We start from the raw sequence: 139,939 nt of genomic DNA on the forward strand, positions 1-139,939 counted from the left end.
GATGTTGCAAGGTCCTATTTAAATTCCAGTTGTGCAGCTTTCCAAACATCGAAACAATCAGGGTAACTGGATGGAAACAAACACTCACACAGGAAAAATGTCACTGCTTTTGGCCTACAGACGTATTTATCCCTGTTTTTAAACAGGTTCAGATTGTAATAATACCCTCCCCTTTGTTTTGCTGTTGCACAGCTCGACTTGGAGAGGAAACACTTCATTAATTGGATGGACTACATTAGGTAGTCGGTAATGAGGTGAATGTTTGAAGAAAAGCGATTATGGCACAAATGTTTGGTTTACTCATATATAATTATGCATTTATTGACAAGAATGATACAGGTCTGCTGCAGGTCAGGCCACCTAACAGGTGGGTGTCTTCAGTTTACTTGGCGGACCGCCGGGTCCTCTTGTCCCAGGAGAAGTTTGCTCCGTAGGATTTCACCCGTGGCTTTGAGGTCCTCTTGTCTGTTACGTCGTAGCTCCAACCTGAAAGAAAACATCAGAGTAAGTGATGAGGCTGATAACGTCACGCATGTTCCTTTTGGACGAGCTCCAACCACAATGAGGTGTTTTGTAGACATCAACGAGCTGTGTGTAGTCAGACCAGCTCTAATCTCTTCGGTGCAATAAACAGAGTAAGCCCGTTTCCTTTGCTTGGTTTCAACAAACTTTCCCAGATGGTTCAATTCTGAGTCAAAAATGAACTTGATTAGAGCTCCACAGAAAACCACCTCATTTTGTTTTACTAAAACAGGGCTGTAGTCGATTGTCTAATGAGCTGGTTGGCCCATTAAAAGCATTCCTTTGATGTTTTATTAGTTGTCATGACGCCCACACCTTGTTATCTGGTATATGACAGGTGCTTGGATCACCACCATCACCATTTTTGGTTAAAAAGGTCAACTGGGAACACCAAATCTGTGCTTAAAAAAAAAAAGTTACCTAAAAGAATCTGGTCACAGGTGCATCTCTCCTCACAGTTTATATATCCCCTGATATATAAATAACTATATACTGTAAATGATTTATATGTTAAAATATGCAAACATGACCGTGGAAATACTGATGTTACCGCTCTGGATGGTCAGTTGTGTTAGATGCAGTAGCTGAGGTTGTTTTGACACCTGCACAGTTTAATCAAACTCTGGTTCGTTTCCGTGCGATTCGTTTGTGCAGATGTAAACACAGTAAACGCACTCAGGTGCAGTAAACTGCACCGAGACCCTTCGGAGTTCCAAACAAACTCCAGAATGGTTCATTTATGGTGAGAACGTGATCAACCCTGGATCCAACCCAAACAGCCTTCCCATAGCCCAGGTATGCTTTGCTTTCTGGGTCAGAAATACCACAAACATTCAGATTACAAAACTGTAGCAACTAGCCATATAATCAATGTTAAGTCTCTGTTAAGTTTCCACTCACATGGTTTGCATTTTGGCTAATTTTGTGTTTTTTATGTGAAAAGAACCCTAAAAATCACAAGAAAAGGCTAAAAGCGTACAAACTCAACTGATTCAGACCAGAGGAAATGAGCTGTAGATGGACAAAGCCCTAAAACTGTTCATGACCAAAGTGTACACTTATCCATTTTAAGTCCAGATACATCATACATGGGGTAAATGCCACAAAACTACTGACAACACAACTCTAAACACCACCAGCAGTATGTAAAAGTGAACTACTGCCTGTCCAACAGTCTGCTCATTTCACTGCTGAGAGTTAATGGTCGAAGAGAATCCACATAAAAACTATTTAAGTTGCTGATGAGTCGATACATGGAGATTTTATGTATCATAAAATCTATGTGCCTGTTTGTAGAGGACTACTGAGTGGTGAGACTTATTTCTCGACTTCTTTGTTACAGTGTTTTGTCACTTTTAAAATGATGAAACAGATATATTGTTTAACTAAAGGCTGAAAAATTCTTTACCATTTTTCTCTGCAAAAGCAATGGCATCTTCCTTGGAGGAGAATGACAGCACCATGTTGGACAAGGGATCAGCTCTAAAATAGAAACATAAGGTATTAGAATCCAAAATTCAACAACTGTGTGCAGAGGTTCTATAATGTCAGTTTATGTGCTGTAGGAATCAGGAGGTGGAGGTGGCAGGTTCTCACGTTGAGGACCAGCCCATCAGTGGGTTCTCCCAGCGCTCTCTAGTATCAAAATCCATCTTCCACTTTTTGGTACTGTTCACTCCGGACTGCATGGCTGTCCTGGCTGGCACAAAGATGTGAACCTTACGAGTTTTGATGTGCTCCTCTGGAACTCCTGTCAGAGTGGTGATGTCCTAAAGGACACAGAAATTAAACACAATAAACTTTAGGTAACAAACTAAATAAACTAACAAAATACCAGGATAAAAATCTAAACTAGCAGAGTGCTTCTAATGTCTAAAGTTTGACCTCATGTAACTATCCAGCATCACAACCAATGTAATGTCCCCATTACTTCTTGTGTTCTGCAAGTCATTTGTAATAAACAATGTGAAAACAACCCCTCAAATGCTCCTTTTCATGCATGCTTGTGTAACAACTCCCTGACTTAAAAACAGAAGCGTGGTTTACAAGTTTTTGTTGGTGGAGATGTGAGATGACTGAACACAAATGTGCTGCAAATCCTGTTGGTTAGACAGGTTTTCCTACCGATTGTCAGCTGTGATGTTTCACTGTTAACTGGCAACTGTGTGACAGTTTAAGCTATGCAATGAAATACTTTATTTTGGTATTCAATTAATTACAATTACTATAACTACACAGTAGTACTAGTCACACTGGTTACTGATGGTGTTCTGCATATTCCAGATGCTGACTTGCAACTTTCCAAACTGGAAATGCAAAACGTTCATCTTCACATTAAAAGTTGTGCCCTTTAACAACCAGAGCCTGATTTTTAAGAAGGTGACAGACTGTGAAGCTTCCAGCAGAGTAAAGGAAAAGGTACAGAGAGATGGACAGCTGCCATGTTTTAAAGGGTGAAACTTTTACTTTGAAGGGGTTGCAATCTTCACAATCTTCACCTTAGCAAATGGGAAGATATCTGTGCATCACATGTACCGCTTCACAAACAATTTCACCAACAACAGCAAGCAAACTCCCACAGACAGTCTTTTCCCTCGTGGATCCCACTCGGTCACTGGCCAGCCTCTAGGCCTTCATGACTTTGGCTTTAACAATTGATTTCACAGTGACTCATAACCAGTTGGGGAATACACATTTTTCTCTATTTACCAGTTGCTGCCCAGCAGTCGCCAACTGAGCTCTAGGCCTGTGTGACTAAGGCTGAAAACTCTGGCAATTACAGATTTACAAGAAATTAATAAATAATTTCCATTTATTAAAAAAAAACCCCAAAACCGAACACCACCACGTTTTTGGTTGCCAGCAGTCCATATGAAGTATTCTACTTTGATTAGATTATTCATGACTTCTTCTCTCCTTGCGAACGAACATTAGGAGTTCATCTGGAACGTAAGCTTTTCTTAAAGAAAACACTTGATGTCAGCCTGCAGGTATAAAAAAATACGACTTTAGCAACATGTTTTCAGAGCTAAATGTCAGGAGAACAGAGGTCAGGAAAATGTTTAATAGCCATAAAAGTTACTTATGTAATCAACTGTTTCATGTTTTATATTTTTGTACTGCACATCAATCTCTTAGATTTATTCCCACTGTAAAATATTGAGGTGGAAAAAGGGGGTTCAGTACATCTTTGATGTCAAAGAACAATAAAATACAAAAAAGTCTGAGAATTGAATACTTTTTTTTTTTTAAACTTTGTTTTATAGGTGCCATAAAACAAGCTAAAGGTTGGGTTGTTACTGGCAGCACAAGTGTGAACAACTATCCCTGAATCTTTCCTCAGCTTTAACTTTGTCTGCACTGGTTTGGAGATGTTACTAAGTCAAATATAGATGTGTACCATTTTAGTGTTAATTAGTAACAAAATTTGTGATTACATCACATATATTGTTAACTTGAAAAGAGATTTAAAAACAAGTATTTCACATGTGAAAAAAAATAGAAACAAAATAACTATTTTTAATGTTTTTTATTAATAACTAATTAATTTGCCTTTATTACCTTTACTATCGTTCTCTTTTACACCAATACCACAACAAACAGTTGTTTAATGTGTGTAAAGAGTATATATTAGAGCCTTAAATAGTTCAAATTGTCTTTTTAATTACTGAGAATAATACAAATCAAGGTGTATTCCTAAAACTATGGTAGGATGGGGTTTTATTCTATTTTTTCCCATGTTTTTGTTTTTTGTGGTAGTTCTGTTTTCTCTATTTATTTCTTGTTCTTTAAATAACATTTTTGCACATGTTGACATTAACAAAAAGATTACACCATTAGTCACCATTACTTGTATATATAGCAAATCTCTCTTGGCTTGATTTTTTCATGAATACATTGCCAAGAAAGTACAAAAAAGTGCATGAATGTACTTGTAGCTGTGTAGGTCTGGACTTTGTCTGCAGTGGTACTGGTTATCGGGCGTACGTACACTTTGTGAAAAGGTCAATCGTGAAGTTAGAGAACAAAAAAATGTAAAATATAAAACAAGAAATATAATGGCCATAAATGAAATTAATTCCTACAAAGCACGACAATTGGATGAGGAAGGGTCTGTGGGTGCACTGAATGCATATTCCTGAGCAACTGGAGCCCCTTGGAGCTCCTATCAAAGATCTGGTCCAATTCTTCAGGGAATTAGCAAACAAGCAATGGGAAGTCGGCGACAAAACACAGACGAACCTCCCAGCACGCAGGCAGCAGCCACCCAAGACTGAGGGCTTTCCAGGGAGCTTTCCTTTCAATACAAGAATTTTACACATTTCAATGGCCATTACAACTTCAAAGAATCAAATTTTCATCATTGTCTGTCATCTGCCAGTTGATTTGTAGAAAGGGGTCATTTTGCATGAACTCCACACAAAAGCCCATCTTCCCCTTGGCAAAGGAGCTTCCAACGGTATTTAAGCCTAGGAAATTACAGGTCCAACTGCTAAACTACTGCTTGTTTCAGTGAAACATCTTTTGCCATGCAATCATAAACAAGATCTGAACACTGAAAAGATCGTTAAAATGAAAGGGAAAAGACGAACAAAAGGGGGGGAGGAAAAAAACCGTCACAAGCGCTTGGTAATTATTTCCGGCTGCCCTATCTACTTAACCCGAACAATTCCTTCTTGTCACAAAGAGGAAGAAAACATGTTCTCTTCACCCAGAGGGGGTAATGGTTCATGACACAATAACACACAAGACAGTGTTAAACAGCAAGAAAATAAGATGAAGGGTTTTTCCTTTTTTTTCCAGCAGGTGAACAAAAATGCTTTAAAATGTCTGCAAGTTGTAATGTTTTATTTCCAAAAGGCTATGCTCCAAAGGTTTCTCTATTCTAAAAGAGAGCATTAAGAAAAACCTGCAGAGTTTTATAAAACGTGGAATTTCTGGTCTTTTCTAGGTGATTGAACCCGTTACGTCCCTCTATGAGACACATTAGAAATGACACTGTTGGGATCAGCAGGCCACACTGTAGTTACATGTAACTATTATTGTGAAAAATACGTGACATATATGGTAACCTGTTGCAATAATTTCTCCAGATGTAGCACAACCTAAGGTTGGGTGTGGATGAGCACAAAAAAGGAGAATGTGTCAAAACAAATGCTCTTCCAAATCACTGAAAACCCTCTGCTTGCTTATTTGGCATTGTTTGCAAAAATACAAGTCTAGACTTCTGATATTTGCATGCATTACCCTGAAAGCTTGGAGGGTTATCGGCATAACAAGCTCACCCACAATACCCAGATTCACAAAAGGAACGATTGTGGCTGGAATGCGGTGTGTTCCCAGGAAGACTAGAGAGGACCGTCACAAAAGGAAAACCCACACGGTGGGCACTTTTTCTTCTGCCATGTACAGGAAGCGAAATGAGAACTATCAAGTTTGACACTATTCACAGGGCCTTAACGGGACCCTACAATACCTGGCTGGGCAGACAGAATGCAGGGCTTAACAAAGAGGGGGGGTAATGGCTGGCAAAATCTCCGTCACGTGAAAGCGTGTCGATATTTCTGACACCTCCAGGCTATGTGCCAAATAAAGAGCACAGGGGCTTGTCGCTGTGGGGCCACTGGGCCCACCAGAATGCTGAAAGCTAGTACCCCTAATTCTCCAACAGAGAACTGGGATGGAAATTTTTGGTGTAAACAAGACAGAAATCTCAGTCTGCCTAGGTCTGGTGGATAAACTGTAGGAAACGGTGAGTTCCAAAGAAAGAAAATGATAAAGAATAGTTTTATAGAGGGAAGCTGGATGCCCAAATACCTCCAAATTAAACATTTATCTACATTTTATTGATTAGTGCAATATCCATTCAAAGAAAGTATAACCCAGATTATTTATGTAGCTACACTTTACTGATGTCCACTCGAACACATGCAGGCAATCATTCATCTCTTGAAACGAGGCCACCTTTAAGGATACATTCGCTAAATGCGTGCGTGCCTGTCTGTTCAGTCTCGGGAACTGCTCATCCAAACAACATGAGAGAATGAAGTCATATATCACAGGAAACCAAACATAACACATAAATAAATGTCCATCTGCCTTTGTGGAAATCAGTTTGAGTTTTAGATCAAAGTGACAACATTTCTGGCTGGCCCACCTCCTTTTAAAGGCCTGTTTGAGGGTGAAGACTTGGCTTTCGGGTTAAAGTCACAAATAGGTTTAGGTTAGGGTACAGGTTTGGCCATTAGTTGTGATGGTTGAAATTAAGATGTGCGAGACTTCGGAATGAATAACTATCAATCAAAATATAATATACAAATATAGATGAACAGACTTTTGTATTTGTGGCTCCACACACTCACACACTGCGGGCAGCAGACAGCTGTCGCTCAGAAGGAAATGCAGATAGCAGAACAACTTTGACCCAAAATATGAAAAGCACTCCTTCAAACAACCTCAAACTTGATTCTATACTCATTTGGGTCCAATCAAGACTGACACGGTTTAGATAAACTGTTGTCTAGACGGGTGATTAACAGACCAGACAGATTTCTGAAAATATATCAGTGGGATCTTATTTCTTTCAACTGTCATAATACAAAAGTGGCTTGCCTGTTGTAAATAACCTACAGTGTCGCTTGTGATCAATAAAACTGAATATTTTAATACAAAGAGTTGCAATGTCTATCTTCCTGACATAGGAATCTACTGGTCTAATTTCCATTTATTTTCATTTCCTTCTTTGGTCATTGATGATCAGTTCATGTTTGAAGGAGATGAACCAGAACCAAATGTGCACCTGGAAGTCCAGTTTGGACAACAGATACTTGAGTTTGAAGGTTTATCATATATCAGCAGCCTGCATAGTAGTGCATAATTTATAGAAGCGGTACATAAAAACTTTGGAGAATTATTATGGTGTTAGTTCTTTTATTTTAGCTTCAAGAAACACAGAGTTCACCTTCAAAACTAATATACAAGGGATGTGTGTTTATGCACTAAATATCTATATTCAAGAAGCTTGTACACCAGTTGAAGAGGTTTCTTCCCGTAAACTGACTTGCAACGACTGGTATAACTGCATCAAAGTCTTTAAACCTAGCACGCTGAGATGACAGCTCTATTCTCAAAGCCATCTTCAATCCGGCTCACTTATTTTTCCAAATATAGAAACCAGTCGCCAATGAAGACAAAGACTATGGCCTATTTTAATTGCTGAAGAAGTCAAGATGCCGGGTGTGGATGTCTGTTTCTCTAAGTGTTCTTCCAGCCTCCACTCTTCCCATATTGTTTAACCGATCTTGTCAGCTTCAGATGATTTGCAGGTGAATGTCTACATTTCCTGCAGTTCATTTCCCACAGTTTATACAAAGGGATATTAAACCCACCTTTGCCTGCTCTGTGACATAAAATGTGTTTTTCATATTATTCCTGATATTATCTGCAGCTCTAATCCAAACACAATAAAGGTTTAAGGATTTTTGTGGTATACATTGCATTCCTGAAAAGGTAATGAAAGAGATCAAATGTATTTTACCCCAAAAAGTGGTTTGCCAAAAAGATTTAAAGAAAAGAAAGAATATTGAAATCAGTTTGTGAAAAATGTTTGAGAAAATGTCCAAGTAAAGCAATATAAATCATAAATTTTATGATTTATTTTATTCATCTAATTCCATTTTGATGAAAATATCTACTGCTTGGAACACAGAACAGCTCTTTATGCTGCAGAGTACCCAGGTTTGGCAAAGAATTAAAAACAGGTGCATATAAAGACCTTCTGTTTAATCACTCAGTGAACTAATTGCCCCTGTCTTTTCACTTAATCACTGCATACTCCCACAGGTTACTAAAACAAAATATTTATTTAAACATAAAATAAAGGAATGCCACATCTGTTCTTACAATGATCCGGGACATCTCGGTTATCAGTTATGAGAATGATCAGGTGTCCAATAAACCAGATAGGTGAGAAAACATGGAGTACAGGATGGATACAGAGGACAATTATTGATTTGATTGTTTCAGCCAGAGTACAATAAGGCCAGTAGCATATATGGCCTTACGTGACCCCCACAGGGCTGCAGTTGTAGCTGGGTTGTTTTTTTCCCCCTTCTTTTTCCTAAGGGCTTAAAGAGCCGGGCATAAGCCATGATACTTTTTTACCTGTTCAGCTCAAATATAAACATTATTCGGCACTCTTCTGCTGGCATATACAGTACTCTTCTTTCTATTTATCTTCCAAGGAGTAATTTTTCAAAGTGATCTTGAGCAAAAGTTGTCCAGGCTTTCTGAAGGTCTTTTAAAGTTTTCCTTTAGACATTGGTTCCTTTTTCAATCAATTTCAGTCAGGTCTTTGTTAACATTGGACACTGACCTATGAATCATCCATAAATGAGCATTCAACATACTCAGCGTTTCCAAATTCCTAACTGCCAACAATAACGATGGAGCTGCTGGTATCAAATGATCAAGTCTGATGGTGTTGTGCTTTTACACTCTGTGCTCTCTGGTCACTTCCCTGTGGCTCCTCAACCATACTGCCAAGTTTGGAGGACAGGTCAGCACGTTGGGCTATTTGTCATGTTTAATGCAGCTAGGATGGCACCACAAGAATGCCAGAACCAAAGTTTCCCCAGCAGAACATTGCAGTGCAATGAGATAATCGCTGTTATTCACTTCACCTGTCCTGGTCTTAATGTTGTGGTTAACTGGTTAATGTCTGTTCCCCTAAACAGCCCTGCTCACATTACCTAAACATTATTACTGGCGTCCTGTTTTTTAGACTTGTTAAGGTTTCCAATTCTCAGCTGAAGTACACAGTGTATTTTCCCGTTAGTACAGTAACCAAGCAAACAGACAAACAAGCAAACAAAGGATGACTAGCTCTGGCAGAACATTTCTAGCGTCACCGTCACATTTTTATAGACACCAGGGCTGCCACCACACAAATAAGCTCATCATAGGATGTATACCTGTATGCCAAATCTATAACTTGGCACCCAGAGGGGTCAAAAGGTCACCAAAGCTGAATCATGTTGAGTCAGCATGTGCCGAAAGCCCAAACACATCGCCCCTAACCCCCCACTGTCCAGCCCACACCCAGACCAAGAGCCTCACTCATCAGCCTCGGCCGGTTCCCACCTTCAGACGTCTTTGAAGTGGAAAAAGTGTGCCAATTACTGACTGGACACTGGGGGCATCTCTAATAGAAACAAATATTATGCTGCTTGCTCATGTGTGGGAGTGGTTCAACATTGGAGAACAAGAAGCAGCTGGTATATGAAAGTCATCTTGTATTTCACATTACACATACTGGTAAAGAGAGGCGAGAGGAGGGGTCATTTATGAATATTTTGGATGCAACACACTTGTTTGTCTGAGCATCTCAAATGTCATTTTATAATAAAACAATTTATAAATAAGCCCAAACTATGAGAATGCGTCAAGCAAAGACTTGCCCCGTTTCAATTTAATCTCACTGTGAGTTGTGAGTAGCTTTTTAAGTTTCAAAATCTTAGTTGAGTACAAGTTTGTGAGGAAAAAACAATAACTTAAAGCTATAAGACAGAGCAACACTATTTAAGCATTATTTCCTAGTGCATGTTAAGGCTCTGACTCTGGGGGGGGTATTTTATGAATACCAAAAGCAGCTTGCAAAATTACAAAAAGAGATGGTAGCTTACAACTAATGAATAAATTGAAGTGTTGTCAAACAGAAGTAGCAATCCTTTTTCATCCAATCTGCAAACACAACACTTAGCAGTTGGACACTTCCTAAAACTCCCCAGCTGAGGAGTCCTCTTCAGAGAGTTAGTCTATGGAAGAGAGTGCTAATGAATGAAATACTATTTAGTTGATGATACATAATAAAACCTCTTGTCTGCCATTCATCAAAGACCAACATCCTCTCAGCCACTACTTCAAACTTCAGCAGAGATTTTTTTTTGCACAAGTGCGCCGTATAAGAGGGCAACCAGACAAAACAGATACTTAAATTGTCTATGTGCAAAGGAAGGAGGAAGGCTGGAAGAGGAGGGAAGGGAGTGAAAAGCGGGTTGATGGGGTGGTGAATGTGGTCTGCTCCACTGTAGGTCACTCTGTCTCTGAGGCTCGACAGAGGATATTCACGCCTGTACTGCAGACTTAAAGTGGTGGTGCTCAATGTCCTCATAGCTAGAATAGCAGTTTTTGTGGGTTTTAGGTTTTTGTTTCCCCCCCCCCATTTCCCAAGTGTGGGGGGGATTGTGGTGGTGATTGAAAGGATTTTGACACTTGCAAAACAATTATTTTGTATCAGGGAGTCTGACAGTGAAAATAAATCCTAACGTTTCAACCACAAGATTGTTCAATCTGATTTCAATTTCTGTCTTTAAAAACAACCGACAACAGGCTTTTAGACTCAACTACCTTACCGCAATGGAACCCCACATCTTTTAGCCAGATGTGATGTCACATCTCGCCAAGGAAATGCTGTTCTCTAAATTATATAAATAAATAAAGAAATCAAAAACTTAGCAAACGTAAACATGCCAAGCATCGAGTGAACATACCTACACTCTCCTCTTGCTGTTGTCGTTCCTCCTTTTACTCAATTCCCCACGGTCTAATAACCGTCCTTCTCTGGCTCATAAAACCCTAGTGCCTTTAGAGAACTCTATAACAAGGCTTCACAAGCGCTTTAAGATTATGGTGTTGCCTTTATGTGGACAGAGAGAGCGCGTTTGGCCACGGCTGAAGGAGAAGTAGACGTTCTGTTCGCAAGACTCAAGCGTTAGTGAGAGATATTGTATTGCATATTGAAGCAGCTGTTATGGTTATAACCACAGTTGTTTCTGCAAAGGGCCAGAGAGTAAAGCAAAAAGGCCTGACTCTGATTGACTGCGGTCGTAGACATTCCGTGTAAAGCTGTGTATCACTGGCCAGCCAGTCGGACACTGGGAGCTGCCCAGCATGCTTAATCAAACAGTAATTACAAACAAAAGCAGGTCGGCATGGGCACGCCGGGGAACAGCTACGGGCACTGGTGGACCATCACGCACGTCCTTTTCTTTGGCATAATTTCTGAAAATCAGCCAATGGCCCAGAAACTTTGCTCATAAAAGTCAAATTTAAAGCTTTAAATGTGGGGAAAGAGGTGAAAACACTCAAATCCTACAAAACCTACCAATTTTTGGCACCTCCTAAAGACGTTCTTAGTCAACCCTAAAATCAAAATCATCTCCTCTGCAACGACTTTACTGTAAGTAAGGCTCTGTAACTTATCAAAATGCTATTTCAATTACAAATTTAGCTTTCAATTACTATTTAAGCAAAAAAAGAAAAAGCAAATACTGTTTCAAGATGATGCTCTTGCTTGATTCTTTTTTCCATACATCTAGTGTAAAAACATGCACTCTTTTATACTCAATAAATCTTTTGATTTTGTTTTTTCTAAAGTCTAAAATGTGAATGACCGTAATAGGTGGGATTTTTGCCAAAATCAAGTAGCCCTAACTATATACGCACTGACCATGCCCTGCATGTATGCCAAAGGCCCAATTACAGCCAGGAAGGAAGGATTATTTGTTTTGCTTGGTCAGCAGTTTAAAACCCACAGCTACTTTACTTATTGTCATATAAGATGAACAACAGAAGCAGATCGTCATACTTTTTTTTTTTTTTTTTACAATTACTCTTAACTTGAAAAAAACAAAAAAAACAAAACAAAAAAAACACACGCAATTTTAGTGAATGACACTTAGAAAGACAGTTTCAGAAAGGCAGTTGGACTTATCCCTGTCAGTATAAAAACTTTCTGTGACTAATCATTACTTAAAACTTTTTTCTGTCTGCAGTCCAAATCACTTTAAATGTCCTTTTCCCTGATTTTTGACCCAGCAGGAGATTCTAAATTCGTCTGTAATGGAGATGGCCAAACACAATGTAGAGATCTATGTTCTTGTAAAGTCTGCATTTTCTGGACACACGAGAACTAAGGACAAGATAATGAGTATCAGACAAATGTTCATGCAGAGTTTTTGGAGTGAATTCAAAATATCATTTGCCCAGGCCAAAATGCAACATCATCTGAACGAGTTTATTCAGAAATGTTCACTACGCGACGAGCAGCACTCCACTTTCTCCTCAGGCTGGTCGAGAGAGACGGCATGCAAACCCTGAATAACCTCTCAGTGGATCGAGATCTTTCTTTGATTGGTCAAACCAGAAAGCAATTCACACTTATTGACAGCCTGATGAATGACTAGCATGCTGACATGCGCTGAATGCCCAAAAGGGAGAGCGCTCTCAATGCCCTCTACCACGTGAGACGGAGGCCACTGTACTGTAAACAGCTGAGGGCCTCTCTTTTCGGCCTGTCTGGGTGAACATTAGAGTACTTCCCCTCGTCGCCAGTAACAGCATGCTACAAAGGAACCTCTGTGGCCGACAACACTGAAGTGGCCACTGTCTTTTTCGTGAGTCTCAGGGTGTCTCACAAACTTTTTTCCATGCTAGTTTCTTTTCTTTCACCCCCCCAACACACACACACACATTTTTTAGAGGCCCTTTTTTTCCTCTCCTCTGCTGTGCCTCTCTGTGGCCCCTACTGAGAGGACAGAGACAGACACTCCGCCCAGCCAAAGGTTTGTCTGCCAGTATGGCCAGCTTTGGTCTGGGACAAAAGCACACTGACGCTGCCCATACTGCTCCCCCGCCCCAAAACAAGTCCACAACAGACTCCCACATTCTCCCCAAACTCCCTCTTTCTCCGTAACCTTCTAATTCAACTTTCTATGACAAAGCAGTAATGTCAAAGATCAGTCTTTGTTTTGTACAGTTGGTACGTTGTTAACCACTTCAAATGCTTGGTTATCACTGTTTAGACTATAGTTTAGCACTTAATGCTAAAAAAAAAAGAGACTAAAGTGAAACAGAGCTATACTACATCCTAGAAAAAGTAATTCAGTAAAGTAACCATTGCCTGGTCAACTAGCTTCTCTCTGACTGGGGCTTGATTTAAACGGAACAGTTCTTTTGGAGCAACAGTGTGTGCCCAAAACAGACCAGTCATAGACACTATGTAAAAGAAGAAAAGCGAAGAACAGGGCTTCATAGGGATTTAATCTTTCAGCATCTTTAAGTAATCACACTGAAAGTTGGCTTTCTGAAATTGCTTTCATAGGGATTACGCAAGTCAGAAACTAGGCCAGAAACTGTAGACAGAAATGATAAGAGATTTGAGAAATCCTAAATGTCAGAAGACATTTTCTTGCCCTTGTATATATGTGTAACTAGAAATCCATTTTCATCGCTCTTAAAAACTACAAAACCCCCCAAACAAACAAAAAACAAAAACAGACTTCACCATTTGCCCAAGCTAACCCTGATGAATTTTCTTAATTTGCCTGACTAACAATCCAGATTCAAAGAGGTTGCACCACAGATATGCTGCTAAACTGTTTCTAGCACAGCTTTAAACACATTACTTATCTCCCCCATAACCTGGTTTCGTGTGTGCATGAGTAAACATCAAATTCTAATTTGGATAATACCACTCCATGAAGCTTTCTGTGGTTACAGAAAGCGCTGTGAAAAGTCCTGATAAACTGTTTGCAGTGACTTCAGCAAATGTCCCAAACCAGCATTGGGCACTACAGGCACATAACACTGCCTACTTTGCAAGTCAATGTATGACACAGAAAACAACATTTACCATTCTGCTGCATCGATTTAGAAAATTCTGTTATCACCCAGCTGCATTAGGATAGCTCCTAATGCAGCTGGGTACTTTACTGAATGTATGAAGGCAGCGTAGATGAAGTCGACAAGTCTAGACAAAATCATTTTGTTGGGCATATGCTACCAACAGAACAGGCTGACTCGGGCCTGTCTGTTCTAATTTTACATTGAAAGAGTAGCACAAACCAAGCATTATGAAATAGTTCTGTCAAGAGAGGCAATAAAACAATCATGCAAAGCAGCTGATAATTGTTGATGCCAAACAAAGAGCCCTCAAACAAGTGACGAACCTGTGAAACTTCAGAAAGAGCAAAAGAAATCATGTGTTACTGTTAATGATCACAGTATTCAGTCACTACTGACCCAGGCAAATGTTCAAGCAGGGAGGTACTGGCAGGGAAGCTGACATACAACACATACTGCACATGGTATCGCAGTACTTTACTATAGTGCCCTGCATCTTTTGACTGAGTATTTAAAAGCAACAGAGACTATAGTTTTTGTTAACGTTAATAAAATAATTTTGCACTATTCTGTGAGGTGTTTTATGATTTACTGTATCCACATTTATATCATTGGGGTATTCATAATGTAAAAAAAAAAAACCCTATACATTGTAAATGGACTGAGTGAAGATAACTGCATTAAAGTGCATGAATTTTACTCCACTTCTCCTGTTAAAAAAAATTCAATTTCCTCAGCCATTCAAATAGTTGTAGTCACTTCTTTCATGAACTGGCAATTTAAACCTAGGAGGACTGTGAGGATAGGAATAATCAGAGCTGTGAACAGAACTACAAATGATGATATTCGTCATCACTGTCATATTGTTACAAAAGCCTACTGTCTGGGACAAGTTCACTTTGGCAGCAGATGACAAAGTTTTTTAACAGTTTTTTTTCCAGCAGAGTAATTGGAAGACAGAAGATCAGACAAACACCAATGTACAACTCAGATTGAGCAGGGATGAATTCTTACCAATTTCTCATCAACTGTAATAAGCTGCCTGTCTTGTCCCGGTTTCTCTGCCAGTCTCAGTGTTGATGTGCTTGTAGACCTGGGAAAAAAAATTACATTGTGATTACAAACTAAGCACAAAGCACCAAAAGTACACAAGTGACAAAGAAATTACACAAACAAGTTAAGCTCTGGAAATGCTGACGATCTTGGAGGAGGCGGTGGGATGGGGGTACAGTGAAAAGGAAGCGACAAGGAGGGAATCCCCCCCGCCACTTATTAGTTCTGTCTGGTGAATCTCTGGCAGACTCTCGCTCTCATCCTAATGACAGGACGTGCTTAATGTTGGCTGTGGTCAACTGTCAGGCGAGGACTGTGAAGCTCTTTGTCAAAGTGCAGCCGTGCCCCATCACAAAACGGCAATGTGCCATCACAGAATGGCACGTTCCATATATTCATAATTTTGTATTTATTGCAAATGAATGTTAAGATTTCACTACAGTCTCAGGTCTGATTTTTTTCAATAAAAACTGTTTAAAAAAAAAAAAAAAAAAGGACACAAAACATAGTTTCAGGTGTAATCATTGCACAGCTTAATCACATGAATAAAGTCCTACTCCACGTTTTTCCTGGCATTGAAGGAGCTTTGGGGTGTAACGACACATGGCAGTATTCGCGATCACAACATACAGGTAGAGCAATAATTCTTATACCTTATTTAACCAAAATCTGTGAACTTTCCTTTGATTTCTGACCATTTAAATAAAAATGTATATTGTGCTTCTGTAAATGAAACCCAAAACTGGTTTAAGAATGAAACAGAGTAGTTCTCCCGTTGTTTTAGATTTAGGATTTTAAATATTTAACACTTTTCATGCATGGTGAAAGGCAGTTTTTTTCCCTTTTTTTTTTTTACCTCATCCACCCACTTTACCTCTGAATCTGTTTAACTGTGTGCTCTGCTCCGTGTGTAAAACCATGTCCCTTCCCACACGCAGAAATCACACACTTAAACAAACAAACAAACAAACAAACAAACAAACAAACAAACAAAAACACACACACAATCATGGTGAAGCTGAGGGCAGGGGAGACAAAAGTAGCAAAACCCATCAATGACTGCAAAACACAGCATAGATGACTGGGTATACATTTGCTTTTTCTTTTTTGCCCTTTGGCTTTCATTTAACTGTTATCCCTGTCAGTTTCTTGGGGCAATAGGACACTTCCTCATCAACATGGCTGAGGAAAAATACTGTGCAAGTCAATGATTTCTTATCATTTCCGTCTTTCCAGACTCTATAACACAAAACAAATTTCTTATTTCATTTTCAACATGGTAACACTACATATTCTAATCTGGTATCTATTAATGACCTCAGCTTATGCACTGCACATAATGCCAGTGTGTGAATAATAAAAGTTGTAAAAGCATGCATCCTATTATTTTTCTCTTTAAAAACTCCCAAAGGAGACAGTAACTGTCAATACAACTGTCAAGTGTTGTAACAGCTTACAGAATCATTTCTGATGATGGAAAAATCCAATGGCATTTATCAGTGACAATGATTAATTTTTATCAGTTGTGCAACATCAATTCTGCTCTGACTATATGTTAAAAAAAAATGTGAGGAACAGCTGAAAGACTATATTTCTTCTTCTTTCAGCTGCTTTCTTAAAGGGAGATTTAATTTAAAGATCGTCAGCATCTTCAACTGCCACTTCCAGCTCAGTCTCCTTTCTTTCTCGTTCAAGATTTTAAAGGAAGACTTGTAGGAAATGGTTAAAAACAAATGCTGATGACTGCCAGGCAAGCCATCAATTAGCGACCATTGCATTTAATAGCCCTTACTGGCCGGAAATATGAATGGGGAAAATATTGTTGTATTTAAGTATCGCTTTAAGATATGGAGGTACACTTTTAAAGTGTCACAAAACCCACTAACTGTGGCAAATAACTGTGGTAAAGTGTTTGGAGGATTAGAAAATATAAGACTTTAGAACACATAGTGGAGCAGCACGGGGGTCAGTCTGTTTAAAATCCTTCCACAAACACAGGTAACTTTTCTTTGTGTTAGTATCGTTGGGGTCTGGTGGCTACAAATAAGCAAATATAATGTGCACTTTGCGTATACTTAATGAATACCTCAAACTACAACTGATAGATTTGTTACTGCGAGAGAAGCACTGTATTCTATCAATAGCAGTGAATTACTTTGATGCTAATTGTTAGCTTCCAGGCTCCCTACAGCTGATTGTAAGGTTAGCTGTCAGCTGAGTCTCTTATTTAATAAAGTTGTCTCGGTCTGGTATGTAGCACGTACTGTGCAGACCAGTGAGCACCATTTAATTGTGTTAGCTTTTAAACTGATTTCTAGCTCGCCCTAGCATTAGCCAATTAGCTGGGCAAGCAGGTGCTGTAAGGACACTGACATTATCTACAAGCCCAGTGTATTACGAGATAAAAACGTGCAGGCCCTGACGTTGTTTAGTGTATAAAGTCTTCCACATTAGGTACGAAACCTCTATTTTGAAAAGAGAAAAAGAAAAATCTTCATTAAAGTGCTCTGCCGCTGACAAGCTAACAGACACACGGCCTCTGTGCTCTAGTCGACTTGGGAGTTAAATAATTCAAACAAACTCAGCTCAGAGTATCAAGTGCGAACAGAAACCTGATAAACAATTAATTTAAAATTACCTGATAGGATTCAAGAACATTTTAGAAGCTGCATTGAAAGCAGACAAACGTCCCAATCCGAGAAGTGACATTGAGGACGCCATGATTGTTGTCAACGATGACGTACGGTAACCGCAAAGGAACAAACAGTACGCGCGGGTGGCGGAGACAGCTGGTACATGAAGGACTTTGCCAACCGAATTTTTGGATGTGTCACATAGCACACCAAGGGACGCCCAGACATCTACTTACGCCAGTCCTCTCTTATATAACAAAGAACAATTATTTTGGTGTAAATAGAAGGAAACCCCGCACGCTGAGAAGAATTTCAATTTGCTTGTGCTTCATGTCTACTCACTGAAATTTATGTTTGTCTTTTTTCTGCCCGTTTTCTTATGCTTTGTCTGATGACAGCTTAAAAAACGGAGCGATTTGTTTCTTAAAACATATGTTTAATACATGTATATACTTTACATGGGGTGTATTGCACAATATCAATATTGTGTAGTACACCACCACCAGTCATTTGTATATTCACAACGTCGTTTTTGGAACATTCAGTGACAGGAAATGCTGATAAAACCCCCTGGGTAAAGGTATATGTAGTTTTACTGATATGTATGAATATACATTTTTAGCAAATCATTTTTAAGTTTAGAAATTGTTTATAGCTCAAGTTTTTAGCCAGTCCAAATGAATAAAATATCTCATGACAATGATGTGAAGTGATGGCCATCAAAATAGACTAAGCCTATAAACCGTATGGTTTAATTTGATCTGATTGATGTCCGGTCTTTTATTCCTTTAAAGTAAATGCTTGCATTGAAACTATGATAGATTTAGACATATGTTTTTCACTAATAAATAATCCACCAGAGTCAGATAAAAGTATAAGGAAAAAAAACTTTTATTGATTCACTCTTCATATCTGTACAAATACCATCAAACTTTGTATGTACATATGACATTTACATAAAAAATACAAAACTATATATTCATAACAGAATTTTGTATTTCTCTTGTGATGTTTGAAAATAAAAAAAATGCATTCTGAGGAGAAAAAAAACAAATAAAAAGAAACAAAGTGAAGAAGTCTGATATAGTGTAGAGGATTGCAGTATGTTAGTCCTAGTGTAGCTCTGTGAGAGCAGTACGGAGTACATTGGCAAGAAGACAGCTCACAAATGTTAATGGCACATTGTTTCCAAAGTAATCAAGTATCGCCCAAAACTTACCTCTAGACAAAATAAAAGCTATATTTAATTATGTCTACAGTCTCCATGTGGAAACAAACCTAAAGGGCTAAAACTGAAAGAAACTTAAAACTAAGAAAAGAAAAAACTAAATGGCTCTTTTTTTCTTTTCTATTCCATCGCTGCTGTGTTGCACCATTTACAGTGCTCTTTTGCAAAACCATTGAGAGAATCCCTTTGGTCAGTTATTATAGTTGTAAACAAACCAGACACACTTCTGTACATAAAATGATTGATATATTTCCCAATAAATAAACACACAGCCTAAACATGCATTTATGTATGTGTGACATAAACATCTGTGATAGAGATTTGACAGAAACAAGCGGATTTTTTACAGCTCAGGGAATGCAATTTACAGCTTGAAGAGGACTTATACTTACACGGTACCATGAAAAATAAATAACACTGCTTTTCTTTGGACAAATATATTTCTTCATGATAAAAAAAGAAAGCAAAAGGGACAACAACAAAAAAGGGAAATGAGTGGTAACACAATATATCATGGTAGGTGATAGCCTAACAATGTAAATGTATAATTTATAAAACACAAAAAGTATAAATAAACATCTAGCAGACTGAACTATATGTATACTTCCTTTTTCTTTAAAAAATAAATAAGCATACACATAATGTACAGTATGGACATGATTCCTTGCCCTAGGACTGTTCCCCTAGTGATGTGAGCCTATCCATCCAGTATAGAAGATAAATGGACATAGGCCATGTAGTCTGAGTCCTCATCTTCCTCATCCTCCTCCTGGTCTTCTGTAATGGCTATATGGGAGAATATATGGTAGCTGTTGTATGAATATGGACCACAACAGCGCAGAATATCACTGTCAAAAAAATAAATCTCACAATTAAGCCACTGGCACACAGCCTCCTTTCTGTTTCTTTCTTTTGTGTATATGATTATGTTTGTGTGAGCAAGAGTCTGTGTGACTTGGCAGCAGCAGTTGCTGTGGCATCCCCAATTAATTATACAATGTCCATTTACATAATCGAGCAAGTCAGGGCTGCAACATGAGAAAAAGGAGCGACAATGGAAAGGATCGGCAAGTTGGAGGTTAGGGGAAGGTCACAAGGTGGGTTAGGGGGAGGATGGGAAGTGGGTTTAGGGGCACTGGGGCTGATGGTTCCAGTGGCTCAGGTCTCTTTTGAGCAGATTCCTGAAAGCAGACACACATAACACAGAAAAGTGCTCTTGTGTTCTTGGACTCGCTATAGTTTCTTTTCTCCGATTACTAATATTTTAGCTTCTGGCTCAAACGAACAGGGAGGGAGGACTCTGTGTCACAGCCTGACCTTAGCAAGCAGGTCAGAGATCATTAGCACAGTTCTGAGGTATATTCTTTTTCTTTTTACACAAGAGATTTACATTGGACACATAAAAAAGCACACAAGCAAGCACAAGGGCAACGATACATGAAAACACAGGTAGTCCCTCATTAATCCAAAAGGATTTTTGATACACAACACAATCACTGGAAGCGGTATGAATGAGTTAGCTAATAAACGTTTTTCTGATGATGGGATGGGAATTAAGGGAGCGTGGATCTACAAGCTTATGCTCAATCTGCACACTGTAAATTATGACTTTTAGCCCATGAGGTGATCATAAAGTTGGTCCCTTGGACTTCATTGCAAACCTTAATCATATTATATTAAGCCAGTTAGGAAAAACAAACAAACAATCTTCTAAATAGAAATTTGGAATGTCAGTTTGAAACTACCTCAAAGCTGTTGTTAAATTTAGTATTTTGTCTGAAGATTTGTGGGTTTATAAATGGCTCACACTGGTCTATGACAGGCAGTTTACATGAATCTCAGTGTACAAATCCATCATTGTTATCAATGGTACCAATGTTACAATCACCTTATGCACGTCATACATATTCTTTTTTTTTTACCGACGTGTTGGCGGTGTGGTTTATGTCACAAGAGGCAGTGCATTTTGAATCAATTGATTATAGCCAAAAAAAAAAAAATAGACCATTTCCAGGAAATTAACAATGTGACCATGGAATTTACAAGCTGTAAAGATGTGGACATTAAACCATTAATGACTGAAAAAATACTGCATGGGATTTAAGGCAACCTGCTCCCGCAGGTCACTAGCACGACCATAGACACACCTATTTTTTCAGAAAGTATAGATCCGCTGCAAACAGTTTGCTGATATAAGTTTTTCGCGCATCTTTCTGTTAGCAGGATTTGCAGAATTGGGAAAACGTGAAAACAAAACGAAAATTAAACAAAAAAACAACACGAGAACAAAAGCCAGCGACGAGGACAATGTCATGCAAGTTCTTCCATTCCCCAAGTCTTTTCTGCTTGCTTAAGATGTGGTTGGTGATGTGGCCGGGGTGGGAGCTCAGGGAAAATCAGGGTAGGTGGTAGGTGGGGGGCAATTTCACGGGAGGTTTTTGTTGGGAAAGCAACATAGAATATTGTCTTTTGCTCAGAGAAGGAGGGGAGGATTTTGTTTCTTTCTTTTCTTTTTATATTTTGCTTTTGTAATTTACTTACAGTTGCAAGATCCTAAGTGTTTGACTTCAAGCAGCACCCCCATTGAGCAAGCAGCTTGCTTCATGGCACATTCACTGGGATATGTGGTGTTGTCGCTGGCACACACCGCCTCATCTGTCCTACTCTCCGGACAGGACTCATCGCACAATGAGCAACGGCCTCGGCCCATCCGAGCATCCCACAGACACTTCTTCCCCGCGCTGCACTGGATATCCTCACATGACTTGGCCTCTGGAAGAAGAGAGAAGGAAATAAGGAGAGAGGAAATCTTTGATTAGATGAATTATCATGAATGTTTTTCAAGCAGGATCAGATGACTACCTAGTTTTTTAGAGAATTAGAGAGAATAAAAACTAAATCCTGCTTTACGGGATAAGGCCTCGTGGTGTGGAACAGAAATCTTTGTTTTTAATTAGCCTTCTAAAGACTACAAGACTGAAATTGACTACTATCTGTGTAAGAATCAATCTGACTCAAAACTTGAAGCATGTCTTCATGGCCCCCAGCACTCCCCTGTTTTCCTCCATCTCCCTCCCCCTCTCATTCCCTCTTTCCCAAATGGGAAAGTGCTGCCAACATCAGGAAATAATAAGATGTCTATCATTTCTTGAGCAAACACAAGCAACTACCAAACACACATTCTCTCTAAGACCCCCTCCTCACTGGAATGTTGGCAAAAATGAGCAGTGAATTACTGCAGAGCTGGCCAGAAAGAAAATGCACTCAAACAGTTTTCAGAGTCGGTGACTGCTGCACCTCTCTCTCTCTCTCTCTCTCTCGGGGAGTAAAGTCTCACGCTTTCATGCGTGTAGCTGCAGACTTACTGATGCATTTTCCCTCATATGCCACTCCAATAGACCTGCCGAGGAGACAGGTAGCTCTTCTCAGGTGACACGCGCTGGCATAGATGATCCCATCGTTTCCACACAGGTATTGCTCGGGCGACGTCACCTCGGGGCAAATCCGATTACACGTCACACAATACGCGTTGTTGGTCTGGTCTACGACGCATGTGGAGCTGCCGGGGCACAAGACGTCACGGCACGTTTCTGGCGAGACAAAGACATTGGGAGAGTTGTGTGAAAATGACACGAAATGCAAGAAATACAAGAAAGCGACGGATTCTTTCGGGCTCGCTCGGCTTTCAGAAATGTGGTGACAGTTACATTTACTTACTCTTGCATTTGCCCTGGTACTGTACGTCCAGATCGGGGTGACCTTTGCATTTAGCTTTCAGCAGTGCGCATTCGTCTTTGTAGGTCTTTCCATCGGAGCCGCAGACAGGTCCTTTCCAGGTGATGTTGGAGCAGTCTGGTGCGCACACGCAGCGCGGCTTGCTTCTTCGGTTCAACTTGCACCTCTTTCCGGGCCCACAGTCAACATTGTCGCAGGTTTCTAAAACAAAAGCACTGTGTTATGTGATGCTAATGAGGATTTTTCCCCCTGGTGTGTATTCTGGCGCGTAAAGTAATGGGACAATTACGCAAACCAGAACACCAGTTTAATTCATTAACCAAAATGAGTGATTACATGTAATGTGAGAAAACGAAGGGAAATGAGTGCACCTCCACCTTTGCAAGGTATGCAATTGGGAGCTCCGCCATTGAAGATCATCCACCTAAAGAGCGTGCTGTTGGGGACGTCCTCCTCGGTCCAGGACGTCCCCAGTCTTCCACTCCGACAGCACTCCTCCCTGCTCATCCCGGGCATGTAGAGTACCTGGCACCTCCCGTTTTTCCCCTGCTGCAACCAACAGTTCCCAGCTGTAGACGAAAAACAAAAAAGCTCGAATGCCGCATGTTGGACGTCTAAAAACCCGCTGACCCAGACTCAATATACACACGCAGCCGTATTATCCGAGACGCTCCCTCCCTCCCTTTTCGCCCTCCCGACAGTATTTTGTCTGATTTTTTTTGCGAGACTGTTAACACTTGCCTATCCCAACTGTGACTGACAGCCCTTACAATGCAGCCATAACCAAAAAAGTAAGAAGAATCTTCGGAGGGGGGTTGTCTTTTATTCCCAGTGTCTGCTTGCTATCACTGGACAGAAACGGGAGCGTCTAGACAGCGTTAAATAGCAGCCAATCTTTCTCCTTTAGAAAACCACGGTCTTTAGGTAACAAGGCTACACACACCACCGTCTCCAACGCCTCACTCACTCTGTTATCCCAGACAGCAACCAGACAATGACTTACTTATTAACAAAGCAATGTAAAGTTTATTTCAGAGATATTAAAATTTAAAACAGAACAGTTTTTCCAGTTCCATGCCAAAAAATATTACTTCCTCCAGACAGTAACAGCATGTTTAAACCGACAAAGACACAAATACAGTTTTTTTAATCTTCATGAGATAGTGTGTTTCTTATGCTGAATTGAAATATGTCCCCCGAAACCATGAATGATGGGTGCAAAAGCCTGCATAGTCAAAAACCTGCATAGGTATAAAACTGCAACTGTTTTTGCACACAATGCAGAAAAGCTACTTGCGGGATGTATAAATAACACGCTCACAGTGGAGATTCTGAAGTTTGTTGGAGCATTGACAACAACATCGCGGAATGCTAAACGCTCACACAGTTGCAAAAATATGTTCAGGTATTGTGAAAGACTGTCCCCAACACGGCGTGGCGGCTGTAGTGTGCGCGCCTGGTGACGACTGCAAAACTTGCCATATAATATCACTTTGAAGTGTCCCACAGGGCACCTGTTTTCTATACGCTTTACGCAAGCACTGCCTGATGTAGAAAGACTTTTATCAAGAAACTTTGAAAAGTTTCTCGGTGGCAGCAAGTGGAAGACACCCCGCGGGTTCTGTGACTGACAGCAGTGCACGTTTTAAAAAAAGAAAAAAAGCGAAAGAGAATAAAAGGAAATTGATAAGGAGAGCTTACCTTGAACTTTTTGATGTTCCATGAGGTGACAAAGCCATAAGAACAAGAGAAAAATGCCCGGGTGAAGGTGGTGTTTCAGCATCCCAAACATGATGGAGAGGCAAAGTGAACCACGTATTTGACACAGGCAGCGCAAAAGTAATCTGCTTAAGGTGGCAGTGTTGAATAAGTGTCAGTCTGAGAATGCAGCCTCTCTTTAAATCTATAAGGGGTCTCGGGTTGACTGTCTCTGGTGGGCGGTCTCCTCTTCTATGGGGGTGGGGAAATTTTTTTTCCTTCCTTACCAAACTTCTTTCAATCCCAATCAGGTGACATCGTTACTAGCAACTTTCTCTTTGCCGCAATAATTAAAGGATATGAAAATACTTGAAAGAAAACACCATACTTGGAGCTCAGGCAGCTCTGCAGAGAAAGAAAGCGCAAGATGGAAAAAAGTATCAGCTGATATGAAAATTTGTTGTTGTTTTGAAATCAACACTGTTCCCGAAGTTTAATTTCAACCCGTTTGATACTTTTATCACATCATTTATTCACTTTCACGTGATTCGCATGGAAGAATGAGCACTCATGGGCTTTGCATCCTCTATACACATGGCGTGGATATGTGCTCTTTAATAATAATAATAATAATAATAATAATAATAATAATAATAATAATAATAATAATAATAATAATAATGATGATGATGATGATGATGATGATGATGATGAACAGACAGGCCCACTGCCAGCATGCCTTTCCAGGCATACCATCAGTGCTTCAAATTAAGATTACTATTTGGTGGTAACTGATATTTTTTTTTCCACCAACTGCAGACAAAAGAGCAAATCTTTTTGATGTGAGTTGCCTTTTGGAACACATCCGAGCCCAGACAATAATAGAATTCGTAGTAGTCCGCAGCCGCACTGCTAATGTTAGAACAGACAGTTGTTTGGGTTTCTCTCCCGGGTCAAGCTTTTAAATATAATCAAACCTGTTTCCGAAGAGGCTTCAGACAGAGAAGCAGGGTGTTGCGTTTCATTGAATGAAACACACACACACACACACACACACACACACACACACACACACACACACTGCTCTCCGCTCACAGACGCTGAACTCCTTCAGAAGTCCTTGCGCGACCTCTTCAGCGGAATTCTGGTTACAGCTCTCCAGAGCAAAGCGTCTGCTGTGCGAACCAGACACCAGGAAATTAATTAACTGACGGTCAGGTAGAAGACACTGTGATCTCTTTGTCTGTATCCAGTTAAATACCACTCACTGTACAGTTTATCTCCATGATACTAATATCTGGTATCAAATCTATATTTATGTAAGATTTTAATATAGACCAGGATGTGTGCGTGTGCGTGTGTGTGTGTGTGTGTGGGGGGGGGGCTTCTCTTAAAAAAGACGTCAACCGTTACCTATGTGATCACTCCTATTACAGACAGATCATTACTGTTATAAGCAATGAACAATATTAATGTTGTTACATTTTTTAAGGATTAGAAGTAATAAAAGGTAGCTCAAAAGGGGGTTTCCACGATAGCATACACAGGACTCATAAAAAACGAATGAACACACAGTCCTAATGTGTGAGACAACATGCTTTTTCTGACTGCTTGATTTTCAGTGCAAAACAAGTTTTTAACACAAACCCCCCATAAAAGACCTTGCAATCGTCTTAAGTTCCTTCAATCAACAAAAATGGTTCTGATACAGCAAATATGAGACCAGAACAAATATTTTGACCATTTTCTGCAGTCCTTATCAGCTAATTTGATCCTCTGGTGGCAAATATTTGTATATTTTTAATCTCATTTTAACCCTTCTGCAGAAAATTGTTATCAGAATGATTTATAGCTTGTGTTAACTGTTATCAGAGGTAATCACCGAAGCTTTATGCAGTTTTGCATATTTGGATAAAGACTGAACATTTAAGCCAAGCTTTTTAGAAACATCGTTAAGTAATGAAAACTAATTAAGGTCCCTATAATCAAATATGTATAATCTGTTTGAAGGACACTTTTCTGCATCATGTGTAAATGCCACAGATGATTTATGATTTTATCAAGAGACTAAAGTATCTGGTTATAAAATCTTGTGTGGGTGATCAGGAAACTGACTTTTGATAGCAAAATGAACAAATGTGCCAAATAAAGGTTATGTATAGATTATATATTACTTGTTTGGGAACTTTTAATTGATATTTGAGACAATTCTTCATTTCAACAAATCAAGAAAACATTCATTTGATCTTAAGTTATGTTCAACAAATCATTCAGTGTCTGGTGTGAATGATTTGTGAGATCAGTGTCTTTGAAGAGCTGAAGTTTCCAAAACACTTCCCAACATGCAAGCCCTCTTCTGTCCTGCTGTATCAACTTTAAAGTGCTGGCTCTGGTCCTGAAGCCATTAATGGCATAAGCAAAGGGACAAGCAGGGCTCAGGCTCTGAGCTGAATTTGGTTCAAACAGGCCCATGAAGCAAATGATTAGTACTGACTGGAATGTTTTGCCACTCTAAATCACTGCCAGTATAATAAAGTATAATAAATATACTTGAGTATAATAAAATCCTGATTAGCTCCATGAACTCCTGATATCATGGAGGGCATCCATTTTCATTTGAACAAGCATATTTGTGATAAAATCCCAAAAGATTAGGCTCCAATACCGCATGCATCTGTATCTACAAAAACATCTATAATCTACCTTGAGCATTTGTGCAGAAAAGATGAAGTTTTCTATTGTTTAAAGATAGAAATGGAAAAAACCAAAACAACCAGCAGCTTGGTTTCACAATGCAGAGTTTATAGTTGAAATGCAGGTAGCGCTCAAGAGTTTACAAAGTGCAAAAAAGACCAACAGTTATTAAATCATTTGCTACGACTTGCTGATATACAAGAACGCTGCAGGAATCTGTGAGTAATCATTCCTTTATGATATAACTCATTTATTTGGCTGGAACCGCCAATCACCTGCAGGAGACACTAGAGAAATTAATTTACAAAAGGTATACAAACACTTTCACTGTATCTCATTTCATCAACTCTTTCCACATTGCTCCCTGTACACATATAGACAGAATCCACAGGCTGTTTCACAACACCGCAGCCCATGAGTAATCGTGAAACAGAGTAGTTGAGTCATTTATCAAATTCTATATATTCTCTCCAACAAGGAGACTCGAGCCTAAACTCACAAAAAATATGCTGCTTATTAGAGAGAAATAGCATATTCCATTGAGCCAGATCCAACAAAATGTACACTAAAGACTCTGCTGGGTACTGGCGTTGGCTTGCTGCAAAGGAAAACATTCAGAAACACATTCCTAAACAGTCAAGGGAGAGACTAACCTAACGGTGGGAGAACCTGACAGTCAAAAATGTGAGAGGGAATTAATTGAGTTTGAAGGGAAACTCAGTTGTACTGGAGCGGTCCAAGTAGGGTTCCCAGCAGGGTCAGAGGAGGGGAGAGCAGAGGAGAGAAGAGGAGAGGAGCGGGGTGATGGAAAACAAAATAGCTATAACTCCTTAATTGTGATATACAATTCAATAAGAATGTGGGGCATCCAAATCATCAACTGAGTAATGAAAAAACAAACAAACCAGACTAGAACATTGCCAACACGTCATTTGTAACATGCTGCCATCTTGTGGTAAAGTAGTGCCAGTACATGTTTGGCTCCTCATTCAATCTTTTCTGTAACATGGGTGTTGGCTGCGTGTGAAATATTCTGCCTTCTTTGCTTTTTGTTGTTAATTTTTGGGGATTTTGATGCTGTGTGCTGGCAAAAAAAGGACATCCAGTTTTTGACATCACCATCTATGGTCTGGCTATACATTTGTTATCTGAAATTAAATATGGAAACCATTCTTTGATTCACAGACAAAATAAATAGACACACTTATGTATAAATAGTCAGCCTTAAGCAATTTTCTACCAAACTCGTCATACCTGAATAACTGTGATATTACTGGGATTTTACAAATATCATCAATAACAATAAAAATACACAAATATATATCCCACTGACCCATGTTGTCAACAACATTTCCATATATAAACGCAAATATGGAACCCCATGATTTGATTCTAAAGTATATACAGTACTAACACAGTAATTACAAATTTCACTCACTTTGCATTATAAGTATTGTATCTGTTTTGCATATAAGCTCCTGGTATCACTAGTCCTATTACAAAAAAACAGTCCTGAGTGGCAGAGATGACAGTAGATCTCAAGCTAATTTGTACTACAGAGTTACTGCCTTCTTTAAGAAGTTCAATGTTTTGACAAATGTGCTACATTCACAAGTATTCTAATTGAAAGAGTGATGACTGAAATTCATCAAAACAAACAGTAATGCATAAAAGTGATGCTTTTACAGTGTAAAACTCAAGAGGGCAACAATTCAAAGATTTTAGCAAAGGCTTCAAAATCACTGCAGTACAAAAGGGTGCCAGTGTTAGCAAAAAATACAGTTTTTAACCTATACATTTCAAAGTCAGTGCAAATACTCCACAAAGAGTAAAGACTGATAATAATTCTCTGTAAAGTGTGCAAAGCATTGAATCCCAGTAACACTGACGCTCCAGTTTCCAGTAAAATGCCAGCTTCCAGTGGCGGAGCTGCAGTCTATTCACACTTTACAAGAACTAATGAGAAGTACCAGAAGAAAGAGAAAGCTGTGGGTTTTCTCTTCACAGCACCTCATCGCCCTGCGGGTTGTGCTGTGCATCTTCCGTCTGAAGCTGCTGATACTTTCTTTTGAAAAATCCAAACTAGAAAGAAAAGTGTGACAGAAAAAGTGAACCAAGAATACTTCCACAGACTTTTACAAGACCAGTTACCAGTTTTAACTGTTTTCTTTCTTATATCCCTGTGCTATGTAGCATATTGGTGAGGAATTCTTGGAATCACTAAACTGAAAGCTGCAGATTTCTTTGAAATCATCCGTATCTGTTCATGGCGGGAGGGGGCGGCAAAGATCAAATGCTCATTTTACAAATGTACATCATCCTAAGTTTTACATATCCTACTGTTGTTCCTCTACATCTTAACAAAAAGCAAACAAACAAACAAAAACATACCTTCCACAGCAGCGCAACAGCCAGAGCCAACAGCAACAGTCCAGCTATGACGCTGCCAACTATGACGCCAACTGGAACATCGGCCGTCTCTCCGGGTTTGCTGACTCTCAACCCAAGCTGGAGAGCAAGAGAACAGGAGACATCATTGCCTTGTCTGTCTCCATCAAATTCAGGCGTAATAGTTTAAAATAAAACCAGAAATTGCATGATTAACAATATAAGCAAAAATAAATGAATAAAACATTCTTACATAAGAGCACTCATGTGCTTTACACTGCTCTTTGCATACAAAATTGTGAAAATGATCAGGACAATTGAGTATGCTCATCAGCTGCAGTAACTGTGCTGCTCTTTTAAGCAAACGGCTTCATGTTAGTCAGATTTAAGCAGTAAAGTAACAAACTGAAATATAATCTTACAGTCAGCTGTTTGTTTTTGATAATGAGCAGATCAGGTTTGTCGGTCTTCACTTCCAAACTGGAGGTCAGCTCAACGGTCTGATAGGTGGCCTAACATAAAAAAAATTACACGAATTATGTTAATGTAACTGATTAATTCCACAATTAATAACTTAAGAAACGTAACGATAATAAAAGCAGACCAACTTTCTAAAATCGATATGAAGATATTTACCGAAATAAAAGTGCTGTTCCAGATCCTCGTTTTAACGTTCACAAAGTAGGTGCTCTTAACTTTAGTGTCTTTGAAGATGCACTTTATAGATTCACAGTTTGCACTCTTGCAGTCCTGTTAGTTTAAAAAAACATCAGGAAACAACACTCAATATTAGTAAAAAAAAAAAAAAAAAGCAATGTGATATTATTTAAGGTGCATATACTGCATATACTGTAAGGTTATATGTAAAAAAAGAAAAAATGAATAGCTTTATTATTCATGTAGGAAATACAAAACTATAGAAGTAGTGCATCAAAACAATCATTTTTTGCATACAAACTATTTTCTTACCATATTATGCGTCAAAAGATTTCTGTGCATTATGTGCACATGTGCAGATTTAGAATTGTGCATAACTTCCTGCTACAAGCAACAGTTTTATAAATATTTCACTGACCAGCTTCTCCATTCCTCTGAAGCTCTCCGCAGAGAAGGACACAGTCTGAGTGTTCTCACCGATCTTCAGAGGGTTGACTAGATTGTGTTCACAGCTGACTGAACCTCCCTGCAGAAGGAGGAGAAGCACTCTGTCATTTACTGTATGGATATAACACTTGAATGCAGTAAAAGTTGAAGAAATTGTACGCAGCCTGATAGTTAAAAACAAATTTGGGAGTAAAACTTTAGTAACCAATAGAAACACAAACATTCATAACAGAAAACACTCTTTCATTTCTAAGCTTTGACCACTCGCTCTGCGCTGTGTGTGTGGCTGGTCTCATCTGCCAGCAGTGGAGCGCTGGTGTGGCTCCACTGCCGCACCAGCTAGTTGTGAGTACCTAGCTTGTTGGAGGCTTGACTGTAAACCAGTCAAGCCTCCAACAAGCTAGGTACTGTGTACTGGTTGAGTGTTTAAATAGCCCAAAGCTAATCTGCAAGAAGACCAGGGTTATTGGAGTAGGTTAACACAGGGGTGCTTCCACTTTACTTAAGAGACATGTTGCATTGACCTGAACTGACCCGGAGCAACACTGACTTTTGTCTTTATTAGGGTTTATGTGGGCCTTAAGCTAAATCATGGAAGGGATGCAGGAATTTACTGCAGCACCACATGAAGGTTTTCTGGATCATTGTACGTTAGATGAGCTTGTAAGAGTTGCAGACATGTAAGAACTTGATTTGAGTGGTATTTGTGAGAAATTTTGCAAAGAAAACATAAAATCTGGGAGTATCTGTGGCTGGGAAAGAGGAAGCTGGCCAGCCATTAGTAATGTCATCATTGGTTTCACAAAGAAACTTGACTGCTGAGCAGCAGAAAGAGCCAATTTTGCTGCAGATGTTGTATGAAAAAGAAACAAAAATGGAGATTTAGAAACCACAAGACCATGAACTCCTCTGTATACCAAAGTATTTCAGAGTCTAATGTGAATCTGTCAGCTAAAACATTGATTCCCATTCCAACAGAATGGCTGAAAACCAAAAGAAGTGCAGACCTCAACACTACTTAAGTACTGTGGCAGGATCTTAAGAGAGCTGTGCATAACTGAATGCCTGCAAGCCTCAATGAAATGAAGCAACACTGTAAAGAAGAGTGGGCCAAAATTCCTCCACATCAACACGAGAGACTGATAAAGTCTCTCATGTTGATATAAATGATTACTTCAAGATGTTGAAGGTGGTTCTACAACCTACCGGTACTCAAGCGGACTTAGTTTTTGGCACTCTAATTCTGCATTCCTTTTTAAAAAAATATATAGATAATGACATAATGCCAATAAATATTTATATATAATATATTTTCTGCCCTAATACGTAAAAAACCTTACAATTGAAAGAGGGTGGGATTTTGTTTTACCATGGCTGTATGTATGCATCACATTTCATTACAGATACCTACAGATTTATGAAGTTAAACAGCTTTTAATCTTCTTGAACGTTCCTGGGTTTTGGAAACTGAGAACTCACTGTTTGTTCCTCCACGCCGGTGATGTACAGGAGCCGATTTCCACCTTTACTGGTCATTGGCAGATTAATAGTCAGATATAGAAGGCTCACAGGTAGGTAACTTGTAGAAACCTGTAAATAAATTGCATTACAGACGATAAACTTGTTAAAATAAAGGTAAGAATTCTGATGATATTTTATGAGACTGATTTATTTATTGCACCTCCACTTTAAAGTTATACTCTGGGCCGATGTCATCAAAGGTTTTCACTGTTAACACTGAAGTGGTTGCATCTGCCACAAAGAAGTTGATATTTGGGTGCCTAGAATAAAAAGTACATAAAATGAATGTTTTAACATTAATATCAGCTTTCAGATTTACCCTTTGAGGCTAAATGAGAAAAAATAATATTAAGGTAAGAAAAACTCACCTGGATAAACTAATCCCAGTATCATACTGAACAGGAAAGGAGATGTTCTCTTCATTGTCTGTAATTATCTCCTCTTTGCTATCACTTTAAAGGAAAGAGACAAGATTATTAATCACTAATAATTTTAATAAAGCTGATTACTGGAGCTGAGTTTCTTTATAATTCAGTGTACCTCTTGGCCACAAATTTTAGAATGGCTTTATCTTCCAGCCGATCAAGACTGTATTCAAAGTTTATGTGAAATTTCACCTGTAATGAAATAACACAATATTTTTCCAAATATGTCACAAACAAAAACATGTATATCCAAAAAGATTAGAGAACGTTTACAATTTTATTTTGTTATTTATTATTTTTTCCTTTATGGGGTTTTGTGCTTACCTCTTGGTTTTCTCTTAATACTGGATATCCTACATGGCAAATAACGTTTTCTGTTTGTGATGTGCATTTGACATCCTCTGTCTGTAAAGGCATAGATTTAGTAGAGTACACAACATTATGGACTGTGGCTTTATTCCACTGGCTTTTTCTTGCTTTAATATTTATTTGGCTGTTTTTTATTTATGTATATATTGCTGTTCGTGCACTTTAGTGAAAATAAGAATGAAAAAAACAAATTCTTTCCAAAAAGTTTACTCAAAGAGCATGTTGTTTTTCACATTAGCATCATGTAAACATAAGTAGCTTTTATTAGGCATACTTACCAGAGGAAAGATGGAGGAGTAGTAGAGATTGTTGGAGAACGTTACCACGAGCTGCGTGTTGTATGCATTCTCCTTTTTGTTCTTCACAACAACTTCAAATGACAGCTCTCGGCTGTTAGGGCTTACCAGACTGGGTGCTGAGCTGCAACACAAGAGATCAAATTATGTTTCTTCATGCAACAGCATGAGTATTTTCCAAAATGAGAAGGAAAGTTTAAAATTGTTTACCCCTTTATTTCCCTAAAAGTTGCTTGCTATTAAGGGTGATTTCTTTTACCTAATCATAATTACCACCTTAGACAGTTTTGTGTTGCCTTTCTTAAGACTAAGAGAAACAACCAGTCAAGTGTACAAAACAGAAACCAATACTAGCTGCAAAACCACAAATACATTGAAACGCTGCTGTATGGTCTATAAAGTCCTTCTTACGCATTCATGTGAGTTAATACACCGAGGAGTCAAAATCTTTTATGTTTTTCAGAGTCTGATCCAGCAATTTTATGGGCTCTAATATGTGCAATAAAGCATTGAAGGCAGACTTGTAAAACAGAGAAAACAGAAACATTTGTAATGGTTGTTAAGAGTTAAAAGCATTTCTTTCTTCTATGGTGCACATAATTACTTTACACTTGCCAAGATTTCAGCCCTGTTAGAAAAACAAAGATGCTTTTTTATGGCTGGTATTATAATATTATTGGACTAAAACATGTAGGGCAAGGGTGTCAAACATAAAGTCCGGGGGCCAGAACTGGCCTGTCAAAGACTTCAATTGGCCAGCGGGACAAAATGTGGAAAATGTGAACAAAGACATAAATTTTGAAACTGTAATTTTATACATTTTAAAGCTTGTCTTAGTAATAACAGTAATAAAAAAATAATAAAAATACATTTCTGCTTTTATACAATGTGTCCACCATAAAATAAGCATATTAATTTAAAATTTTCTTTGAATTAACAAAACTTTTTAACTTTATAGGACACTCTGGTCAATGAGCTACCAGCTTGCTGTAATTTTTTATACATTTATTTCTTAGAATTTAAACGCAGAGTTGTGCTGACCAATTTTTTCTTTAACTATGCAATATTTCTTTATCATATATATAGAAAATAAATAGATGTATGGTTCCCATATTGTGATATCTGAGAGGTTAAATGCACTGACAGAAAGGTTATTTTTAGCACACATGAGATCAAAGTGACCCCTGATAACAAATGTGTTTGACATCTCTGATTTAGGAAGAGAGATTACATTAAATAGTTCTTAGGTTTATGAACATGTTCTTCTTATATCCACTTTTGCATTAACATTTCAGGAAGAAAAAAAGCTATTATAGACTAATTTTTTCAAGCCCAGTACCAATATTTGGTGATTTAAAAATCTGAGATTCTGACATTTCAGCCAGTATTATTTTTTCTTTCTTTCATGAAGCATAAACAGATTTGCCTAACATTTGTTATGTCTAATTATTCATTACTGTGCTAAGAGTTTGTGGCGTTCCAAACACGTGTTATCAACAGGGAAGTTCTTCCCTCATGGAAAAACTTTGCAACATCAAGACTCAAAGCATGTTTGCAGGACGCTTCTCCCACTGCCTATTTAATCTGATCATTTCATTCACCAATAGATCGACATATAGCTAATACTGGTTCCAAACACTGGCTTGTTGATAAATTAGTTGGGCTGTATAAGTTACTGAAGATTTATTATTATCATAGTGAAAAAAATACTTCATATATAAAGAAGGACGTAGCCACCTGTTCTAAAAGGCAAAGCAAACACAAAGTACCTTAAATCTGAACTTTTTCTAGTTGCCAGTAGAGGTCTCTGCTGTATTTAGAACTCGGGCTGTATTTAATCTATAAATTTTACTGAACAAAACATGATGCACAGTTTGTAAATTTTGATCCCATAATTACATATAATTTGTTTTATTGATATGTTGTTTTCAGGGCCTTTTTGCAATTATCACTCACACAAATAGTAAAAAAAACAAAACAAAAAGACAAAACATAGCCACACACAAGCTTGTGGCTACCATTACACATCAGGTACATTCATAAAACAAAACTGGTCCTATCTTTACCTGAAAACTCAAAAAACAAAAGTATTCACGACACATGGTGTCAGGATCCCTGCACATGGCATATTTTACATTGTCCAGCTCCGTGTTTCTTACCCGGATGTCTTTTCATCTCTCTTCACACTCAGCACTAGATCACTGTTGCACACCTCATCAGTGCCGCAGTCTTTGGTGAAGGGCATCTAAAACAACGACACAGCAGCAAATTCAGCCAAACGATGCAGCGTTTTTCTAAAACCGCATTTCCAACATAACAGACATCATAACAGAAATGATTACATGTCTGCTAAGTTGGGTGAGCTTTAATCATGCTGCTGGGAAATAACAGCATAACATGACTTACTGAAACCAGCCAGTAATCATCACACAGGTATAACATGTTATTTAAAATGACTGTACAAACAACTTTACAACTTCGTTTACGGTCTTCTGTCACCTGATTTGTTTCCTGTAGGCATAACATGTGGGGAAAATAATAATAATAATAATAATTAACTTAGAATCAGGGACATGTGCTGGGTGTCAAATACTTACAAAGAACTGATAAGCATTTTCAGAAAACTTGTCAAGGACAGGGTTCGCATTTAGATCCGCTTGTTCAATTTCTACTTTCAGACTGAGGGAGTTGACAAAGTCTGGTGTCTCCTGTTGAATACAAAGTGTATGAACAAATTAAAGGATCTTTTTCAAAATAATTCACACCTATTCTGGGGGAAAAAAATGTAGTGTAATATATCCACAATCCACTACCTGAACATAAACTTTGTAATCTTTACACAGGCTTGTGGATGGTACTTGTTCCACATTTTTCAGGAGGCGTTCATTATTTTCTACAAACATTCCTCTTGATGTCACTCTTGAAGACTGCAAGTCAGCATCCAGAGTCAAAGTGTATGTAATATCTGAAAAAACAAAGCAAAAACTATGTGTGGCACATTTTGTTCATTCAGTCAGTCTTTTGTGTTTGGATTTGGAAATTTCATGACAGACAGTTGAACATTTGAGTTTAGTCTTATTGTTATAGTACATGATTATCTTGGTCAGACTTTCTGGACTGATTTGCTTTCCTGTTGAGAATCAGATGATAAACCTGTTACTTACAGCACTTGTCTTTTTGATTAATGCAAGCATAGAGCCACCACCCAGTTACCAAAAATTAGAGTGAAAAGAGAAACAACAAGGCTGACTCAGACTGAGCCAGTCCCCACATACTTAAAATTTCTGCCTTTGTTATTTGATTTTTCTGTTTCTGAAATCATGATTTATGACTAAGCTTTTTAAAAAAAAAAACAAAACAAAAAAAAAAAAAACTGTCATGAACATCTGCATAAGTGTATGAACTCTCTATGCACATGTGTACATATTATATATTTACCGATGGTTCCAGCAGGCGTTGCAGGTCTAAATGCAGCAGTGAAACACAGTTTGGTGTCAAAGCATGAAAGCATGCGACCATTAATCTTGCAGGGTTTGTTGAAAATGTTGATTTTATCAGGACTGAAAGAAGCTTTAACTGTCACAGATGCCACCCTACGGGACCTGAGAAAAAGTTCAGTTTGAAATGACTAGAAACACGGACTGATATAAGCCACACAGTGTAGAAAATCATTGCATAATATTTCCCCTGAGTTGGACTTGCTTAACTCACCAGAGTTGCACCACCTTGCCATAGGCTCCCACTGAGATATCAGGGAGTTTATCACCATTCAGATCTTTATAGCTATCTAGAGACCTTCCAAAGTACTTCAGCTGAGGATCCAGGCTGGAGCCAAGAATTCTCTGAAAAGAAAAAACCCCCATTATGTTCACATATGTTATGTAAAAAGGTATTGTTAATAAAAATGTTAGTAATATGTACTGTACCTGTGAGAAGTCTACACCTGACATGTCCCGCTTTCCATTGTAGATGTAAATAACACCTTTTTCTTTCTCTTCCAGCGGTGCTCCAACTACAACATCGTTGAAACCATCTAGGTCCAGGTCAGGAATAGCAGAGATGGCCATCCCAAAACGTGCATCCATGGTTGGGGGTGGACCGTTAAGGAATCCCTTCTCGTTCAGTATGCCCTTCAGAAGATAACATGGAGATTGTATGCAGCTGATGAAGCTAATTATATAAATTAAAAACAAATCTATAAAAGAAGCAGAATATCTGCTCCTGTCTGCATATGGCGATCAATTTCTTTTGCACTGTTGAACAGGAAAACCATACCACAAAATGTAACTAAAACAGTAGTCAGTGGTTAGTTTTACCTTGGTGACAGAGAATAGGAAGACTCTGCCTTGCTCTCTCTTTAGCTCACTCATGTACATGGGTGCACCAACCAGCAGGAAGTCTGTCGTCCCATCTTTGTCTACATCCAGAGAGCACAAGACGCTTCCAAAGTATGAGCCAATCTGGGAAACCAATCAACAACCGTTAACTCTGATCCTCACACTTCATGCCACATGAATCACTCATCTGGAGTCAGGTCAGTACCTGTTTTCCTCTTTGAGAGTCTATGATATGAGATTGCTTCTGAGCATCGACAGTGTAGACGATAACTTGTCCAGAGTGGTTTGAACGAGGTGCACCAGCCACAAAGTACTCGTTGGGTCCAACGCGTATTGTGGTGACAGAGTAACCTGGAAAGCAACATAAGGAGAAAATTCACTAACTGACAGCTTAACTCTACATATTCTTACTAAGTAAGTGGCAGAATGTAGAACAATAACATAGATTTACTCAAGTCCTCAGTTAATCCTGCTAATAAGTACTCCTCTACATTTATTCAACAACGTAGGTGCTCTCAGTTATTCTAGCTGTTCAGACCTCTAGTCAGGCGCACTTTGGGTGTAGCAGTGCTGTGAATGATTTTGCTGAACTATTTATGAATAAGAACAATGGCGCAGAAAGGTGTCCTGCTTCAACAAGCACTATAACATTTCATAAGGGTGATATCAATCGAGAGCAGTTTGTACATGCCCCCGCTGTCTCAAGAAGCTGAAAAATAAAGGAAAACATCTGGGGAACTTTTTTTTTTTAATCAAGGACTTACTCGATCAAAATCTTTTCTGCGTTCACAACTCCATCAATTTTGATGAGACCCCCAAAACTACTGGCAGAACTGCATCCCCAAATCTTGACAGAACCGCCACCTTCTTTTACAAATAGCTGTAGACACTCACTGTTGTACCCCTCTCCTCATCTCCTCTCCTCATCTCTTCTCCTGATCTCCACTGTATATTTAAACCAAAAATCCCAAATTTGGATTCATCACTCTATAAGACATGCTGCCACTCATTTCTAGTCCAGTTCTTGTGTATTTTGGCATACCTCAGCCCAGGTGCCTTTTTTCCCCCCACATGTTTTTGAATATACCCAGATCTCAAAACCCCCAAAACAAAACAAAAAATAATTGATTAAAGGGCACCACCTCTGCCCTAATTGTACAACCCTATCACAGCACAGTATTTCTCCAACCTAATGCCTGATTGGTTCAATAATCAGCATTCAGCAACGCGCTGGACTCCTGCAGCTGTTGCAGAGCAACGTGATCTGCTAAAGCACCTTAACATTGGACAAGAACCCGAGGAAGACATGGGTTAGTTGTCTCTTGTTGCTGTTGCAGCAGAGATATTGCACTGCCTCAGACACAAACCCAGGTTGCCACTTCTCAGAGCGGCGACCGACTTAACCACAGTGCAAAAAACTGAGAATCTTGCTGTTTGTTGTAAAATGTTCATTGCAATCACTTAGGAGTGCCATCACACGCTTACCACACTGTCTCACAGTTCATGTTCAACTGAAAAAGCAAATTCATACCTGGCCAGTCTATGACGTTGTAAACACCAGATCAAATTTTGGATTTACAAAGGCTAATAGCTCTTTGCAAATCACCTTGTTGTTGCAAAAATATTGTATTATTTTGCTATTATTTTATTATTTAATCTCCAACTGTGCTAGATTTGGAATCTTTAATGGATTTGACTAAAGAAATTGGAACAAATTATGTGTTTTTTGTGATACGCTGCTAGCAAAAACAGTGCCCAACGATAGAATTTAAAATTCAGTGTTTGCTAAGTTGTCTGCTATATGTACTGGTTCATCCCTTGAGCTAAATGCTTTTTTATGCTTGAATGATTCAGGTTGGTGCTAAGCTACTTAACAAAGGTTTTACCCTGAAAACTACAACGATTGGACTGAAATGAGTGAAAAAGAAAAATTTTATATGTAATGGTTTTCAAAGCCATGCAGTTGTAGTGTTAATGTATTGGTATTAAAACTAATAGCCATCCATTACACCTATCCCTGTAGTGTTTTATGCAAACAGTTATCTAACAGTCAAACTGTATTATAGATTTGGTCCAATAAATGAAGAATTAAATGCCTACCCAGTAGAGAGCTATGGTTTTTGTCTTGCAGTGAATCTTCAAAGGCTGAAAGAGGGAGAATATGTACTTGTGACCCTGTTTGATGTACGACAGTCCCACTCCAGGCATAGGCTCCCACTGCTCCGAGCATCAATACATCCTTAAAGAGAGAACATCAAAATCTAGTCAACAAACACTACACCACTACATGACTGCATGACCAATATGCACATATAACATAAATCGGACAGTGCATGTTTTAAAAAAAACTGTTCACGTTCATGATCAGACAGCTGAGTAAAAGCCACATCCTCTTTCTTTTAAAGGAGAACTGCAAGAGAATGTTTTTTTTTACACATGAACCATCACATACAATACTAACCACTTTAACCAGCTGTTCTTAAAGTGGTTTTGCATATTTTCACAGCTTAGCAGGCAAGAAAAAAGATGTCTGACAAACCTTTACCCTTTTTAATCTGATTCATTTTTTGGCTGGGTGGGTACCTGTTTGCTGGAGTAGTGAGCACTGAATCCAACTTGGGACATCTCCATTTTGAAGCTGTCTGCCCCTTTTCCAGTGCCTTGTGGGAACAAATCATTATATGTACACCAAAATCAAAACCCAGAATGGTAACATAAAGATAATGAAAACTCACATGTTAAGATCTTAAGTTAAAAAAGACATGTCATGAAATTAATCTACAGTGCAGTGAATTTGCTTCCTTCCTGATTTCTTAGTTTTCTGCATATTTGTCACAAGTAAATGTTTCAGATCATCAAACAAATTTTAACAGTGGACAAAGAAAACTAAAAATAGGGCCTGATTGCTGCTTAAACAGAACCTGTCTAACAAAATAAAGATTTATTAGGCTAAAAGATCTCAAAAGGTAACTCATCATGTCACGATCTAAAGAACAGATAAGAAACAAAGTCACTGGACAGAGTTACAAAGCGTTTGCTAAAACCTTGGGATACAGCAAGAGTCCACCAGTGACTCACCCAGGAGGTCACAAAAGAATCCAGAATAACAGCTAAAGAACTGCAGGCCTCTTGTCTCAGTTAAGGTCAGAGTTCACGATTTAAAATTAAGAAAGAGACTGGGCAAAAATGGCATCCACTTCCAAGGTGAAAAAGACTGCTGACCAAAAAGAACACAAAGACTCATCTCACATTTCTCAAAAAACATCTTGGTAGCCACCCAGACTTTTGGAAGAAAAAAAAAGCTGAGTCCAGCTACATGTGCCATAAAACTAACAGCATTTCATGAAAAGAACATCATATCAACAGTCAGACGTGCTGGTGGCAGTATGATAGTCTGGGACTCCTTTGCTGTTTTATGACCTTGACGACTTGCCATAATTGATGGAGCCGTGAACTCTGCTCTCTACAAGAAAATCCTGAAGGAGAATATTTGGCCTTCGGGTTGTGCTCTGAAGTTCAAGCGCTGATTATGCAGTAGGCCAATGATCCGTAACACACCAGTGAGTCCACCTCCAAATGGCTCACAAAAAGAAATTCAAAATTTTTCAAAGTCTGGACTCAAATCAAATTGAGATGCTTTGGAATGACCTCAAACAGGCTGTTTAGACTTGAAAACCTTCCAATATTCCTGAAATAAAACAATTCTCCTAAGAAGAGGGGGCCAAAATTACTCCACAGTGATTGGAGTGAGTCATTGACAGTTATCACAAAGCTTGATTGCTGCTCTTGCTGCCAAGGGTTGCACAACTACTTATTAGGTTCAGGGGGTAATTACTTTTTCAGACAAGGCTAGGTAGGTTTGGGCAGCGTTTTCCTCTTAATAAATGAAATAATCGGAAACATTTTAAAATGCAAAAATCAAGCAATCAAGATGGGGGCAAATACTTTTTTTTATGGCACTGTACATCCACTGTCACATAGACTATATGTTCTGCATATAGTTACAGTACACACAACAACAGGACGGGAAATGGCATAATCCTCTATGTACCTTCTATGCTGAAGATGCGGTCGCCCAGAGTTCCAGCGATGGTGTAGAGGACTGCCTCTTCGGATACGTTAAAGAAATGTTTCTCTGTGGGTGAACTGGCGATGGATTTGATTTCACTTATAAGCTTCTCTGTGTCGATGTTATTTCTTGTGTAATAACCCAAGACCTATTATTATTTAAAAAAAACAAAACAGCATTTCCAGATTGGACAAAGTAAATATAAAGAGGTTTAAGTAACAAATCAAATCAGCAAATTAATGAGCAAATATAAACTATCAGAAAGGGAATTTAATGCAGGTCAGTACCGTGCAGTTAGCAAGTACTGTTAGCAAGTACAAGTTAGAAAGGTGAACTATAAAACTGGTTCTATACACTTGTCAGAGTTTGCACATAAAGTGAGCAGTTCTTTAAAACAAAGGATGCTTAAATGCAGAAAATGAGGAAATGTCACCATTACATAATACGTATGATTCAAGTCATGGAAATTTATCTTAAATATGTGACTTGGTTACCTGAAATTCAGTGTTATGATCATACTTTTTACACATGAATAATCAGCGTAAATGGTAGATGAGCACTTACAGCAATACCGAAGCGGGTAATGCCCTTCTTCTCACAATCGGCAATAACTGCTTTTGTCTTAGATGCGTCATGTGATTCACCATCAGTGACAACCACCATCACTTTGGCAGCGTTTGGTCGGCCACCGTTTTGTTCACTAAAACCGACAGTACTGAAGGGAGAGGACAAGGCAGGATATTGGATTTATTTATGGATAAATAAAACAAATATATGATTCTGATGTGATAAAAATCAACTAACCTGGCAAACTCAATTGCGTGGAAGGTATTGGTCATGTCCCCAGACATCTGCGTTATTTTAGATGCTGCAGCAATAGTGTCTTTTTTGTTTTTATACTGATTCAGTTTGAATTCAAATTTGGGGTCCACGGCATACTGAATGACGCCAACCTAACATAATAATGTTAAAAAAATAATGCATCGAATTACAGACTGTGGCAATAATGATAACAGAAAAACTAGAAAAAACCAGACTAATTACAGTCATGTGGAAATGAAAGTGTCCCCTTTTTCAATTACAGGGATTTACATATCAGGACATTATAAAAAAATGATCTGTTGGACTATATATATAAATTAAGAGGGTAAGTGGGAACAGGAAGTTTTGGCAGTTTCCTTGTCGGAAGGTTTCAGGAAAAAAAACATCAGGAAAGATCTTTGAAAAGCAAACATTACTGCTCAGCAATCTGGGGAGGGTTAAAAGGCCATTGCTAAACAATTTGAAATCCATCAGTCTACATCCATCCATCCATCCATCCATTCGCTTCCACTTATCCTTTTCAGGGTCGCGGGGGGCGCTGGAGCCTATCCCAGCTGTCATAGGGCGAGAGGCGGGGTACGCCCTGGACAGGTCGCCAGTCTGTCGCAGGGCCAACACACAGGAACAGACAACCATTCACACTCACATTCACACCTAGTGGCAATTTGGGTTATCCAATTAACCTATCCCCACAACAGTCTACAATGGAAAAGATTATCCACGTGTCTAAAACCTTCAAGACAGCTGCCAATCTGGGAGTTGACATTCAACCCAACGTCAGACCTGCAATGCTCAGAAAAACTGCAAAGTAAACCAAGAGCTCCATCTCACATTCTGGTCTTAGTTAGTGTGTTAAATATTAAAGTTTATGTACAACTAGACACAGACACAGCGATGTAGGGGTGATTATTTGGGCTTGTTTTGCAGCCACAGGAGCTGTCTGACGCCAAAATTTGGTCATGCATCAGGAGAACGATCCTAAGCACAGCAGCAAATCTACAACAGACTCAACAGACTGACCTCAAACTGACTGAAATCATGTGAGAGGACAGCAAGAGAGCTGTGCTTAAACAAATTCCTGCAAACCTCAACAAACTGAAGTGACCTTGTGAAAAAGAGCGGGCCAAACCTCAAACAATGATGTGAGACACTAATAAAGTTATCTGTGGTCAAATTACTGATTCATGGTCTGTGCATACATTTTCACACACTGCTTCAGCATTTTGGCCTAGTTTTTGTTCAGTTATTACATCATGTAAACTGTAATTTGTTCTTGTTAATTTGAGGTTGTATTTATCTCATTTTAAGCTCTGGTAAGGACATTACCAGATTCTTACAAGGATATTATGTCCTGAGATATAAAACCTTATAAGTGAAAGTGGATGTAATTTCTTTTTACCAAGACTGTAAGTCAAAACTATTCCCAGCTTTGTCTTAGCTTTAGTTGCATAGTCACCTGTGTACTTTGGGGTCCAATGTCAAGAGTGGGTAATAATTTCTTCAGGAATTCTACAATGGGTTCCCAAGGAAAAATGCTGTTGGAGCCATCCAAAACGATCACAATGTCCATCGGCCCTCCACACTCTGGAAAAAGTCAGTAGTAATTAAATAAATGTGCTCATGCAATGCATTTCTTTATCATTCATTCAGCCACAGCCTTGAGTTCTGACACTTGCTTGGTATAATATGTCATATTTAACTCCTAGTTGCACTTCACACATTATTGTGTCTTTCAACAGTTTAAACAAAATCAGGAATCAAAACCACAACAAGGCCACAAGAAAACAAACCTTCACAGTAAAACAGAAGGTAACCAAAAGATATGACTAACAATGAAACACGAAGGAACTTGAAAAATGAAGAACATTGTCTGGTGAAAAAAATATTTCAAACTTGGTCTTTAATTACAAATTTTTGTCACATTTTCCAGAACACCGGGATCTATCTGAAACTGGTAAGTAAAGAGCTATAGATTAACAAAAGGCTGTATTTCCTTTAGTTAGTATTGAGGGAATACTGCATGAAAAGGCAAGCACTACATGAAAGATAATGAACTATACACAGCATATTAAACGTTCTTACGCTGGACAGCTGGAGCAAAGGCAGGTTGAGGCCGAAAGACGGGATCCAATTTGGCACATACTCCTGGGTAGAAGTTTTGAGTGCCACACTGCTGACCCCAAAGTGGACCGCATGTCTGTATCAGCCAGAAAGGAAGAAACAAGGAAGTTTAAAGGAAGCTTGTTGTTATGAGTATCTTTAAAAATTTGCAGTAATATCTTGTATTTGAACATTTTTCCCGTCAATATATATAGCACAACATTAGGTGAACTAATATCAACTAATGCCCTTAGTTGATATCAGTTCAATTCTGTTTTATTTAAACAGTGCCAAATCACAACAACAGTCGGCTCAAGGCACTTTATATTGTAATTTAAAGACCCTACAATAAATATTATATCACGCTTTGATCATTTTGGCCAGTTTCTCATTCGAGGTCATCTACCTGTGCATTTCTGGACAATTTTCATCATGGGTGCTATTTTTACATCACTCTGTGGAAGTCCCACTTTCAAGCACTTTCATAGACACTCTGTATCTTCCTCATGAACCTTGAATTTAGATCCTCAAACCGTCTCTGGCTGCAACTCAGAGACCAAAGTGAAATTCTTAATTATATCTTGTATTGTCAGTTTTCTAAGGGTCATATTTACCTGCAAATATCAGTACACAGTTCAGGTCCATCTAGTATGGGCTACATACTACAACAACTTCGAAACAATCCAATCTAAACAACCAGCTCTGCTTGTCTAGTCTAGCTCCCTAAAGAGACCACACATATTTTTTATCAGTGGGGTAAGTCACACACAGTTTGTGCCAACTTATAAATAGGAAGGAAATTATGTAGTAGCAGCCAAACATAGTCAATAAGGCATTAATAGGTCTTCATTAGAACTGTGATGTATGGTGTAACGAATAAGTAGTTGTGTTGTAAAGGCCTAACTGAATAGAAAGTGTTAGTCACTGAGGTGGTTATAAAAATACATCACTGAGCATATAGACTGGAAATAGCTCTCCTTATGCTTAGCTATACAGTGTTATTTCCTTTCTATGATATGTGTGAAGACGCACACACTCAAACAAACATACCGTCAAACCATTGTCACCAGGCATTCGAGTAAGAGTCAAACCCAGTGACATGTTGGCATTGACATTTTTAACCTCTGGAACATTGACAGAATCTGTAAAAAAGTGGCAAAGACAACATTACATTACTGTTATCATCAAGAATTTCTACAACCTGAAGAAAAAGCTTCTAAAAGCTCAATATATGAAATTATTACAACTTTGCTGGATTCAACTGTTATGTCTGACGAATTTCGAAACATAGAAAGGACAGAATGACTTCTTGTGTGTTTCTCTGCAATGTAGCCTCTTATTTGTTTATTTTTTAGGGATTTTAAGCACATGAAACAAACATCAAAAACCTTACCTTGAAGATTGAGCTTATCACATCTGTTATTGGATCCTGTGATGGGACATTTGTAAATATCCCCCTTCCTGTTTTGACTGTAACCACTCCAAGGAGCACCAACCAGGAGCCTAGGAAAAAACAAAACAAAACCATGCACTGTTGGCCTTATCCTTAAAGCTTTACCTACATATGCGAAATTTTGGTAATTGCAAAAACACAAACATTTTCACATAAAATACAGAAAACTGTTTTTATATCAGGTTATGAACTTGCAGCAATGGGTTTTTCTGCTCTTTTTAATAACATATGTGTATAATTCAATCATTTCATTCTTTAAAACAAACAGCGCAAGTTCAAACGGAAAATATCCACGTCATGTACTTCATTCCCACAACATCCAGCTCTTTCTTGCTGTTACTCGGACATTTCTCAAAATCTAGAGCTCAACAAGGCACAGGAAGAGGCACTCATCATTCTGTCATATATGGTATGATGTGTAATAGTGTGTATCTCCTGTTTAGTTTGTGGACTACCATGCAACATGCAATCAGTAGTCTTTATCAGATTCTGTATTTCTAAGTTGCGCAAATGGGATGGGTCACTCCTTCAGACGGTGAGTTACTCTGACAAATGGTGACTCAGAGTGTACAACATTCAGACACCAAGTTGTTATTACTGTTTAACTAATGTTAAACAGTAATGAATTTTATTACTACTTTACTGTTACACATGGATAATAAAAATTGTCGTAGAAGGTTTAAAACAGTAAAGTCTGTACCTTATTCAATATTGATCAGCTGTTATATGTGACAGGTAATATCAGCACACGTTTAGTTACATGTTCATATCTGTGTGAAAATGCTCAACTGCAGTAGTGATACCACAGGAAATGAAATGGCATCGTTTGCACACTACAACCCTTATAAGAGTGTGGTGATAACTGTAGATGAACACCAGCTGTTTAACAACAACAAAGTGCAGCTTTTTAAAGCATGGAATAAAATCAGGCCACTGCAGTTTCCATCTGCATAACTTAAAAACTAAATAGTACGTGAACTGTTGACATATAGTTAAGACTTTTGTAACTGTTGGACGCTGCAATAAAATAAAGACTAAGGCCACATTTTTGCAATGGAATGTATTGCTTTGAAAACTTGCTTGAACTTGGTGGTAGCGTAACAGTGTGGAGACTTGTTTGTGTGCCAGTAAGTGGCTTGAACATTACTAGTTCCATCTCTTTGGAGTAATAGGCTATTGTTTCCAACTTGATTCTTTTGAAAATAACATGATGTGACTGCAAATGCACTATCTGATTCAAAGATTCAAAGATATTAGAGTTTGTGTACAACAACAGGATGTTTTTTTCTCAAGTGTAAAATTGCTTGAAGCTTTTAAGTCAGTTTGGAGCCAATCACTCTGTGACGCACATCAGACTCTTTGCGCAACACAAAATTGAGCCTGTTGTAGCGTGCAGGCTTGTAACGTTGACCTCAAACCTGTCCTCTGTGAATGTCATTATCTCCCCCACTTTTAATGCTGTTTTAGGAAAACTGCAAAGTAATGTGCACACCACTTGAAGGCTTATAGCAGCTTGATGTTTTTGCTATAAAACATTAAAGACAAGAAAACATGGCCATGACACATGGCTATGACACTGAAACCCCTTTTCACTTTTTTTATGTGATGACAGAAATTCATACCATTTGCCTTGATTGTTTTCCACTTGTTGGACTGTGTAACCAAACTCTTCTTTTGCTGTTCCGCTAAAGATCTTGGCACCTGCAATACCAAGGTTGAAGGACTGTGCCTGCCAGATACTGTCAGCTGGTGGAGGGGAAAGAGGAATTAACATCACAGTGTGACAACACAAATATCTATCTCCATTACATATTGCATTTGATGTCAGAGCAGGATTATAAGTAGTACAGCTTTAGTTTTATCTTTAGCAACAACCTGAGACATCTGTGGTTCATGCTCTGTTAAAAACCACATCACCGTATCTCAGTGAGAAAGGCAGACCTTAAAAAAGCTTTAGGCACTCAGAGCTCATACATTTCATGAAGAGTTGAAGTTTGTGTCAGTAGAAGCTGTAACGGATCAGACTGTTTCTAAAGAGATGGCTGTATTCCCAAACACATCCATTTGAATCCCCTCAGGTAGAATATTTTGGTGCAGTGTTAGACACACAAGCCCATACAGGCAGAGCAGAGCTCAGCTTTCAGCCTGCCTCTCTCCCTTCTCAGCAGGTAAAGGATTCACGAAACCTCCACCAGTCTTGTGTCTTGCCACGCCCGTGTACCTGCAGCACAAAAAAGCTCGCTGCGTCCCGTGCACACCCTAAAAAACCATGAATAACAACTGGAACAGGAACAGAAATAAGGACCGGATTAAAAATGTCTGTCGTGTTTTGCTCCACAGCTGCCACACATTGGAGGGCAGCGATAGCGAGCAGTATGTGAAAATATTAATTATTTCCTCTATGATCCACATAACGTAGAGGCTTGACTATGATATTAATTCTACAAGAGACGAATAAATGCTGGAAATCTCATTAAAAATAATCTCCTGGCTAATTATCCGGTGAAATTCACACGTTTTGCAATATGTTCAAAATGCGCAAAAACCGTTCAGAGGCTGAAGTCAAATATACATCGAATAAGTGATACAGCTTAGGGAAAAAAAGATCTTCTGAAAAACTATGAAATCGCCGCTTTTCCCGGCGAGGATTGGCTGTTTATCACCCTCGAAAGGGTGGCGGCGAAAAAAAAACGTGTTAACATCTTTAAAGTCCAAAACAGAAGTTTGGTACTTACTTATGACAATGAAAGTGAAGAGAGTATTCCGCCAGAAGTGCTCCATCCTCACCGTTAGCCCATTTAAGTGAACAAATAAAGTCCCGCACTTGTCAAAACAGACCGCAGCGCGCAGTCTGCGGTGACGCGCCGGACAGTCTAAATATGGCTCTGTCTTCCGCTTACCTGTACACACAGAAAGTAGGCTACCTTCAAATAGTGAGCAATAAACTCAGAGGAACTGGACCACTTACAGTCTGGGGTGTGCTCAAGCTATAGCTCTATATAACTCGAAACCAAGTTATATAGAAACAGATAAGAGCAGACAGCAGCCCCTCAGGCAGATTAGTCCAGTTTAAAGTCCACTACTTTGAAGATGAAATCTCCGAGACATAAGGAAAGGAAATATGAGTGTTCTAAACAAGCCCACACCCGTCACCCTTAATTTGAATCCCCTTTAATCATCATTCCAGGGCTTCGCTATTTGTGGACTAACAACACTTAAATCATCCGCTGCCAAATAAAAAGCAGTTCTCATCAATCAGTTAACAGAGAACAGTCTGAGACGTCTCCTCACCCCCCTGAGCTCGAGCTACTCTTTGTATTTACAAATCACTGCAGAGCGGAGAGTTATGTTCATGACAGGGCAGCTACTATATTAAGAAATGTCAAATATCCAGAACCTATAAAATGATGCCCAAACAATAGAAAACTCTATGAGATATGTTTGAAGAGTAACCAAAAGCCTTTCTATATTAACTGGAAAACAATGACGTAGGCCTTTCATAAAGCAATGGTCAGGGTGGTGAAAGAGTTGAAAGAGCGGTTCCTTTCCAAATTGCTCACTTAGAAACATCTTTTGCCGGAGCTCATTGCGCAATATACCCCAGACAGATAATTACCCCCTCTGATGTCATAATGTTTAATGAGCAAGTAACTCATAGTAGTTAGGTTGTGTAACTATTTTTTTTTTTATTCACATTAACTTGGAAGCCTGACTCAGACTGTGAGTGTTTGGATCTAGAGTAGGTCTGAAAAGGACCCTAATGACTTCATGTCAGTTAGATATTTTTAAAACAAGGCCTGCATTGTGAACAGGGGTTGTGGAATGTGAAAGATGTTTGCCAGGAAGTGACGGGTTTAGATTGTATTGTTGGGAAATGTAACTTTTTTGTCAAGAAAATAGTAGTCAAGAGTCTGTGAAAGCCTCGTTTTAAATTTGAAGATTGGCGTAGTCATAGTTTCCCCCTTCAGCTGAGCTATAATGTTAGTACACTTCCTGTGGGTTGTGGATACCGACAGTAGAAAGAGGCCAGTGGTAAAATACATACTTCTGTTTTTCAATTTTTCCTTTTCATTGTTGTTGTTTTGATTGAAACGTAAACTAGAATCAGTGGTTTAAGGTAATAAATATTGAATATTTGACTGGTCTTATATAATGAGGCCCAAGAGTATGCAGAATAATTGCTTGTCTTAATAATGAAATGAAACAGGAATTTTGCTAAACCCTGTCCCATTTCCAACATAACAGTATCGTGATGCTTCTCTTTTGCCATCCTCAAAAGTCACAAAACTCACTGGAACACAAAAAAATATGATTTGAACATCATTTACTGTTTCCTCCTCGCCAAGCGTCATATATTAAATGAAAGTTAGGCATCAACTGACATAAGACGTTAAGGCTTTGGCATAAGGCTAAACCCCTTTGGTTAACAGCAGCTCTTCTGTTAACCAAAGGTGTGATTCAACCGTAAGAATGTGAAGACAGTGTCATTATGTAGCTTATTAAACTACTGAAGAAATAAATGACCAAAAGCAAATGAAACAAATATTATGTGGGAAACAGGCTTCTGCCCCCACTCCTTTATTTATATCAGTTTACTCAGTTGTTTTCACTGGAAGAAACAATGCATACCAGTATTCACAGCTAAACCTTTGTCATACCTCCTTTGTTTGCGCAGCATGACAATGTAAGACATCTGGTGAGCTGGAGCACCTTAGAGTTCAAAATTGGCAAGTTTAAGAAATTCTGTAGTAGTGATGCAAAGACGTTCCTGGAAGGGGGCAGGCTTCTTTTCAAATGGTTGTTTTGATAAAATCTGGGATGAGAAACTGAAAGTGCAACTTTTCCCAAAGTTAATAACTGACTCATCGGTCTCATATATACAAAGCAAACTGCATCTGTTAAAGGGTCCCGCCTTTAACAGGATACTAATTTCCTTTATTTATGAATATGATTTCACAAAAGCGGTATCAAAGGTTTTTAAAGAGTTAAATTTGTTAAGTAATGCTAAACAATCTAAGGAAGGATCTTGAAACAGACGAGCCAGCAGTTTATTTTCCCGTCAGGCACATACAGAATGTGGCAGTGTAGGAGAGTCATTGAAAATCCCCTCCAAGGCGGCTCATGAGTCATTCCAAGTTGGTCAGGATGTTAGGAGACGATTTGTAATCACAGGCCAAGCCTTTTGTTTCACAGGATGAGGTAGCCCGCTGTCACACGTATGCGTTTTTTAATGTAAACTTGCTTTCTTTATTTTTTTGTCTTTGTTACATCTTGGCATAAAAAGGTAGTTTTGGTTTTATTGTGTGTTTTTCCAGGGTTTGAGATACAATTTGTTGATATTCGTTCCAGCACCACTACACCTGTGATTACACAGTCAAAACATTTCAAGATAATATATTCTCAAAAAATCTTTCTCTGCGAGTCACTAAAATTCTGTCAAATGAGCAACTTTCCACCAGAAACATACATTCCCATTTATAGTCAGGTCAGTAGTATCATTCTCTAGTTTGTTTCTCTAGACAATATACTGAAGCCTCATGAATATCCACAGTGTTGCTTCACACTTGCAAATTACAAACTGAGCACACATCTCATCTATGTCCTGCTTATAGCACTTGCAGACAGATCATGACATTATCAGCCACTTGTTGAAATTTGAGGACCAAACTCCTAAACTCTTTTAAAGTATCTTTAATTTATTTAATTCTAAATTAATTTAGAAATACAAGTGCTCTTTGTGTCATTTTCTGACATGTCACATTTGTTGCTGTTTTCTGTGTTTATTTGACAAGTTATTACATTTAAAACATGTTATGCAGAGGATGGCAGAGACATGAATACAGGAATGAAAGCAAGTTCTGGGTGAGTGGATTGTAGCACAGAGCTAATCCCTCTTTCACACCCAAATGCTGACCAATGGGAATCTCGGGTCCTGGTTTGCCCCGTTGCATTTTGAGCCACACAGTCACATCCAGCAGGCTCACAGGGGCTCACGAGTCAATGACTGCACACAGACTGCTGTTGGAAATGTGACTGGATGAAGTTACTATCCTGTCATGTGACCAAAAATAGATATGTATAGTTATGTACAAGATTTGTAAATATATATTTTCAACTAAAAAAGCCAGCACTAAGCAAACAGGGGGAACCTTTTCTCAGCTTTATTTTATGCCAGTCATGAGTTAGCAGCAAGTGGTTTGTAGATTAAGATATCAGCCATATGCAGTGTGCTTCCTCTGTGGATGACACATACAAATTTAAACAGCACTCATGAGCCGTTCATTTTTAGCAGAGCAGTTTGAAACGGTATGTGAGATAAGTGAGAAAATTGTTTGATGACATTACATTGTATGCAGACTAGAAAGCAAATGTTCCCTCTTTTGTTCAGAAAACTGTAACAGATGGTAACTGTTTACTACCCAGAAAGTCTCTCTCTCTCTCTCTCTCTCTCTCCCTCTCTTTTGGTATGGCAGTGAATTAGCAATTGAAAACATATTTAAAACATTATGTACTAATACTAGCTTCATTCAAAGCTCAAACTGTAACTGTTGTTGTTATTATCGTTGGTTTGCATTTCCCATAAATGAGCCACCACAGTGCTTTAAATACAGCATCAGTAGCACAGCGGCACGGTGGTTTGCACTGCCACAGCAAGACGGTCCTGAGTTCGATTCCACCATCAGACTGGGGTCTTTCTGTGTGGAGTTTTCATCTTCTACCTGCGTTCTCTGGCTTCCTCCCACAGTCCAAAGCAATTAGTGGGGATAGGTTAATTGGAAACTCTAAATTGCCCATAGGTGTGAATGGTTGTCTGTGTCTATGTGTTACTGGTGACCAGTCCAGGGTGTACCCTGCCTCTCGCCCTAAGACAGCTGGGATAGGCTCCAGCCCCCTCTGTGGAAGAGAGTGGATGGATGGAGCCACCACACTGCTTTAAACATACAGACAAGAAAGAAATGCAAAATATATTCTGAATGAAACTTGCTTTCTAATGCTTCCATAGCACATAACAGCTGTTTAACTGCATCAAGAAAATATCTATGGTGTGTTATGGAGGTTAATTATATAGTATGACTGTTTTCCTGTTTTCTAAAAATGTAAATGTAGAAATGAAAGAGATGTGAGACTGAGAGGTTGTCATTTTATGTTTGTGTTTGGTAGAAAACATGGTACCATCTACTGTCAACCAATTTGCTGCACATCCATCTCCATGTAACTCTGCTTCATAATATAAGGCCAGTACTGAAACTAAATAATTAGTCTTCACAATTACTTAAATGTCAAGACAAAAAGAGACCTCACCACCCCTTTATTTAAGTTAAAGTTACTGAAGTACCAAATGTTGTGTTGTGTTGTTCATGGACTTCCCTGACAACGAACGACTTACTCACTTTACAAACATTATTCACTTTATTCACCAAATGGTAGCAATCACAATTGTACAGTTTCATGTCTGTAAACTGGGAGACTGTTAAAAGGGTGGAACAATCACACATAGAGCAAATGGAAAAATTTAATGCATGTTTTCTCACTCTGTGCAAAACAATGATACACAAAGAAATTGCCAAGAAATGTTCCACTTTGATGAATTTGTGCCATGAAGATTTAAGGCAGTTATGAATGCAAAAGGGAGTCGACCGTGGTACTTGTAAGTCTACCTAAAAAAGTAGCAGGTTAGTGTGTATATACCAAGGAAGCAAGCAATTTATTTATATATTACATACTGTGTCATATGCTAAGGACTAAATTGGTTTTTAAGACGTGTTTTAAAAGTGGACGGTGAAGGGGCCTCTCTAATGTGCTGGGGCAGATTGTTCAAGAGATTAGGAGCGGCAATAGTATAGTACCAAAAACAATCATACAAATCACCATCACCTCTTACTAACAGAATGACAACTGCATTGAGCGTTTGTTTCACCATTATAACCAAAAAATGATATAACAGGAATATTTGTCTTGTGAACCCTGTTGAAACTGCTACATTTTACTAATATAAAGAAAAAATATTCTTCTTGACTGACAAAACCTCATGACTAACTCTTTTTACTTTGATGACACAACATGTTTCCGAAGCTTGGTAGAGCACTGTTCTGGTTGCAGCAGATGACGTACCAATGAGTACAGGTCAGGATTGATGAAATCTAGTTGTTTGATACAATATGATATGATTTATTGTCCCCTTAGGGAAAACTGATGTGGACTCAAGTACTGTACTGACACAGAGTTACCACCTGATGGCAGAGTTTGTTCAGAAGATGTTTCTAGGAGGAATTTTTTTTAGTATTTATGCACACAAAGTAAAAATTCTCATTTCTTTTCAGGTCCAGGTAAGTGTCATAAATATACAGCCATTAATTCAAACAGTCACTCCCAGTTGACAAATACAGTAGCGAATATGGAAGCCTCCTCCTTTCCACTAACAACAGCTTGATGTCCGCATCTACTGGTAAGTTTATCTTGCTTCTCTTGTTTTAGGTCAGTCTCCTTCCAGTGCATCCTTAGTACAATGATGTGAGGTAATGTTTGTTTCAGGGTCTTCCAGTCCAGTTATACATCTGTATCCATCTCTGTAACTCTCTCTCTCTCTCTATACACACCCACACCAAACTTACTATTGAGACGGAAAAAAAACATGGATAAAATAAAGGCATTAAAAAAAACCCACCACCAACAACAACTATAAACTCAAAAACACAAATCAAGCAAATGCAGTCTCACATTATAAAGAATTTATTGCAGGCAAACAATACTATAAATAATATTTACAAACTATAAAACAACATTCCGTTTTATGGGAGCCACAGATTGCTGGTAAACAGTCTTTCAGTCTCGGGATAACAAGGAGTCTGTTTCTGCAGTTCAGTTATGCAACCCTGACCTGTAAGATGTGTATATATTTGAAAGTACATTCAGGAAATCAATTGGATTTAGATGCAGATTTCAGTTTTCAAGCTCTGAATTTTCCACAAAAGTCTTTGTCAATGTTCGCTTCACAGTTTGTGAATGAATTTAAATATTTTCTTATGTAGGTGCTATACTGCTTCTTAATTTGCACAGCTTTCTACAGAGCTCTTGAACACTTCAGTTAGCTGCAGCCAGATGAATAGGTGAACAGCCCAAAATATAGTGTTTAATATTGACGGTGTGATGCAATATCACAACAGTAGGGATAAAGGCTGTAATACGTAGTAAAACAACCACCTCACTCATCTACAGAGAATTTAACATCAGGATAAAGCATCTCTGTGATGCTGTTTTTCTGGCCTCTACCTATAGACTGGGGAATTAATTAGCAGTTAACAAATTATGCACACATTAGATTAAAACACATCCACCTTTAAGAAAATAACAAAAAAAAAAAATCCACAGCAAACTACTTCCCTCTTGGCATTTAGTTTAGGCATAAGGGAAAGAAAATCTTGGAAGCTACTTCAAAAGAACAAAGAAAGAACTTCCATGTCAAAAGAAGTCTAAATTCTTCAACCTTCTGAACAGTTATCGCACTGATTGTCCCAATTTTTCTAATCAACACTGACTGAAAACAGTGTCGTTAGTGCAACTATGAACAGCTTGTTTTGTTAAAATGCTTGCAGTAAAATAAAAATCTGAGCCTATCAAATGCTAGTTTTTTCTTTTTCTTCCGGCACGTTGAGTGGGAAAGTACAGTATATGCCTGCTTCAGACTTTCAGATTCTTCGCTCTCACGTCATTGTTGTCGTTTCCTCTCTGACTCTAAACAAAAATGCTCAAAAGCTTCTTCTATCTCTGGCTCCATCTCGTCCTCAAAGTCGTATCTGTGAACGCAATGCAAGGGATTTAGATGCATGGATGTTACTTTTAAGATCCTTAAAAGTAAAATGTGTACATTAAAGTATTCGGCATTTCAAAACATATTCACAGAGACACACACAGCTCTGAGAAAGACAGAAAAAGCGGGCGGGGGGGGGAGCAGGAGTGAGTTAAGCCCTCTTTCACACCCAGCTGCTGACTAAACTGAATCTGAGACTGTGGTCAGCCCTGTTGCATTGTGGGGCAGTCAAACACAGCTGCCAAGCTCAGGGGCCCACAGGTCAGTGGTGGTCACATGACTTCTCTTGGGAAGCTACTATTCGATCACATGACCAAAGTTGTGCAAGCATGGTGACATGGTTGAAATCATACAAAATGTGGTCTAAATGACACCACGGTAACGCGAAGATTAAGCTAATTAGTGCACCTGCAGTGTTACTGAAACATTGCGGACTGTATGAGAAATGTGTAATAATTTTACAGATAAACTCAAATTATTGCACTTAGTCGCTCACATTTGTAATTCTCCAGGTTTACGTACTCTTACTTGCCAAACTAAGCGGAGTTTGATATCAGACAGGAAGATGTAAGTGAACCACAATGATGTCTGCAACACATTACATGTGTGGATTAATTGTGCACCTGAAGGGCATTCAGATGTACAGAAAAAGAAAAAAAAAAAAAAGTGCTGATGCTATAAGTCAGCAACTTCAGCATTGCTGAGTGACTATGGAGGGCAAAACCGTCAAACTAAGAAATGAGCCAGTAAATTAATCCAGTTCACCAAAAATAATGAAGCTTTTTAACAAATACTTTATCTGCTTTTGTATTAAAGCCCACATTTATGTTTTCACACTGCATTTTAAGTGTATTTTTCTTTCAATTTATCTACTTTCTATATGCATTAGCAGAGAATTAACAGATGTATCTAGTTAACAAAGCAAGAAGCTTCAGTAAATAAGATAAGAGGAGGGGAACCAAAAATAAATAAATAAGTCCTTATGATCCTTATCAATTACATTTACAGTGGGTACTTACACTTCATTTCCATTTTCACCATATACATCATGGAAATAGTCCTGCCTGTCCAGCATCTCTTGGTATTTTTCAGCATAATCTGTAAAACCATAGAGATAACATAAGAAAGATCAGCATCATAATCATACGCCAATTTAAAGTAGTAGCAGCATGTAAATTACATACAGGACAATGACCTGACTCAGGAGAGCCAAGAAAACAGTTGAAAATGTGTTGAACAACACAGAGATAATTGTGCACGGGTCAAATTTAGAACAATTAATAGAAAGATTCTATTCTATTCGGCAAATACATACTGCTGTTTGAACTTAACAGTATGCACCTACAGCCTGCTCAAACGCTACTAGACAATCCCTAAAAGCACTACAAGTGGACTGGAAACGGAAACCTGAAAACTTCCAGTTTAAAAACATACAAACATTTTAAAAAGTCCCTTGCCTAGAGATGTGTGCATATCCACATGAAGGACTGAATTTTTTAATTTCCCTATGCATGGACATATCTGTAGACTGACCTGGGTCTGCTGCTGTGAAAGGAGTGCCATCTTCTGTGTAGAACGTAGGTTCATTCTGGAAGGTTGAAACACAAATGCATGAAATATAAGAAATAAAGAGGCAGTGAAAGACGCAAAATTAAAGGAAAGACAAAATGAGTGATATGAGGAGCATGCCACAGTTAAAACTGACCATGAAGTAGTTGGGGTCATTGTCTGGTGTGGCACTGCTAGCTGCTGCAGCCACTTGAACTCTGCCCCAGTCACTGGACCTCAGCTCCACTAGTTTAAGAAGCATCTGTCTCACATCTCTGAGAAGAAATATTAATTAGAAACTTTTATCTAGGAGGCTCATAAATAAGATGATATGGCAATTTATGGCTACCTCTTAAATTATGGCACATGTTCCCTTGATCCTAAAACTAAATTTCAAGTTTAGAAATTTAGAAAATTTTATTTATTTTCATGAATATTTCACGAAAATAAATCAAAAGATTTTTAATGAGCTGATGAACGTGCTCACATGTGACCATCAGAGGCGACTATGTGTCTTTCTTTTTAACTACAAATTAGATTTAAGAAGAAGTGGTACATAAAAGATCAGACTGGTTGTCACACCTGCTGCAGGTAGCATCCAGAACAATGTCTTCTATTCTTTTGATTAATTCTCCCATGTGCGACTCTCCACTCTCTTTCCAGGCATCATCCAGGACAGAACCTGTCAACTGCAAATTCAAAACATAATCTCATTTCCTCCATAAATGATGGACATACATCAAAAGATTTGAAAAAAATAAATAAAAATCTGGTAACATTTTCAACTGAACTCCGGCACCTTAAGCAGTTTGACAGCGCAGATGAGATTTGCATCCACAGGATTGGAGAACAGACTGATCAACAGGTCTTTCAGAGCACCTAGTAGGACACGTGCTCGAACTGGAGGTCCCTGTCCACTTTTTATCTAAAAAATAAAAGATTTACACACATGTGGAAAAGTGAATGACACAATTAAAAGCTGACAGTAATCTGGTCGCTATTCTGGTGTTTGGGACTTACACTGTGAGATGCTCCTTCCTAGCTCCAAAGACAAGATTAATAACTAGCTGCCAGGAAGGTAGTGAGGCTGCTTATTAAAAGAAAACCTTGCATACACCAGGACACTGAGCTATGCGGTATTTCACACACTCAAATTATATTTGGTGATTCATTTTGCAGCTAGCGACTGTTTTCTTTGCTGTGATCTGTAGCTCTGCTGCAACCTAGAGGGCCACTCTAAACCAGGAGCTGAAGAAGATGCAGAACTTGCACGAGGCTCGCTAAGGCTGAGAACAGACCAAGGACTACTAACAATAAATGCTCTTTTGAACAATAGTCTTGGAAAAAGACTCACTGGGGTAAGCAGACACCTCCCAGCTACCAACACAAGCAGAATCCAAAGGAGACACTGCAGCGACTCTGAGTTCTTACCTCCAAATGTAGGTACAGCTCTCCCAGAAACAGCACATACGAGTGAAATTTCTTCTGAGTCTCTGGTTCTCCACGAACAGCTGCATCCCTTTGTTGAAACTCTGTTTGACATCTGAAACAGACAACATTCTTACTTTTGAAGTGATAAACTGAATCTATGGGTGACATTCTGTGGTGCTGTACACCTTACATATGTTTATTAACTCTTATATTTATATGCCAGGCAGGTCACAGGATAAAAATCTGGGCCTATAGTTTGGAGTGTTGGTTTAAAAAAAATGAAAGTAAAAAAATATGCAAGTTTTGCAGAAATAGTGAAGAAAATAAAATTCCCATCTTTTTGCCTGAGCCAGCTAATAACTTACAACAAGCAGAGATGGAGAGTGCCAGTATTATAACAATTAACAAACTTGTATTATTTTATATTGATCCTGCCCAGTGCAGAGGTTAAAAAATGGTTATATACGTCTTCATTTACTTTTTATAAGAGGTTGTCCAAATATTTATGCATACAAATCAGAAAGGGGGAAAAACGACCTTATCAGAAGGAGCTGACGAAAGTTGCCGCTTGCCGGGGTGATGATGAGGTGATGGGAAAGGTAGTTACAAAGCCTGGCACCAGTATAAGCAAAGTTTGGAATAGAAGTGGACTGCAATAAAAAGAAAGGCAAAGATATCAGTGAGGTCCCCTTTACAAAATTGCACATATTGTAAATTTATTTTGTAAATATGTGTCTAAAGGTTTAAAATTATATTATACAATGCCTAAAATTAAAGACTGAATGTGAATCTCAGAACCTGTGTGTAGATCAGCTCCACCAGCTCCTTCAACAACTCTTCAGTGGTAACCCAGGAATTGAGAATACCAGTAATGTATTCAACATCTGACTCAAAGGACCCTGGCGAGGAACTCAGGTGGCCAAGAAAGTCTGTGACTGTATCAGCCAGAGTTGGTTCGCCGTAATAGGCATCGCTGTCATCATAGTAAGCGGAGTCCTTTACAAAAATTGAAAGAAAAACATGAAAACTCAGAGAAAAATTCAGCAAGAACTCCAAAAACTCACCATAAAATGCATCAAAATGAATGTATAGTGTAAAAATTTGCTCTTACATCATATTGGTTAAATCCCAAAGGGACAAATTCGGGAGCATTAGCTGAAAGCTTTGATGACTTGATCATGGAATCCACATCATTACCACCTCTTGAAGCAGATGTGTTGTTGCTATTTGGACTCTGTGGAGGTCTGCTTTGTCTTCTATAATCTGGAAAAACAAAAATGTTGTCAGGCTTTCCTGTATGGGAGACTACAAAGGTGTTTTTCTAAAAAATAAAAAATAAAAATAAAAAAAAATACTGCTGTAATGTGGTTTATTTTTAACAATCTTTGGGGGAACAAAGAAGGTCTGTAACACTGAGAAACACGCTTTACCATCAGATGAGTGGACAATATATAGCACTACATGGGCTCTGTCATTGTTTTACTTTTATTTGGACTTTTGATTCCCTTAACAAAAATACTGAACACCTTTGACACACCAGGTGGAAATTGCTTGCAGTATGCACACAGATTTGACATGACATTTAGAACACCAAATAAAACAGGCAATATAAGACGCAGCACTGTCCAAAAACTTAACACGAGAAATGAATGTTAGCCCTGTGTAACAATACAACAACAGCAAAGACCAAGACATGGTACTGTCTTGGTCTTTGCCTACTGTTAACGTTAGTTCAACAGAACTAACTTTGCACTATTAAAAGGTGTACTGTGTTTTAGGAGAAGCCCTAGCTCAATTTAAACACTGGGATGCCAAAACTCATTTATCTGATGAAAAATCTAACCTTAAAATATGTAAATGATTCTGGTGTGTAGTGCCCAAAACTGATTGTCTGACAAAAACAAAATCTGTATTTAAACTGTTGTGAATGAATTATTAACTTATAATTTCTCAAACATATCCCTGACGAATGACAACTTCTTTTGATGCAGAAAGAACATTCCCTCCTGAAGGTAGACACTGAAGTCAGCTTTTGGCAAAGTGATTTTAATGTATTTATTTATTCAGTCTCACTGACAGTAAAAATGTCTCTCTTTTTTTCAAGAGCTATTTGGCCAAGAGGGCAGCAGAAACTGCAGTAAATGCAAGATGTCCCATAATGATGGGATGCATTTTACTGTTAATTTACCAGCGCACGGTCATTTGTCTGTCTTTGAAATGTTGTGTATTTACACACTGCCAATTTAAATTTGATATATTCTTGACAGGTATCTGATATCTTCTTTGCATTTCAGTGGTTATCCAGATCCACAGTGAACTACTTCCTGTGTGGTTACCTCAGGGAAAGTGTGCATTCAGGTAAATCCTGCATAGCTGCAGAGGTAAAACAAAGCATCCAGAGAGAGACTGCATCCATTCCAGTTTATATGCTAAGCGACCCTGTGTTTGGATTAAAAGGGAGAAAGTGCATAAATGTTCTCTTCCTGGTGACCATCTAAGGAAGGTAATTCATAGATCTTAGATAATATGAAGAATATGTAATAAATTTAAATATTTGCACTTAACATCATTATTCTTATCAAAGATACTTGAATTTAAAATGTCTCCATTATTACGGGACATCCTGTCCTTTTTAATAATTGTATAAAGATATTTAATTGTCCACAAAAGGACTGCATTGATTATAATCTAGGCTACAGAGTAGGTAAAATGCAGACTTATAAAGACACTTGCAAAAAAGGTCATTTCTTTATTTAATATATAATCCTGCTGACTAAAGACCATTTAGCAATGGAAACAAATATATCAACATAGAAAAGGTGCTAACCACTCGTTTTTCAATAAGAACTAAACCACCACTTTATCTGAAGCGCCACAAACATGAATTACGGATTCTTCATGACTTCATTTCCTGCCATTTGTGCACCATTCGTGTATTTCTGATAGTTCGTGAGGTTTTAGATGACTAATAATGCGTTTTGCTCCATTAAGTATTACTTCAATTCATGATAGCCGACTTACTCTTACTGTAAAGTGTGGTCCTCTGACAATTTCATGAAATCCTGTTTACTAAGTAACCCCTTAAGAAACAAGATCCAGGCTCCTAGTCGTGCAAAAACTGGACGTTTACGGAGTCTCGTGAGCTTTTTTTTTTTTTTTAAATCGTTGCTTCACTTCCCAGTGCCAAGCTAGTTCTTCCTCCTTTTGCGCTGAGGGTGGGCTAGCCTTAGCTAACCCAACTCTACAAGTACAAGCACAAGTTTAACCTGGGAAAGACAGAGTTAACTGTGCGAGCTTTATTTAGATGATGCCTAAGCTCACATGAAATCCAACAAACGCGTGGATTTCCCAACCGAAAAGCGCTAAGGTTAGCTTTCTCTTAGCAGCTAGCTAATGTCAACTCCAGATTTATCACAACCGAGCGCTCCCCAGAGAAAAAATGTCAACCAGATAATATTTACACTCAAACAAACACAATCTGGGCCTTAGGTCTCCATGCCAGCGAGTTAAAATTTCAAATACCCGAATCTGAAAGCAGCTAGCTGAATTAGCTCAGCTGCTGTTTGACAGCTCCGTACCTCCATCAGGCATGTCGCTGACAGAGCCAATGCTGTTCTCGGTAAAAGGAGGAGTTGTTCGCGGCTGTCTCAGCGGCTCTCTTTGGTTGAAGAGCGGGGTCTTGCTGTCAGCGTCCCCAGCGCCAGTCATGAGTCCGGGGTCTGCTGGAAAATTACGGGATCTCCCTGCTCCGGGAGCTCGGTCGAAATTCTCGTTCATGACTGCTCGCTGTCAGCCTCGGCTCTTAAAACAGCATCTGATATAAACGAAGATGTTCCGTTCGCCCTTGCAGCTGCCGTTTCCCGTGCGTAGCGGCAAGTGCTTGTGTTTTTATGACTGTAAAACGCGTCCTATCTCTCTTTCATGGTGGCCTTTTCTCTATCGGATAGTATCAGTATGTAATGCTACATAACTTTTTCGGCCACTTCCTTTAACAACAAACTTGCTGTCACTGATTATCCAGAATAAAAAAATCTGCCTCCCTCTAGTGGCACGGAGTGGAAGTGGGCGCTGCAATAAAAACCGTATTGCACGGGATCGTTTAACACTTAAGCACAGTAATGTATTTTTTTATGGATTACTGTGCAAAGGCCTTGAAACATTTATTTAACATTTATGAAACATATGCAAATTTAAATGGAAATCCATTATATAAGGCAAAAACTAAATTTGAACAACTGTGCTTGGAAGTCAGCATTTGGCACCACCAGCTGTATTCTTCACACAACATGAATGCTCTTAGGCAAGACTTCTTTAAGTGTTCTTTAGGAATATTTCTCCAGACTTCATGATGGATTTTCAAAGCTAGAAGCATTTGGGGGTCATCGTCGTCCTAAAAATGGACCCGCTGCCAGTCAGATGTCTTGCAGATGATATTGCATGATAGATCAAAATGTTATGGTACTTATTTGTGTTCCTCTTTACATATTGATGACAATTTAAAGGAAAATTTCAAATTTGGATTTATTGCTCCATCAGATCTGTTGCCCCTGATTTTCAGTCCAGTTCTTGTGTAGTTTGACATGCCTGAACCTTCTCTCCCAGTTTCATCTTCTTAATGTGTTCCAGAAAGCACTGAGGCCATTGCTGATGAGGCTTCGGTGAGCAATACTTGGATCAACTGAAGGGCCAGATGGATCTCTTTGTTCCTGTGTCAGGTCTTTGCTGGATTTTTTTCTTGTTTCTTAATTACCTGATTTTCAGATGCTTTTCCTCTGCTGTAGAATCATTATACATGTCATTTATCCCTTCTTTCATCCTCCACTTGTCAGGTTTTGTTATACAAAATTTTAAATATGATAATCTTCTTGGAAGGAAGAGGACTCCCTTCCTACAATTATTTGTATTAAGTTGTACAGCACTTTAGGACTACCTTTCATTTTATTAAAAGCATCTCAACTTGCACTTTATTTAGCATCACACTTTAAGCACATCAATAACATTTGCATACAAGAAGTTTAAATATTTATTGAGTATTTTAATAATTAGCAAGTAGTGTTTGTTCCAGGTCCTGCACAGCTGCTCCTCATCAAGAAACGTGGTGGTTGTCTGTGAGGAGAAAAGAATTGTTACTGGGAGCAAAAGGTTTACCAGTAAGGAGAACTAACGTAAATGTGTGCAAGGTCTAGAGGTAAAGGTGGTGCAAAGAAGTGACTTACAGAGATGTGATAACTCACCTTTCCTTCCTGTGTCTTCTCCTGGGTGTTTGGGCAAATGTGTCACCAGGGGTCCAGATATCAGTTAAAGTTCCAGGAGAGGCCATGGGTTAAGGGAGTGTGGGGAATCTTTGTGCTTGGGGTTTTGGGGTTTTTTATAATAATGGTAAGGTGTAAGGGTAAAATGTAAAATATTTATTCATTAGAAAATGTAAAATGTATGTCTATATTTATTTATTGAAATTGATGTATTGTATAATGTGGTGGAAGGTTGGGATTTGAGAACTCCCCTGTTAATGGAATAATGGTTTAGCCTGTGACAGCTGAGAGTATTTAAGGCTGCCAGTTGCCATTAGACAGGGTGATTGTTTTGTGAGAAGAGTAGGCGTAACATATGAGTGATTGTCATGTCCTGAGAGCTATATGGTGAATAAATACCTCTTGTTCCGCTGTCCTTGCCTTAGTCTGCCTCAATGTAAATCCAGCCGCGAAAGGCCGTCCTGTTACACTCCTCATGTATGATGGATTAAAAAATCTGACCAAACTTACAAAGAGCTGCATATCGTTTTAGTTAGAGTACAGTATTTTTTTATTTCAAATGGCAAAAATGTTTTGTCATGCTTTGTTTTAGTTTTCAGTTTAATTCTAGTTAACAGTGAAAATGTTAGTAGAGGGAGTAATCATATTATTTGCTTAAATTTTTAATAAAATGAACACAATATACTACCAGTATATTAATGTGACCATGACAAAAATGTTAAAAAATTATAGGAGAAATCTTCGCATTCATATGCGATTATGCTTTTGAATGTAGAGGCGCACACTGTCCAGTTTGTTGTACAAGAATTGGACGTTTTCTCTTTATACTAAAAGAAGGATTGTGTGAAATATGAACATCTTGTAACTTTTTTCCATCAGATTTGATACGTACTGAAAAAAAAAATCCACATTAGGCTTCAAGTTCCATGACAAATTCTTTTTCTGATAATTACCAGGAATTCAGGTGATGATGTTTGAAATTTCTTAGACATTAATTAATTATCTATAATTGGTTACAGTTTTGTTTTCGGTCTCAGTTGCATTTAGAGAAAAAATGTTTCCAAAACTTTGTATGAAAATTTTCAATGCACATAAACTCATGCTTGGTTTGTTTTTAAAAAAAAGACTAATTCCAAATAAATACTAAGGTCACAACTTGGGTGTGTGCAATCTGCAGCATCCGTGGTTGTCTGCACACAATGAGCACGTGCTGAGGGGCCTCATGTTGATCTAAAATGCTAGAAAATTATTTATCCATCCCAGAGGAAAGAGGAAAGGCTGTGAACCTGAACAACCCCCTCAGAAGTGCCTCTCCCAAGCTTACTCAGTAGCTGCCCGCTGCAAACATGTGTTCTACCAGACATCTCGGTGTAAGTATTCATTAGTTGTTTTAGCCTCCAGTCATTTTCCACTTGTTTCTCAAAGCTGGATCACATTATGCCACAGAGAATTCCAGTGCCAGAAATGCAGAGACCTGCTTTGATAGAAGATTACTGTGCCTTTTTTGTGTTATTGCCGTTTTTTTCCTCGCCGTGCCAGTGTCTTGGAGAGAGTTCAAACATTCACAAGGGAATGCAGAAGATGACAAATGAATTGGATTTGTGTGTGTTTGTGTGTGGGTAAGTCAGTGGGGGTTGGGGTCAGCAGTACACATTGTGTAGGTCAGATCCTCGGTTATTTATTTGACTGCATCTTTATCTCCTCATGCACAGCAATTAAGGACAAATCAAGAAGGAAAATGCTACTGTATGTGGTGTAATTAAACTCCTAGTGTATATCCATGCTTTAGTTCTCATAAAGAAATATGGCTGAAGTCAATTCAGAATCACCTTTAAAACACTTGAAGTCTTTGGATGAAGTTGAGGATCAAGACATGTATGTATGTATTTGTACTTGTTCAAAAGTTGCACCCTAATTTCAGCTTCCTAATCTTTCTTTTTAGGTAACATTTATGGTTTATCTTTAAGACACTATTGTGAGTCTGGCTTCAGAGCTTCAATAGTCACACCATAATGCTCAATTAACCTGTGAGAGCACACAGGGCCATGCAGGGTGCAGAGATGTGCACGAAACAGTGCTCGGTTGGTCTTTACTGGTGGAATGCACCGCAGCATTCCTCAGTATAAATCACTCAGCGCAGTAACAGCCATTAAAGGACAATATACTAAGGCTATAGATCAGATCGCCTTTGTTGTTTTCACTCCTTCCGGTCTCTTTTCCGGTCTCGAATCACACACCAAGCTGAATGAATTTAGGACTGAAGACAAAGGAAAACTTCTGAAGCCTTTCTCTCAGCTGTCTTCCTACAATCTTCCGATTTTTGATGCCCATCCAGAGATAGTTGTTTTAAAAGGCAGGATAAGAGAACACAAGGTCCGGAAGCCTGTGGTGTTAATGTTCTCCCTATGTTCTTTTGATCTGGGATTGAAGCAGCTGCCATTGATTAGTGTGTTTATGATTAGTGTGTAGATGATTACTGAAGGAAGTGGGTGGTCAGGCACAGGTCATATATATTTTTTATGCACTTCTTTTGTATTTCTTTTCTTACATGCATACATTCAGATCCTCTTCCAAGGCCCATACAAACCCATGGGCAGCAATTTTCATATTCATAACCAGGTATCTTTACCAAGCAAGTCTTTTTGCAGTTGGAGAAGGTTGCAGCTTCCACAGTAATGGTCTGATATTAGAAAATGATGTCAACATCTACAGTCCATACCAGGGAAGTTTCCCCCTCCCATTTTGTTGTGGTTGGTCTTGTGTTTTCAGTTTGTTTGTGCACTAATCATTAGTGCAATGGTTGCCACATGGTATATCTGGCTAGGAATTAATGGTTGCCTTTTGTCCCTTCTTTTCTACCTCAGAGACCCAGATAAGGATACCATGACCTGAACGTTTACCAGGGTCTCTCAGTGCTTCTGGTAAACCTTACCATTTTTAATGCACTTCTCCCAGTCTTTGGAGTACCACAGAGGAACGTTCACTGTGTTGCAGGGGAGAAATGGTACTTTTATTTTTCACATAATAGAGTTCTTATAAAACAAAAAAGAATGCAAAGAAATGCTTGTGTTCCCCTTCAGTTAAATATTTCACAAAATAAATAAATCATTACAATTCAGGCAAAAACACAGTGGTTAAGTATCAAACATTTGTTTTAAATGTGTTCTATCCTTTATTATTTCCTGCTGCCATGATAAACTGACTCGCTGATTGTTTCCCACATCCTGAACATTTTCTGCTCTGTTTATGTGTCTCACAGGAGAATATGGATATAAATAACATCTTGAGATAATTCTGCATCTACTACAGTTTATTTAGTGAAACAGTAGCTTCGGTTGTGTCCACATCACACACTTAGTCCAGCTGCAAACTGTTTGGCACAGACAAATAAAAAGAAAAGAAAAAAGGAATAAGCATTGCATCTGTGCCAGTGAAAACACAGGTAACACCATCTCCCAGAAAAGAAGAGACCACTTGTATGCATGACAGTGTTAGGCCTTTTTTTTAATCAAATGAGAGATTTCTTACTTTTCAGAGTTATAAACCTCCCATTTTCAGAGTTTCATATTGTCCCTCTCCAGCCGAGTGCACAGGTTCACACAACAGTTGGAAGAAAATGTGTGGCTGTGTTCTTCCTTCGGGTTTTCTTTCCTCTCATCGGCTTCCCCTGGCCGTTCAGACCCACAAACATCTGCCGCTTCCCATGCTTCCACTTGGCTGATGCGTACGTGTTGTAGCCGTTCTCCTCAATCCGCTCCTTCAGGGTGCAGTCGACACCAAACTCGCTCTGTAAAAAAGCAGGTATCATGTTGCAGTGTTATAACCTTAGCGTGTGAGGTTAAGACAAAACGCAGATCATTTTCCTGGGCAAAATGCATTGTTGTCTGAGTGCCTATTTACTGCTCCTGAATCTACATTGCATGCTTTTCTGTGTGTGATTTGTGCGCGTTTTTAAAGCTGCATAGTTTTCTCAGTGGTTCACATGTGTGCACTGGTCTGGTTGTGATTCAGAGTTGACCCAGCAGTTGTAGAACTATAGATAAGGCTTCCTTTGATAAGGACTGAAGAATCTAACACTAGCTCTCTCTCTCTGGAGCTTCCAGATTGACCTCTGACTCGGATACTAACCGCTCCGTACAGCTCTCCTTTCTTGCTGATAGCCAGATAGTAGTTGCTGTTTAGCCCTTTGATGGCCACCACTCCCACGTCCACTGATGTGATTTCCAGAATACCTAGGGATCAGCAAAAAGAAGGCGACATTAATATGTGTCAACATTAATAGTAGGCATGCTATTATGTCATGAACAACTGAATGAATGCTGTGGAGCAGAGTATAGAAGAATTAACACTCTGGCAGCGGTCACAAACCACCCACATGAAGTGCAGATATAAACCTGGAGGAATCCACAGGTTTTTCGGTAATAGTATAATGAGTACCAGCATTTGTATTTTGTGACATTTACATGGGGGAATGTGTGGGATTTCTGTGCAAGGTTACAATTATTCTTGGGCACATTTCTCATTTCTGATATTTTACAGTTCCTTTACAGCCTACACCTGTATAAAAGATTCCAGCTGCTCAGGTCATTTAGTTTGAAGATTAATAGGTGGATTCCCCCCGGAGATTTCTCGGGTTGTTTATGTTGAGTTTGGTATTTAGCTTTCCAGGTCCCTGTGCAAATACGTCAGGTTTATTGTAAACTATTAGGGGAGGTTAATTTATACCTCAGCTAAAATGGGTGTGTTTTTGCTGTAGACAGCTGTTGTTGTTTGTGTGGTCTCAGTATCAAAGGTCGGAGAGCTATAACTTCCTAATGTGTCCTTTGACCACAGAACCCACTTGTCTCATCTCATGCCGGTGTGTGTGTGCTAGTGAACCCCACTGTTTCCCATGGGATGTTTGATTTCATGCCGCCCTCCCTACCTTCCTTTTCCCACTTCCTGTGAGCTGTTGTCATTTTACCCCAATTAACACCCATATGTGTATGTGCACACACACACAGAGTGGGGGCGTGAACTCCAGAAAGTCAACGACATCCTTTGATCAGATCAGGGGCCCCTCCTCTGTCTGATGACTGTTTGTGTGGCACCCTGCTCTACTGTCAGACTCACTCCAAAGTGGCTGGGGGAAGGGGGGCTTGGAGGCTGCCAGCCTTGGACCTGAGTGGACAGCGGAAGATGCAGGTGTGCCCAAAAGAACAATCCCTCTGTTAAATATACAGCAGCCTCTCTCCTCGTCCGTGAGGTCTTGACTGTATCAATTTCTAGTTCAAACAGCGGCACCTCAGGGCAGTGAGGTCTGAAGCTGCAAGGCGGTGTTGGGGACTGTGACACAACGGTCATTGAAGATCTGAGAAGAGCTGGTTTCTGTATGGGATCGGATGTCGGGTATGGAGTGAGGATGTAAGACAATCTATGGCAGTCTCTGGCTGCTCTGTAAACATGGGAGTGATGAAAGGAAGGAGAACAGAGGAGGACAGAGGAGCCATGACAGTGAGACTGGGGGTGGAGTGAGGATTAGAAAGGCTGTAATGATCACTGATCAAAGTAAGCCACCGGAGGCAGGGGCGAGACAGGTTGTATATACACACATGCACTAATGCACTCTCTCACTCACTTACTCACTCACACACAGAAACGCACACACATACACACACATATGCACAGTTGTTTTGAAGCAGGTGAATGTGCACTTGCATATAACTCAACTTGGCTGTGAAACTACTACAAAATCTCCATACACTGCTCCGTGCCGAAAGGCTAAATGCTTATGTAGACCCACAATAGGGAAGTAATAAGGTCATGGCTGCCAATGTGGGAAAATCTGCTCATCATTTAGCTTTATTTAGGCTGTTAATGAGATAGTATTGCTTCGTATGAGGTTTATTTTACAAACCCCTTTTAAAATGTAGCCTAAAGTAAGCCAGCCAGGTTCAGCAGTTTTTCTCTTGCAAGCTTTTTGCGCCTAATGTGTGGCTTATTCGATACGCTCTGGTGGGAGTTACAGCAGTAAATGGTGCGTTGTTTGTGGAATGGAGGTAGATGTTGCCAGTAAGAATTAACAGTGGTTTTTCCACAGTGGGGAGCCAAAAAAATATGTGCTTTGCAGTTTAGCATTGTTATTCTTTCTCACTCTTAAACTTCTTTTTTTCGAAATAGATGTACTGATTTTGAATAAAGCAGTATGTGGGCAGATAAGTCAGAATTAAAATGTTGATTGTTATCATTTCCATGCAGAAAAATAGAACGGAGTGAGGCGTAAATAAGGAAATATAGTAATAACACTTGATAAGGACCACACTCAGTGTATTTACATGGAAAGGAACCTTTTTACTGCCTTTGAGAAAAGCTATTGGCTACATCTCCCTCCTCAGACCTCCATAAGAGCACCATCTGGGGGTTTTTTTCCAAGTAAAAGGTCGCAGCTATATTTAAAGAAATTATTTATACAATATTCACAGGATATGCCAAGAACTGTCTTGTGCACATGGCCTGGTTCCTTTAGCCTTCCTCTTTCTTGAGACACACACACACACATAGACACACACACTGGCCCAATACAAGTATACATACAGTCTTTACATGCTCAACCTTTCACACCATCACAGCCATGGATAGTTAGGCAAAAATTTTTATTTATTCATTTATTTTTTACCACCAAGCCTTTGCCTGAGTCTTGTTTAGCAATGTTTTACTCAGAGCTGCTAGATGTCTGTAAATTTTAAGAGAACTCTGCTGTGCTTAGGCCACGCAGCTAGCTACTTAGCTGACTTTAACACAATCTGCCTTCCTTTACTCCTTGTTTCTCTGTAACCTCAGCAAAGGCTCACAGCGGGTTGGAAAGCCATGTGGGACAGTTTTGCACTGGCATCCCCATAAATCTGTGGGAGGCATGCTGCTCTTTAGCAAACAGTGAACTGGGTCCTTGCAGGGCCACAGGGAGCCCCCCCCAAAACAGCTTGTAGATAAATTCATTTAGATTAATTAATTAAAGTTTCAAAAATTTAAATGTAGTGTGTCTTTTACAATTTCTGATTTCAAAAAACCTTTTTCCAGTACTTGGAAAGAAAATGTGATATTTTGTCACTTCAAGGGATCATCAAGGGTCTACAAAGGACGTCAGTCCAGGGATCATGTCTAGCCTCGGGGGCTAGAGCAAAGACTGAAGCTGCTGTTGTGTAGTATTCTTTACCATGTGAACTTGATATGTGGGCACATAATCCATACAGTGTCCTCAGACCCCCTTAGGACACAGCTTTGTGATGGCACCACCATTGATATACTGAAGATGAACGGCTTTGATGTGGCCACAATAATATTCAGGCATGTCATTCATGAACTTGTACCTCTAGAGAATCTCACTTTCACCTCCCTGCCTGAACCTCAATTCATTGCTAATTCAGACTTACCTTTGAAAAAAGCAACGCACTGGGGGGGAGGAGGTAGATTTGTGGGTCAGTAAAAAGGAAGACAGAGGGATAAATTATCTCCGAAAGATACATAAACTTTAGAGTGACTTTACACCAGACTTCCTTGCACCACTTCAGTTTTACAACTTAAAGGAAACTGCTAACAAAAGCAACAGTAAAGGCATCACGGTTTAATATGGTCAGGAAATAAAGCTGCTTCTGTCATGACCTTGTCAAAACAAACATCTCCCCTGACATTTTGCCTCCTGTGCCATTTCCCCCAAAGTCACTTTGATTGAAAGTGTGGTTTAGCTCTCCCAAGAGGAACATTAAAAGTTCCAGATACACTTACCATGGAATTGGGAAACAGAGAGAAAAAGTTGGGGAAAAAAGGTATATAACAACGACTAAGATGCATATATGTGTGCATGTGTTTGAGCACATGTGCCGCTGTTGGGTACCATAAGATCACACCCACCGGAGCATGTGATTGCCTGCTGGTTGATAGGCACACACACGTTGCTCAGTGAGAATGCTGGGAGACTAATGAGAATGCTATTTTACTGACTGATACACTGAAACATACAACATGTAATCACTTTAAAGACATGTTTCTCCGAGCGAGGACGTCAAGCTGCTTTAAACAAATGTCTGATCTGTGACTGAGGGTGTGTAATTTGCTTGATTCTGGCGGGCAGAAGGCAATCTGAGTGGGAGAGTCATCGAGAAACAGCCAAAGAGAAACAAAAAGGGTCTAAAAGCATCAATGAGCTGGACATTCATATCCTCCCCCTGCCACAGCCCTGTTCTTCTATGGATGTTATCAGTGCTGTTTACCCTGGGCTGTGAAGACTGCCTGATAATGGCTGGGTTATCTGCTCCTGCTCCTTTTTAGACCATCTGAGAGCTACCATCATTGTGCTGAGTGTTTAGACAGGAGAGATATCAGTGGGATGTCTGGTTTAAAACAAAAAGACAACTCAAATTAGGATTGCTTCCTCCAAACTACCAGTGAATGAATTGCCAACCGGTTCATTCGCGTAACATGAAACGATTACGTTTTTCCTTTAAATTCACCATTTACAGTTAGCAACACAAGTTATATTTCTATAGGTACAATCTACATATTTACTTTGGTGTTACATAGGATATAAATATAGTTAGACAGTAAATGTATTTTTTAAATACACTGTCAGCATCTAATTTTTCATTTAATAGGGTTTCTTGTTACTAGAAATGTCCCACTTAAAGACATCATCAGGTGCTTTTGTCACATTTGATATACTAATACAAAACAAAGGCAAAGGTTTGGGCTATAGAGCTTAAAAGCTTTGATATCATACTCACAATTTAAAAGGTAAAATGAATTTAAATATTTCAGGCTAAATGAGCCTTGGATAGGCTCACACAGATCACCTATTGGCTCTGTTTCACTCTTCTTTACCTACTTTTGTTAATTGAAAGGGTTACTTACTGAAGGGGTCGTCCTTGATTTTGGTTCCATTGACTTTTCCAGTCTTATCGATCCTCAGGAAAAACCTCTGGAAAGAGAACAGCTTTCTCCTTCGTATGTCCCCTTGCAGATGATTGTAACTGCGCACATGCCTCCCCTGTGCTCCCCCAGTCCGACCCACAGGGCCCCCATTGGCTCTGGCTCTAGAGATCAGCTCAGCTTCAGAAATGTTCACTGGAGCTCTGAGAGTCCGTGAGCTGGAGACCCTCTCTGTGTCACGGTGGAACTGATGGCAGGCAGCCTCATGCAGGGATAATAAAAAAACCAACAGGGTGACTAGTACAGGAAAAGACGGGGCGATAAGCAGTGCTGATGACCGAAATCTGAAGGTGGCCCCAGAGCCTGAACGAGCCCCTAACCCAGCCCTGGAGCAGGACGAGGCAGAGGCAGCCTTACTCCCTCCAGCAGTCCATCTGATCATGGTAGTGTGCTGTGAGGAGGACTAGAGGCAGCCTCAGAGCTTGGGACATGCTGCTGGGGGTGAAGATTGCCTGAGAAGGCAGGGAGGGAAGCCCTCCACAGACCAGAGTGAAGGTGTCCCTGCACTGAGTCCAAACTATTCAGCGCAGGTATAAAAATTCCAAGATATCCTTCTGGGTGATTTTTTTGGATTATGTAATATCAGTAAGTCTCTGTTTTTCAAGCCGGTACTCCACTTAGTTCTCTTCTCCACTGCTCCAAGGTTTTAGGCTGGTTATCAGAAATTCCAAGTCTGTTCTGGAAAACATCTCAGTCTAAATGAACAAAGATTACATGAAAAAAAGAAAAGGAAGTGAAAAAAGCAGGCAGACTATGTGTGCATTCTGGTAAAAACCTGTTTTTGTTCCCCCCGCACTTTTCCGGAGTTTTACTAATTCTTCTTAAATTGTTTGTGAACTTTTAACTCTTGCTCAAAGGGGCTCCAGTGTAAGCCTTTTAGTCCCAGACTGCTTTTCAACTTAACAAGAAAAAAAGATAAGAAAAAACAAATAAAAACAAATATCCAGTTGATAAACTGTAATAGTATCCATGTAGAAAGGTATCTAAAATCTGGTAAAAGTCTTTAGTTCCACTGAAATAAAAAAAAATTAAAATGGTGCCACCACACCATTTACCTGTTCCAAGCTGCTAAACTCCACATGTGCAGGAAAACATTTCCAGATTTTACTCTGAGGACGAAAAACAGGATTCAACACTTAAATAGGAAGGTTGGTCAGTCTAGGCGAATATCTGTCCTCTTTGGGTGCCCAGCTCCTCTCGCTCTCTCCTCATTTAGCTCTCTCTCTCTTGCTCTCTCTCTCTCTCTCTCTCTCTCCACCCCATGACTCCACCTTCACACAGCATCGAGGTAACGGTCTGGGGAGGTCTTTTTTTTTGGCTGGATTGAGTCAGAATTTTTCACCTCTTCTACTTTATTTGAGAATTCCTCACTGAAGATTGGTCACTGAAAATGACTTTATGTCGTGTGTAGCTGTGTGTGACTCTTAGTTATTTGATCCCTCCTTCCTTTACTCAACCCCCCCACCCCCCTCCTCACATATGGGAACAAGTACTGGTCTGCATGTGTGTCGGTGTGGTGCTTATGTACAAGCAAGTCTAACTTATAAGAGTGGGTGAGAGGTGATAAAGGGGGTTTATCTTCATAGATGCTACAGAGCAGGAAGAAGAAGCGGCCTGGCGGCGTTGGATCATTCCCTACAGCTACAGATTATACTGGTGATTGGTTTATTGGTTAATGAAAGATCTGTCAGGAGTTTTTCTGTGTGTATTGGATGTAAAAAGGGGGCCTACTAAGGGCTGTATAATTGAGTGTGAAGCAGATAAGTATTACAAACTGAAAATGAATTCACTTGCTCCTCATTAAGGTGATAATCCTGACAAGTGTCCTTCCTCCTCTACAGATAAAAATCATATTAAGTTACAAGTCTCGATGCTGCCTTATCACTACCATCTTTCTAATGCCTCTCTTCTTCCTTCAAGGCACTTTATCGTAGAGTGTTATCTCCCCTGCAGTGCTGTAATGCAATGAAGTTCTCCAGTTCTCCAGTTTCACTCACCAGACCTCTATTCCTCTGTGACTCAGGTGTCTGAGTGGACATCAGCCAACAAGACTCTCTTACAAAGCATTATTTGCTCCTAAAGGCAAGACAGGCACAGGATGGACAATGTCATAGTGGACTAGGCAACAATGTAGAATATGTGCAGTGAGCGTGCAAAATATTAGGGACGGTCAGTCGTCTCACGAAGCAAATCGATGCTAAAACTCCAGATCACAATATATCAAGTTTTATTCGATTGTCTGTGTTGTGTGTTTTGGACATAAAATCAAAACTAGCTGAGCTTTTGTAGCTTATTATGAGGATAACAATTATCAAGGAGCATAAAGTAGCATTTTAACAATCCAACGTGATAAACAAAACTTGCGTTTGGGACTCTTATCTATTTTCCCTGATCCTCCTCTTTTTAATGTCAGCATATTTCCTGGTCCCAGCTTTCTTTCCCTTAAGTCCTCAATTTTAGGGCCTGCTTTAATGTCTGTCAACGGTCCATGGCCAGAGAAGCAGTTTGGCTTCAACTCTAGTCTTGGTTTTATCTGAGGTTGCAAACAAAACAGTGTTATCAGCAGTTCCTTTGTGGCGTCCGTTCCTTCTGTGATAACCTGAATCCATGTAGTGGACATAGGGGATCAAGGACATGTGCACAATTAATTCCATGTACATCTGCATATATTTACAATGTATTAAATTTAATGATGAATGAAAATATTCCACTGATTGGCTCAAACAACTTAGAAGCACTTAAATGATGCAGAATATATGAATAAATACTGTATGTCCAACAATGGATGGATGGATGGACATTCTTCTGTCCGTTTCTGCTAATTAGACAATGACATACTAAATTTAAATGCTACCAAGGGGTAATATACAAACTTGTAGATTATTTCACTTACAGCTAAGACCAGTTTTACACTTTATGCATTTAATAATCCCCCCCAAAATTCACATTGAACGTTGAGAGGTAACAGTCTAAAACGCTGCAGAAATACCTACAGGTCTAACATGATTGTCATCTGTGCATGCCTCAGAGGGATGTAGGCTTCAAATGATGTTGACAGACTCACAAGATTTGGAGGATTTCTTTAGAGGCCAAGGAGCAAATTCTTTGTAAACACAACCATAGCTGTCTTTTTTTTTTCAGCTAAATGCAATATAAGTGAGATTTGCAGGGCCTGGAGACGGACTCATCTCCTCTCCTCGCTCTACAGCTTTAGCATTTAGTTTTATCTTTATAGATCTATCTCTCCGAATTGCATTTCAAAGTTCAAGAAAAGAAATAATAGAACAGACAAATGTTCTTCTGATCCTTCCCTACAGGCTGTAGCTCTAGCTCTGTTTTTACACTATTCTCAAAAGTAAAAACATAATTACAATAAAAGCAAATACCGGAAATTTAAACGCATTAGAGGAGATTTGATTTCACACAACTCCAATTGCCAAAAAGCAAAATGAATCAAGGTGACACACATGGAAAAGATTCATTTTATTCTTTTTACCATGTAATTGTAAAATTTTCACATGATACGGCTCTTTTGTTTCCGCACTGACAAAGCACATCAGGTGGCTCTTAACTCTGATTTGTTTTAGATTTCACATTCAAAAATCGGGCCATAGAACGGACAAGATGATACAATAATCACACTTGCTGATTATTCAGTGACCAGTATTTGTACTAGAAAGAAAGCACAGAAACAGTATTGCTTGTAGCTGCAATATTATGACACTGGAGCAACATGGGCTTCAAAACAGAATATTTGTGTATCACAAGTAGACTTACTTTTGGCAGTGTTTTAGGTGAAACACTTTATTTGATATTTCAAAATTTTTCCCTTTTACTTTAAAAGGTTAATGCATTTTTATTTAAACGAGCATCCTGTGAAAAAACAGTTGTAGTTTATAGTATTTACATTTTTTGAGTATGTTTTCCTCTGAGCATGCACTTGGCAACAGTGGGAAAGAAAAACTCCCTTTTAACAGGAAGAAACCTCCAGGAGAATCAGCACAGGGATGCGATTGATACACATCAGTGAATCAATAATTCTGCTATAATATGTTTATGATTCTGAAAAGTACAATTCTCCATCCTGAGTATGTTTATTTGAGATAATATAAATACTGAATCTATTTTATATTTATATTATATTTTACAGCTTGCACACTATTAGACTACTTAAATAGAATTCTGTATTTTCTAGAAAGTAAAAAGAATCGGAATACTTTTTTCCACTTAGCAAAACGTGCCTAAAGTCTTGCCGCTTTACACATAAAGCCAATTTTCTAATTGGCTTTATTTTCTAATTAAATATTGTAATCATCTTTAAAATGTTTTCTATTACAGCAGTGTCAAACTCATTTTAGACCATAGGCCACAAACAGCTCACTTTGACCTTAAGTGTGCCAAACCAGTGAAGCCCCTTTTTCAGTCTGTCAGTGTAAAGCAGTTTAATAAAAGAAGAGAATAGCCCTTTATTATCCACAGTGCATTTCTCTTTTTCTACATGATAAAGAAATTCTACTGTAATAAACGGAGGAGATGTCAGTATGAATTTTAAATTGTAAGAAACAGACATGTTAAATTAAAGAAAAAGTTAATCAAACTAATTTCCTAGAGTGTCCTGACATAACAAAACTAAGTTTTTGTTAATTTACAGAAAATTCCCTTTTTTTCTTTGCTAGTGACCCACTATAAAAAATTAGAAATTTCTACAACTGATAGTGAAAAAACAGGAATGTTTCTGTCATTTAAATATGTATCTATTACTTACTATAGTCTAGTATGAATTATGTCTTTATCAGGAGGAAAAGCTGTGAAAGAAAAACTGAAAATGCAATGAGAAGTCCAACGTGTTCACATTTTCCTGTGGGCCGGTTTGGAGTTTTTGGCGGCTGAATTTGGCCCCCGGGCCGTATTTTTGACAGCCCTGTCAAAAAATGTAGCATTTATTTGAACATAGGAGTTATATTGTTGGTATATAAATATAAATTAGAGCTTCTTATTTTTAGTTGCATGCCAAGTGGAGCAATTCCACCCCAGTGGTGAATTGTTGAAGTCAATTCTGGCCCATTTTGCTATAATTTTGACCTTTACGGCAGGTGGATTGTGCGCAGAGTATGGGCCGATCCATTTTTCTGTATCACATTAACAAGTTCCACTGTGGAAATGCACTTTATTCATATCATATGTCCCTGATTCTGCTTGGCCTCACTGTGGGAATAATGACCCCTCCTCTTTGGTACACCATCATTAAGCAGATGTTTTACAAAGAAAAGCACCTCACTCTCAGTTACTTAAGCTCAAGTCCATATGTGGTCCATGAAGGAATTAAACTCGCAAACAGCTACACTGGCCTGTGGGAACTGTGTGTGTGTACGTGTGTGTCTGTATTCTCTGGGGCCTGCACTGTGTGTGCTGGGTCAGAGGAGGCCAAGGCTTTAATAAAGGAACACGCCTGGTACAGAGATACCAGTCTAACTGCCTGGGGACATGCAACCTGATGGGGTCCAGATGAAAGTCACCAGACTCAACTTCTTCCTTCAAAAACAGCCGATTGGTGTAGGGATTACATAGAACTGCCTTCTTCCTTCTTCCTCAAGCCTGTGCTTGGGTTTACTCTGGGATTTGAGGGCTAAGCGACTAGATTAGAGAAACATTCTCTTTTAATGATAGCTTTTGATAGATCACAGGAAAATGTGTTACTTCACGTTCCAAGCAGGTAACTTGCTAACATTTGCCGGGCTCATACGGGAGGCCTCGTTTTTCCCTTGGTCATCAAATGTAAATATTTCATGTGTTCCTGGCTGTTGTGTTGGGGGGTGTCTGGTAACCCACAAGATGAGGTTGCTGTTTCCTGCTTTGCAGTGATCCATAGATATTTGTCGTGTTATCTCTCCGGTCATGAACAGGACTTACATCATCCTCCTGTGCTGAGTGTCAGTTTCAGCAGGGCAGAGGAATTTATTTACAGGTCAGTCACTGGATCAAGATGGATCGAGATGTCTTGTGACTTTTGCAGGGTAATATGGGGTGACAGTGCATTTTATTAACTATACTTTTCACCACACCGAGGAATATAATGCCAAACAATATTACCATACTGTTATATAAATATATAACCTTATATATAACCTATAAACCTTAGCAGCTCTTCTTGTAGAGTGATGATTCTGTGCGCAAAGTTCCAAGTCAGCATTATGAATAATAATAAATTATACTGAATACTAATTGTGGATTTTATGTGTTTAAATATGTTGTATTGTTATGCATTTGCAGGATTAGAAAAAAAAAGACAGACATTCCTGTTAGGACAAGGAATGCACTTCTGTTTTTTCAAAAAGCATCATCGTGATTTATTCAATATTTTGATAAGAAAATTGTAACCATATCGCCCACCCCAGTAATAGCGCAATACAATGATGCATATGACTCTGAAAAAGAGAACAATGTGCTACAGCAATGATTGTAAATCTATCTAAATGTGTCATAGATTATAATAATCGGAGGAAGCTAAGGAGCAAACTAAAAAAAAAAAATGAAGCCGAAATGCAGTTCCTGGAGTGACCACTTGAGGCTTTAGCCAAAAATACGAAAATCGAATTTACTTCCATGTTATAATGCCCAACTTAACAGCACTAAAAACCATGTTTACAGCCTGACATGAAACTTGTTTTGGCTTTTCGGGAACTGTGGAGTAGGTAATTTAGTTATTTAATAAATCCACTGGTATTCTGTTAATGCAGTCCAGTGTACCTGAAAGCTGTCTAGGGCTCAGAGTCCTAGACACTAATTGGAGTGGACTTTGTGGGCTTTGTGGTGTTAGTATTTTACCTTTTTAATAATTTTTCTGGCAAATAATGTGACCTACTGTGAGATACAGATATTGTGGTGTGGTTTGCATGAGTAAAATTCTAGTATTTTACTTTGAAGTCCTAATGAGGAGGTATGTGCAACTCTGCATTGCGCCCTTGGGCACACCTGGCTTCCACAACAACAACAAAAAACAAACAAAACCGAAACAGCATCATCAGTGACAAAATGCTAACAGTAAGTCTACAAACCAGTGGGTGACATCACGGTGATATTATTTATCAATAAAATTCATACCTGCCATGCATGCTCTAACCATCATCTGTAATATGCCCTAAAGATTTGGATGCAAAATCTGTTCGCTACTGTTGGCATTGTGCAGAGAAGGTCTGGAAAATCAGACAATAATGAAATAAACATTTGACTTTTGAATCCCAAACCACGACTGTTTGGCTTTAGAACACAAGCTGTTGAGAGTAATTTTATTACCATTTTGCCCTTTTATAAGAAAAAGCAGTAATCAGACACTTATGTTGCTTTCAAAACAGCTAAAAATGAGCTGTGCTGGGCCAGTCACTTAAGCAATAATTTGACGAGTAAAAACACTGTATTGTTGCATGAAAAATCCAAGATGACATTGATTAAAACTATGTATGACATCAGAAAACCAGTGTCATTAATCATAATCATTGTTTAAAGAATCTCATACTAAGGAAGTCACAATCACCACGAAACTGAAATCAAACCGGATATTTTTAGTTATCCTCCAACTTTGAGGTCAACTGCTTATTAAGCAACACATGTGGTTGGGTAATACGACTGATGGGTGTTTGCTTCGTCATGAAAACACGCAGAGAGATCGCACACACACTCACTGGTAGATTTTAGGGCACGAGGCTCCACACTGACCCTGTATTGTGTTACTCCTTCCATTACTGCTGACTAACTTTTGGTCTCTGGCTTGAATGACAGCCGCAGGGTGCGTGTAGCAGGGCAAAGTCCATTCGTGTCAAGTTATCCGGCACAGAGGAGCCTGATAAATCTGGGCCAGCTGAACCCAATCCCTGAAACAGAGCTTGGTGCTGCTGATTCAGGTGTTACACATTCATCAGCATGCGGCACTTTCAGGTGAGAATGACCTTGTCGACACAAAAGGTCCCAAAGTAGAAGTCGCTTATGGAAAGAAGGTTATTGAAGGCTGGAATTGGTTTCAATATTGTTATTTATACTTGTGATATTCAAGCAACAGTGTAGGTGTAAATTTAAAAAAATGGATGTTTGTGGCTTCCAACTTCAACAGCAAAACAAATCTTGAATGAATCTGGTAACATCAAAAGTAAAAAATTAAAAAAAGTCTCAGTTAGAAAGAAGCTTCAGCACAATTGTCTTTTATCGTCACATTTATTGATGGAGCCATGAGAAGGACAAATCAGTCAGGGTGACATACCCAGGGCGTGACAATGATAATGCCTGTACAACATTAAACACATTGGCCAACTTTAGAGTGACCTGAGGGATGACCTGCAACACCTCTTTCTCATTGGTAAATCTCACACCAGAGGAGGAGCACCACAGGTTTAACTGCAGGATTGTGCAGATTCTGCAGCTGATTTAATTATCCTTTTAAATCGTAACAACAATGACTAAAAGCAGGAACATATACTAATGATAATGTAAACATCCAGTGCCAGCTCAGAACATAAACACATGTTCAAGCATTTTTTTAAAGAAAAAAAGAAATTCATTCATAAAAAGTATAAATCAACTTAAACCGTTTTCACACATGAACTGAACTGCAGCCCTAGGAATTACCCAAGGGAGTTGTGTGATTGCAAATTCGAATTAAAAGACATTAAAGTGTCTTTGCTCCACCAGCTCCACAGCACAAAGTCCATACGATTACCAATTAAGCCTGTGTATGAGTACTGCAGGTCATTGTCTCGTCTCCATAATGCTCATGGAGGGAAGGACAACTTTAGACAATGACTGCACCCAAGTTCATGTGTGAAAATGGCCTGAGAAATAAAGAGAACATCTTTATTTACATTCTGTATTTACCATTCATCTCAGAAAGACATATAAGAATGGTAACATGTCCTGTTAATCATCAGCACATCACCTAAAAAAGCACCTTTAGTGCAGAAAGATAGTTTCTGAAGGACTAAGACAGAAGAAATGTCCATAGTTTGTCTTAATTTATAACCTAATTTATGACACTATGTGGTGAGATTTTATAACTTTTGAATTGTGCTTCTCAAATATCTTTTAATTTTACTGAGAAAATATTTAAAATTGTATAGCTCAAGCATTTCTTCTAACACTGAACATCTCCAATATTTGTAACAGTCCAAATGTGTACCATCAGTGCTTTGGTTTGTTTCCTTTCTGATATAAAAAATAAAATAAAATAAAACACAAAACCCCAAATAGGTGGGGGAAAAAAAATCCTTGCTTGTTTGTGTTGATTTAGAGGAGCTCATTGATGTGGTCATTAACACTTTGGTCTCCTAGATTGTGGATGACATGGCTTTATACCAGTATTTCAAAAGGATACAGTAAGTATTGTAGTTAGCCAGGACCATATACATCCTATGTCCCACAGGTGATACAACACTGTTTCTGGACCGACCTGAGAGAGCAGCGACCCAATCGCTTCAGCTTGTCACAGAAGCGAGAGGACATGGTGTCTTTCTTGCAAACTGGACCTGCATAACAAGGAACACAACCTTAGAGCAAACGCTTTGAAGCCATGCAAATATCAAATTTAGGTGATTTTGACCAAAACACCTCTCTCCCTCACTCAAAAAACAAAACGTAATGGAAATTGCATTCATGTGTTACCAGGTAATCTGCTTTGCTAATCTTCATCCAAATAATTTACTTTGGCATACAAACCTTTGTTTGTCTTGCATTCCTGCATATTGCACTTCCTGAGTGTTTCTGGTTTAGAAATCTTCTCACAGAGGCTGTTTGGTATTACAGCCAAATCCTTTTTGCTTACACAGTTGACAGCACGCCGTTGCTGGCCTCCACCACAACTCACAGAGCACTGCAAATTCACACCAAAAAATATATAAAATTATAGTTTAGTTTACTTCTGTTTTAAACCTAATTAATATAAATTTATGTTGCACAGAAACATTTAAAGATTCATTAAATGTGCAAAGTATAGCTGACCTTTTCCCAGTCCTCAGTCTTCCACCAAGTACACGGTTTCAAACTGCACGGCTCAGTACTGTTTGGCCTGAGTGTGTTGCTACAGCGATGAGGCTCGGGGCAATACACCAGGCGCTCTCTGACACCTTCATCACAGCTGGCAGAACACTGAGAGAGACAAAAGGACTCAAAAGGGTGAATTTTCTTTTTCTAAGATTCTAATAAAGTCTCTTCTAACTGTATCTGTATCAGTAACACAAGAGACACCATGTGGCAAAAAATATCCTCAGTGTCATACAGTTCAGGCCACATCTTCCAGTAGAACAGAAATAACTGTTGCTTGTGATGAAAATAGTAGAAATGGTACAGTAGTTACCAAAATCTGAAAATACATAAATAAATAAATAAAAATGGGCAGCTTTAGAAACAGTGATGATAATTTTCAAGATTAAAGAATCAGGCTCACAAGGCTCCAAAGCATTGTTGAATTTAAGGGGGGAAAAAAATCTAAAAAGCCAAGGCAGGTAAAGTCCAAACTATAGTCACAACTGGAGACGAAAAAGACAAAAAAATGCTTTCTTCTTTTTTTTTTTATACACATGATTGCAAACGTCTCATATATAGAGATGTGAGTGGATGCTTTTCCTACCGGTCCCCATGGTGATGCACTCCAGCTCATACAGGGCTTGTGGGGGCAAATCAAGGTGCTAAGGGGTCTGCTGGACACTGCTTGACAATGGAAGGGTCTGAGAGGACGTTTAGTCTGGGAATCAACACACTGGACATCACGGTACCTCCTTCCCACCACCGCGCAATCATCCGAACACTATAAACAATAAATGACTCATAAACAAATGGCAAGAAAAAAAAAAAATCGGGTCAGAATGACCCAACTTCATTTGGAAAAGTAAGAGACAATGAGTGTAAGTACAATTAAGTATTAAGCATATTTAATAAGTAAGAAGTGCAATTATCAGATTCAGTGACTGGAGGAAATCTAACGTTACACACCTTGCTCCAGCTGCCACTTTGCCAGGTGGCACAGGGCTGCAGGTGACAGGTACGAGCAGGCTCAGGTCTCTTCACGTTGGCACAGTCCTCGTCGTTCTGGGAGCTGCACCTGACTGTCCTCCACACTGCTCCGATCCCGCATGTTGTTGAACACTGAGGAAGGAGGAGAACTTTCTGATTAAAAACATTTCAGACATTACCATTAATGTCAAGCCTGTAGTTAGAGAGTAGGATAGCATCCTGATAAAGTATCTGTACACACCTCACTCCAGTTTCCTACAACCCAGAATACATCCACGTTGACAGGCTCTATGGTCATCAAGTTGCTTTGGTCACTTCCTGAGCTGCTCTTATGATGTCCCGATTGCTGCTTTTGGCTCTTAGACCGACTACCTTTGTCCCTGGATGTAGGCTTTTTAGCACGAGTGGCAGTGGCGGTTTTTTTGGGTGTCACAGCAAGCTTCTTCATTTTATTCGTCTGTAATGTGGGCTGTGGTAATGCTGTCATGGTGGATTGCTTGCTTGCTATTGTAGAAGGTGCTTTCCTTGCGTGATAACCAGTTTTTGATGTGACTGAGCGGTACTTGTTCATGGGAGTGGTCAGCGTGACCCGGTGTGTCCAGGGGGGATTAACATGTGAGGTGGTGTGGGGGTCAGATAAAAAGTGAGTGGTTTTTGCCCACGTTTCAGTACTGGTGTGTGGGGTGGAGTATGCAGATGTGGTCGGCGCCCTGGTTATGTGCACAGTGAGTGGACTTAATTGGAGAGTGGGTGTGATGAGTGAGTGTGATACTGTTGTGGTTGATTTAACAGGATTTTTCAGTGGTGAAGCTGTGGTAAAAACATCTAGATCAATAATCCTGTCCTCCTCTGTCATCAGATCAACAACATAATCATATCCTGGGGTGAAGAGCAGCACATTTGGAGTGCTACCCTCCTCTTCTTCCTCTACCTCGTCTACCTTTTTTTCATCTGCTTTCCCATCCTTTTCAGCAGATTTGGATTTAACTGGGAAAACTTTCCTTCTCTCACCCTCATTTTTCCTCATCATACTGTTAAAGTCATGATCATCTGCATTTATTATTTCAGGAGTTGAAAGGGAGATAATGGTAGAGATGGTAGTTGTAGTTTGCTTGTTGGTTCTAGTGATAGCAGTTGTAGGTGCAGCAGTGGCCGGGGTGGTCATGGGATTCCATGAAGGAGAACCAGGATGCTTAGTGGAGTGAGGTTTAGCGATGTTTATGCGGCGGTATTTAGATGCAGGCCCAAATCGTCTACGAAGACTTGAGTTTGGGCAGCTCTGCAAGCCACACAGTGATCTGGCCCTAGGTTTAGTCGAGGGGTCACAGGTCTTTGTGGGTGCCAGTGCACAGGTGACTAGGCGGGAGCGAACACCTCCTCCACATGTGACAGGGCACTGCAAAGAAGAAACGAACATAAAGAAGACATTACCTTACAAATAAAGAAAGGTTTTACAGTATGCTATGAAAGTCTGTGATCTTTAAGATTCAAGTCAAAAGCAAATAAAATTCATAGAAAAAGGCTTACTTCTTCCCAGTTGCCAACTAGCCACTCCTGTCCACAGGGTACGTCTCTGTTGCACGGCACCACAGGCTTTGGTTTTAGGAGATGCTTGCATTCCACAGGGTGGAGCACTCTTTCTTCTCCCAACACTGTGCGGACACAGAGAACTGTTCGTTTCCTCAGCCCGTCTGAGCCACAGGTGGCTGTACACTGCTGCCAACCCCCAACCCACCACCTGAGGGCAAGGAGTTAGACAGGAAAAGAAGGTGAATAAAGAGACCACTGGCAACAAATAAATAAATGGGGAATGCAAGGCAAGCGGACAATGTTGTTATCTTTCTCACACAGCGAACAGAGCTGTAGCTTTCAAAATGTTTTATAGTATTCTCAATACCTGCATTTTAGTGCCAAAACCAAAGGAGTGCATTTTTTGAATTTAGTTCTTTGTTATTTAACCAAATAAGCGAAACTTTTAAAATGGCAAACTTGGCTAAATAAAATGTTGTCCACAACTGGTGATTTATAGGAACTCGTTTTTCTTTTTTTTTGATGAACTCTTTGATGCGATTAAAGCAAACAAAACTATAAATTTAAACTTCTTTCGATCCAAACACATTTTAGCCATTAAAACAAATTATTGAGATTTCATACCAAAAAAGTGAATTTTTATCTGTGATAAAAATCCTTTATTTTCACTGTTTTTAATTATTTTAATCAAGCACAGTGCAACAGGGCAGGTTAATTGTAAACCAAAGCTGTAAGGATGAGGTTTTAAATGAAACTTAATAAAAATTAATGGAAATATTTAAGTTTCAAGCAATTCTTTTGGACATAATAGTACAGACTGTGACAAAACAGGCTAAAAAATATAAAATATTCAGACCTTGCAGGACAATCCATATTCTTGCACTTCCTGTGTCTATCTTCTGGACGGCTGTCTGGGTCACACAGAGACTCATCCACTACGCCCACATCCACTTCAAAACAGCGCACAGGCTGGTGTTGCTCACCTAAGAAAGGACAAAAATCCAGAAAGAATATCATGATCCGATCAAAAATCCTTAAATTCTCCTACTAGGTATGAGAGAATAAAGAAAGAAAATTGTTTGACTGAAACGTGACTCAGACCTAAGCCGCAGGTGGTGCTGCAGTCTGTCCATGCTCCATGTCTCCATCTGTAAATAGGCTCAAGGATCTCATTTTCTGTCTCTTTGATCTTCTTAATGGTGTACTCGTACTTTATACCTGGATTCTTCTCCTGAAACAGCAACTGAACAACCACATGAACTATGAGTACCTTTTCAAGTAGACTCTATTCACCATCTCATCAATATGATATTGTACTCCTTGTCTTATGCTTTTAAGTGCCCAGAGATATTTAATTGTATGGGGTACAATAAAGTGCAGGGAACTTTATTTACTTCTCTAATAGCTTCTATACATATCAAAAATGTTTCACCTCTGTAATATGACGACCTACCTGAAGCATGACTGGCTGCTTGGTGGGTCCAGGAGCGGTGAGATTCTCCATGTTCCCACTGCGCTCGTAGAAGAACGTCGTCCCGCCGGCCTCATACTCCCCATTCCACTGGATGATATAGTTGCCGTTGAGAAAGTACTCGTCTGACCCCACGCTTCTCAGAGCCAGGAAGTTTCCTGCCTCCACCACTTCCTTTATCAGGATGTCCCGTGCCCCCTCAGGTATTACACCCACATCCACGTACCCTGGGAGATTCAGGAGGGGAGTCAGAGTCACAGCAGAGTAATGGATGGCCCACCATGGCTGCTGCCACACTCACATCCAGACTACCAGACAGTTTCTCTCTGATCTTTAATAGAGGGTGGGATACGTCTGTGGGGGTGGTTGGCATGTGTGTGTGTGTGTGTGTGTGTGTGTGTGTGCACGCGTGTGTGCATACGTCTGTGACTGTACGTGTGTGCATTCAGCGTGGGGGGCACTGCCCTGTCTCTGTTTTTTATTGTGTAGATGGGGGGGCGGGATGGGGGAGGACGAAAGCAGCAGTGAGTGGGTCTCTGGAGTTTAATGATGTTTGTGGGAAGGTGTGTGTTTGTGAAAGGAGGGGGAGGTTTGCCCTTGGTCTAAGTCTTTTGAAGTCTCACACATCTGGGCTGGTTATCTGGAAAGGATGCATTGCAGGGCAAACACACACAGAAAGAGAGCGAGAGGAGAGAAAGGAGGGAATTTTTATTGTTTTAAAGCCTCTTTTCTATGAATCTGTCTTGGCGGCATGTTGATTTGGCAGGTGAGTTATACTTTTCTGAGCGCAGTAAAAGCAGCACAAGATGTGAATCTTTAGGCAAATGCAAACACGGGCCTGTAGCTACACATGCATGCACGCACACACCATAATATAACAGCAGCCAAGTACAGCAGGACAAACAGCTGCACTATGTGGACAAGATGGCTGCCATGACAACAAAGAAACAACACAATGGTGTAATGGTAATGAACTGTCCTCGAATGACTTTGTGCCTGTAGACATGTTTGAATTCTCTGTGTTTTCACACTCTTCTAGTGGGTACATCAAAGTTTTCCTCATTAATAGGTTGTCTGTTTTGCGTTACAACACAATTTTGTAATGGCATGATGTCTCATGTTGAGATAATTTAATTTGTTTCCAGCTGTTGAAAATACTCCTTATGTTGCACTCACCAAAGCCTTCTTCTTCATCAAATGACTTATAAACTGTCTCACAGCTTGTGCCGTCGCCCAAACAGACTCCACAACGATCCTCCACTGCGTTTGAGTCGATGCCATAGTCGCAGCCGACCTCCTAGAAACAAAAGACACACAACACATTAAAATAAAACAAAAACATAACAATTCAATGCAAGTTTTTTCTTCCATAAAACATCCCTTTTTAACATTTTAGTAACTCTGCAGTGTATCAGCCTGCTTCACTACAGCCCTCCCCAGTCTCTATTTGTCTCTTACCCAGCCACACTACCTTGCACACGCCGTTTATGCAGATGTTTCTGGACTTGTTGTTCATGAAGCACGGTGTTCCGTCTGTCACGGCGTCAAACATCTTCTCAGAAAAATACTGGCTGACTGGTCGACAGTGAAGCTCACAGGGATTTACTGAGGATAACGGTGAGATGAAACAAATTGCTAATGTTGTCAAATTGCTAAAATGTCTATTTGAGCCAGTTATGAATCATGCGTCTCACTTAAGACGTGAGCGTATTTTGTTATATATTTTTAAAGAGCTAAAAAGGGAAAAGAATTCTGTTCTGTTTTTTTCAAGATATAGTGATTGACAATAATAAAAGTGATATGAACGCAAAAAAAGAAAAGAAAGACAAAAATACATCAGACAGGAAGTGAGTTACAGTTTTGTGCCCTTGCTGAGCTATAATGTAGCTGGCAGCTGCATCAGTGTGGACTTTTAAATACAAATGCTGCCCCCTTTTGTTTGACACATACAATTACATCTACTAATCTTCCACTTTATATCCGTGGTTCTCAAATGTTTTTGTGTGGTCCCACACACTACACAAAATAATCATTACCAATAGAAAGGAAGTTTAATTTTAGTAAAATATACAGTGCTGTGCAAATTTACTCCTTTATATTTTGCAAGGAGAATGGTAAATATTTCCAAATATTTCATTTCTTCAAATGTGTAAACATACATGGAAATGCAGTACATGGTGCAAAAACAGAGATTCTACGATTCTAACAAGGTTGAAAGTCAATAGTTGGTGTGACCATCTTTATTCTTCATTACAGTGTGAACTCTCTTAGATTTCTTGTAAATTTTTTTGAGTAGTCTTCACAGATTGTTCTCTAGGCTTGTTGAAGAACATTCAAAGCTCTTCTTTGGATATTGGCTGCCTTTTCTTCGGTTCCCTATCCTCATGATCCCAACTGCTTCAATAATGCTGAGGTCCAGGTTCTGGGGAGACCAGCCTATGACTGACACTGTTCTATTGTGTGATCTTCTATCCAGGTGTGCTTTTAATGCATTGGCAGTGTTTGGGATCACTGGCATGTTGAAAAATGAAGCTTCTTGCATATTTAAGGCTGTGAGTACTTACATGGGTTTGCCACAGGGATCCACTGGTAGAGCTCATTGTGGTAAGGCACAGTGTCAAACTCACTGCACAGCATCTCTCGAAAAGTTGGTATATTATTTGGACAGGGCTTTGTGTTACAGGTCCGGTAACGCTTTCTTTCACCGGTACAGTACTTGCCCCCAAATTCTGGCCTGTGGAAAAGAGCAGCACAAAAAAAAATCAGCATGATGTCAGTATTTTGGGGACAGATGACATTAAACCTGTGAACTGCAAAAAAAAAAAACAAAAAAAAAAAAACAACAATTCTATAGCCATACAGTGTGAAAACTATTTCAAATGGGTGTTAGACTCATCTCTTACTTGGGGTTGTTACATTCCCTCTCTGCTGACTGAACTCCAATACCACAGGTCCTGGAGCAGTAAGACCAGGTACTCCACTGTCCCCAGCCTCCATTCACTGTCTCTGGGAGTTTACCCACAATCACACACTCTCCGGAGATACACCACTGGATTAGAATACAGAATAGTGATATAAGTTAAATACCACTTCAGCTGGTATAAGACAATGCAGATGTCTCTGTGACAGTACCACCTTCTTGATGCTGCTGGTACCCGTCTGTTTACACAAGAAAACAAAACCTAGACTATCACAATTCACCTTTTCTGGTCCACAGCGAGTACCATCTATAGGTGAGTCCAGTTTAGAGCGGCAGGAACCATTTACTGAACACCAAAGAATCTGGCAAACATTCTGAAAGAAACACATAACCCAAAAACAATGAGAAAGTGAAGAAAGTGTTTTCTACAAGATTTACTTTTCTGTGCTTGTACAATACTCACATCAACCTCAGTGCAGAAGGTAGCATTTGGTCCATACTGGAGCTGGCACTGGTGATGTGTGGTGTAGCGTACACCGAGGCGTGCCAGCGGCGTGGTTAAGTCCCTCTTTGAAGGACGGTCATCCAGACAGAAACCCCAACCACGACTAAGGCAGATAAACAAAGATATGATATTTGTGTATCACAGGGTATGGTGGTTGGGAGTCAAAGGAGAAAATCTGAATGCTCAAACAATGAGCAATGAGACCTAGACGTTAACACTTAAATAGACTAGAACCTGGGAAAACTACTTAAAAAGGCAAAAATTATAATAGCAAAAATATGCCAGTTCACAGATATGAGCTCTGACCTCGACTTTGTGGTAACTGGCTAAATCACAAGAACAGTTGCTCTAAGGCAATTTATATTGTAAAGTAAAGACTACAATAATACAAAGAAAACCTAAAAAAGATCAGACGAACCCCCATGAGCAAATACTTGGGAACTGTGGGAAGGAAAAATTCCCTTTTAACGGGAAGAAACCTCTGCCAGAACCTGGCTTGGGGAGGAGCAGCCATCTGGCATGACTGGCTTGGGGTGAGGACGGTGAGATTGGACACAAGACGCATTGTGCAAGGGAGGAAGAGATTAATAACTAATAATAACTAATGATTAACAGAGTTAAAAAAGGTGAGACAAGAAGAAACACTGCCCCCAGCAGCCTAGGCCTGTTGCAGTACACTTAAAAGAGGGTTCGGGGACAAAAAACAACATTTTAAGCTTAATTTTAAAAAAAGAGAAAGGATCTATCTCCTGAATCCAAACTGGGAGCTGGTTCCATAGAAAGGGGGCCTGAAAGCTAAAGGGTCTGCCTCCCACATCATCTAGGAACCAAAGGTAAGGGTTAGGGTCTCAGTGCTAATTTCTCTATTAGGGTGATATCATACTATGAGGTCTATAAGATAAGATGGGACTTGATTATTCAGGACCTTGTTTGTAGGGATGGGTACCGGTATCCAGTATCCAAAAGTCTGGCTGTACTTCACAGCAAAAGATGCAAACTCAGCAGCCTGCAACAAGTGCTTTAAGCTGATACTGTGCAAAGGAGGTAACACCTCGAATCTGATGAAACACCTGGCGGCGCATAGCGTTTTTTTAAAAGCCGAGAAATGCACCGTATTTGATAGCTTGCTGCGAGACCTCACACCGAGCACATCTACTGTGGTGCCTGTTATCGGACCCGGAGTTAGCAACATCCCCCAAGAACCCGAAGAGTAGAGTCCTGGCCCCTAGCCCTGCCAGTGTAGCAGAAATGATGAGGGATGATGATGGCAGCAGCAGCCGTTCTTCTCTGGGCGAGTGGCTTAATGTTGTTCGTGTGTAATTTACGTTGAGTACGCTAACCACGTTATTAAATTAATGCATGTAAGGTGAACTAGCAAACACCGTCGTAGTTACATGCGGCTGTCTTGTTTGATAGAGTGATACCATATATGGCTATAGCTGCAGAAAAGGCTAACATTGTTATCTTTTTACAAAAAAAACAGCTAAACATGAGAGGTTTTAAAAAAAGTTTGTGTTTTTCATTGTTTAAGCACCGGTTCCAACCAAAGGAGGTATGTTGTATCAACAGAAAAGGCTAACTTGGTTATCATTTTGCAGAAAAAATGAGACTGCTAAAAATAAAAACATAAGAGGTTTTTGGACAAAGTTTGTGTTCTCCATTCTTTAACCACCGGTTCGAGCACCGTTTAAGCACTGGCACCGTTTCAAAAGTACCGGTTTGGCACCGGTATCGGATAAAACCTAAACGATACCCATCCCTACTTGTTTGTGAGAAGGAGTATTTTAAATTTGAAGAAGGATTTTTAAAATGTCGTGAACGATTTTTAATCGATTGATCATATATGTTTGCATTTCTGTAGATGTGAAATTTCTTAACAGTTGATCTTCATGTAAGGATGTTTGGCCCAGATAAACTGGAAATTTAATGATTTTTACTGCACTAACTCCCTAACACCAAGTCTCTGTAATGACTGACCCCATGAGAATTCAAAGCTAACCATGTATCCGGTTTCGTGTAGACTATATTGAAGCAGCACCATCATCTAAGTTTTTTTCCAGGATGTGTTTAAGTTGTGTTGTATAAATAAAACAATTCCCAACAATGCTATGGCCTGATCATCCTACACTGTCCAGAGTTCATGTGTGAAACCAGCTTCGCAGATACTTGTGCAGGGGTTGCCACCCTCTGAATGTTGTTTTAGGCTCTTCTTACTTTTCTGTCATTTACATAATTTCCTGCTTCAGTTCTTTGCTTCACTTTAAACTTGCCATTGCAGCCATGGTTTACTACATGTTTGTCTTAATCGCCTGTGTTTTTCCCCCCACCACACACCACACCTAGTGTGTGTTTTGGATCAATTTCACAACCTCAATACAAATCCGCACTAGCATATCTGTTAAATCTCTATGCAGCTGTCAAAAAAAAAGAGAGAGAAAACAGTACATGGAAATTCCCACAGATTGCACACATCTCATGCATTTTTGACAAAGACAAATAGGTGTAAAACTAACCCACTTTAGACAAAAGTACAGATTCAGGCTTACTCAAGGAAACGTGTGATGTATTCTTTGGAGCAGGAAGACCAAGTGAGAGGCGAGCTGTCATACATCAGCTGTCTGGACATGATAAACGGATGTCTCCCCTCCAGCTCGCAGTCGTTCCCTTGGCCATCATGATGAATTCCAAAGCTGTGTTCAGACACAATCCGCATTAATATTCATGATAACAAGATTACACAGAAGTATTTTACAAGGATAGCGGTCTTTATGGCTCACACTGCCATAATGGAGCAATCACAATGAGTGAGTGTGCTGAGTCCCCTGTAACACATTTGTTTCCACATTTGAAATAGGTCAACAGATATTTGACTTACTTTTGTTTGTGTACATATAACTCTTACTCTAGAGTTTCATGACAGCACAAAGTGGAAAAGCACTTTAAATTACTGCACAAAAAAGATAATGTGACGACAAACAGGCATAACTTCTACATTATATGGTGTGGTTTGACATCAGTCAAGCTATTGACATTAACGGTGCTTAACCAAAGTTAATCGTGGCAAAAGACCAAATATTAACCACGAATGGAACGTGGAACTGCTCTCATTTTATAGTTAAAGCCTTCTCCAATGGAACAAATGATTCTCTGGACTCAACTAAACTTGAGACATAATAATTTTCTGCGTCTCTTTAAAGTTAAAAAGAAACCCAACACCTCTGTCCTTTCACTTTTAGTGCTATTACATGATCCGCACCCACAATACAACAGGACTCTCAGGTATCCTTTCCTTTTCTTTCAGGTTATTAGAAACTTAGTCATTATTTGCACACCAGCAGTCCACTAATAGGCTGGTGAGCTAATGGTAGGAGATTTTGTGACACTACATTGAAGATAGTAACCGAACACAAGACCTACAGACGCTTTCTTTGTTACAATATTCTAGTATTTCACAGTCATTACAAATCCAGACACTCACACACACACATATTGACCTGTGGCCCATTTCATGAGCTACTGTAAAGGCAACAGGTAGTCCCGAATCCTCATTGATGTTGCAGCTGCGGTGGGGTTGACACATCCCAGACAGATGAGACAGACCCAGAGTCTCGCACGGCTGGTTCATTCCAGCACAGATGTCTTTCCTATAGGGGTAGACGCATGCAAGTCATCTGTAAAACCATTTCATTTAAGCTTTTGAGGGTGCCGATGTATGCTCGGTTATCTGCCACCTGCCTGGTAATCAGCACAGCCACATCATGGTGAGCCGGGTGTGTGTCACTCTGGGGGTTTAGGTTTTTCTGCCAAGCACAGAAACTAGCCAAGGTGGTGTCTGCATGGTGAACAATTTTCAACCCTTTCTGCAACAAGCACAAATAAATAATTTCACATACTTGTTCTTTTTTTTTTTTTTTTAAAAACTGTGGCTAAAGAACAGTTAACAAATAACTTAACAAAATTTTTCTTTTGCATTTTTCTTCAATACTTGCAGATCTCAGTGTGTACTATAAGGTCTAAAGAAGTAACCTAGAGCTTCAGATGTTGTCAGGGGGACGAGCGAGATGTCAGAACTGATTAATTTTTATTCACATTTTTCAAATAATGTCCAAATTAAATGGACTTGTTCTTATATTGCACTCTTCTTCTTGAATGCTTAAATTGCTTTATACAACATTACTCCACCCTAAGTGCTTTCTGTTTAACAGTCACACAATGATGCAGACATCAGAGATCAACATGGGGTTCAGTATCTTACCCAAAGACCTTTTGGCATGCAGACTCAAGCAGCCGGGGATCAAACCACCAACCTTTCGATTAGTAGATGACCTGTTCTAACATCTAAGCTTCATCCACTCTAAACTTACAGCACCTAGTATTCCACTAACAAGGCCCGATCCTGCTTAGCTTTGGACGAAATCAGGTGTGTTGGAGTGTGGTAAGGCCAAGACATACACATTATATACAACACATCAGAGTTTCTTATTACACATTAGAAAACTATGCAAATTTGTAGAAGTTTGTCCAGCTTATCTCAGACTAACCTGGAAAGTGAGCTCAGTTTTCACAATTCCATTTCTGCTTTTCTTGTTCCACATTTAATGTAAAAATTGCCAAAGCAAATATAAAGCACATTGAGGTTTCTTAAAGACTTTCAGATGAAGAGTACCTCCTCTCCATGTAGCAAAATGAGGCGCACCAAGATGACGTGGATGGCATTCCCAATACTAGCATCATGAAAGATTCCGGCCACCTGTCAAGAGCGAGAGAATTCATTGTAAAAGGCTTTAAAAGACCTTTACATCAATTAAAAAAGTTCATTCAAACCCTTCACCATATTCATGATAGTGAAGATGTAGGACTCCACATTATCACTCCCATGGTATTGGATAAGTTTGGAGTCAGCCACCACCATGGTCTCCACCCAACGCTCTCTACTGACTGAGCGCTGTGAACGCGATTGACCCTGGTCCCCCCCTCTCCGATGCTCCCTCTCCCATTCCTCCCTCTCCATCTCCACCTGGATGGAGTCAGTTGGAGCATCTAAAGCGTGAATAATTGAAGACATTATTTGCAGTACACTTGTGGCTTATCTTTCTTGACACAAGCACAGCCAGAGGGGAAAAAAATCCTTGAACACCAGCAGAAGAGTACTCACAAACACGCCACACACTAATTCAGAATTCACATACACACCTCGAACTCCACAGGGATTGGGCGTCTTTTTGGACTCAAGACTTCGTTTTTTTCTTTGACTTTGTGTAGAAACTCTCGGATAGATAATGTGGGGCTCTGGACTCCCGGCAGGATCATCAGAAGATTTCTGGACAGGCTCTATAAAATAGTGTCCCTCTGCCAAGGCGAAGAAGCCTCTCTGTGGAAAATAACACATTGATGGAATAAATGTATACAGTAAAAATGTTTAAGTGTGGGTAAAGTAAGCTTAGGTTTTAGTGCAAATCTACACTCTCAATCATCATCACTGTATTGTACTCAGTCACAGATTTTATCCCCAAATCATGCCAAAGACTTAATGTGGATTAAAGTCTAACGTCAGGCATTCTCAGACTGTGAGTGAAACAAAAAGCCTATCAAGCATACTATTGTGTCGCACCACTTAAAAGCCTGACAACAAATCACCAAAAAGTATAGTGCTTCTGCAATTTCCACACCACAAAGCTGAGGCGTAGGCGTCCTCTTTTAAACCTGCTAAAAAACGTCGCTCCAGAGTAATTTCCATCTGAGTAGAAGCTATCATTAGTGAACAGATCTGAATATCAGCCTTTCCCCTTCCCTCAGGCACATTCTCTATGCTGCTGCAGTAATACAACAACTTCTTGCTAAGTATGCCAATACGTGTTCTTACTGGTGCGGCTTCTTCACTTGCCACTCAATGAGGTCTACTGGTGAACACACACATAAATGCACACCCTAACAAACAAATATGAAGAAATGAAAAAATACAGGACATGCATGCAATCAGGCATAAAATGCAAATCTGTTCAATTTTCTGCTTATAAACACATTCATGAGGAATGTTGCAAGTTGTTTAAGTTAAAGTGACTGTGTGAATGTTTGTATGGGCTTTTATTTTTTTTAATCAAGATAAGTCCAAACATGCCCAGCATGATCCAGGATGAACCTGTCCCTCCTTCATTAAACCAACTGGCAAAACACAGACTGACAGACATACGACCAACAGTCTTTCAACAGTCGAATGGAAAGAAGAGAGTCTGCGTCAGTGCGGCTGAGTAAAGACAGGCTCTTTTTCTTTACTGCACAATGAACAAAAAAATAAAGTTTTAAAAACATGAACATGATTCTTGGATCTTTTCAGATAGTTTCAGCAGCCAAGGGCAGATGTGAAAAATTAGGCCATGCAGTATTTATGGTTTGGCTGGTTGTGGTTCTGGGGATCTACCCCACTGTTTACTGTAGTAGTAGTTTCAGCTTTCTGGGTCATCCTGACAAGTTTCACATCTGTTTCTTAGAAGAAGAAAAAAAGTCACTGGCTGAATATCCCATCGCTTGATTCAGGGAGTTCAATCTTTGAAAAGATTACTTTACCCCATATGCTGTAATGAATTTATGAAACAAGCTGCTTGGGACTGTTTTTTCAGTCATTCCAAAAGCAATTGTGTTGCAAGTACTAAACAAACTTTACCTGTATATGTCTGAAGTTTGGTTATTTTTTTCAAACTCAAATTAAAGACAATTTTGATAAAGGTCAAAGAGGACTTATTCAGAGCGTGGCCTTCAGCCAGAGCTCCCAGAGCTGCGGTGGTCTCATCTGCAAGGCATGCACGATGATATATCTACAGTCAGCTGGGAAGACTTCCCGAAGGCCCTGTGCAGAGAACACTCAGCTGATTTCACTGTTTCTCTATATCTCATGCAAACACTATGTGACTGGAATAATATATCATCATATCTTTGCTTTTGGAGTTGTATCATGTTCCTGCAAGAAAAACATAGACTGTATGAATATAAATCAAGCATGTTATGGGCAGTTGTGTTGGTAATGTTTGCTATCATAGTCTCCTGTATGTATTCCTGTGGGAAAACACAAGTCAGTCCCAGCAAACACAGGCAGGTGGTGGAGTACAGATCAACCAGCAAGGAATGCTACAGGGAGGCCCTTCCAAACGCTGAGACCATTTCTCTGCATGATGTGTATACCAAATGCTGTTCTACTGTGGAACACGGTCTGCATTTGCTTGTACAGTATGGTCATGGTGTTACTTGTGACCAGGTACTGTGATGCCTCTGCTCAACAAACAAAGGAAACTTGCAAGGATACTAACAAGGAATTTGCTTCCCATTTTAACAAAGTGAAGAATGTTGAAGAATGAAATCCTGAATTTCTGTGACAACAACATTAAACTGGATATCAGTCTTCACTTTGACCAGTTCTTTCCCCTTTAGCCCCCCTTGACCAATAATCCCCTTTCTCTGAGGAAGCATGTTGTTTGGGTGTGAGGTGGCAAAGCCAGGGGAGGTTACCATAACACAGGTCTGTGCTCTAAATACATCAGCCATATGGAACTGCTTTTCTTCTGTTTCCTGCTTCTGTGGGTTTCTGAGTGCCGGCCAACTAGGTCTGAAATAAAGTCTCTGTTATATAGCCTGTGGACTCTGCAGTGATTAGAGCGACACGAGGAGAGGTGGGGTCAAGCGGTGCTTGTTACTGCAATATGATTAATCACAACAATTTACTGGCAAACAAACTTGCATTTATTCTTAGCTTTTTATCAGTAGTTGTATGTTTCCCTACACTTACTTCTCTTCTCTCTTTAATTCATAAGATGATTCTATGTGCGAGCTCATTTCTTCCTGAGAGGTCAAAGAGATTATTGCCATTTTTTCATGTGCATGGTGGAACAAACATTCATTTAAGTGAGGAAAATACCAGTATAATAGGTCTGAACCTGTAAGTTCTTGTTTCGCGTTGGGCCTCAGGGATTAGAAAAGTCTCCACTGAGAAAGCTTTAGGTTCCCCTAAATTAATGGTTTTACCGTAGAAACATAAAAGGAACAGTAAAAGCATTTCCCCCTCTTTTGCTATCCACCTCATGGTTCCATGTTTGCAGTAAATAGAAAAGGTGAAGGGTTACCTGCATGCTGTAAAGACAGTGTAATGCAAAAATGTGTTTGTTTGGGCAACTGCGCCCTTGTTTTTGCAACCAGAAGCAGGATGTTAAAATTGCAGGTGGAGGTATTAATGTAATAGCAGCTTCACTGTTGCCTTACGACAACGAAGAATCATGGCACTGCTCTATTGTCTGCTGCCTAATGGGTGAAGTTTGTCCCGTTTGGTCAAATATTTTAATTGTAACTCATTTCTTATGACTATAAAAAGTGAAAACTGCCTTTGGTTCCAACTTCTAAAATTCTGACAATATAAATAACTTAATATCGTTTTTTTCTATTGTTGGTCGACCAAAGGAAGATGGAAGACAGTTAAAGATTTTATATTGTTTTCTTCAGTCAGCTCTGAATTTAAAGACAACAACAATGGTAACTGTTACAGGGAAGATTTATAGAGAAATTATCTTCACTAAAACAAAGCACGAAGGAGCTGAGCAATTTAACTGAGCCAACTTTGTGTTATTACTTAGTACTTTTAATTGCTGATATCAATTAAAATCAGGAATCGCTGCGCTCCATCCCTTTTGCTTCCTATTCATGCAAAAGCATGCAACTCGTGTTTTGTGCAACATTAACAAAAAATTCTTTTGAATTCCTATTTGTAAGTAGTCCACTTCAACTTGTCTCGTGAGGGTGAATAATCTCTGCAGCAGCTGGTAGGGCTTCACTATCACATCTGTCTGGCTGTGTCTAGCTGTTTAGTGGTCTCTGTTTGGTTTTAGCAGCTATAAACCTTCTTTCACAGAACAGAAAGTCTGTGTAATAAATCAGAGCAGTTTCCCTTGTAGGTTGGAGTGAAGGGACTAACTGGGGAATTCTGCGTTGCAAGAAAATCCTCAGAACGCCATTAGGCTGCAGATATGTGGATTTTAGAGTGACGCAACACATTTTTCCTTCTAGGATTATATGAGTGGCTGTGAAATAGGTCAGATATAAATTATGTTGCTAGGCTGGCTGTCATTCTGGTCTCGTCCTGAGTCACATGTTACAAATGAACTGTGTAAACATGCAGGGCAACCCACAAACACATAGCACAGAGGCAGGAGGCAAGACCCTGCAGGAGTGGAATTCCTGCTGTGACACAATCAAACATGAACACTGAAACATTCTTTGTGACTAAAAGTGACACATCCTATCATTTCAAAGGCAGGAAGTTCATCCTCTTCTACATACTTACTTTTTAGCCATTTCAAAATGTTGTAATATTGTGTAAGCAAAAACCCCAGAGTGCATTTTGAAATAAGATACAACTTAAAATTCTCAGAAATCAGTGAACCACAAATTGTTCACGTCATATTTAAAAAAAATATTTCTTCATATATTGGATCACCCTTTATTTCTGCTGTCCAGCTGTCCTCTCTGCTTTGTAGTTAAACTGCCTATTTGAACAGAAACACTATAGCCCAAGTTAAAAAAAAAAAAAAAGCAGTCAACTTCTCTCTCCATCTGTCAAACTTTACTGCTCCACTCACGCACAAGAATGTGCCAAGATCTATTACTGAAACTTTCTCACATCCTGTTGGCGTTTGCACAGTGTCTCTAAAGGAACAGATAATCCATGAATGCAAATTTCTGAATGAGTGAATGAGGGTGAAAGAAGACGAAAACATCTGAACCACAAAGAAGACAGAAAGGGTCTCATGTCAGTCTGAGAAGCAGCAGTCGTCAGAAGGTCTGCAGCACAGTCCTTCAGCAAACAGTGTCGGAAAGTCTCTGAAGAGCAAACTAACAGACAGGGCACTGAGTTGCCTAAAGCGCATAACAGTATAACCATAGTGATAGCTGCTATCTGGTGTAATTAAAAAAAAAAAAATCATGATAAAAGCATGTTGATTTAAGCACAAGCATCCACCAGCTCAATCTGATGAATGAGAGTGAGAATAAAATTACCTTTACAGCTACAAAACACTGTGACACCTTACCAGCCCACTGCAGGTGCTGATGGCAGCAGTTCCTCGCACATCAGACGCTTCCACGGTGCCAAGAAGGTGGCAAGAATTTCCATCAGAAAGACGATGCTCAGTCCTGTTGGCACTGCCATTCCTGGTCTCCAGGATGTAGTCATTTGAAACCAGGTGATTGTTTGCAGTCAAATTGAACATTAAAGTTTTTCCCTTGAAGATGACCTTGTAGTAAACCTGTTTCTCTTGAGAATGGGACTGCAAGTCTCGCCTGATTCTCCCACCCTTAAAGTGGTGAGACAAAGAGTGGGAGATGAATCCTCCATCTGCGCTGGTTTTCACTGGGTGGACAATGGACAGTTCTGACTCTGACAACTGACCTACAAAACAGAGTTTAAACACAGGTTATACAGACCTTTTACCTTTAGTGCATACTGACTGTGATATGCACTTAACGATACAAATTCTTTTAGTCATGCACTTAGTCGGGTCATGCGCAGAATTGCACCACAGCACACTGACCTTGTTCTGCAAAGGAGAGGAGACTGCCAGAGACTGAGAGCCCTTCGTGGCCAGCTGCCAAACTCAAAACAAAGTGCAGCAGAAAAAGAACCGTGCAGTCCTGCGAACATCGCATATTTCATGTAACCAAACTCAAAGCACTGGAAAAGAGTCCACGTCTTTGGAGTTCCCGTGGCGTTAGAGGGGACCACTGCGACCCTTCGCTGCACTGTGTCATGACACGAGCAAGCTCTGAGGGGAAACCTGCGCCGAGGAAAGCTGGGAGCCAGATCATGGTTTAAAGAGGGAGAAAGCAATGTCTCTGTGGAGGAAGGAGGGGAGGAGTGTTCTTTGGACCAGTGTCTATTTTCCTTGCAGGAGTGAGGGGGAGCAGAGGGAGCAGAACAAGAAGCTACCGCAGAAGAGCAAGCTTCAGAGAGTAGCCCGGTTCGTCCTGTGTCCAGACTTGTTTCCTGCGCCGCAGATGGCGCATCATTAATGCGACTCGACGTGCAGATAAAATTAATGGACCATTGCTTGCATCAGTTTAAATCCAGCAGCTCTAGCAATCAAAACTATTGTTTGCATTTGTCTACGCTACATAGTCAGCCTTTATCAGTGGCATAATCACTAGTGCATGGGCGTTAAAAGTTTGCAGAGTTTTCTAAAGCTTTGCAAAGATGTGCAAACGTGCACGCACGAAGTCCATCATCCCGTTTTATGGGAGCAATATCGGCTCCATGATAAGACTAAATACCTGTCATTCAAAAATCAAAGCCCTGCTAACAAAGGAGGAATACCGTGCTGTGCTTTGAAGATTGTAAAAATGAATTAGCTCAGTATAGTTACGTATTAGTTTCTATTTATACGCACATATGTTGGCCTTGGCCCTTTCAGCCAACTGTCCACCTCACTAGGTTGAATGACGTGATAAAGTTATGTGAAACGTTGGCTTCTTAATTATTAAAAATAAGTGTCCGTGAGTGGGCGTGGTGAAAGATGAACGATTAACCAATCGGAGCCATGAGCGGGATCGCTCCACTGTCGAGCTGTGTGGAAAATATATTTAAATGAGCCGGCTTGTTTTACTGAATAAATGAATGCTAGATTAATTAATGCTCTGGTCTTTATTTTGCCCACTCTCAAACATCCAGAGACTAACCTATATAAAAAAGAAGTGGGCAATCCGGGATTGCCTAAAACTTGCATTTTTTTTTCTCGTAGCCAGTAGGGGGCGACTCATCTCATTCACTCGTTCAAAAGCTTGCTATAAAAGGAAGGCACATTCAGACGCTCTTTTAGACGTGAAATGTCTTTGCAGTGTTACATCTGCACTGGTCTGGATGGACGGATACTTTTAACCTTCATCATGATTCGATCAAGTTGCAATTGCAACAGTGTTCTTTGAACTGCTTGGCTTTCAGCTGTTTTTATTCATTGGCGTTCTGTGTGCAGAATGTACTGAATTCAAGGAAATTATCCTCAGATACATTTTTTATACCTTTAGCTTTTCTGACGCTTGAAAGATATGAGATTTTTTTCAGAACTTTGGATATATCCTCTTAAAGAGAGCCTTAAAGCCACAGTTCTTACTGCATACTTGTGTGGTGTCTACTATTTATCCCTGGAGCAGACTTATGTGTGACTAAAAGATTACTGAGACATGACACATTGCCACCCGGGTTGCCTTTATACATAGGAGACACAGACGGAGACAAAGTGAACTCATCTCATTTCATCAGTGTTATCTTTTTAATTTATCTATCTAAAACACAGGAGAAGACTTGTGGACCTACCACAGACTTATCTTCTAGCTGGGTTATAGGGGAGTGACTTTTAAACATTAATGCATAGATTTTTTCCATTTCCATCAAGTATATATTAGAACTGAGAGGAGATAATCTTGGAAAACTTAGGTCTTGACAAAAGACTTTTCAAACAATAGATAGCACACAGTTCCATACAGAATATATGGAACCTTCCTTGTCTTCTACCAAAAACCAACAACAACAACAGCAGCACTAATGGGCGCCACTGGGGAGGTCCAATAACAGGACCCAGTAAAACCAACTTGAAACATGAGGTGAGCTGTCTGTGTTGAGACTTATAATAAAAATGAGCTCGTTCATACTAACAGGCACTGCCTTACTGGAACTAACACACCCAATAAAGGGCAAACAATATGTTGTTGACAGGAGTTTCACTACACATCTGGAGTCTCAAGCCTGAGCAGTTTGTTTGATTTATTAACAATAAACAGTGTCATCAATCAAAGATTTCAAATGTTTAAAAGGTCCAAAAATTTTGCAGTGAATCTAAAGACTGTATGGCACAATATCTGTGCGTGTCTCTGTAGCCAGCTGTCTTTTGAAAATTCATCTTTACGAAGCTTCCACGCTGTAGTGCAGAAAGCTCTCGTAATGAACTGAACGCCATCCAGAGATGGATGAAGTGAACCTCTTATCATTCCCAGAGACGTTACCCAAACCGCCCCCCTTAAGTCCCCTGTTACAGTAATGAGCAACAGACTGTGAAATGTCTGAACCTAGAAAATAATCAGGACCTTTTGTTAGTTTTAGGTCAGAGAGGGAGGCTCTGCCACACAGAGACTGTTGCCACATTCCTCATTAAGGCTTTCCTGTGTTCTGGTGAGTTGTCTGAGGCATTTTATTAATATTACTGGTTCTCTTAACGCTCCAATCAATTATGTCAGCTTTAAAGAACCTGGATGCCTGATATATACGGAGGCTTAGCAAATATGAAAGAGCAACTTTTGGTTTTCAAACAGTGGGGTTACATTTTAACAATGCTTTACTTCTTAAAATTAAAAAAATATGATACAATCAGTAAATACAAGTTCAGTATTATAAGAAGCAGCTTCCATCTACATACTTTAACTCAACCTTAGTGACATTTGCTTTGAGTGCTTCCTCCGGCTCAGACTCATCCAAAAATAACACGTCACCAAAAAGTATTTTCAAATGTGATCCTAGCAGGGTCAACTTGTATAGTAACTAGTTAGTTTGGTCTACATTCAACTAAAGTGTCTTCCTATGGACTAAAATATAAAACTTTTTATGAATCAAACCTGTAGACCTCGTGGAAGTCTTTTTGATAGTGTCCAAAGATGTTTTAAGGTCTAACCCTAAAGCCACAGATCTGCACTGATTTCTGTGACCACAGGAAGGCGCTGTAGGTCATGAACTTTGTTCTAGTTAGTAAATGGGCGTGTTTGCTCTGCGTGTTCAGTCTCTTAAATTACCCGCTGTCGGAAAGGAAATGGACTGAAGTTTGACAGGTAAGTTGATCTCTTTCAATCTGAAACAGGATAAATGTAACTTTGTAATTAAAGTATAGAGTAGCTCTGTCAGAGTTTGTGGATTTGTTTATGCTGGAAGGATTACATGTGCTATTGATCGCCATTGTTTTTGTGCGCGGGATCAGTGTGTACCTGTACCGTGTAGTGTGACCCGGTGTTCTGAGAAACCATCCCAGAACACCGGAGTGTTTCAACGTTTCGTTTGTCTTTTTCACCCCCCTTGTTATGATTACATGTTTCCAAGTTGTCTAAGAAGTAAAGAAAGGAAAGTGAATTAAAGTCTTTCTTCCCCCCTTTGTACTCATGCAGCTGAGCCACAGGGCTGCTCTTGTTTACCTCAGGGAATAAAGTAGAGATGGACGATTTCTGGGCGGGAGCCCTTTGGGCACTGAAGATTTGGCTGTACCTCATAATCCTCCTCATCATGATCCCTTCCATGTTTGGATTCTCACTGGGCATTTCCGAGATCTACATGACCATACTGGTGAAAACTTTGGAGGTACTATCACAAGTAATTTTTTATGTCCCTCATAGATTGATATGCTTAAACTGTGGAGATATTTTGATTCTTGGCCATTAATATATGCTGTCTGTTCTCCACAGTGGGCCACTCTGAATATACAGAAAGCAAATTCAGATGAAGGAACACTCAAACCCTCCTCATCTAATGGTAAGTAGAAAGAAATTTGATTGATAGATCTAAGGAAAATGAGGTGCGGGCACTCTTTTACAGATAAGTTGATGTCATATCCCTTATTGTGAAACTTTGGTTCAGGGAAAGCTTTGTGTCTGCAGATTTCATCAGATACTTCATCACAAGTCTGTGCTGGCATGTTGCAATGATATGGCCACATTTTAAAAATTAGATTGATCTACCTTTAAAGTGGCAATTTTTTTAAATGCATGCATATAAAATACTCACAGAGCAAAACCTTTCGTGTCTTAAGGAAAAATGTTCATATTTTCTACCATACTACAGCTAATTTTTCACCAAAAAGTCTCTTTGGTGGCACTGACGCTCAGTAACTTTTATGATAGGTAATAAGTAAAGTTGCTCTGGGTACTTTGTCTTATCTCACAAGATGCAATAAATCAACTCTTTATCAATCTCCAAGCTTCACAGGATGGTTTCCCATGCTGGAGCACAGAAAGACAGTTTGGTCAGCAAAAATTGCTCTCTCCAAAGTTCAAAGTGTGTGAGCCGAACATTTTTAACATGAGCAATGAGTGCAAGAAGTAAAAGCGCCTGAAGAACAGAAACAGGGCAGACATTGTACTGAATGCTTTGACTGAATACGGCGTGTGTTAGTGTAGGTTCTGGACTTTGCCTGCTGAGATATGAGGTAATGTGGAATCCAAGCTGAGGCTGTTTTTAAACTGTTCTCAGACCTGTTTGCCTTACAGTCTGTTCAGTATGACCATTGTTAATAAAGACTGCAAGCAAAAACAAGTAAGAAGGTGTAAGGACATGTTTTAGGCAATACATGTCGTAAATTAAGTAGATCTTTCTTGTAAAGTCCCTCCTATGATGAGAACTCCAGATACAGTATCTTATCACTGAAAGTATTACATGCCTGCCTGTTGTGCCATATGACACTGAGGTGATGCAGATTCAGTTCTGTTCTTTTTAAAGACTTTTTATCTTGACTTCATGCTCTGAATGGCTTCAGTCTTCGTGTTTTGTTGTTGTTTTTTTAAATGCATTTTGTCAAAGTGCAGCACATAATGCTCTTCCAAGAAAAACATTCCTGATTGAACTCCCTGACAAATTCTTTAATCTTCTAACACTAACATTGCCTTAAGACATTTGGCAAGGCTGACTTATCTATGTGATTGTTACTAAGATAAAAAATCATATCAGCTAGTTTAATTCCATCACTGTGAACGTGTCTGTGTGTCTGTGTGTCTGCGTGTCTGTGTGTGTGTTTGCATGTGTGTCAGGTCTCATCCAAAGGGAAAATGGATCAATGGAGAAGGAGCTCGAGGAACTTCGACGAAGTCGCCCAAAACCACCAGTGGGTGGTGATTTTACACTAAGTGACTGTTTCTATTTCATCCGACAAGGGATTGAGAGTATTGTAGATGATCAGGTACATTTTTTTTTATTAACACCTTGGTTTTAATTTTAAAATGAAAATGTTTTAGTCATGTTTGTCTGCTTTCTATTTTAAAATCAGGTGACCCAGCGGTTCACTTCTGAGGAGCTGGTGTCCTGGAACTTACTGACTCGTACCAACAATGATTTCCAGTACATAAGCCTGAAGCTGACACTGGTCTATGGCCTTGGCATCATTGTGAGATACTGCATCCTTGCCCCCCTCAGGTAGGAAACTACTGCACAGAGTCCACCCGCCCCAAATTTACACTTTCCTCCACAGAGAAGCAGTGTGGAAGACGGGGTCAAGACTTTGGTTGTGCCTTTGGTTGTGTTAAGAAAATATCTCAACTGAGTTTAAAGTCTACTGAAAAAATTGCAAGCTGTATGAGAGGAAGAAGTTAATGCCATTAGAATGCCATAAAAAATGTGCAATAAAAATGTGCAATTTAAAATTCATTTTTTACATAACTTGCAGTAATTTATATTTCTGTTACGTTTCAATGAAAACTCTAAACTCCAACTGACCTGCTGCTTGAAGGTGAAATGTGTCACTCTCTCTCCAGAATAACGTTGACCGTCATCGGTGTGAGCTGGTTGGTAATAGGAACATCTGCAGTTGGATTGCTTCCAAACTGGAGGTGACTAAAAACATATGGTTTTTTTTGTTTTTTTGTCTTATACGTTAGAAAAAGTACTATAATGGAAATCTTTTCTCAACAGAGTGTCTTTTTTTTTTCTTGTAAATATTTATTTTTAGGATAAAGTTCTGGCTCAGTGAGTTGGTCCATGTGATGTGCTACAGAATCTGTGCTCGAGGACTCTCTGCCACCATTCGCTATCACAACAGGTAAAACACTTTCCTGTTATGTACCATCCTTAAAAAAGGCTGGTTTTACCCTTTGGCTTTGAGTTCAGTGTTTTCATTTCCTCTGCAGGGAAAATAAACCCAAAAAAGGAGGAATCTGTGTTGCCAATCATACTTCTCCGATCGACATTGTGATTCTGTGCACAGATGGCTGCTATGCTATGGTATGCAAAGAAGCCACCCTCAGATCAACTTATTTGGAGTTTTACATATAAAGTGTTTTTTTTTTTTTTTTTTTAGAAACTGTGATTTGTTGTAAAAAAAAAAAAAATAAATAAATAAAATAAAAATTTTTACATTATATGTTTCTTAGGTGGGTCAGGTCCATGGAGGCCTGATGGGCATTATTCAGAGAGCCATGGTGAGATCCTGTCCTCATGTCTGGTTTGAGAGGTCAGAGATGAAAGATCGCCATCTAGTGACCAAAAGGTTCATATTTCACTCCCTCACATGAACACGTTTCTTTCTGGTCTCGTCAGTGCCTGCTTTTCCTGCCTGTACTTTACTTTATGTGGCTGTTCTGGCACACAGAAAGTTTAATGTTTTCTTGGAAATACAAACTTATTACCGTCAAAACAAGAACAAGTATGTTTTGGAAAGCTGATGCTGGATTCACTGCAGTGTGGATTCCAGTCTCTATACTGTAATCCCTTCTCAACAAGGCACTCATTCCAATTGTTGAATGTATTTTCTATTGTGTGTATTTATAAATGGTTTCCATTACCTGTTCTGTTGTTTCCAGGTTGAAGGACCATGTGAATGACAAAAAAAAGCTTCCTATATTGATATTTCCAGAGGGTAAGTGTCACCAAGCAGAAAGATAAAGTTACTTTATCCACTGCAGTTTGATCTTTGTATCATCAAAGAAAAGTCTGAGTCAGTGCTGTTATTTTAGCTCCGTGTCTGATGGCAGTCTGGCCACTGAGCTGTGTCACACGAACAGATATTTTCTATGTGGGTTTGGAAGAAGCTCACACAGCTGTCTCTTTAATCTCCTGTTTCTATAGGAACTTGTATCAACAACACATCTGTCATGATGTTTAAAAAGGGAAGTTTTGAAATTGGAACAACAATATACCCAGTCGCCATTAAGGTACTTCAGCCCAGTCTAGCATTCATCCTTCATCTCTCAGTCATATATATTTGAGCCCTTTAGGTCACACATTTCTGATACTTAATGCTTGTCTGTGTGCTTTTTAAACTTTTCCTAGTATGACCCAAAGTTTGGAGATGCTTTCTGGAACAGTTCCAAGCACAGCATGGTCAGTTACCTGCTGAGGATGATGACCAGCTGGGCCCTTGTATGCAATGTCTGGTACCTGCCAGCCATGCACCAACAGGTGTGTGTGACATGTGATGAATGAAGTCTATGTATATATCTGTATAGACTTAGGAGGACTTTAACTCGGATCACATTTGTTTTCTTGAGACTTCAACTTGCCTAACTTGCTTAAATTGACAGTTAGTCTTTAGTCTTTGTAATAAAAATGATTTTATTTATCACAATAAGCTGATTTATAAACTGATTCACACAACATGAGTAATGCATCACAATGGACTGAGTTTTCCCCCCCCAAAAAAATGTCAGGAGGGTGAAGATGCTGTCCAGTTTGCCAACAGAGTGAAGTCAGCCATCGCTCACCAGGGAGGGCTGGTAGATCTGCAATGGTAAGCTCTTACCTCATCCCTTTTAAAGTAATTCTAATTTAATGATTTCACAGAGAAGAGGAATAGAGAAAGATGTAGTCCTTTGTCTGAATGCTAATCATTCAAAGTGTCAGTCAGCTCTTTTTTATGACATGGCCATAGGGGAACATATGACACTGAATAATCGTTTAGTTCTGTCTGCATGCAGGGATGGAGGCCTCAAGAGGGCAAAGGTGAAGGAGACATTCAAAGAGCAGCAGCAGAAGAAGTACAGCAACATGGTGGTGAGAGATGACAGCAGCAGCAACAGCGACTGAGATCCTCAGTCAGACTAATAAACAAAGGCCTTGTCTTGTGTTGGAGAATATCTACTGGAAAAAAAAATGCAATGGTCCTCCAGTGTTTTCTCTCTGGCTGTAACTGACTGGAAATACGCTACAGTAGATTTAAAAAACTGTGAAAACTTAGGTACAGCTAAAGAGAGGGAAGGCTCAGTGATTCATAGATAACACAAGTGCAATATTGAACATTATGAGGAACTGAAAAAGAAAAGCTCTCTGTGTTTACTGCTGCTTTAAAAAAGAGTTTGGGGTCACACAGCATGTTCTATATTTTTAATTTTTTAGAAAATACAGAGACATTTTGTTTCAGCAATGATTACTGCAGTGTTCCAGTGGCACATTGATTTAAATGATGCAAGTTCAACATATGAAAAGGATGACTGATTACTTTTTGCCCCCATTGATTACAGAAGCATTAAGTGTCTGGAGCAACAGCACCTGTCGGTTTGACCATAGTGTCAAACACTTCCAGTCAAACAACTTTAGGATTTTGAAAACTATAATGCAACAAAGCTCCATGCACTCAATTAACCAACTGAGCTGTTTCTTTAAAGGGTACAACAGTTTTCAGCTGTGCTAACATGATCATTTAGACTTTTGATAAATTTCTGGTAGCTAGCAGTGTGTTTGTAATACATAAATAACATTGCTGCAATCATATGTTAGTTATGATTATTAATTCTACTGATTCTACAACCTTTCGTCAATATTTCAGAGCAAAGTTAAGTGGTATTAGATGAAAACAAGCATCCTTTTTTTTTCTCAGAAACAAAGACGTGTTAAGTGACCCCAAACTACTGAGCACAGTGTTTACTGATGTGAAATGTGTGATTGCAGATGAGCCACTGGTTCAACAAACTGGCTTGATGAATGTCTAATTTGTCGACTTAAATGTGTTCTACTTGTTGTGTTTTTTGGTTTGTTTGTTTGTCTACATGTTGAAAGCCCATGGTACAAATGTTGTACTGTACAAATGAATTCAGGTGTTGCCAGGTAATACTGCAAAAGAATTCACGCTGATAACTAACAAACCGTGCTAGTTCTCAGTTAACTTGAACGAACAAACACATTTGAGTTCAAAACTGGCAGCAGCTTAGCATTTGTTGTTCAAAAGGGAAATTTGACCTCTTCTGCTCCTCAAAAGAAGCTCACAAGTTTGACACTTGAATGATGACCGTTAACGTTGTTGTGTGTGACAGTCCAGTTCATTTAATGACAACATGAGCTGTAACTGCTTCACAGTATAACGCACAGAACAGACTTTTTAGATGGCTTCTCACTGGATAGTTTTCCTGAAATTTCATCCTCATGGCTTCCATTTTTCTCTGGGACTTCCTCTTTGGGCCCTAAAAGCAGATTGGAGAAGCATTTGTTTTAGGGAGACTTTTTGAATGTTGCATGTCCTGATATTTTCTGTTTGTTTGTCAAACTGTCAATAATCTCACCATCATTTTCGTGATTGCTGGGTTCTGTTTTGTCCTGAGTGCTCTGCTTAAAAACAAGTTTGAATCAATGAAATTCTGTCTGAAAACCTTTAAACCACTCGGCCTTTGACTGATGAAAGTACTCACCTGCAAGGAGTCCCTTTTTCTCTGTTGTTGTTTGAGTTCCTGATATCTGCAAGTATTAATAACAAAGTAGACATAGCTAAGAAACTCTGCAGTCAGAGGAATTACTTTGTGTTTTGTAGTTAGTTCCATAAGTATTCAGATAAGAATATTCTTTGAAACTTTGAAACATCTAGACAAGCCAAGAACAAACTGGAGGAGGTAGGTGTGATATTGTCAAAGTGTACAATCAGCCACTGGTTAGACTTAGAAAACCAGAAAACATCTAAATGCACAGTTCTGGAAAAAACAAAATCTTTGGAAACCAAGACGAACTTGTACAAAAATAATGAGAAATTATGGAGATGTGCCAGTGGAACTGGGTTATTGGTGTTTATAGTTTATGTGAAAACTGATCAGAGTGTGCTTCACAGTGCAAATGGACAATAAACTAAAGCAGACGGAAAAAGCAAACTAAGAGTTTCTCAAAGCAAAGAAAGGCTAAGAAGTCAGTCACCTGATTTGAACCTAGTGTTTCAACTATAAAACATGCAAAACTGAAAGCAGAAAGCCCAACAAACAAGCAACAACTAAAAGAGACTGCAGAAAAAGAAACGAGCATCTCAAGGGAGGAAATACAGTATTTAGTGATGTCCATGGTTTCTAGACTTACAATCAGTGAGTACAAAGGATTTTCAGCCAAGTATCAAAACCGGTCTTTATATATAAAACTATGTTCGTTTGTCAAACTCATTTTAAACCTATGAAACTGGGATACTATGTGTATTAAGGCTATAATTCCTAAATAGCTAATGCAAACTTGTTCTTAACTATTGAATTAAAGAATCTTCGTTTTGATTGGTTGAATTAAAATGTCCTTTGGTGTGGTGCAGAGGCAAAACTACAAAAACTCTCACTGTCCAAATAAAAAAGGATCTAACTGTAAAAACAGCCCATGTGTCACAGCTTTTGAGTCTTTTTGTCTCTTCTTTTAGTAACCCGGTTTGGAAAAACAAACTGGGCGGTGAAATATTTATGAGCGGAATTAGTGTCAAACATCTGCGTCTCCTCTGCCCAGTTCAGATGACAAACGGGTTGCTGTTGATTCAAATGGACAGAGTTAAATTAGGGCGCCTTTATCTCCTAGCAATAAAGAACAGCAGGTCTACAGTACAACATAGTTTAATGCAGTGGTTATTCCATTAAGAGCAGTCTTGCCTCTAACATGAGCCAGCTGGTCATCATAAAACCAGCCAAATAAAACCAGCAGTATATGCAGAGTATTCATTTGTAAGGCAGACGAATGCTGAATACAGTTGCAGTTTCACAGCAAAAACATCTTAAATTGCTGTATTATAAAATACTGCTGTTCAGTTTGTGTTAAACAATAACACAATTTCATCTAATGATGAAATAGTCACAATTTTGTCCAGTGATTTGTGTTCTGATGAGGCTATAAATGTTGTTGATAAAGCATATTTAAAAAGTTGCAGTTACATTTAATCACTATCTGTAGTAATCTCACCTTTGCAGATAGGAGTCGTTTTTTCTGTGGGTAGAATTTGTTTTCCTTTTCAGTCCTTGTGGTGTCCATGTTTTGCTTGTGTCTATTCCTACATCCACCCTGCCTGCAGCTCCAGATGCGATTGGCATCTTTGATAGCAGATGTACAAATATCAGAAAGAAACCAAATCAAAACCAAAACTCTCAGTCATGTGGATGCAAACATGCCCAGTTGCTGTTGTAGCTGAAAGAGGAGCTTGCCTTTCAGGACTTCACACACTCGTTGTTCTCTTGTAGACTGGCTGATATGTTGGTAAGAAAGTGTGGCTCTGCAGTTTATGTGGATGTTTGTTGTTGTATCCATGGCAACAGTACCCCCAAAAGAATGAAACAGCAGTGCCTGTGGCTGCAATGAATGCAGTCAGGGCTATCTTCTTTACTTTTAATTCTTAAAAAAAAAATATATATATATATATATATATATATATATATATATGTTTTCTTTGTTGTTGTTAGATTTTTTTTTTTTTTAAATTGAGTCATTTTTTTAAAATGACTCAATTTTAGTAAAAACTAACATCAAATCTGTTATAAAAATATTCTAAAGAAATGTTCTCAAAAAGAGCAAATCATACTCAGCAGACTTCTAAATAACAGATGAGATGTATTTTGTGTTTTGATTACAGATGCATTCTTGTTTTTGTACTTTAAATAGGACCCCAAAGTCAGAAAGGGTTGAAGTGAAAGCAAATTATCAGTGTTCTTGCAGCTCTCTCAATATAAGAACAAAAATAATAGTACAATAAGAATATATAATTCAATATCTTTTTTGTAAGCAGAGGCCAACATAAAATAATTTCATTGCCATTTATGGATTCATGGTCATCAGGATTTGGTCTGGGTTTTTTTGTTGTTGTTTTTTTCTATTTTGGATTCTTAATTGATATATTTGAGGTTCGATTTACGGTTGATATGATATTTATGGTTGATTGATGTTTTATTTGATCCAATCCAATCATTTTTATGTATAAATATAAAGCACATTTCAAACAAAAAAATTAACCAAAGTGCTGTACATTAAAAGGAAAGTTGTAAAATAAAATAAAAGATGCTCCATACACATCAATAATTATATCTAAAGTATTACAGAAATACAGGAGACAAAAAAGCTACTTTTGCCTTTTTCCTTGGCACAAGGGGTCACCACAGCAGGTAGCTCAGCATGATTTGGAGGAGTTTTACCACAGATGCCCTTTCAGACACAACCCCAAAAAGGATTTGTTTACCTTTGCTTTTTAGGTGACTCTGTAAACAATTACACAGTCTAATTTAAAATCAATAGGGATGTTTTTTTTATTTAAAATGATTACATCATTTTGATATTTTTAGCCCTCTACTACACACTTTGATCGTACATGATGACATTTATTCAACACCATTTACTGTTTCGCTTTGGGCCATTTTATTCTCAAAAAACGTTTAAAAAAAAAAATATTCCAGATATCCTCATTCATAAGACAACTGTTAGAGACCAGTAAAAGCACAATCAGAAAATCTTCAAAAAATGTCAAAAAATTATGAAACGAAAAACTGAAAAACACTTAACGACAATAGGCTAGGTTCTGATTGTCCAGTGTCTTGTCATATTGATTCTCATGTTGTCAGATATTGCTGTCACTCTGTGTGAAACTTCACAAAACAGTTCTTCTGTGGTGTCAAATAGAGCTGCACATTATACAAATCACTTGTGATGTCCTGTGCACCCAGGCACCCTGCATCTTCCTTTGTTCAATTCAATTTTATTTATGTAGCGCCAAAAATTACAACAGCACTAAGCTCAGATGCTTTATGTTCTAAAGTAAAGACCCTACAATGTAAGAAACTCCAACAATCACATGACCCCCAAAGAGCAAGAATTTGGCAACAGCGGAAAGGAAAAACTCCCTTTTAATATCAAGAAACCTCCAGCAGAATCAATCTCAGGGTGGTGTAGTTATCTGCTGCGACCAGTTGGTGATGAGGGGGTTGTCACATATTGGCCAGAGTGATGCACTGTCCAGGTGGACATGCTGATTTGGATTGAGAGCCGTGGGTCCCTGCTTCTTCCTCTTCTCATAACTCGTTTAAGATATCCCACCACTGGGTCGCCCTCTCTTCTTGCTTTCATCTTTGGATTTGCACAAACTTCGTGCAATTTAGGATTTGAGACCACATTTCCCTACACCTGGAAGCCCAGGCAGTTGGACAGCTTTTTCAATGTAATCTTCAAAATTGCTTGGAATGGCATCTATGCAACATATTGTTGTGATTTGGGACTTTATAAATAAAATAAATCCAGCAAGGACTAATACTTTGAAACAGCATTTTTCACTGGGTAGGTACTGCTTCAATTTACTGCCCTTAATAAATGGCATCATTTGCTTATCCACACACAATGTCTAATGCAAGCCATTTCAGCTTCATGTGATTCAGAAGAGGCTGAATCTTATCTTATCATAGTCACCCATATCTCTTGTGGCCTGGCAACTGTCTCTGAAAGGGAGACTTATTTTGATGGCATCCCAATGTGCAAGAGGCATCACGTCAGCAACATGTAAAATGAGCACAAATATGTGCACAAATACATGAAGTAATATTGATTACATTCCAACACAATGTTAGCAAAGTTTCCCTCCAGAAGAACACGTTATTTCACAACGTTGCCCTGAAGCAACGAAAAGAAAAACTGAGTTCCTGAACATTCAAAATACTAAAAACTCCATGAAACTTGACAAAAACCCTCTATACAGCTTCATACACATACATGTATCTGTCATTTACGATTTATGCCATTTTAAATATGATTTCTAGAGCAAAAATTCTTACCTTCTTCTCACATGTGGTCCTGTGACCATGTGTCAGAAAAGGATTCCCCATCTTAAAATCATGGTTGATTATTCCTCCCACGTCTCATTGGGCTTAGATTTCAGTTAAGTTCACATGTACTGGGCATGGGGCTTATTACTTTCACTAACTCAAGGACGGCACTGCACTGCAGACAGGTCAAATTATTAACAGCCAAGGTAAAATGGGTTTAGTTGGACTTCATGATATGCCTTCACACAACTGTCCCATTCATGATTCTTCCTTCTCATCTCCATGTGTGATGATGTAGCAGAGAGACTTGTAGTCAATGTTTCCAGTTGGATCTATGGGAGCGAGAGCGAAGGCCTGATCCACCTGTAGGTTTATAAAGAGAAAGCTTGTCTATTGAAAAATATCTTAAAGATTATATGAGAATCTGTCAAAAACAAAACACAAAGCTGAAAACACAAACCTCCTCTGCTGTGAATTTATCAGCCTGATTCATCAGTAGTCGTCTAAATCTAAAAATATCAAAAACAAAAATTAAAGGAGAGGCAATATAAAATATTATACCAATACAGCCCATTTGCAACAACGCAAAAGCTAATTGATAAGCTGTCTTACTCATCCTTATTAACAAAGCCTGTTCCATTGGGGTCAAAAAGTTTGAAGGCTGCTAGTATGGTGTCTTCAGGATCAGTACCTGGAGGAAGATAAAATATCATCATCCATCACCTGAAAGGACCTCACAGGAATTTCAAAGATTTCTTTGAACATCTGTAAATGTCTCACCACTGAGTTTCTCCCCAAAAAGTGTCAGAAACACAGTAAAGTTGATGGGACCCTTCCCTTCATTCAACATTTCATCCAACTCCTCCTCTTTGACATTTAGCTTCCCTGGTACACAAAAACACACAGAGACATACCAATAAAAATTAATAAATGCAGTAACAGTAGCAGGGCACATCATTACAGCTTTCACTTGTTATAGTTTATTTGCTATTAGTTTATACCTACTTTCCCACCTTTGAAATATTTAAAAGATCAAAGAATGGAAGTAAAGAAAGTACCCAGTTGTGCATAAGTTTCCTTCAGGTCCTGTTTTTTGATAACACCATCTCTGTCTTGGTCAATGCAACCAAACGCCTGTAGGATGAAGAACACATATGTGGCACATGACTATTTTTGAATTATAGAAAGAGTTTAATAACTGAAAAAGGTTGTTTTTACTCTTAATGAATAACAAGTTTAGAGATACTTTGAACGCATTTCTAAGTAATTTTAAAATTTCTATTTAGTCTTTTGCTTTAAACAACAATGACAAATAAGTTAAATATGAATTTGAATTCATTTTTAAGGAAGTGGTGTCATTAGTGAGTACTTTACCTCCTTGAACTCCTGTATCTGAGACTGCTCAAACATGGAAAAGACATTTGAGGAGGATTTCTGTCCTCCCCTCTGTCTCTTGTTGGAAGCTTTCTTGCTTGCCTGAGAGGAAGAAAAAAAGTTACTCTCATACATAATCCTATAGAGGGCACTGAACTGATGAAAACAACTGATTTCACAGTACGTAAATAATGTTCTTAAATACACAGCATCTTCAAGATTCCCATTTTTTTTTTTTTTTTTTTAGATCTTATTTAAAATCACCATAAAGACTAAAAACAGTGAATGCCTTACCATGTCTGAATGAAGGTGGACTCCAATCCAGGCGATGATGGTGGGTTTTATGTGTAGCCCATGTTATCTCCTACCCTCCTATAATAGACTGCCATGGATAGCTGAGACCCTTACATGGTTATAGCTGTGTCAGTGTGTGGCTGAATGGACGTGATAAGTGGTGAAGCACACAGGATTCCTCTGGGCTGAAAAAAGAGATAAGAACAGAGACGACAGGAAAGGAGACCAGCAAAGTGACTTTGGACATTTGACAGTCACTTATATAAGTTCTTACAATTCACAGATTAAATCAAGCAATGAAGCTTAAAGTTTTTACAGAGAAATAATAGAATAGTATTGGCTTATACTGCAATGCAAGGGTTTGCTCAAAAACTGTGTGAACTAAATATTTTTTTCTTAATGCCTTAACTTTCTGTTTTTATTTAACAGGTAAAATAATAATAATACTAATAATAATAACATATATAGCTATTAACAAATGAAACAGCTAAAATAATTTAGTATTTTTTCTACTTAAAATAAGTATAAATCTAGAGTTATTTAACCCAACTCTATACCTTAACTAAAGGGAACACCTTCTTGGTAGCAAATGTGGTTTTAAAATACTTGGCAGGTACAGAAGCTATCCATTTCATTATCTTCTGTCTCTTTACATAATTCTCAGACACTCCATGTTGTCAGGTTTTGTGATGGTCATGCATCACATAGCCTCTGGTTTCCTACGGTTCCTGAACATTTCCACCGTGCAGTAATAACACTTACACTTGATTGATTGTGGAATATCTAGGAGAGAAGAAAATTTCACACACTGTCTTGTTGGGACTGTAGTATCCATTTACTATTCAACCAATTCTTTTACAAATATTTGTAAAAGCGGAGAGTTGTTTGATTTCATACACCTGTGGTAATGAGGCTGAACACACCTGAATTCAAAACCACATCCAGTTTCGCCGCGCATTATTGGTCAAAAGTGGATTCATTACACTGATACTGTTTTGTTCTCTATTGTGTGGACACTCCAGAAACCCTACACATATTCTATATGTATGAGGACTGATGACATGGATACTCTACACATCACCTGTGGTGGCCACGCCCGACTTGCCATTGTAGCAATATAAACACTATGCATGAGTGGCTTCTTCAAATCCCTGATTTCTACATAGTCCAGCAGACGTGTGTGTGTCACCTTACCTTGTCAGAAAAGAGCTGGTCCCCATACCCCTCTCGGGGATTGCTTTTGTCTCTCCTACACAGGCCGGTGCAAAGCTTGGCACTATATAAATAAAATGGAACTGAAATTTTATTTTCCCACGCAAAATCTGACCTTGTTGGAAGACATGTCAGACTCGCCAGAGAGTAAAGAAAGGGGGAAAGTGTGGTGTTGGTAATTGCTTTGTTGCCGTTCATTTCCACCTGTTAGAGACAGAAACAGCGTCACGTCCAAAGCTTTTTAGGCGAACCTGTGTGATATTAAGAATATGTGGTGTGACTTGTGCCCCAAGTGCATATCCCTCGGTCATAATCGGCACATTTCACTGATGGACTAGGGCCAACCCAGGGGAGCACAGCTGTTTAAAGTTGTGGAATAAAGGTGCCTATGGAGGAGGGCCATGATAATTGTGTTCACTGCTTAGAGCCAGACCATGCAAGCTAGCGTGTGAGAAATCTATGTGGTAACTTCCAACGCAACCGGAAACCCTTGTTACACCAATATGCTGTAACCAACATGTCTCGTTTCCATGTTTATGCCTTGGTCACTGGGTGGCTATAGCTCAGGAGGTAGAGGTCATCTATTGATTGGAAGGTTGGGGGTTTGATCCCTGGCTGTTCCAGTCTGCATGATAAATATCCTTGGACAAGATACTGACACCAAGTTGCTCTCCGATGCAGTATGAATGTGTGTGAATGTTAGATAGAAAGCACTTATGTGAGAAGCGTTCAAAAATCTGCTTGTGTGATTTGGAGAATGAGGCAATTTGTATAAAGCACTTTGAGTGTGCAGGTATAGTAGAAAAGCACAATATAAGAACCAGTCCATTTACCAGTGTTCACCTGTCACTTGTCTGGTGTTAGTTTTCATGTCTGTCTCTTTTCTGTTTCACGTTCAAAGTTAACTTTGCTTGCGGTTTCTCCTTACCTGATTCCCTGATTGTTTTCACCTGCTGTTGATCATTCATATATCAAAAATGTCCTGTTTCTAAACCCTGATCAGCCTAGCTTGTTCCTGTTATGTTTTGTTTTGTTTGTTTTGTTTTGTTTTGTTTTTTGGATTCTTGATTAACTTTATAGAATTTATTTATTTTATGGGAAGTTATTTTAATGTTTAAAGGCTTGCTTTTGGTTTAACACTCTGCCTGCAGTATCCTGCATTTGTGACAAACATAGGTTCTTTTTTTCTTTTATAGAAAAAAAATCTCTTAACATATTTTGTGGAATAAAAATAAGTACCATCTTTGCTGACCATTTCCATATGCAGGAGATGTATTTCTGTTGGAATAACAGCATTTTTGGTCTTACTCAATATATAGTTTTCCCTAACCACATGAGAATTTGTAATCAATAGGGACATGTTTGAGGAGGCCAAAACTTTATTTGTAGTTATTAGTAACTTACAAATGAGAAAATTCTTAATTTCCAATGGTTTTACAAAGGTATGAGGTGGAGAGAATCTAATACTTTCAGATATAATTTTAATAGCAGTCATATGCATTTTTATATTATTAACAGCCAAGGTAAAATGGGTTTAGTTGGACTTTATGACATGCCTTCACACAACTGTCCCATTCATGATTCTTCCTTCTCATCTCCATGTGTGATGATGTAGCAGAGAGACTTGTAGTCAATGTTTCCAGTTGGATCTATGGGAGCGAGAGCGAAGGCCTGATCCACCTGTAGGTTTATAAAGAGAAAGTTTGTCTATTGAAAAATATCTTAAAAATTATATGAGAATCTGTCAAAAACAAAACACAAAGCTGAAAACACAAACCTCCTCTGCTGTGAATTTATCAGCCTGATTCATCAGTAGTCGTCTAAATCTAAATAAAAATAGATAAATGTTAAAGGAGAGGAAAAATAAGATGCAGTGGTCTCCAACTCCAGTCCTTGAGAGCTACTGTCCTACAGCTTTTAGATGCATGCTTGTTCCAACACACCTGAATCAAATAAATGGCTTGTTACCAGGTCTTTGCCAAATGTGATGGCCTAATGAAGAGGTAATTCAACATGCATCTAAAAGCTGCAGGACAGCAGCTCTCGAGGACTGGAGTTGAAGACCCCTGCAATAATGCTATGGCCCACACGGAACAACGTGAAAGCTAATTGATAAGATCTCTTACTCATCCTTATTAACAAAGCCCGTCCCGTTAGGATCAAAAGGTTTGAAGGCTGCTAGTATGGTGTCTTCAGGATCAGTACCTGGAGGAAGATAAAATATCATCATCCATCACCTGAAAGGACCTCACAGGAATTTCAAAGATTTCTTTGAACATCTGTAAATGTCTCACCACTGAGTTTCTCCCCAAAAAGTGTCAGAAACACAGTGAAGTTGATGGGACCCTTCCCTTCATTCAACATTTCATCCAACTCCTCCTCTTTGACATTTAGCTTCCCTGGTACACAAAAACACACAGAGAAATGCCAATTATACCTACTTTTACACCTTTGAAATATTTAAAAGATCAAAGAATGGAAGTAAAGAAAGTACCCAGTTGTGCATAAGTTTCCTTCAGGTCCTGTTTTTTGATAACACCATCTCTGTCTTGGTCAATGCAACCAAACGCCTGTAGGATGAAGGACAAAGAATATTTCAAATGAAGTTTGACACAGAACCATTTCTCAATTTTGAAAGAGTTTTATAATTAAAAAAAAATGTTTGTTAACTTTTATCAAATAACAAATTTAGAGACAATACTTTTAGAAAATACTCAAAAAAAAAGTTTGCAGTAATAGATCTTTTCCGAGATCATTTCCCCAGGAATTTAAAGGAAGTGGTGTCATTAGTGAGTACTTTACCTCCTTGAACTCCTGTATCTGAGACTGCTCAAACATGGAAAAGACATTTGAGGAGGATTTCTGTCCTCCCCTCTGTCTCTTGTTGGAAGCTTTCTTGCTTGCCTGAGAGGGAGAAAAAAGTATATCACATAGATAATCCTACAGAGGACACTGAACTGATGAAAACAACTGATTTCACAGTACTTAAAGAATGTTCTTAAATACACAGCATCTACAATTTTGTGAAAGACTTTTAAAATCACCATAAAGACTAAAAACAGTGACTGCCTTACCATGTCTGAATGAATGAAGGTGGGCTCCCAGCCAGGGGATGATGCTAGGTGGGTTTTATGTACAGCCCATGTTATCTTATCTCCTACCCTCCTATAATAGACTGCCATGGATAGCTGAGACCCTTACATGGTTAAAGCTGTTTCAGTGTGTGGCTGAATGGACGTGATAAGTGGTGAAGCACACAGGATTCCTCTGGGCTGGAAAAAAGAGATAAGAACAGAGACGACAGGAAAGGAGACCAGCAAAGTGACTTTGGACATTTGACAGTCACTTAAATAAATTCTTACAATTCACAGATTAAATCGATTTGATGTAAGTTTTTTACAGAGAAATACTAGAATAATATTGGCTTATACTGCAATGCAAGGGTTTGCTCAAAAATTTTCTGTTTTCTTTTCTTTTTCTTTTGGTAATGATGATGAAATAAAAAAAAAAAATAATAATAATAATAATAATAAAATAATGATAATGTAATTGTTAAAAAACCCAGTATATTTTCAAGTTAAAATACTTACAGGTACCTGGTATCTGTCTCTTCTTTCTCTCGATGTAATGGTTTGTTGTTTGGACCAGGGCTTTTTCAAGGACATGCAAACTGCTGCATTAGTCTCTGGTCCTTAATCAAGAATTATTGCTTAACACTGTTAAGCACTCCCTGATGTATTTAATAATACACATGAATATATGGACAAAGGTATTGGGCAACATACCCATGCCAAGAAGCTTCTGGTGCACAGTTTTCCTGCTGATGTAAATGCGATAGGAGGTTTGCACTTATATCTAAGAAGGAATATCCAGGAGTGAAGAAATTTTACAAACTGATCTGTTGCAACTGTAATATCCTATTACAGTACCATGCTCAAATTCAGCGTGCTCTTTAGAACGACACATTCTTTCACATATGTTTGTAGAGGCTAGGTGCTTGATTTTATACATCTGTGTCAATGGAACTGAAAACATATAAATTGTGGCCCGATATCTTCCACTATATGGATATATTTTATCCATATAGTGTATCCTTTATATTCCCTAGAATATTTGAGCAGACCTGTCAATCTGTTACAGTACATGCTACATTTACAGGAAGGATATTATATTGATGCTTGGTAGCTCTTATTTCATTAATGTGACATCAGGATAACTACCTTCAGTTTTGATACATTGCAGTGATGTTGTTTAGTCCTTGAAGCCTGGAATGTCAGAGAAGTAGAAAAAAAATCCACTTTTGCTATGCTATCAAAAATAATTGATATTTGGTGTTGAAAATAAAAACAGATTCATTTTAAGTATTATAGTTTATTAAGTACTTTTATTTACAGTTAGGTTTATTGACATCCAAAGCACATTTAAAGAATAACACCATACTAGGTAACACAGTAACAAAATTTGTAAACATAACATTTAAATATACAATACCAAAGATATATATAATTGCTCACAAACAGGAATTACACAACACACTAATGAACTTGATTTAGTTATAATTTACAGCGGTATTTACAAAACTGGCATTATAATACATTGTCATCAATACTACATAAGTCCTTCTTGAAATGCTCCCATCCATACAACCAGCTGGAAGTGACACACAAGAAGTATGAATCTTAAACAGCTCTCACACTAACTTCTGTCTTATGTGCAACACTCAAAGTTCAGAAAGTTCAGAAATTATGGATTTGCTAAAGCCTGGTGTGATACTACCAAGTGCAGCCTCTAATAAGAGCAGCTTGATCCATTCTTGTCTTTACACCCTACAACAACAATCAATCGGTTTGCTTACAAACAGCCTGTAGTAAGGGCACATCAGTGGATTTCATAAATATCCTCCAATCAGAGTTCAAGCTTTCCTCATCACTGCGCATTCAGGAGACTGATCAGTGCATAATTCCCCTTAATCCGTGAACAGATTTGTAGCCATTTTACAGGCCACTGCTGAGATAAGAGCGGCTCCACGACCACTCCCCTCCTCTGACTGGATGAAGGTGATATCAGAGTGAGGAGTCAGGTCCCTGACGACTTTGTGGAACCTGTCACGGAAACTGAGACATACAAACAATTGGTCAGAACAATCTTCTCATATATTTAAAAGGTAATTCAAGTCTACACTATTTAAAAGTCAAAGAGCATTCCTTACCATGGGTGCAACTTGTAGACAGATCCATCGATGCCCACTGTGATCTTCATGGCTTCCTCACTGCGTCTCTCCCGCATCAGGTTGATGACACCAGCGAGCCCTGCGGCGCACATGTGAGCAGAGCGAGTGGAAACACTCTCGCAGACCAGACGCACAATGTCACAGTCAAGCTCTGAGGGCAGAACTCCCAGCGAGGACAGGATGTTGTAGATTTGTTTTCTATCCCCAGTGTCACTGTAAAAAAAAAAAAAAAAAGAGAGAAACATTTACAAATTTAGCTTCTAGAGGCACAATGCAGAAAATTTAGTGTGTTGAAAATATATTTTCTTTCATTTCTGGTTCCACTAAATATATAAAATTTAATAAACGCCATATGTTTTCGTCACATAGACTATTTAATTTTCTCCTAATGAAATACTCTATTGATAAAGTCAAGTCATGATCTGTTTCTTCCATCTGTTCATATGCAGATGTAATGATTTCAGGCATAACAAATATGATCTTTTGTCACATTTTTAATGGGCAGCATTCCTTTAAAAAAAATATTTCCTCAGCCCAGGTTAGGATGCTCACCTCTCCACCTGTGAGACATAGCGTGTCTCAAAGCTTCCACGTGTCTTCAGCAGCTCTGAGGCTTCACCATTAAACAGCAGGTCTTCATTTACTAGCTTCATCATAACAAGCCTCACCAATTCACCCATGTACTTCCCACTGATAAGCTTCTCATATCTGCAGGAGATAGGAGGGAAAAAAGAGAGAGAGAGAGGCAATTTTAATGACAGGAAAATATTTTATGGGACATGTGAGGAAAAATGAGGGCTAAACAGGAATGATGTGTGTCATAAAACACATGAGCAAACAACTGTGACTCGCTGGGGAAAGAATGACGATGGGTTGGGAAGGCAACGCCGAAGCTAAAGAGGCTGAATGAGGCTGAGCTCTCTGCAAAATCTCTGCATAAAAGGTAAACAGCCATTAGGCTGACAGTTACTGGCAAGCAGCAGCAGAGATAGATGATTAACCTGACGCCCCCTCCATTGAACTCATCACTGACGTATGAGGGGTCTGGCCATTTACTACCATCCTGAGGAAAAATAGTGGGTAACTAAGCAACTGCACAGAAAGCTCAGGTGAGGGTCAGGTGAGTACTACCAGACAATGATAATGAGTTCAAAAAAAACATGTAACATGTTGTAAATTACTCAATTTACACTCCACGCCCACCACTTTAAGCCCTTCAAACAGGTGGCAGCCCTGACTGCACGTGTATTCAGTAGACGTTTGAAAATTAAAGAGCTGTGTGAGGTGCATGCTAAATGTTTGAACTAAATACAATGTTCTGCGTTTACTCACAGCTGATGTCCGGGGTTAATTGAGGCTTCGTCCACCACTCTGTCGTACTCCAGTCTAAAGTCCTCTAGCTCCCCGTTGTCCCCGAAAGCCCCCCATTCTGTGTTCACACACATCCGGCCCTCCTCCCCTTCAACCAGCTCCACAGTCCTCATTTCCTCCATGTAACATGCATTGCAACCAGTACCTGGTAAGAAAACATACACGCAAACATTATATGGATGCTCATTTCTGCAAGACTCTAGTTATGAGTCAGACTTCAGGCTGATTGCATGTGTGCATTTACAACTTCTTACCAACAATCATCCCAACTTCACAGCTGCGATCTTCATAATAGCAGGAAATCATCGTGGCAACTGTGTCATTCACCATGGCAACCACATCCATCTCAAAGTCCTGTGTGACGATACAAATTTTTAATTCACAGAATTAAATTCAACTACTATATCTACAGTTGTACTTTTAAGAAGAAAGAATCCTATACGTCCACTCACCCCTCGTCTCTTGATGGCGTCTCTGAGTAAACCCACAACATTGTTCCCTTCTGCACCAGAGGCCTTGAAGCCTTTGGTCCAGTTAAGCAGGATTCCCTGTGATGGTAAAAAAAAAAGAAAAAGTAAACTTTAAATGTATGACCTTTATTATACAGTGCTTTATTTATTATACCACCACCTGCCTTAAATGAACAGTACAGATCTTCTTCTTCTTTCCTTTGTCCAGAATATTCACTGTCCCTTTGTCTTTGTCTCCACACCACTCAACCTGAGCTGTCCCTCTAACATACTCATTTCTAATCCTGTCTTTACATCTTAAACTCTGCCACCTCCTGCTTGGCCAAAATCATTTTTTATGTTTCTATCATAGTTAATCCACCAGTATGCACAAGATGTTTAACTGAAATAATATTTTTACTGCCAAAATTTAAAAAAAATATTTTTGCTCATAAATTTTTACATTTACCTTTTTACAGACAACTGAAAGAGTTATTACAGTTATTTACTTGCATTCCTGAATGGAAAAAGTTGACTGTTATACTGTTTGTTGGCTCCTATTTGGGTATAAAAGGTGAAATCATCTCTGCTATTCATTAATTTTTCATTCTAAAGACATTTTGAAACATTTTGAAAATGTTTTGTTTTCCTGTTTTTATGACAGGTGGTCTAATAAATAAAGAACTGTAGATAAAAAGCTTCTACAAGTCCAGCAAATAAAGAAATTGTTGGAGGTAGAAAGGCATGAGAGTAAATTCACCCACCTTGTCAATGTCCTCATGTCGTACTGGAAAGGAGAACGTGAAACCTAGAGGAAGTTTCTTGTGCTTGATGTGGTGTTTGTCCAAGAAATCTGACATACACTCTGCTATGTAGTCGAATAGCTGCAGAGACATTAAAAAGTTATTTCACAAGAGTAAAAAAAAATGCTTGCTTCTATAGATAAATCTGAGCATTACTAACCATTTCAGCAGTCCCTGTCATGGCATCTTCAGGAATGGAGTACATTTGGTTCTTTGTCTCAACCTTGAAGCTCCTCTCTTCATCTTCACCCACTTTCACAAGCATCACACGGAAGTTTGTGCCTCCCAGGTCCAGAGCCAAGAAATCACCAACCTCTATTGGGAGAAAACACCATACATCAGTAATCTGAATGCACATGTAGTTTTTCACTGCTACATTAAACTTGAGTTCACATAGGAAAGACTTCATCTAAACACTGGCAATCTTCTTTTTCAGAAGTCATGACCCACCTGATCCTTCAGGGGTGGAGCAGACATAAGTTGGAAGCATTTTAACGCTAGCCTCTTCATGTGTCTCCAAACGCAATCCTCTCTCCATTTCACACTGCATCCTCTTCATGATCTCTTTTAGGTCTTCTTTATTCAGCCTGAACTCTGACAGGATCTGGTCCACCTGCATTCAGAGGAGAGATGAAGTAGGTGAGAACTATTTTACACTATATTATAAACACCGGACCGAAACTTAGAGTAACAGGAACAAAAGAATCACAGCACAGGAAATTTGCTGACTACAAATCTTACCGCGATGACTTTATCAACCACAGAGTCGTAGCTACTAGGCATCTTCACCATCTGGTCGAGGTGAGCGCTGACACAAGGCATCTTCACAGGCTTAACAAAAAATTAGCTTGCGTGTGTTTTTAGGAGTTTGGTGAGTGCGAGTCCACCCAGTGTGTGTATGCAGAGTGAGTGAAGTGTGAGTACCACTAAGGGATCCTCCGCTCCTTTTATGCTCAGGTGAAGGGGGCTGGACACACCAAATCCTACCACCCTCCCCTTCCCAACCTCACCCCATCTGGCCAAAGAAGTGCAAGCATACACAAACGCCCACATGCACACAAAGAGGTATAACCTCTGGGCAAAGTTATAAAATCGTTTGACCTTATTTCTCAAGATAATATCTTTCATGACGTGTTCATTTTATTGCAAAGAGATAAATTTTAACATGTTTTGTTTTATTGGCATAAGATTTTTAGCATTATATTTTCCATTGTGTTCTATTTTTATTTAGTCAGAAGGTTTTGGGGGTTGCTTTAAATTCAGTTTAGTTTCCAAAGTGTTTGGCTTGTTTTAGTGTTTAGTTTTTGATTTTGTTGTATTGCTATTAGATTTAAAAGCAAGATGATGCAATACAACAATGCCAGCAGCCAATCACATAGACATCTGCATTGATTTAAATGGCTCCGTAAGCAGCAGTAATTGCTTTAATAGTACAGAATCTTTTGTTAATTTTTATTTCTAAGTTTAGTCTAGTTTTAATTTTACTTTTGACTGCTGTGTTTTAGTTTAGTTAGAGTTTATTATAATGACTAAGCTGATAGAAATAGTCAGATATGACATTTTGCCTTTATTTTATTTCTACAGAGGCCCTATCCTGACTCAGTGTACATTAATATTTTATTAATCGGTTATTTTAATACATAATCACAATAAAAATTATTTGTATTTAATAAACATTAGGGCTACTACATAATTATAATAATTCTGATGCTGTGATTCTGATTTTGAGCACTGAATATGTTTTAATGTTGTTTGCTTTTACTGCTGTGGTTTTCAGGCTTTCATAAAAAAGCCTGAAAACTCATAATAACATCACAATAAACGTGATCTCCAAGTAATATTATGTGATTTGTTAGGGTGAGGGACTCACTATCCATTAATGTTAAGTTTTAGGTTTGCAAGGTTATTTGTTACTTTTATATACGAAATGACTTTTAGCCTCAATCTATTTTAGAATGCATTTTTTTAACATGACATGTCAACTAACCCTGTGGCCCGAACTTATAATTGATTTTTGTTTTAGAAGAACACCATGCAAAGCTATGGGGTTAATCAATGTTGGACGTGAAAGATACTCGTATGTTTGCGAAACTGCAAACATGCCGAAATTAGAAATAAAAAGGGATGAATGACCTCCAAATCTTAAAATAGCACGCTAGAGGCGAAGGTCTCCTCTGCTTATCAGCTCCAACAGTTTACCTGTCCAGAGGTAAGAGCTTTTTTTAGCTCTGACCTTTTTCTCCAATAGTTTGCTGGACCTGAGTTCAGGGGGTTTTTTTTAGTAATGGCCTTGATTTTTAAAGGATCAGCACCAGTACTGTAAGACAAGTAAACTCAAAGAATGAGACTGACCTTACTTTCAAGTTTAAATAGTCATTAACTGTGCATGTTATATATTTGTTGTTTTGGTATAACTATACAATGCTTAAAAATGAATAAAATAAAAATAATAAAATAAAATTACTACAATTTGTTTCTATCAGGTGGGATATCTCATATGTTTTTAAACTTTGGTGTCTCACACCTGACACATTTCTTGAAAATCTTTTGAAGTTCTCAGCACTGAATGTGCATATACCAAAACAGTTCATACATGCAGTAGTTTGCCATAGTAAACCTGCAAAATGCTGCAACTTAATTCAAGTGAAGTATTGCTGTCAAAATGATATGTTCCTTTGGCATGGGGTCAACCAGAATGGTCAAAATGTTAAGATGTTTTGTCAGTGCTCGGATTTAAGTCTTGTCTTGTTACATCTTCCCTGATGCCAAATATAACCTCTAACAGACTTCTTTATCAAAGCATAATTGTTTGTTTGTTTTTTTATTAAAGTGAATGGTCTTCTAATGCTGATTCACATTCTATGCAGTAAAGCAAAATAACATTTGCATTCATGTGCATGTAACATGAGGAAAAACATGTCTTGATGCATGCTCAATCATCCAGGTAAGGAAATCCCAGAAAGTTGATTCTGTTCATCTGGACGTAGCGTTTTCAGTGGGAGAAATGTTTCGTCACTCATCCAAGTGACTTCTTCAGTCTCAGCTGAATGCAGGTTTCCCAACCTTATAAACAGTACATTTGCATAATGACCAAAACTAGCACCACTGATAAACAATGGGCCGTGCGGTCAGTTTATAAGGTTGGGAAAAGTTGCAGTCAGATGAGTCTGAAGTAGTCACTTGGATATGTGATCAAATGTTTCTCCTACTGAAAATGCTACATCCAGATGAACAAAACTTTGTGGGATGAGGGAAAACAAATTTATTTTACTGCAGTGGTCACACAAAACCTTAAATGTAGTTACAACAAAAGCTAAAACTGTTACATAAACATTACTATTAATACCTAAAAATCATTACTATGTTTACAGTAACAAATCTGTGCTGGAACTCATTGGATTCCAGCTGGCTTGGCCACAGATTCCCATCAACCTCTCCTTCACAAGAAGTTGCTGTACTGTAATACTTTTAACTGTGAAGAAACATTCTCTGCGCCTTCTTTCTGCTGTCTTCAAGTGTCATTCAACTGAGCCAAAGCCACTGAGGAAGCACTAATGTGTTTGTGATGTGTCTGATTTTTACTTGATTTTCACCAGCTGGGATGTGTTTGAGTGATTCTGGTAATAAAACAATACGATATTTAAAAGAAAGGGGGTATAATATTGGGTGATGAAATTGTTAGAAGCATGTTGTAACACACACGCAGTTTGTTTAGTTTGTGTCCATTTACAGGGAGAAATTGAATGTGTGCCAAGTGCTTGTCAATAGATGATTATCCAGTTAATTTAACATGTGGCCTGTTTGCACAGAAGCCTGCCTGAATGGATCTCCAGCTGTCTCTCGCAAAGTAAACTTCAGAGACTAAAGCAACTGTGTTGTTCAATTACAAGAAAAGAAACGTAAAGATCTGTAGCATTATAGTGTATTACTACAAACTGTACGTCAAGGACAATTCGTTTAATCGTGTTCATCAAAAAATTAGTGCAAGGAAATGGAAATATTTTAGCTCCGTCCTATCACGTTTTCTGTATCCAACTGTAGCCACGATACAACAGATACTTAGAAGATACTCATGCATTTATTTACCTTTTCCCATTAATAGTCCATTTATAGTCTAAGATCATATCACTGATATCAACATCATTGAATTGTGAACTATGCTGTAGCGATAACCTTCTTCTAAAAGTTGCATCTGTTCAGAAATGTATTTCATCACATTAAAATTTTGCATATAGCAAGATTTATTTTTTTTTAAACTGCTTCTTTACCTTTTCCATCGTATGACAATGATGACTAAATCCCAAGTGTCCTGCCGACCATTAGTCTTGGAGGTGGAAGTTCCCTCCCTTTAGAAGTTTTGATGATTCCCAAGTTGTTGCTCTTATGGTGTTTTGCCTCGGCATAGGTGCATGAAAGGCCCAACCATTATTATGTCCCCAGCATTTGGTCTACATAATTCTCTGCAGCAGCTTGAAACCACATTTACATATCTGCAGTTTTTCTACTTTCAAAGTTGTAAACAGAAAAATAAAATCTGCAGGTGACCTAAATATCTTAAATAGCTTTAGGAAATTTCTTCATTCTTGCAGATACTTTTGGCAGAAAGTATAAAAACTAAGAATTCCTCTTAACTCTTGCACACAGTAAACTCAAATCTTCAGTCATAAATAGCCTAAATTACATCCTAAAGAATATGTATGGGAAAAAATGAAGGACTAATTTTCACTATCTACATATGTATCTATCTATTACACACATAAATGTTATATATTTTAAATACTCAAACATTTGTTTCTAGGCGAAAACCTATGGACGTCTTCATTCTTGTTAGCGGTTCCAGTTAATATCCACACAATGAATATGCCATCCAAAAGTCACTTAAACAAGAACAACAAGACAATAAATTAACCAACCAAACCTTTGTCGCATTGATAAACCCTTACATCTTTAAGTAAAATGGAGAAAAATATGAAAGCAACCTCCAGCTTGTAGGCAAACTTCTCACTGACAGTATCTCAACTCAAACAAAATTAGTTCCAGGAAAAGAAAACTCATTTCTCCCTTCAGTGCAGCTGACGATCATCAGATTCACCTAAATACTTACTGGTTTCCATGCCAATAGGATTTCAATGTGTCACCAAGGAAATGAATAACAGGCTCACATCTGACATGGAAAACACTTACCTACACGGAGTTAAATGCCCAGGAGGAAATTGCTAAATGGAGCAAGATTACCCGAGAAAACATGAATTGAGGTTGCCATAAAACAGCTGAATGTTAAAATAGTTTTTTTCAGATTAAGGACATAATAATAATGATAATAATAATAATAATAATAATAATAATAATAATAATAATAATAATAATAATAACAACAACAACAACAACAACAACAACAACAACAACAACAACAACAACAACAACAACAATAATAATAAAGTGGAACTTTTATTGTTTGGCTTCACACAAACAAGTGGATAGCAATCAGTTCTCCCAGAATAACAAATTCAGGGTTTTCTACCATTAGTATAAAAGCACATCTATTAAATGTCAATAAATATGGTTGAAATGTTGAAACATATTATCATTTGAACCAGTTATTACAATCTCGCAATCCTGCTAATCTAAACCGATAAAAATTAGATTTGCTGCATCCAACAGTGTACATAGTACCTTAGATGAAAAATAAATATGATCCGTTTAAGGCTGACTGTTATCCATCCGTGTGTCTAAGATTTCCCTCCGTGTAAATATGTTGTAAATACGTTTATATTAGGTAGATATAATATCGCTTTGAATCTGGCAAACAACCGGAACTCTTAGCCCAGCGGTGTGCGTGTTTCCAGCGGAGTGAATGTCAGATTGCACCGTTTGGGGACCGTGACGTGGTGATTGGTCACTTTAAGTTCATGTTAAAAACTGTTAAGTTAGCGCTAACTATACTGTGACTAGGTTAGTGGACGTGTTTCGTACATACCTGCGAGTTTTATTTCAATACGGAATTGGACTTTTTCTGTCTGTTTTTATTGGAATCAGACGGTTTGCGATAGTTTTAGCTGGTAAGTTAGCCGAGGCCTGCCTTAGAGTAGATAGCAGCTGGAGCTAATCTGATTAAATTTTGTAATTTTCTTGACAAGTTTAAAACTTGAATCAACTTCTTTGCAGTCTTTGCTTTTCGCCATCAGTCAGCCTGTTAATCCCATCTGTAAGGAGGGAAAATGGTTAATCTAAAATGACTATGGCTGAGAGTAAACAGTTAGCCTACAAGCTTTTATCTAGGCGGCGACTGCTTTTGCTGCGAGCTTCACGTCGTTGAAGTTTCTCTTTTTTTGTTAGCAGGGAAGCTAGTTAGCTGAGCCGGATAAAGGATAATGCTCTCATGTGATTGTTCTTATGTTATCAGACTATCAGGACTGTGTAACTGACACACGAACCGGTGGCAAAATGAAGCTCTACAGTCTCAGCATCCTCTACAAAGGAGCGACCAAATCCAATCTTCTCAAAGCGGCCTACGACCTGTCCTCCTTCAGTTTCTTTCAGCGCTCCAGGTGCGTTTCACTAACGAAACGAAACAGTTTTTACTGCAGTTCCTTATTTCTTAGAGTACTGACCTGTGCCTCACACATCACGGGTAGTATTTATTTCACTATTTCTAAGTGTTTTCTACTCTACACTAAGTATTGCTTTGGTTTGTTTAGCATTCAGGAGTTCATGACCTTCACCAGTGCCTTGATTGTCGAACGAACATCTCAAGGAACCCGTGCCTCCGTCAAAGAACAAGGTAAACAGATTTAGAGTGTTTTAGGTGTGGCCCTGTGATGCAGTGATTAGTGCTGTTGCATCAGAGAAGACCCTACAGATTCAGGGTAACCTTTTGTCAAGTATCCTCTCTACAGTAGTATTGGTATAAAAGGCTGCACATTAGCCGCTTACTTGGAGCCGCTTAACTAAAGACTATCACAGATCTCAAAGGGCGAGAACAATTGTGATTTGTAATATCATAAAGGAATGACTTTCTGCAGTGTCCTGTGTCACAGTAGGGCAGAAGGAGATTTCTGCTGAAAAGTGATTTGATGTTTGACAGGGAAATTGTGATGGGGCTGTGACTAGGGATGGGTATCGTTTAGGCTTTATCCGATACCGGTGCCAAACCGGTACTTTTGAAACGGTGCCGGTGCTTAAACGGTGCTCGAACTGGTGCTCGAACCGGTGCTTAAAGAATGAAGAACACCAACTTTGTCCAAAAACCTCTCATGTTTAGCTGTTTTTTTTGTAAAAAGATAACAATGTTAGCCTTTTCTGCAGCTATAGGGGATTTCTGGTATCACTCTTGGCTGGAAGCAGTGCTTAAACAATGGAGAAAAAAACACCAACTTTGTCCAAAAACCTCTCATGTTTAGCTGTTCCCCACTTTTTCTTTGGTCATTTTAGCCTTTTTGGCCAGGGTGAAGGGAGTATCTGCCATCAAACAAGAAGACTGCTGCATGTAACTACGACGGTGTTTGCTAGTTCACCTTACATGCATTAATTTAATAACGTGGTTAGCCTACTCAACGTAAATTACACACGAACAACATTAAGCTACTCACTCAGAGAAGAACGGCTGCTGCTGCCATCATCATCCGTCATCATTTCTGCTACGCTGGCAGGGCTAGGGGCCAGGACTCTACTCTTCGGGTTCTTGGAGGATGTTGCTAACTCCGCGTCCGATAACAGGCACCACACCCGCAGTAGATGTGCTCGGTGTGAGGTCTCGCAGCAAGCTATCAAATACGGTGCATTTCTCGGCTTTTAAAAAAACACTATGCGTCGCCAGGTGTTTCATCAGATTCGAGGAGTTACCTCCTTTGCACAGTATCACCTTAAAGCACTTGTTGCAGGCTGCTGAGTTTGCATCTTTTCCTGTGAAGTACAGCCAGACTTTTGACTGCTTCACCTTGGGCATTTTTAATCTGTAGCTCTGCTCTAAAAGAACGTACGTACCTGGGCCCGCCTACTATCTTTGGAAACGTAAAATGATTGGCTAGAATCCAAAGTGTATGACATCTCAGGAAAAAAAAGCACCGAAATAAAGCACCGAAATGTGCGCTGCTTTTCGGTCTGGTTACTACCGTTTATGTCAGAACCGGTGCCATTATGGCACCGGATACCGGTACCCATACCTAGCTGTGACATGTTCTCTGGCCTGAAAATGGACATTTTAAGTCCAGTTTTAAACAGTTGGAGATAATAAAGTAAAATTTAAGCTGTCTCAAAACAATGACGCTAAACCTTTCCTTGTTTCTGGAGTACACAGACTGCTTTTCCCCTCTTCAGTTTCATGCAGGCTGAATCATCATATCATGTGACATGAACTTTAACAAATGTTATTACAGAGTTATGCTTCATAATGAGTGTGTGATGTTTGTTTGTTTTTGTTTTGGGAGTCGTATGGAGAACATTTTGCTAAGTTGTATTTTAATAAGGCTTTTTATTCTTTGGCCCGTCTTCAATGCACCAGTAGACACAGTAGTTTTCCTGTACAATAAGATCGGGTGAACATTGTTCTGATAACAACACACCTTGCTCCTTTTTTTTTTTTTCTTTCAGAGTACCTGTGCCATGTGTATGTGAGAAATGACAATTTGGGTGCTGTAGTCATCGCAGATACTGAATATCCACAGAGAGTCTGTTTCACATTGCTTGACAAGGTGGTTTATATATTTTTAAAAAAAAATACATATACATATTATGAGACTTGTTGTTGATTTCAATAGTGACATTGCTTTTTTTAGGTATTAGAGGAGTTCTCTAGGCAAGTGGACAGTATAGACTGGCCCTCTGGTAATCCTGACACCATTAACTACAAAGCCCTTGACATTCACCTCTCTAAATACCAGGTCAGTTTGTTTTACATTTCTCAGAATTTATGTTAACGAAAGACCTGATATTCTATGACTGCTACGAAACTGTTTGTGTGATTTAAAAACAATATCAGAAGGACTCCATAATCACCAGATGCTCACATCATTTGGCAGCATTTACTTGTATAGTGCAAAATGCATCTACTTGATAGCTGGTTCTATTTTTGTATTTATCCACAGAACCCCAGGGAAGCTGATGCAATGACCAAAGTGCAGGCAGAGCTGGATGAGACAAAGATCATTTTGGTAAACCACCGCTCTTACATAAATCAAAGCAGAAAAGTGTCCACATTAATTTATACTCAAACTGGGGTTTAGAAGATTTCAAATTTTGCATTGCATGAGAACACAGAAAGAGATGATGGTCTCTTAAAACAAATTTTTAATACATGCTTTCAATTACATCAGAAATCAGATGTGTTCATAGTTATTCCTTATCCCTCTGGAGTGGAGATGGAAAAGCCATTACAAGCTATACCGTCTTAAAACTTATGAATGAAGCGCAAAAAATCATTTTTTGCATTTTACAATAACATTTTTATGTTCTTTAGACATTTAATAACTTCTCTGGAGTTAGGCACCCTGAGTATGTTGAACTCGCTTCATTGCATAGGGTCCAGATTGGCAAGGATTGGAAAGGTTTGGATTTGCACTTTGTTATCCTGTCATCTGACAAAATGTAATGGATTGAAAGGCAACTTTCTCTTATTAGCTACAGTTTTTTTTTAATCATATTGGGCAATCTACTTAACTAAAACTAAGTTGTAGTATTTCTTCTGTTTCATAAATAAATATTTTGATGTCTGCAGCACAACACCATGGAAAGTCTGTTGGAAAGAGGAGAGAAACTGGACGATCTTGTGGCAAAGTCAGAGCATCTGGGAAACCAGTCTAAAGCCTTCTACAAGACTGTAAGTGTGAATGACTCGCCTTATTGACGTTATGCTAAATTTCAAGACTGTGGGCTGGATTTACTAAGCAGGGCAAACTATTTGCATATTTGTTTGTGTTTAACCTTCAGGCACGGAAACAGAACTCTTGCTGTGAAATCATGTGATGTCGCTGCCTCGTCCTTCTTGGACATGCCTCTCTATCTCTGCCTTTCTGCTTTTCCTACAACTCCCATCATCCACCTGCCACCAGCTCTCAACCAAGACAGTTCAGAGGCCGTCAAATCCAAGATGGGACACCGAGAAGAGAGCAAGAAAGGATGGCCAGTCTGAAATGCGACCTCTGCGGATTGTGACTGATGGGGGCTGAAGGAGTGATGGGGTTTGGTCAGGGGGAAAAAGTAACATGAATTATTTTTAACCATTGAAAAGTTAAACATCTGTGCAGTTTTTCAGTACCAGCCGAAGACATTAGTGTGACGTCATGTATTGGTGATGTGTCGTTAAAATGTCTTCAAACCATTTAATGTTATTTCGTTTGAATCAGATCTTAATAGTCTGGTCTCCACTCTTAAAAATTTGAAGGAGTATTAACCATGGTTGTGCTGCTGCTTTATGGCAACTCTGACAATCTCACAGTCTTATCTCTGTTCATTCAGCGTGTCAGCATTGCAGTTCAGTCCTTCTGTGCCCACAAGGTGGCCCTGCTCATTTACTTTATGGTTTCATGAACCTCAGTGCTGAGGTCAGTAGTAATACTCTAATATGAGCCAAGACAGCAGATGGCTGTTTTGACATGTGATATCTGCTTAAACAGAGATTTTTAAATTTCTCTTCTGTACAGGGTTCGGTTACATAATTTTCTTTGCTGTCGTTAACATTCCCACTTTGGATAACTGCGTTATTAAGTAATGATGAAAATGCTTGAAGCTAATGAGAAGTTGGAGATTAGATGTAAAATGTATAACGATGTTTGCCATAGATGCAGCCTTATTGCAGTGTGGCTAACATGAAACCCGCTGCCGTGTTTGCACTCATTTACGATGTGTACCGTAGCCATGCTTTCCATACTGATATTCCCCATACGACACTTAATCAGGTTTTTGTGTTCAGACGGCTTGTACCTCTGTCTGTAATCCCTCTGGGATTGCTGGCATTTTACCACCGTTTTTTTTTTTTTTTTTTTTTTTTTTTTTTTTTGACAACGGTGATTCTGGGTAACCTCAGGTGCTCTTGCACTCTGCCCTCTTGTGTGCTGGTCAAGTTTCGATTAAGTTTAAAGAGAGAACAAACAAGTGTTGACTAATATCTTAGACCCCACTTACTTTAAGACACTCCATGACCGACGCTGTTTGACTAGAGGAGCTTTATTTTTTTCCTTTGGTGGTAGGGGTAGAAAGTTCATTCTTCAGGAAGATATGCCTTTGGTTGTGCATTTTAGATGTTTCTCCACGCTCTTGTCTGTTGTATGTGTGTGTCTGTGTGAGTGATTTTTGTGACATATACCATCCGGCTTCAGGCTCTATTAATGCTGAGTGCCTGTGTGTGTGTGTGTATATGCTCGGAGGTTTGTATGTGTGATCTGGAGTTGCTCTTTCTGCTTTTACAGTGTAAACTTTTGTGCAATATCTGCAGACTGTTGGTGTGACTCTCTTTAATGGAGAGAGAAAAACAAATATTTCTCATAAATTAACCTTTGTGTATACTTATGACTAATTCCCATATGAAGTTTGTACAGGGTTGTTTCTGGCAGATTTGCTGAATTTCTTTTTTTTTTTTTTCCCCCACAATTTTCCAATTAACAAGTTGAATTTGATTGTCTGTCTGATGTGTGGAGTTATGCTGTGGCTATTTGCAGGTCAGGTCTTACTCTGACCAGTGTATTAAATGGTCTGCATTAAACATACTTTGATCAAGATGTGGTCTTCAAATTCAAAACGGAGACTTCTGATAATAAATGAGTTTTCTGTCTGTGTTAACGTTTTGTTTTTGGAACACTGACTTGTTCATACACTGTTTGCAGAACATGTAATCTTGCTTAGATAAAAAGCAGAGTGTTTTTCTGTGTCCCATGTCTTCATTGTTTTATCTATCCGAGCGGAAGTGCGTTTATTAGGGTGAATGTGTGTGCAGGAAAACGTTGTATACACTTACTGAAAATCGGTAGGCCTGCTGTAAATATAATTATCTTGGATCAGCATACTTTTGCGAAATGTGACTGCTTTCTTCCTGCAGGAAGTTGGGCCGATCTGGTGCCTCCTTCACTTGCTGTAGGAAATGTAACTTTATTGAAATGTTAAAATTGCAGCCATGCAGCTTGGCTTAAAGTGGAGTTGTTATGCTCAGTTCCATATTTTCGTTCTTGGACTCCTACTTGAGCAGCTTTGTATGATTCACATTTTAAGATAATCCTTATATATCTTATAGGACGCATTGGTGTAAGCCCAAACAAATGAAGCAATCAGTTTTAACTCCTTCATTTTAAATTAACTTTACTTTAACTGGCTACCTCTCACAAACATAAGGGTTGTGTGTCACCAGCGTCACACACAGCCAAGAACAGAGAAGCAACTTTTTGAAACAGTCTTTGAAGCAATTTAAAAGCCTAACACTTATCCACACTCAGTGTATTAGAATATATTTATTATTATCTTAAGTCAAGTTTAATATGAAGAGCCACCATTGTAGCGGTATATATGACAGAAAATATTGAGGTGGGGGGCATTAGATTTACTTCATTATAAATTAAGCATCAGTGAGCCCTTTTAATCAAAGGTTAGTCCAGGGTAAAAAAACAACAACAACAACAAACAAAACAAGCAAGTACATGTTGAACTTCTTTAATATTACAGCATTATAGAGCACATAAAAATTAATTTACTTATGCAGCCTAATCATTTCTACACTGCGTCCAAAATTAGCAGCAAAGCTTGGGTGCGCTGCTGTACGAGTTTAAAAAGAAGCACAGGAACGCACCACGAGAGGTGCGTCTCAGGGCGCCGCTGAGGTGAGGAGAAAAACAGCATGAGTTGATGAAGCCTGGCCGCACAGCCCTGAAAATGTGGACGGAGATGAAAAACAAGAGCAGCGCTCTAATCAATAACGGAAATAGCTCAAAGGTGAGAAAGAAGCGCTTTTGTGTTTTTGTGTGGTGAGCAACAGTGTACCAAAAACAAGTCTGCCGGGATCTATCTGACGACGGTTACACAGTACTGATTTAGGTGTTTATGAGCTTGCCATAGGTATCGGTTCATTACGGGTTTGTTTGATCGTTTTTACTGGGAGCGTAACCTTTTCTGTTTGGCTGTAAGTAGATTCACACGCACAAGCGTTGCTCTGGCACAAACGTTTTACACTTTCTTGGACATTGTCTTATCTTTGTGCCTGGCGATGCCCCCAAAGAGCTCCGATTTTCCACATTAACTTCCTGCAGCAAGTTCCCACATCTGCTGTACACAGAAATACGACTCGCTGTAGATGTACACGTTTTTAACAAAGAAGGCGAGTTAAATGACTTAAGACTTGTAATGTGTCCCGCTCCGCGCGTGTGTGTGTTAGGCAGCACTCTTGTGTTCAAACCGAATGTTTTGCTTGCACTTTCAGATGGTCGACCTAGATCTTGGGGAGCAGTTGTCACATGCTGTGCAGCAGAGCAATGGTAGGTCTTATCGCTTCCTTGAGGTTTTCTCATACCTGTCTTCTTCCTCCTGGGTTGCAGTCATAAGTTCACCAGAGAAATCCCAAGATAACAGAATGAAAGAGATGCTGCAATATTTTGTGGTGTTTTCATTTTAGGCACAGTATTATGCCTGGATAAAACTCTACCAAAACCCCTTAACTACCTGAAACTGGATGAAAGAATCCAACAAATTCACTTCAGGTGAATTCCATTCAGTACTACGCTATAGGTTTGAGGTGTTGGCAGTCCATGCTATTTATAGGGAGCAAAACAACAACATGGCACAGTTCCAGAGACGCCCAATAGTCTCTGCTCAACACTAACGCATAGCAATAACTTGGCACAAAAATGCAAATTATTTACTGTGTTATGAAACAACTGTGGGCATGGATTACACGAAAGGGGTGTTGCTGATTTTAATGGAGACAGTGAGGATCAACCAACTGCTTCTGCTTCATGTAAT

At 39.0% G+C, this 139,939-nt stretch overlaps 12 protein-coding genes across 20 annotated transcripts in view; 3 read left to right on the plus strand and 9 right to left on the minus strand.

The window, feature by feature from the left end:
- Window positions 1-290: 290 nt before the first annotated feature.
- ndufs4 (NADH:ubiquinone oxidoreductase subunit S4) lies at window positions 291-18,052 on the minus strand. Its single transcript, XM_031727946.2, has 5 exons — window positions 17,897-18,052; window positions 15,220-15,298; window positions 2,119-2,291; window positions 1,931-2,004; window positions 291-486 (listed from the first exon to the last, which is right to left on the minus strand). Exons 1-5 carry the CDS (start codon window positions 17,977-17,979, stop codon window positions 383-385), a joined length of 513 nt encoding a protein of 170 aa, XP_031583806.1. The 5' UTR covers window positions 17,980-18,052; the 3' UTR covers window positions 291-382.
- A 708-nt stretch (window positions 18,053-18,760) lies between these two features.
- On the minus strand, window positions 18,761-24,748 carry fsta (follistatin a). Of its 3 annotated transcripts, none has more exons than XM_031728036.2 (6): window positions 24,556-24,748; window positions 23,232-23,423; window positions 22,837-23,055; window positions 22,485-22,709; window positions 21,661-21,891; window positions 18,761-19,905 (listed from the first exon to the last, which is right to left on the minus strand). In XM_031728036.2, the coding sequence occupies exons 1-6, from the start codon at window positions 24,644-24,646 to the stop codon at window positions 19,817-19,819; spliced, it is 1,047 nt and encodes a 348-aa protein (XP_031583896.1). In that variant the 5' UTR covers window positions 24,647-24,748; the 3' UTR covers window positions 18,761-19,816. The 3 variants fall into 3 exon arrangements, with proteins under 3 accessions (XP_031583896.1, XP_031583895.1, XP_039477063.1); XM_031728035.2 differs by having other exon boundaries at window positions 23,226-23,423; XM_039621129.1 differs by having other exon boundaries at window positions 18,761-20,300; window positions 23,226-23,423.
- Window positions 24,749-27,333: 2,585 nt separating this feature from the next.
- On the minus strand, window positions 27,334-48,985 carry LOC116311034 (integrin alpha-2). Of its 2 annotated transcripts, XM_031728034.2 has the most exons (30): window positions 48,866-48,985; window positions 47,753-47,876; window positions 46,071-46,180; window positions 45,728-45,819; window positions 44,660-44,774; window positions 44,034-44,161; window positions 42,560-42,708; window positions 42,320-42,470; window positions 41,738-41,903; window positions 40,270-40,346; window positions 39,787-39,925; window positions 37,892-38,037; window positions 37,666-37,809; window positions 37,276-37,479; window positions 37,061-37,191; window positions 36,788-36,951; window positions 36,163-36,314; window positions 35,947-36,057; window positions 35,509-35,594; window positions 33,332-33,473; window positions 33,009-33,089; window positions 32,800-32,876; window positions 32,628-32,711; window positions 32,420-32,519; window positions 32,218-32,328; window positions 30,710-30,817; window positions 30,271-30,384; window positions 30,057-30,146; window positions 29,638-29,754; window positions 27,334-29,328 (listed from the first exon to the last, which is right to left on the minus strand). In XM_031728034.2, the coding sequence occupies exons 1-30, from the start codon at window positions 48,909-48,911 to the stop codon at window positions 29,248-29,250; spliced, it is 3,540 nt and encodes a 1,179-aa protein (XP_031583894.1). In that variant the 5' UTR covers window positions 48,912-48,985; the 3' UTR covers window positions 27,334-29,247. The 2 variants fall into 2 exon arrangements, with proteins under 2 accessions (XP_031583894.1, XP_039477104.1); XM_039621170.1 differs by lacking the exons at window positions 45,728-45,819; window positions 46,071-46,180; window positions 47,753-47,876; window positions 48,866-48,985 and adding an exon at window positions 45,084-45,224.
- A 5,859-nt stretch (window positions 48,986-54,844) lies between these two features.
- Window positions 54,845-62,910, minus strand: paip1 (poly(A) binding protein interacting protein 1). The gene is made up of 11 exons (XM_031728033.2): window positions 62,496-62,910; window positions 60,029-60,180; window positions 59,716-59,913; window positions 59,455-59,567; window positions 58,918-59,029; window positions 58,286-58,411; window positions 58,069-58,175; window positions 57,644-57,761; window positions 57,472-57,526; window positions 56,958-57,036; window positions 54,845-55,924 (listed from the first exon to the last, which is right to left on the minus strand). The coding sequence occupies exons 1-11, from the start codon at window positions 62,692-62,694 to the stop codon at window positions 55,837-55,839; spliced, it is 1,347 nt and encodes a 448-aa protein (XP_031583893.1). The 5' UTR covers window positions 62,695-62,910; the 3' UTR covers window positions 54,845-55,836.
- A 4,262-nt stretch (window positions 62,911-67,172) lies between these two features.
- fgf10b (fibroblast growth factor 10b) lies at window positions 67,173-74,297 on the minus strand. 2 transcript variants are annotated; one of them, XR_005615149.1, is made up of 4 exons: window positions 73,053-74,297; window positions 68,298-68,401; window positions 67,698-67,956; window positions 67,173-67,539 (listed from the first exon to the last, which is right to left on the minus strand). XR_005615149.1 is itself a non-coding variant. In XM_031727945.2 (3 exons), the coding sequence occupies exons 1-3, from the start codon at window positions 73,510-73,512 to the stop codon at window positions 67,765-67,767; spliced, it is 756 nt and encodes a 251-aa protein (XP_031583805.1). In that variant the 5' UTR covers window positions 73,513-74,297; the 3' UTR covers window positions 67,173-67,764. The 2 variants fall into 2 exon arrangements, 1 of the variants encoding a protein (XP_031583805.1); XM_031727945.2 differs by having other exon boundaries at window positions 67,173-67,956.
- Window positions 74,298-81,316: 7,019 nt separating this feature from the next.
- Window positions 81,317-102,065, minus strand: adamts12 (ADAM metallopeptidase with thrombospondin type 1 motif, 12). Its single transcript, XM_031727958.2, has 24 exons — window positions 101,117-102,065; window positions 100,616-100,974; window positions 95,742-95,919; window positions 95,380-95,588; window positions 95,215-95,298; window positions 94,284-94,408; window positions 94,043-94,192; window positions 93,095-93,238; window positions 90,507-90,651; window positions 90,325-90,417; window positions 90,027-90,172; window positions 89,688-89,857; window positions 88,595-88,728; window positions 88,300-88,420; window positions 87,106-87,350; window positions 86,754-86,895; window positions 86,509-86,635; window positions 85,650-85,860; window positions 84,364-85,518; window positions 84,102-84,254; window positions 83,740-83,916; window positions 83,112-83,258; window positions 82,830-82,983; window positions 81,317-82,639 (listed from the first exon to the last, which is right to left on the minus strand). The coding sequence occupies exons 1-24, from the start codon at window positions 101,229-101,231 to the stop codon at window positions 82,524-82,526; spliced, it is 4,800 nt and encodes a 1,599-aa protein (XP_031583818.1). The 5' UTR covers window positions 101,232-102,065; the 3' UTR covers window positions 81,317-82,523.
- Window positions 102,066-104,299: 2,234 nt separating this feature from the next.
- agpat9l (1-acylglycerol-3-phosphate O-acyltransferase 9, like) lies at window positions 104,300-111,861 on the plus strand. The gene is made up of 14 exons (XM_031728030.2): window positions 104,300-104,393; window positions 104,724-104,913; window positions 105,018-105,084; window positions 106,356-106,504; window positions 106,592-106,737; window positions 107,076-107,150; window positions 107,270-107,359; window positions 107,448-107,541; window positions 107,691-107,806; window positions 108,120-108,175; window positions 108,385-108,470; window positions 108,589-108,717; window positions 108,966-109,045; window positions 109,233-111,861. The coding sequence occupies exons 2-14, from the start codon at window positions 104,770-104,772 to the stop codon at window positions 109,339-109,341; spliced, it is 1,341 nt and encodes a 446-aa protein (XP_031583890.1). The 5' UTR covers window positions 104,300-104,393; window positions 104,724-104,769; the 3' UTR covers window positions 109,342-111,861.
- A 2,483-nt stretch (window positions 111,862-114,344) lies between these two features.
- myl7 (myosin, light chain 7, regulatory) lies at window positions 114,345-117,068 on the minus strand. Its single transcript, XM_031728029.2, has 7 exons — window positions 116,940-117,068; window positions 116,646-116,747; window positions 116,330-116,405; window positions 116,052-116,156; window positions 115,884-115,962; window positions 115,732-115,780; window positions 114,345-115,634 (listed from the first exon to the last, which is right to left on the minus strand). The coding sequence occupies exons 1-7, from the start codon at window positions 116,940-116,942 to the stop codon at window positions 115,530-115,532; spliced, it is 519 nt and encodes a 172-aa protein (XP_031583889.1). The 5' UTR covers window positions 116,943-117,068; the 3' UTR covers window positions 114,345-115,529.
- On the minus strand, window positions 114,345-121,863 carry LOC116311030 (myosin regulatory light chain 2, atrial isoform-like). Of its 2 annotated transcripts, XM_039620321.1 has the most exons (9): window positions 121,742-121,863; window positions 121,226-121,423; window positions 120,954-121,055; window positions 120,646-120,721; window positions 120,446-120,550; window positions 120,278-120,356; window positions 119,929-119,977; window positions 119,704-119,831; window positions 114,345-115,506 (listed from the first exon to the last, which is right to left on the minus strand). In XM_039620321.1, the coding sequence occupies exons 2-8, from the start codon at window positions 121,331-121,333 to the stop codon at window positions 119,727-119,729; spliced, it is 624 nt and encodes a 207-aa protein (XP_039476255.1). In that variant the 5' UTR covers window positions 121,334-121,423; window positions 121,742-121,863; the 3' UTR covers window positions 114,345-115,506; window positions 119,704-119,726. The 2 variants fall into 2 exon arrangements, with proteins under 2 accessions (XP_039476255.1, XP_031583888.2); XM_031728028.2 differs by lacking the exon at window positions 114,345-115,506 and having other exon boundaries at window positions 119,513-119,831.
- A 643-nt stretch (window positions 121,864-122,506) lies between these two features.
- gck (glucokinase (hexokinase 4)) lies at window positions 122,507-126,935 on the minus strand. The gene is made up of 10 exons (XM_031727944.2): window positions 126,746-126,935; window positions 126,455-126,617; window positions 126,165-126,319; window positions 125,966-126,085; window positions 125,205-125,300; window positions 125,007-125,106; window positions 124,714-124,897; window positions 123,934-124,089; window positions 123,361-123,594; window positions 122,507-123,265 (listed from the first exon to the last, which is right to left on the minus strand). The coding sequence occupies exons 1-10, from the start codon at window positions 126,824-126,826 to the stop codon at window positions 123,118-123,120; spliced, it is 1,437 nt and encodes a 478-aa protein (XP_031583804.1). The 5' UTR covers window positions 126,827-126,935; the 3' UTR covers window positions 122,507-123,117.
- A 4,886-nt stretch (window positions 126,936-131,821) lies between these two features.
- ykt6 (YKT6 v-SNARE homolog (S. cerevisiae)) lies at window positions 131,822-137,856 on the plus strand. Of its 3 annotated transcripts, none has more exons than XM_039621151.1 (8): window positions 131,822-131,892; window positions 132,408-132,552; window positions 132,703-132,785; window positions 134,594-134,694; window positions 134,779-134,883; window positions 135,088-135,153; window positions 135,717-135,818; window positions 135,929-137,856. In XM_039621151.1, the coding sequence occupies exons 2-8, from the start codon at window positions 132,449-132,451 to the stop codon at window positions 135,962-135,964; spliced, it is 597 nt and encodes a 198-aa protein (XP_039477085.1). In that variant the 5' UTR covers window positions 131,822-131,892; window positions 132,408-132,448; the 3' UTR covers window positions 135,965-137,856. The 3 variants fall into 3 exon arrangements, with proteins under 3 accessions (XP_039477085.1, XP_031583886.1, XP_031583887.1); XM_031728026.2 differs by having other exon boundaries at window positions 131,848-132,063; XM_031728027.2 differs by having other exon boundaries at window positions 131,863-131,956.
- Window positions 137,857-138,759: 903 nt separating this feature from the next.
- The window catches only part of sb:cb288, a 4,962-nt gene continuing 3,782 nt past the window's right edge, over window positions 138,760-139,939 (plus strand). Inside the window, exons 1-2 of one of the 2 annotated variants that reach the window (XM_039620991.1) lie at window positions 138,760-138,916; window positions 139,401-139,455. In XM_039620991.1, the coding sequence (XP_039476925.1) occupies window positions 138,830-138,916; window positions 139,401-139,455 (142 nt within the window). In that variant the 5' untranslated portion in view covers window positions 138,760-138,829. The other variant, XM_039620992.1, reaches the window with a different exon arrangement.

This window comes from Oreochromis aureus, linkage group 12 (genome assembly GCF_013358895.1).
Source record: "Oreochromis aureus strain Israel breed Guangdong linkage group 12, ZZ_aureus, whole genome shotgun sequence".
NCBI classification, from domain to species: Eukaryota; Metazoa; Chordata; class Actinopteri; order Cichliformes; family Cichlidae; genus Oreochromis; species Oreochromis aureus.

Excerpts from the sequence above, each read along its gene's own strand:
- ndufs4 (XM_031727946.2), bottom strand. The coding sequence starts at position 17,979 with ATGGCGTCCTCAATGTCACTTCTCGGATTGGGACGTTTGTCTGCTTTC. Across the intron at positions 2,292-15,219 it reads TTACAGTTGATGAGAAATTG|GACATCACCACTCTGACAGG; the intron begins GTAAGAATTCAT and ends TGTGTCCTTTAG. Across the intron at positions 2,005-2,118 it reads CTGATGGGCTGGTCCTCAAC|AGCTGATCCCTTGTCCAACA; the intron begins GTGAGAACCTGC and ends TTTCTATTTTAG.
- fsta (XM_031728035.2), bottom strand. The coding sequence starts at position 24,646 with ATGTTTGGGATGCTGAAACACCACCTTCACCCGGGCATTTTTCTCTTG. Across the intron at positions 22,710-22,836 it reads GTACCAGGGCAAATGCAAGA|AAACGTGCCGTGACGTCTTG; the intron begins GTAAGTAAATGT and ends TTGTCTCGCCAG. Across the intron at positions 19,906-21,660 it reads ACACTTAGGATCTTGCAACT|CCATTACAGAAGACCAGGAG; the intron begins GTAAGTAAATTA and ends TCTCCCATATAG.
- LOC116311034 (XM_031728034.2), bottom strand. The coding sequence starts at position 48,911 with ATGGAGCACTTCTGGCGGAATACTCTCTTCACTTTCATTGTCATAA. Across the intron at positions 30,818-32,217 it reads CCGGCGTGGAGGAACAAACA|GGAGGTTCAGTCAGCTGTGA; the intron begins GTGAGTTCTCAG and ends CTCCTTCTGCAG. Across the intron at positions 30,385-30,709 it reads TCAGAGGAATGGAGAAGCTG|GACTGCAAGAGTGCAAACTG; the intron begins GTCAGTGAAATA and ends TTAAACTAACAG.
- paip1 (XM_031728033.2), bottom strand. The coding sequence starts at position 62,694 with ATGAACGAGAATTTCGACCGAGCTCCCGGAGCAGGGAGATCCCGTAAT. Across the intron at positions 59,568-59,715 it reads TGGAGCTGATCTACACACAG|TCCACTTCTATTCCAAACTT; the intron begins GTTCTGAGATTC and ends TTTTTATTGCAG. Across the intron at positions 59,030-59,454 it reads CGTCAGCTCCTTCTGATAAG|ATGTCAAACAGAGTTTCAAC; the intron begins GTCGTTTTTCCC and ends TGTCTGTTTCAG.
- fgf10b (XM_031727945.2), bottom strand. The coding sequence starts at position 73,512 with ATGATCAGATGGACTGCTGGAGGGAGTAAGGCTGCCTCTGCCTCGTCC. Across the intron at positions 68,402-73,052 it reads AATCAAGGACGACCCCTTCA|GTATTCTGGAAATCACATCA; the intron begins GTAAGTAACCCT and ends GCTGATCCCTAG. Across the intron at positions 67,957-68,297 it reads AAGGAGAGCTGTACGGAGCG|AGCGAGTTTGGTGTCGACTG; the intron begins GTTAGTATCCGA and ends GCTTTTTTACAG.
- adamts12 (XM_031727958.2), bottom strand. The coding sequence starts at position 101,231 with ATGCGATGTTCGCAGGACTGCACGGTTCTTTTTCTGCTGCACTTTGTT. Across the intron at positions 90,652-93,094 it reads TACATCACACGTTTCCTTGA|TCGTGGTTGGGGTTTCTGTC; the intron begins GTAAGCCTGAAT and ends TATCTGCCTTAG. Across the intron at positions 85,861-86,508 it reads AATATGGATTGTCCTGCAAG|GTGGTGGGTTGGGGGTTGGC; the intron begins GTCTGAATATTT and ends CCTTGCCCTCAG.
- agpat9l (XM_031728030.2), top strand. The coding sequence starts at position 104,770 with ATGGACGATTTCTGGGCGGGAGCCCTTTGGGCACTGAAGATTTGGCTG. Across the intron at positions 107,807-108,119 it reads CGCCATCTAGTGACCAAAAG|GTTGAAGGACCATGTGAATG; the intron begins GTTCATATTTCA and ends TGTTGTTTCCAG. Across the intron at positions 108,471-108,588 it reads TATACCCAGTCGCCATTAAG|TATGACCCAAAGTTTGGAGA; the intron begins GTACTTCAGCCC and ends AACTTTTCCTAG.
- myl7 (XM_031728029.2), bottom strand. Across the intron at positions 116,406-116,645 it reads AGATACAGGAGTTCAAGGAG|GCGTTTGGTTGCATTGACCA; the intron begins GTAAAGTACTCA and ends TTCATCCTACAG. Across the intron at positions 115,781-115,883 it reads GGCTTTGTTAATAAGGATGA|ATTTAGACGACTACTGATGA; the intron begins GTAAGACAGCTT and ends TGATATTTTTAG.
- LOC116311030 (XM_039620321.1), bottom strand. The coding sequence starts at position 121,333 with ATGGCAGTCTATTATAGGAGGGTAGGAGATAAGATAACATGGGCTGTA. Across the intron at positions 120,551-120,645 it reads GGAAACTTATGCACAACTGG|GGAAGCTAAATGTCAAAGAG; the intron begins GTACTTTCTTTA and ends TTTGTGTACCAG. Across the intron at positions 119,978-120,277 it reads GGCTTTGTTAATAAGGATGA|ATTTAGACGACTACTGATGA; the intron begins GTAAGAGATCTT and ends ATTTTTATTTAG.
- gck (XM_031727944.2), bottom strand. The coding sequence starts at position 126,826 with ATGCCTTGTGTCAGCGCTCACCTCGACCAGATGGTGAAGATGCCTAGT. Across the intron at positions 126,618-126,745 it reads TGGTTGATAAAGTCATCGCG|GTGGACCAGATCCTGTCAGA; the intron begins GTAAGATTTGTA and ends CTCTGAATGCAG. Across the intron at positions 126,320-126,454 it reads CTCCACCCCTGAAGGATCAG|AGGTTGGTGATTTCTTGGCT; the intron begins GTGGGTCATGAC and ends TTCTCCCAATAG.
- ykt6 (XM_039621151.1), top strand. The coding sequence starts at position 132,449 with ATGAAGCTCTACAGTCTCAGCATCCTCTACAAAGGAGCGACCAAATCC. Across the intron at positions 132,553-132,702 it reads AGTTTCTTTCAGCGCTCCAG|CATTCAGGAGTTCATGACCT; the intron begins GTGCGTTTCACT and ends TGGTTTGTTTAG. Across the intron at positions 132,786-134,593 it reads TGCCTCCGTCAAAGAACAAG|AGTACCTGTGCCATGTGTAT; the intron begins GTAAACAGATTT and ends TTTTTCTTTCAG.